The 121,896-nt window shown below is 47.5% G+C and overlaps 2 protein-coding genes and 1 non-coding gene across 3 annotated transcripts in view; 1 reads left to right on the forward strand and 2 right to left on the reverse strand.

The window, feature by feature from the left end:
- Positions 1 to 41,974, reverse strand: part of LOC142470124 (chymotrypsinogen 2-like) — a 113,403-nt gene extending 71,429 nt beyond the window's left edge. The window contains exons 1-4 of the mRNA XM_075577071.1: positions 41,870 to 41,974; positions 24,758 to 24,799; positions 23,683 to 23,786; positions 13,503 to 13,582 (exon numbers count right to left, since the gene is read on the reverse strand). Of these exons, the coding sequence (XP_075433186.1) occupies positions 13,503 to 13,582; positions 23,683 to 23,786; positions 24,758 to 24,799; positions 41,870 to 41,921 (278 nt within the window). The 5' untranslated portion in view covers positions 41,922 to 41,974. The remainder of the gene's footprint in view (positions 1 to 13,502; positions 13,583 to 23,682; positions 23,787 to 24,757; positions 24,800 to 41,869) is intronic.
- A 21,573-nt stretch (positions 41,975 to 63,547) lies between these two features.
- LOC142470194 (uncharacterized) lies at positions 63,548 to 116,043 on the forward strand. The gene is made up of 5 exons (XM_075577170.1): positions 63,548 to 63,772; positions 109,512 to 109,565; positions 111,265 to 111,318; positions 113,963 to 114,013; positions 114,846 to 116,043. The coding sequence occupies exons 1-5, from the start codon at positions 63,548 to 63,550 to the stop codon at positions 115,128 to 115,130; spliced, it is 669 nt and encodes a 222-aa protein (XP_075433285.1). The 3' UTR covers positions 115,131 to 116,043.
- Positions 108,279 to 108,397, reverse strand: LOC142470279 (5S ribosomal RNA). The gene has a single exon (XR_012789264.1). It is a non-coding gene; the product is annotated as a 5S ribosomal RNA (ribosomal RNA).
- Positions 116,044 to 121,896: the final 5,853 nt, after the last annotated feature.

A 121,896-nucleotide genomic window follows, 5' to 3' on the forward strand; every position in this document is an offset into this window, starting at 1 on the left:
GAGGACCGCGTGGTTGGCGATTGAGTATTATCTCATACACGCTCAAATTATTGCTATTTTTGTGAGTGGGCATTTGTCTGAGTTTATGTACCATAAATACATATTTTTTACGGTATTTTTTACGGTAATACACTAGGTGTGCTCAAGTTTGTTTTTGCTGTGTATGTGTGTGTGTGTGTGTGTGTGTGCGCTTGTGTGTGCGCGTATATATATATATATATATATACTCTGATATTTATTGGGCAAAAATACATTATTAAATACAATCTAAGAAAATATATCTATCCATCGGTTACCCAATATTCAGAGAGATTTCCTATCCCTGGCTCCTGTAATCACACAGTTTCCTCTTCCATGTTTTGTTTTTAAATTACATATATCAATTTGTTTGTATATTGAACAATATTAAATGTTATTTATTGAGTTATTAAAAGCTATGTTCTAAATATTTTCCTATGACATTAATACGTCCACAAATATTGTTTTGTTTGTGGATCCAGCAATAAACCATTGTGCCTGACTTTAGTAGGCGTGTTCCAACTCTAAAAGGGATGTTTTTCTGTGTCTCTAAATCCAAGTATTGTTCATCACTATGACTCCCTAGTCATCACCCTGATATAAAGAATCATTTAAAGGGTACCTGTAGACGGACGTTCACAGAGGTACACAATTGGGAGATGTTTATAAGGTGAAATTATAATAAGGCTTTATTGTGCCTTTTCCTTTTTTTTATCAGGAAAACATCCAAACAAGGGGGGGGAACAAAGCTTCCATTCACTTGAGAGTATTTCTAGTGAAAACACTATTCAATTAATTCACATCTCCCTTAGTCAAGCATTTCTCCAAGTCCCCAAACACATACTGCTGCGGCAGCTTTTATTCTTACAAATCACCGGCTTTTACCTGGCATGTTCCTGGAATGCCACGCTGTTCACCTGGAGCATGCCGGGCTCCTTTTGCCTTCCCAGCCAGGCGCATGCCCGGCTGACGCGCGGTTGATGTGTTAATTGATAATGGATCAGGATTTACTAGGCTGCAATGCTTCGCGTATCCGCCAGATGGCATAAATTCATGAATTGTAATGCAGTATATATATGTATATGTATATATATATATATATATATACTGTATAACAACAACCCCTATAACCCCTAACATACACATACAGTACTGTATATGCACATCAATGATACTATAGGCCGTCCCCTGGCGAGATGTGTTTGCAGCAGAGAAAGAACCGCTGCTCTCTCTGCGCAAACATCGGCACATTAAAAATAATTTAAAATACATTTTTATTCATAGTGTAGATGTGCAGGGGGTCTCCGGAGCTGAACCGCGTTGGTTTCAGGTCCGGGGACCCCCTACTTCCCGAGATACAGCCCCCTTTATGAGGTGCCGGTATCCCTCTGCATTTAAAGGTCCCGAACACGTGACCGCGACATGTAAACAAAGCAGAGGGATACCGGCACCCCCTAAAGGGGCCTGTATCTCGGGAAGCAGGGGGTCCCCGGACCTAAAACAAAAACGTTTCTGCTCCGGAGACCCTCTGCACATGTACAGTATAAATAAAACACATATATAAATAAACACTCGTTCCTTACCTTAGCGGCTATGTGCTATGGTAACGAAGCAGCATTTCTGTATTTTAATAATATTGTACAGTGAGCAGGGGGTTCCCTGAGCCAGAAATTAATGCTCAGGGGACCCCCTGCTCCTGCACAATATTATTAAAAATACAGAAATGCTGCTTCATTACCATAGCTGATAGCCGCTAAGGCAATGAAGGGGTTAACCCACCGTGCCCGCTTTATTGTGGGTAGTGGGGGTGGGTGAAGGGGGTATTTGGCCCTTGGTGTGAGTTTAGGACTTGCGGGGGGGTTGCGGGTGCACTTAACCCCTTCACGGCCGTAGCAGTTAATACTGCTACGGTCATGAAGGGGTTAACCCCTCCCGCTACCCACCCGCAAGCCCTAAACAACCATCGTTGGGGCTAATACCCCCTTCACCCACTCCCGCTACCCACAATAAAAAAAACTCACACACAGCAGCCGCCCAAAAAAAAAAAAAAAAAATCTAAATAAATAAATAAATACATTTAAAATACATTTTCATTCATAGTGTAGATGTGCAGGGGGTCTCCGGAGCTGAACCGCTTTGGTTTTAGGTCTGGGGACCCCCTGCTCCCCGAGAAACAGGCCCCTTTATGGGGTGCCGGTATCCCTCTGCATTTCAAGGTCCCGATCACGTGACCGCGGCCTGTAAACCAAGCATAGGGATACCGGCACCCCTTAAGGGGCCTGTATCTCGGGGAGCAGGGGGTCCCCAGACCTAAAACCAAAGCGGTTCAGCTCCGGAGACCCCCTGCACATCTACACTATGAATGAAAATGTATTTTAAATGTATTTATTTATATTCATTTATTTATTTAGATTTATTTATTAATTGTGCTGCTGCTGTGTGTGATTTTTTTTTATTGTGGGTAGTGGGGGTGGGTGAAGGGGGTATTAGCCCCAACGGTGGTTGTTTAGGGCTTGCGGGGGGTAGCGGGTGCACTTAACCCCTTCACGACCGTAGCGGTATTAACTGCTACGGTCGTGAAGGGGTTAAGTGCACCCGCAACCCCCCCCCGCAAGTCCTAAACTCACACCAAGGGCCAAATACCCCCTTCACCCACACCCGCTACCCACAATAAAAAAAATTCACGCACAGCAGCCCCACAATTAATAAATAAATCTAAATAAATAAATAAATACATGAAGATAAATAAATATATATGTATATATATACAGTATATATATATATATATATACAGTATATATATATATATAATAACAATCCCTATACATATATATACTGTATATACACACACATGATGAACCAATATACAAATAAATGTAGAAGGGTTATCAAAACCATACTGTCCTACAAATAACACTTCTCCATACAGACACACTACATTACAATGAATTTCCTTTAATAATCCTAACTGATCTTACAATCTAAATCATCAAATGACAAAGAAAAACCTCACATTCCAATCCATACATTGCATTTACATTGTATTTATGATGCATAAAATCTATGCACCATATACATTCTGCAAATGAATGTGAACAATATCATTGCAAGCAAAATACAGATAACTCCAAAGAAGTCAACTATTTTAACCAATCAAGTAAACAAAAATCAATATATAAGTACCAACCAGAAAACACAATTTAAAACCAAAGCTAACCCTTATTTTTTTTACATTCAGGGTTTGTTCCGTGGTTCCGCGTGGGACCTCTGGAGACCACCTGTGGTTTCCTCGGGTATCTCACGGGTACCAGGCTGGTGGTTCCACGGGTGACACATGTGGGGATGAAGCTGTGTGGTCCCACTTCAGTGGGGGCACCGCCGACCCGTAGTCTGTGGGGATGAAGCTGTGTGGTCCCACTTCTGTGGGGGCACCGCCAACCCGTAGGTGCGGGGATGATGATGTGTGGTCCCACTTCTGTGGGGGCACCGCGGACCTGTAGTGAGCACCCGTGAGTTCCCCAGACCCCCGTGGGAACCACCCGAGGCCCCGCAGACACCTGTGGGCCTGACCAGGGGCTCCCAGACATCCTTGGGCCTACCGTGGGGACCCAATTGTGGCCCACGGTGACCCAAGGAGACCACCTGGGGGCCATGGTGCTGGCGGGATCCACCAGCAGGCCTCCAGAACCTGTTTGAAAAGGGCTGCTGGTACCCTGTAGGTCTGTCCAGGTGCCCCGCCAGCCCACCGGGGACTCGCGTGGGGCTGCGTTATGAACCCTGTTTGTAAAATAATAAATCATGTATTTATGGGGGGGCACAGGGGGTGGGTAATGTATTTAATCAATAGAATGATGTTTATTGTGGGTCACTGTTGTTTTTATTGTGGGTACTGGGGGTGGGGGGGGGGTGTTTCCCCAACGGTATGCCTCCCTTGTGGGTACTGGGTGAGGGTGATTAGGCCTCACGGGGGGGGTTTGTGTGGGAGGGTATGTAGGCCTCCCGAGTGGTGGGTGAGGGTGGGTTAACCCCTTAATGACTGTAGCGGTTAATAACCGCTATGGTGATTAAGGGGTTAGGGGACATTACTCTGGATGTTTTAATTTTTGTGTCTGTTTTGCAGAAGCAGAGGGGCCATGGCCAGGATGGGGGGGGTAACGGTATGTGGGTAGGGGGTGAGGGTGGTTAGACCTCACAGTATGCACATCGGGTCCCCCCCCCCCTCCCCATATTTACATACACTGCACTCACAGCAATACAGGCAGGGAGATTTAACAGAAACATTAGGGGGAGGGGGCTTTAAACAGATTACACTCAAGGCAGGGAGATACAGGGGATGTACTGTACTGTACTGAATAATGTTTATTGCAATGTTTCAATGTGTGTACAGTATAATGTTTTTTACAATTAGATAGATGTAATCCTTGGTATTGTAAGGGTTAGCTTTGGTTTTAAATTGTGTTTTCTGGTTGGTACTTATATATTGATTTTTGTTTACTTGATTGGTTAAAATAGTTGACTTGTTTGGAGTTATCTGTATTTTGCTTGCAATGATATGTTCACATTCATTTGCAGAATGTATATGGTGCATAGATTTTATGCATCATAAATACAATGTAAATGCAATGTATGGATTGGAATGTGAGGTTTTTCTTTGTCATTTGATGATTTAGATTGTAAGATCAGTTAGGATTATTAAAGGAAATTCATTGTAATGTGGTGTGTCTGTATGGAGAAGTGTTATTTGTAGGACAGTATGGTTCATCATGTGTGTGTATATACTGTATATATATATATATATATATATATATATATATATATATATATATATATATATATATATATATAAATATATATATATATATACAGTGTTCGACAAACCTATACATTTGCTCGCCCCGGGCGAGTGGATTTATCATCGTGGCGAGCTCCTATTGGCCCAAGCAGCACACGTTTGGTACTAGGTGGCGAGTAGATTTTTTTGTGTGGCGAGTAGATTTTTTGGTGATTTGTCGATCACTGTATATATATATACACAGCCCAGTTGCACTCTATGTGGCATTACATATAGTCAAGATTAGGTGGGTGTGGGCGTTTGAGCTTGCTGGGTTTGTGTGTTAATTAATTTCTGACTGGAATCAGTTGTATGGAGGTTGTGGCACCTCCCCCAGAGCTCACGTCACCTCCCCCCTTTTTAATGGTGGATTTTCTCATCTTGCTGCAGGTAATGAATCTATTATGGTTCTTCCCCCTCATACAGAGGTATTGGGAACAAATGCAGTGTAGTGTAGGACTTGCACTTATTATGGTTTACCTTGACGATTTGGTGTGCAAGCTTATGATGTTTTGGCCAAAATTTCTAACTAAAAAAACATATTTTATTATTAGCATTAGCATTGTTATTAGTTCTTAAGCATCATTTCTTGTAATTATTACCATGTATGTTTTGTCATTTGGATGTAGCACTGGGCACCCCCTGTGTTTTGCTATATTCATGTGCCACAGCCCAGTTGCACTCTATGTGGCATTACATATAGTCAAGATTAGGTGGGTGTGGGCGTTTGAGCTTGCTGGGTTTGTGTGTTAATTAATTTCTGACTGGAATCAGTTGTATGGAGGTTGTGGCACCTCCCCCAGAGCTCACGTCACCTCCCCCCTTTTTAATGGTGGATTTTCTCATCTTGCTGCAGGTAATGAATCTATTATGGTTCTTCCCCCTCATACAGAGGTATTGGGAACAAATGCAGTGTAGTGTAGGACTTGCACTTATTATGGTTTACCTTGACGATTTGGTGTGCAAGCTTATGATGTTTTGGCCAAAATTTCTAACTAAAAAACAATATTTTATTATTAGCATTAGCATTGTTATTAGTACTTAAGCATCATTTCTTGTAATTATTACCATGTATGTTTTGTCATTTGGATGTAGCACTGGGCACCCCCTGTGTTTTGCTATATATATATATATATATATATATATATATATATATATATATATATATATATATATATATATATATATATATATATATATATATGTATAGGGATTGTTGAGATATATATATATATATATATATATATATATATATATATATATATTTATTTTTTTTGTTTGTTTATCTTCATGTATTTATTTATTTATTTAGATTTATTTATTTATTGTGCTGCTGCTGTGTGTGAATTTTTTTTGTAGTGGGTAGTGGGTAGTGGGTGTGGGTGTGGTTATTTACACGGGATCCCCCTCCCCACATTTCATACAGTACACTGCACTCAGAAACACAGGCAGGGAGATTTAACCGACACAATAGGGGGAGGGGGGCTTACACAGATTAGTCAAAGCAGGGAATCTTAGCAGACACAATAGGGGGAGGGGTTTTTACATAGATTACAGTCAAGGCAGGGAAGTTTAACACACACAATAGGGGGAGGGTTTTTTACATAGATTAGTCAAGGCAGGGAAGTTTAACACACACAATAGGGGGAGGGGGTCTTACACAGGTTACAGTCAAGGCAGGGAGGTTTAACACACACATTAAAAATATGTATTTAATGTATTTATTGTTTATTCTGCCTTAACCCTTCATTGCCTTAGCGGCTATCAGCTATGGTAATGAAGCTGCATTTCTCTATTTTTAATAATATTGTGCAGGATCAGGGGGTCCCTTGAGCATTAATTTCTGGCTCAGGGAACCCCCTGCTCACTGTACAATATTATTAAAATACAGAAATGCTGCTTCATTATCATAGCATATAGCCGCAAAGGTAAAGAACGATTCTTTATTGATGTGTGTGTTTTATTCATACTGTAGATGTGCAGAGGGTCTCTGGAGCAGAAACATTTTTGTTTTAGGTCCGGGGACCCCCTGCTCCCCGAGATACAGGCCCCTTTAGGGGGTGCCGGTATCCCTCTGCTTGGTTTACAGGCCACGGTCACGTGATCGGGACCTTTAAATGCAGAGGGATACCGGCACCTCATAAAGGGGCCTGTATCTCGGGGAGCAGGGGGTCCCCGGACCTGAAACCAACGCGGTTCAGCTCCAGAGACCCCCTGCACATCTACACCATGAATAAAAATGTATTTTAAATGTATTTATTTATATTCATTTATTTATTTATTTATTTAGATTTATTTATTTCTTTTTTGGGCGGCTGCTGTGTGTGAGTTTTTTTTATTGTGGGTAGCGGGAGTGGGTGAAGGGGGTATTAGCCCCAACGATGGTTGTTTAGGGCTTGCGGGGGGGGTAACGGGAGGGGTTAACCCCTTCATGACCGTAGCGGTATTAACTGCTACGGCCGTGAAGGGGTTAAGTTGCCTCGCAACCCCCCCGCAAGTCCTAAACTCACACCAAGGGCCAAATACCCCCTTCACCCACCCCCGCTACCCACAATAAAGCGGGTACGGTGGGTTAACCCCTTCATTGCCTTAGCGGCTATCAGCTATGGTAATGAAGCAGCATTTCTGTATTTTTAATAATATTGTGCAGGAGCAGGGGGTCCCCTGAGCATTAATTTCTGGCTCAGGGAACCCCCTGCTCACTGTACAATATTATTAAAAATACAGAAATGCTGCTTCGTTACCATAGCACATACAGTAACCGCTAAGGTAAGGAACGAGTGTTTATTTATATATGTGTTTTATTTATACTGTACATGTGCAGAGGGTCTCCGGAGCAGAAACGTTTTTGTTTTAGGTCCGGGGACCCCCTGCTTCCCGAGATACAGGCCCCTTTATGGGGTGCCGGTATCCCTCTGCTTTGTTTACATGTCGCGGTCACGTGATCGGGACCTTTAAATGCAGAGGGATACCGGCACCTCATAAAGGGGGCTGTATCTCGGGAAGTAGGGGGTCCCCGGACCTGAAACCAACGCGGTTCAGCTCCGGAGACCCCCTGCACATCTACACTATGAATAAAAATGTATTTTAAATTATTTTTAATGTGCCGATGTTTGCGCAGAGAGAGCAGCGGTTCTCTCTCTGCTGCAAACACATCTCGCCAGGGGACGGCCTATAGTATCATTGATGTGCATATACAGTACTGTATGTGTATGTTAGGGGTTATAGGTGTTGTTGTTATACAGTATATACTGTATTTATACAGTATATACTGCATTGCAATTCATGAATTTCTCGGCTTCAAAGACAACACCTCGCAAACGCCCCCATGCGTTTTTACACGGCATTGCAGTATTGCAGCCAGCGGGAATAAAATGCTTAAATCACGGGCGCGATATAACGCTATATACCCCGGGAGAAAACGACACAAAACCGCAGATAACCGGGATACTCCGAAATTCGCGGAGCTAGCCAAGTAAGAATAAAGTTGGTCGGTAGTGTACACTGGCGACACACTTTATCGCAGTGCGGCCAGATCCGCAAGCCGGGAGATTTCCCGGCTTGCTAGTGGCCGCCCCTCGGCGTGCCGCGCGTCATAGACGCGCGGTCACGCGTCTTCGGGAGCCTGCGCCCCCTGCACGCGCGTCCAGGGCTCCCCGAGGGAGCCCTGGTGTCCCGCGATCTGCGGGACGGCGGCAGGGGGTTCCGGGGGACCCGGCGGACCCGGCAGCGGGAGGGAGAGCGCCCCGATCGGAGGGCGCTCTTCCGCTGCTTCGGCGCGCGCCCGTCACACTCGGGCGCGCGCCAGGCTACTGCTGCGGCACAGAACGGGCAAATGCTCGAATAAACTGTGCCGCAGCAGTAGCATGAATTAAGCAGATATAGAAAGTCTTGTAAATAAAAGTCTTATCTGTTCCTTGTGGTTTGGAGGGAACATCTTCTCACTTCCTGGTTCAGCTTCAGGTATAGTAGTTTTCCCTGTGTCTTGAAATCGGCTCTGCTGTGTGGCTGGCAGAGCTCAAGACTGGTCAGCTCCAGAGATCGGGGTTTCTTTTGGTCAGTCTCTCCTGGGACTCAAGAACCTCTGCTCTGTCTCTCCAAAGGTCAGCTCTCAGTCAGAGGTAAGGAGGAGTCACGTCCTGTCTCAAAGGCAGGCTTTTTGTAAACAATCTAATCAGGCAGGTGGTGTTTAGTAATTATCTACCACACTGCTAGATTAAAGGCACATTACTGAACAGGGATAAGTCCCCTGTTACATACCTCCCCTGTTTGTGGGAAGCTCGGGCTTACCACGGCCAAAGCCCATCCTTCCACTCTCATTCTAGATATCTCTGTGACTTGAATGAGAGTGGATGGAGGAAGAGAACCCTCTGTCCCGCTGGGATTGGAGCCCTTTCCCCAGTTGATTTTTGTCTCCTCCCGAAGATGCTTGAGATCAGCACTCCTCAGTCGCTCGAGGAGGACTTTTTCCACGTAAAGTCTTTTTATCGCGTGCGCGGTCTTGAGATTTCTGTTGCGTCAGGCACTCCTCTTTTTGTAGACAAAGTGTATGGCAACAGTTGTAGAGCAGTTAGGACTAGCCCTTAGAGTTTTCTGCTCTTGAAGTGGTCTTTCTGAAGCTTCTCCACACCACGGAGTCGCCAGTTCAGCTTCTTCAGCTAAGGATTCTTCTGGCTTTGATTCTGCACTCCTACCTCTGTTTGTTGCCTGTTGGGCAGCTGTAGGTTTGGCTAGTGCTTTCTTTGGTGGCTCAAACTTCGTAATTTTGTTTTGAAGTTGCGTTGAGTCCCCAACTCTCACTGTACCCTTGTCCTTACGGGCATTAGTTACTGTGGGATACTGGTGCTTGGGCAGAGCCAATACCTTTTTCCATATTGGAGGAATCTGTATCAGTCTCCTTCATATTCTGGAGCTCTGTAATTTTTGTCGTCAAGGTTGCCGCTGCGTCTGTTTTCTCCTTGGGGTACTGACTCAAGGGAATGGAACAGTCTCTCTGTCTCTCCAGCTCTTGCTCCAGTTTCTGAGCCTTCTCACGCTCCCTCTCATACAGAGTCACCTGGTATCGAAGCTCCGCTTCCAACGATGCTCTGAAGACATGCAGTATGGCCTTTAGCTCCTCATACTGCTCTGTGGGGACGTACTGGGTATTCAGACGTTCCTGCAGCACTTGAATTTCTTTAGCAGCCTGCAGCTTGTCTTCCTGCAGCGTTTGCTGCTTCACTTCAGCATACTGGAAGTGTGTACGCAGACCTTGCAGTTGGTTCTGCAGTCGGTGCTCTGCTTCAAACTTGGCGTGAGACTTCCTTCTCTAGGTTGAGGGTCTGAAGCTCCTTCTGAGAGACTTTGAGATCTGTATCAAGATTACCAATAGTTTCTTTGACAATGTCTAGCTCCTCAGTGAGACTGTGTAGTTCCTTTCTGGAAACTTCCAGGTCTGTGCGGCAGCGGTTGGTCTCATGATGTGAGGCATCAAGTGCTCTGCGGAGTGTCTGAACCTCTTTCTTAGATATGTCCACTTCTATCCGGACACTGTTGACCTCCTGTTGTGAGGCATTCAGCTCTATACGAAGAGTGTGAACCTCTTGCTGGAAGACTGTCATCTGCTTCAGTGCCTCCTCATACTTCCACTTTAGCGTAGCCACCATTTTATCAGATTGGCTCTGCTTTTCATCCATGGCGGAAATAGTAGCCTTTGCAGTATCTAGCTCAGTCTTGAGATCGTCCAATTTGGTCTTGCCCGCAGAGTAAATTGAGAGCACAGTCTTCTGTAGCTCAGCATTATTTTTTCTCTCTCTTCCTAATTCTTTACAGAGTAGATCGCAATCATGCCTGGCAATTTTCAGGGCGTCTTCAGGGCTGGTCAAGGGATCGTCACTCACTGGTTCCGGCTCCGCTTCCCTGGGATGACTGGTTGAGGGTTCCTCACTGTTGGCACCGGACAGACACTTCTTTGGGGTACACGACTTCTGCCTTGGGCCCTCTGGATATTCGGTTAGCCGCGGGACGAATTCTCAATTTTCTCTAGGCTGCAGGGCAATTCGGTCCCTCTTTTCCTCCACAGGATCTGCGGACGTGTCTGTTCCTTCCACGGTAAGTGAAGAACTGCTTTTCTTTTTCTTTTTCCGCCTTTTTGATTTGGGTGACACCTTCCCTTCAGGGATATTGGGGTCTCCATCTTCATTTGAAATTTTAGCAGCTTCATTATATACGCCAGGCTTTTCTTGCAGCTGCTTTAGCTGACAGAAATATTCGGTAATCCACTGCTCCCGCTCTATCTCCTGCTGATCATATTCGTCATCAAAGGGAGCGGTCTTTTCTGTTCATGCCAAGTTCAGGCACCCCCACCATTCTTGGGGTGTTTTGTGGGTGTGACTCGGTTCGGGTTTCCCGTAAGAGATGTCTTCCTCTTTATTGGACTGGAAGGGTCACTCTTCCGTGGGGTAGGGTTCATTACAGGAACGCTGCATCTTGTCCTCCATTTTTAGGCTATCAGGTGTAATTTTCTTCCTGACCTCAGGGGGCGCTATTGCAGCTGTTGCCACTGTATTTGCTAGAACCCCCAATTGTGGTAGTCCTACAGATGGGCATATTTTGCTTGTAGATGTCGTAGCTCTCACAGGCATCTCTGTAGACTTTTCTTTCTTGGGTAATTTTTTTTTTTTTTTCAATATCAGCAGTACTGTGCATGCATTTCCTTTTATCAGGTATACAAGATGTGCAGTTGCTAGGTAAATAAGTCTATTTGCTATACACCATTTACTTGCTAGGTGAATCCCTCCGCTTCAGCAACAGAATTTGGTTTTCTGCCTGAGTTCAGTAATTTTCAGTCTCATCTTTGGGTATTATGGCATTCACACTTCACACTTTGGGTGTCTGTTTTGCTCCCAAGATAATAGGCATACCTTTTTACTTGCAGAAAAAAAAACATTCTTTGCAGTGGACTCAACACTCAGCAATTGGCTTTGAAAAACCTTTTCCTTTATGGGGCAATTTTACACTCAGCATTTGTTTGCTAAAAATTCCCCTGCTTCAGCACAGTCTTGTATCAATTTTCACACTTTTCTGCATATACTCCATTCACAGCTGGTAGTCCTATGCGGTGTGGCAACCTTTATTTGCAAAATCAGTACCACTCGTGGGTCACCATCTGTATTCACTGCTTCAGCGAAACTTTTGAAAACAACAAACACCTATCCCTTTTCAAGGGCTGACTCACTTCTTGAACCCTGACTATGGCTGAAAGGCAAAACCCCTATTTCAATGACCATATTACACTTTGTGATAGGCAAATTAAGGTTTAGCTACTTCAGCAGTCTCTTCTGGGTTTTTGTAAGTTTCAGTGCAGTGTGGTTTCAGTGGTGTGTATCCCTTTAACTCCATTCTCTGCTGCATGAGGTTTTTTTTTTTCTTCTCAGACTGTTTGTAGGCAAAAAGCATAAAAAAAAATTCACATAAAAATCTCCGGTCCTTTTTAACTACAAAGACACATCTTGTCCCACCTCGGACACAAATGTAGACGGACATTCACAGAGGTACACAATTGGGAGACGTTTATAAGGTGAAATTATAATAAGGCTTTATGGTGCCTTTTCCTTTTTTTATCAGGAAAACATCCAGACAAGGGGGGGAACAAAGCTTCCATTCACTTGGGAGTATTTCTAGTGAAAACACTATTCAATTAATTCACATCTCCCTTAGTCAAGCATTTATCCAAGTCCCCAAACACATAGCATGAATTAAGCAGATATAGAAAGTCTTGTAAATAAAAGTCTTATCTGTTCCTTGTGGTTTGGAGGGAAAATCTTCTCACTTCCTGTTTCAGCTTCAGGTGTAGTAGTTTTCCCTGTGTCTTGAAATCAGCTCTGCTGTGTGGCTGGCAGAGCTCAAGACTGGTCAGCTCCAGAGATCGGGGTTTCTTTTGGTCAGTCTCTCCTAGGACTCAAGAACCTCTGCTCTGTCTCTCCAAAGGTCAGCTCTCAGTCAGAGCTAAGGAGGAGTCACTTCCTGTCTCAAAGGCAGGCTTTTTGTAAACAATCTAATCAGGCAGGTGGTGTTTAGTAATTAACGACCACACTGCTAGATTAAAGGCACATTACTGAACAGGGATAAGTCCCCTGTTACAGTACCATATTAATAAAAGGGTATCCAGGAAGAGCAAAGTCTCCCCTCTGTTACTGTGCAACACTAACATCAGCACCTGCAGCTTTGTAACAAAGAAACAGCCCTGATTCAATGCTACTGTATGGGATTCTTTCTGTTTCATTAAAATTCTCTTACAGTTTTTCTGCAGACTCTGTGGCCCATATCTACAAAACGGTGCTAAGGTTTAGCATTCATGTGAATGGAAGTAAAGGCGTGCTAATGATTAGCCTCCTTTGGTGCATCTGGTTGACAGATTTCTAGGCAAAGGGATTTACAGCAGCAAAAGAGAGTCCGAAAAATGATGCACTTCGTTGCAGAATTGAATAGCTGATTAAAGTATACAGGTCATGTAAATCCTTCGGGGGACTCCCCAAATCCCAAGGAGGTGAGTGCAAAACACCCAGATATAAGAAGAAAAAAATTCAGCTGTTCGGGGCAATTTCACTCACGCAATTTCCTGTCACGCAAGGTTCTAATCTCACATATCCCCAGGCAGGTTTGAGATACTCACCGTACAGGGCAGTGAGCGGCACTGATGATCCAGTTAGGCTTGATAAGAGATCCACCACAGTAATGGAATCCAGTTCGGTTCTGTTAATCAAACATCAAAATGATTGGAAGCTTGTGTATTTCTTACCTGCATTCTCACCCTATAGCAGGGGTGGGCAACTCCAGTCCTCAAGGGCCACCAACAGGTAAGGTTTTAAGGATATCCCTGCGTCAGCATGGGTGGCTCAATAAGTGGCTCAGTCAATGCCTGCACCACCTGTGCTGAAGCAGGGATATCCTGAAAAACAACCTGTTGGTGGCCGTTGACGACTGGAGTTGGCCCTGCCATATTGGATCGGGATCTATAAGAGGAGCGGCTGGAGTAATTTACTAATACTACAGTTAAAGAAACACTCCCTAATAATACCCCCCTCACCCTCCCCGGTTTAAGAGCGGTGAGCCTGTTCCCGATAAGTGTCCAGTTGTCAATCATGGGTTAGCAATATGGTGTGCGGGGTCAGGACTTGACCCTCCGCTGACCGCATTTGTAGCTCGTGGCTATATTTGGTTTGTACGTGTCCGTGCGGATGAGAGTTGGGATCCCGGCACTGACTGACCTAACATTTCTCAATCTGCGCCATCAGCGGCAAAAAATAAAGAAATGTAAATCACTTTGGTCGCGTCGCGTCAAATACCTGCTTCATGCAATTTGAATCCACACAGAATGATGTGTATTTTATTTTTTTACTCTGCTTATGTATAGCACTTTCCCCCATCCCCAGGGAGATATAGTGGTGACTGTGTACATCATGCATTATCTGCGGCTCACAGGAGGCCTGGGCCTTTGCTGATGGGAGCCTGGGTATGCCCGATCCATCAGGTGACAGCGCCTCCACCTGTACAGGATCCTACAATGTGGGATAACCCCATTACAGGACCCTATTCAATAAAACACACACTGATAATAACAGTTTTACTGCATGCAGAAGAATAATAACAATATACAGTCCCATCAACTAGGCCACCCACGGCCGTAGCATCCAGTACCTATCGACGCCGTGTCAACAGCTGGCGAGATTGTCCCCCAAAGTACTGAGGGGCCCTTGGGCACCCAACCACCCTGGTGTCCACAAGTAGCAACTCACCCAAGTGTGTGAGACAGCGCTGCCCACAATTAACGTACTTCAGCACCCGATAGAGTCGATGGGTACAGGGTGGGTATAGTGGTTCCAGGGTGGGTGGTTAGGCCTCTTGGGTGGGTAGTGGGGGAGGGTGGGTTAACTTCTTAATTACTATAGCGGTTATTAACTGATAAGGGGTGAGTAAGAGGCTAAGGGCCATTAGATTGTATTTTTTTATGTATTTATGCTGCTTTGGAGGACATGGCCCTGCAGAATGCTTACGAGGATCCCGTTCATGTTGGCAGGGATAAGCAGAACAGTTTTAATTTACTTTATTTTTGCTGGCTGGCTAATGTTGTGTTTAATAATGGGCAAAAAATATATTATCCAGATCTGGATAATAGTTATTTTGCACATTACTGTACTGTATGTGTTTGGTGTAGGGGGGGGTGTATTTATTGAAATGTAGGCCATGTTTTTGTTTTTTCAAATACAGGAATGGTACTGCAGGCCAGCGGGGACCAGCCGAGGACCCCCGGACACCTGCGGGGACCACCCAAAGGCTCACAGACACCCGTGGGAACCACGAGAGGGCCCCCAGACACCCATGGGGATGACCTGGGGACACCCAGACACCCACAGAAACCACCCGAGGACCCTGTTGGAGCTCACGGACACCCACGAGGACCATCTGGAGGCCCATGGAGCATAGCACGGGGCCAGCCAAGGGCCCCCAGACACCCATGGGAACCCCCCGGGTGCCCTGTGGGGCCTGCGGACACCCGTGAGGACCCCCGCTGGTATTAATCCTATGTGTAAAAAAATTACTAACAGTCTATTAATGGGCACAGGGGGTGGGTTGTGTATAGGTGGTTATTACATATTTTAATTTAAATTTTTTTACTAGTGTAGATGAGCAGGGGGTCTACGGAGCAGAACTGCATTGATTTTATGTCCGGGGACACCTGCTTCCCGAGATACAGGCCCCATTATGGGGTGCCGGTATCTCCTATGCATGTAAATGTCCTGTGTCACGTGACTGGGACATTTCAATGCATAGGAGATAACGGAACCCCATAACGGGGCCTCTATCTCGAGAAGCAGGGGGTCCCCGGACCTGATTTCAATGCGGTTCTGCTCCATAGACCCCCTGTTCATCTACACTAGTAATAAAATGTAAATGAAAATATTATTATTTCGGGTGAGATTTGCGCAGAGAGAGAGGCGTCTCTCTCTCTCTCTCTCTCTCTCTGCAGCAGAATCAACTGGCCGGTGAGCCCTTTTCGGAGAGCAGATAATCTCGGCTCTGGCTACTCACCATTTGTTGGTATCACTGGTATTCTGAACTTTCTGCATACCGTGATAGCAACGCTGTCAAAAAAGGCAATTTTTTCTATTGGACTTTAGTGCATGAGGCCCTTGATCTTACTGCGAGACCACTGCTGAGCCTCATAATGGGTGCCCCAATTGAATCGTAGGTTACCCGGTTTGGAGGGTACCTAGCACTCTGGCTTCTACAAAGCCCTTCTTCAACTCCCTCTAGTGGGAAGGTCCATATTCCTGAGGCTCAGCCTCTACCATTATGGGTACTAGTGTCTCTGTAATGTCTCTTTTGGGTATAAAGCAAGGACTTCTGGGGTCTAGAGCTTGGCTCATTGGAGCCACCGGATAGGCATTTGTTATCTGGGCCCATTACCTATAGATTCTTCATGAGGTGCCCCTTGATTTCTCGGTGCCCTTTGAGAGGGTCCTTCCATAGGATCCTCTGCGGTTTCCTTGACTGTCTCTTCAACTTCTTCCGATCCTTCTGGCTCACTGTCCAGTGGTGTAGCCTCTATTTCTGGCTCATCATCTTCCACTTGTGGATAGGCAGGAGATGATTCCAGTGCCTTACCCGTCCATCCGCGTCTTTTATGCGGTAAACCTGGAGGCCCGGCATTTGCGACTCGACCTCGGACAATCCGTCTCACCAATGGTTGGCTAATTTATGTTTCACGGGAATCCCGATGTTACGGAGAATTGTGTCTCCAGGACTAATTTCCCGGTTACGGACCTTATGGTCATATCGCCTTTTGTTGTTAGCGTACAGCTGAGAGGAAGACGTTTCTGATAGTTGATAGGCCTGCTGCAGGCTTTCTTGGAGCCGTTGTATGTATCGGAAGTGCATCGTGTTGGGTCCCCTGTTGGCTGATACCATCAGACGCACGTCTACCAGCAGCCGGGCTTCTCGCCCAAACATAAGGAAGTTGGGAGAGAATCCAGTGGACTTGTGGCGGGTACAGTTGTAAGCATGTACCAATGCTTCCACATGCTTGCTCCACTCACTTTTCTGAGCGCCTTTCAGGGTACCGAGCATATCGAGGAGGGTTCTGTTTAACCTCTCCGACAAAGCATCTCCCTCTGGATGGTAAGGGCTCATTCGGGACTTGGTGATGCTAAGCAACTTTAGTAATATCTCTGATGAGTTTACTCCCTTGGTCTGAATGTAGGCATTTGGGTAGGCCATAATGCGCAAAGTACCGCTCCCACAGGATCTTCGCCACCGTGATGGCCTTCTGGTCTTTGGTGGGCAAGGCTGGGCATTGTCGATGCTTCAGGCGCATGGTTCAATACACAGGAAATCCATGCACACCAGGTCCATGGGACCCGAGCTCTTCATGTGAGCCATTGGTGCCATCTGGTGGGGAGGGTCTTGCGTTGGAAGCAGCTTGAGCATCAGCGACAGTGTCGTTCTACTGATTCTCACATCCGTGGCTAGAAGAACTGGTCTCGTATCAACACAAAGGTTTTCTCTTCATGAAGATGGCCATGTTCATCATGCAGTGATCTCGGGACCATACAGACGAGACTACGACTATTCTAAAGCTCACCTTATACTAGTCCGGTTACATTCTGGGTATGTGCTGGGTGTAACCTGGCTAGTTTAAGGCATTTCTGCATTGACTAAGGACCCATTGGATTAACACAGCAAGGGTCCCTGGCAGTCCCATTCAGTTTGAATGGGACTGCCAGGGACTCCCGCTGTTAATCTGATGGGCCATTAATCAATTCAGAAATGCTGGGTCTAGTTTAAGGCAAGTTTAAGGCAATGTATCCAGCATGTACCTGGTTGTACCTGGGTCTTTTTGGCGATTGCCACTGGTTTGTGTTAGAATAGTCGCAGTCTCTGCTGTATGCTGCAGCTTCCTGAGCAGGACCAGTTGCCTTCTATCTGGGTGGTTATGGTACTGTACCAACCGATAGAGTAGACTGTTATGAATTTCAAATGTGTCCACTTCTCGCATTAGTATGGCGACCATGTCGCTATGGGCACGTTTCAGCAATGCAGGCTTGTTTTGCTGAACGGCCTGATGGATAATGCCAGCCAGTAGATCCCGTATTTGATATTGCACTAGTTCCTTCCATGCGATGATCTTTTCTGGGGTGATATTCATCCTCTCTGGATCACAGTAGGTGGCAGGAATTGCCATGGATTGGCATGTCAAGGAATCCGCGACCCTCAGTTCTGAGAAGGCCACTTTATCTTCCATGATAGTCGCTGTTGAGCACATTGCTTGCATCCCTGGTCCAGGGATCTCCTCCCAGAGGTCATTGGCCAGGGTAGTATCCAATCCCGGTCTTCTGGATAGAGCATTGGCTCCAATGTTCAGGTGCCCCGGTTTGTACTTCAGTGTTAACCGGTTGTTTGACGGGGCTGTTGGCCATCTGTGGCCGGTGGCATCAAGTTTGGCGGACGTCAGTATGTACGTCAACGGATTGTTATCCCTTCGTACTTCGAAGGTGACACAGTACAGGTAATCAGGGAGTTTGTACACAATTGCCCACTTGAGAGCAAGGAATTCCAACTTATGGACAGGATAATTCTGCTCGTTGTGGGTCAAACTGTGGCTGATGTTGGCCACTGTTCGGAGGCCAGCCGGGTACTTCTGGTGCAAGACTGCACCTAGGCTGTTGAGGCTCACATCTACTGTACATAGAGAATCAAAAAAACAATACAGATTCCTGTGCTCTACCAATCGTGTACTCTATTTGTAAAAAAGAGATCTATATATAATGTCTTCTGGGGGCTGGGTAATAACCCCCCAAGGTTCTGCCAGGGAACCTCTTAAAATATAATACACATACTGTAAAAGACAAAAAAAACAGATCTCTTTGTAAAAATAATATATTAAAATAATTCTAAACTACAATATAATTGCTAGCTAGCATAAAAAATATAACAATAATAACAATTTAACAGTGCAGTACGGAATTCGCAAATAAAACCAGAAGGTATTTGAATGTTCCAATCAATGTCCTTTGTGGAGCCTGATTCATTAATCCTTTTGTGCTCTAATGGATATTGTTATACACGTTTGTTAGTCCACATAGTATGTGAAAAATCACCCTAATAAAGAAACTTGAGGTTCCCAATTTCTGGGGTATTAATCTCCCAAAGATCTCTTGAATACTTTTTTCCGTGGTTTACTCCCGTATAATAGTTATGATAACTGGCAGTTTCTTAATTGTACCTTTAGGAGAGAGGGTCCTCCAATTCCAATACCCAGTGAGATCCACTTGGTGTGTGTTTTGCAATCACTCACAAGTTTTAAGGCTTTAATCCTCCAATTTTGTGGGCAGCTGAACACTTAATGCCTGGAACCTCTCCGCGTCTGGCGTCACAGCTACAAGGGTCAGCGAGTCCATGCTGACAAAACTGCTTTGCTTCGCCAATGTGCCTCGGTTTGCAGAGCTTCAGGCCTGTAGTGTTCCCAGCGGCTGTACACTCGATATCCTCGGTTCTTCTCAGCGTCTAACGTCAAGGCCACACAACAAGATCCAAAACAATAGAGCTGTTTGTCTTTGCTCCTCCGTTACTTCAATGATAGCGCCACCATGTGGACCCAACTAGTTTCGCCTTACTCCAGGCTTCATCAGGGGTTGGAGAATGTAGGGCTGCTCGGGGTCGGCGTACGCCAGAATGGGCGCCTCCGTTAGGCTCCTTTTCAGGTCGTTGAATGCTTTTTCACAGGTGGCCGTCCACTTGTCGCCAAATGGTGTTCGAGCATGGGGAGGGGGGGCTTTTTGCCTGGTATCCTCAGGGTATATTTTGAGAAGGTTGTTAATAACCTTTGTTTGGCAGGAGTACCCGTCCACAAACCGGCGATAGTAGAACGTAGTTCCACGGCATTCTCTGGTCTGGGCCAGTTCACCACGGCTTCTATTTTGGCAGGATCGGTGGCTATTCCATCCGCGGATACTATGTGCCCCACATAGGTCACAGACGTACGACAGAAACAGCATTTGTCTAAGGACAGCTTCAGGCCCTCCTGGCTCAGCCGATACAGCACCTCCAGCAGACATTCCTCATGCTCCTCCAGAGTCTTACTGAAGATGATGATATTGTCCAGGTAGACCAAGCATTCCTGTGGATTTATATCACTGATGGTTTTCTTCATTGGAAGTTGGAACTTTGCTGGAGCTCCACAAATGCCTTGGGGCATATGGGTGAACTGATAGAATCCCAGCGGACACACAAACCTGATCTTCTGCACTCATCGGTACCTGGTAGATCTCAGGTCCGGTACGATGAACCATTGGCTCCCCGACAGCGCGTTAAGAAGTTCTTCAATTCGCGGAAAGGTATATTGGTAAGGCACGGTGCGATTATTCAGGGTCCAATAATCCACACACAGGCGGACCGACCCATTCTTCTTCCTCACCACCACTATTGGTGACGCGTATGGGCTGCGGGACTCTGTCACAATCCATCTCCTGTAGAACGTCTCTCACATCCTGAGATGGGGGTCGCTTGTGTGGCCATCGTCTCAACAGGAGTAACGGGTTATATTCGCTCTCATCTCGGCACGGGTAACAGCACACTGCGGCCATGTGCTTCACTCCCCCTGGTGGAATCTCGGTCACCCCCGCTCTGAGGTTATAAGTGATCCCGTACCCAACTTGGACTAACACCTTGCAACACTCTTCCCATAGTATAGCGTGGATTTGTAGGGCAGACAGGGTAGTTCGCCGGCATCTTGCAAGTAGGCTCTGATCACCGCCCGCACTACATCGGTGTTTGTCCCCAATATGATCGGGGAACTTGGTATTACTGAGGCTCCGGTCATATTAGAGCCTCCACTTCCATGGTGTGGGACTTGCCGGTGCACCACGCCATCAATGGGGTAATCCTCATTGCTGAGTCCCCACAGCTTCATCTTGTCTGCCAACTGCAAAGGCAGATGTTAGATGTTGATTATAGAACCGCTGGTACACAATGGTCACCTGGGACCCATTGTCCAGCAAAGCCGATGCATATATGCCGTCCACGAGGACATGGATGATGGCAGCCGATCCTACACGATGGTAAGCGTCCGATGGAGGTGTTTCATTGGGGTTTGGTGCTGATGCGCTCTCTGTGGGCGGGAGGTTGTTTCAGCTGCCTGAACTTTGCAGATCATGAACTTGGGATGGGTCATCCTAGTTGGGTTTGTTTTTTCCTTTTCTGGACAGTTCCCTGGGAAATGACCATTATGGCCACAGCTGAAGCAGATGGTGCCACTTGGGTCCATGAGGGCCCTATAGGTAGGGGACTCTCCCGGACGTCCTGGACTTGGCTGGACGCGACTTGGGAGAAGGATCCTCCTCAGTGCTATATGTCTCTTTGACCTTCGCAGCTGACGCAACCTTGGATTCACTCTTGAGGGGATCTTTGGTCTTTTTAGGGGCATGAAAGTGTAGCTGGACTTCGTGCTTTCTGATGTGCCACAATAAGTCCATGTAGCTAGGGGTTACTGCAGTGACAGGAGCGCCTCACATCATTAGGGCTATTGGGTGTCAGGGTAGTGATCCTTTCTGCAGTTCTTTGAACCGGTACCGGTCCACCACTGCAGCCTAAATAATCCTCTTAGAGAGCAGCGTCCACGGGGATAATTGGAGCCTGTGGACAAATGCGGACAAATCCTCTCCCTCCTTGTGGTGGAGAGCCCTGAACTGAGCCAGGAGCTCGTACTCATCATCTTCACCGGTGTAGGATTGGGTGAAGAGTTCTACCAACTTGTGAGCGGTGACTTCTCCCTCTGTGTCTCGGTGCATCTGTACCAGTTGAGTGGCCAGTGGTCAGAGACATTCGACCAGCTGCTGTCTCTTGATGGCCTCGGAGCAGGACCACTCTTCAAGCATGAGTAGAGTATGTTCTTTCCAGGTCTCAATTCTTTCTTCCCCCAAGGGTGTGTGCATTATCCTGGAGAAGGCCTTGAGCTTTCGGTAATTTTGCGACGACATGGTTAGGGCCTCAACGAGTTGTGGTAGGGTCACGCCAAATGGGGAGCCGTCACTTGATAAGCGACTATCATTTTCCGGCCTTGGGCTAGGGGCCTGCGTAGAACTTCTCTCCTGCCAGATAGGGGTGGGTGTCTCTGGTACAACACTTGGGGTGAAGGTTACCCTGGGTATGGGTAAGTCTGCCCGGACTGGTGTACTTGCGGTCATTCCCAGGCTGTAGGGAGAGGTGGATGCTTTAGCATAATAGGGGACCACTGAGGAGGTTCCAGAGTGGACGCTGTCGAGGACGTGGGTAGCCCTGGATATATGAGGGGGTAACTCTCAAGCAATACCTCTGATAGACTTAGGGCCTGAGGAGCATCCTCCATACATATTTCTTGCTCGGTTGCCAGTCGGATGGCACTCCAGTGATAGGCATTGTCATATTTGCGGCCTAGGAGCCTGGTGTTGGCCAGACCCGGAGATTTTCTCATGTGGTTACGCACATCAACCATAGTTGTGAGGGGGGATGCCTCTCACGGAAACCACTTGGCGTGGGTGTATGTGACATTCGAGAGCCCAGTCATGGACCTCTTGCTGCGAGAATACACACCTGGTGGGGTTCTGATATGCTTACTAATTTGACTGCTGAGTAGGGCACCCCAGGTCTGAGATCTCAGCAGCACCTCTAATTGTAGAACACTTTTCCACACCCCCTGGGACATATGGCAGCTACTGTGTATATGGTGTGTTACTTGTGGCTCACAGGAGGCCTGTACCCTCCAACACAGTGTCCACACCTGGCGAGATAGTCCCCCAAAGTACTGAGGGGCCCTTGGGCATCCAACCACCCTGGTGTCCACAAGTAGCAACTCACCCAAGTGTGTGAGACAGCGCTGCCCACAATTAACGTCTGTATAGTTGGTGCACCTGTTGGTACCTGCCGAGTACTCCAGCACCCGGTAGTGCCGACTGTAGATAAGGGCCGTCCGGTCCCATGCTGTCGTTGTCCGCGAAAAGTCCGCCTCTGCGTTGGGTGGTGTCAAGCAAGAGTGTCCCACCTTTATTGTCTCTCTCTCAGTATGGTGGTCTAGTACCAGACAACCGGATCTCCAGTTCGCCGCCACATCCTGGCTTTATCCCTCGACCTGGTACAAAAGGGGCCCTGACCCTAACTGATGGGTCGGTCCCTGTCGCAATCACAAGTTGAGGGGAGTCGGGGCCTAGCTGGGGCCCAAGGGGGTCTTTGGCCTAGTGCAGGAGTCACACACCCTACCCCTTGCTCGTCCCAGCTCCGACTGGCATGCTCCAAGCACAAGCAATGTATTTATTCTCTATAGCAGGAGAATCCGGCCATGCCATTGGCTTTTGCAGCCCGTGTAATCCGTCGCCACAGTGCATCCTGAAGGCTGTAGTCCCCTGTGGATCTATTCTCCTAATGGCCACCTCGCGTGCCTACACTGCGCATGCATGATCGCAACCAAGATGGCGGTGGCCTGCAAGGAGAGCCGCCAGTAGCCTCCAGCGATTAGGTCACCTGCTGTAATTTCCCCACACTTTCCCCCAACCTCCCTGACAGGTACAGCTGCAGCCAGAGGTAGGGGGCATACGGGGGACCAGGGGGTGGGACCAAGGCTATACTTATATAACTGCTGTTCCCACATTGTACCATGTCACTTTATATAATAAATATAATAATAACACAAATAATAATATTTGGCAAACACGTGTATACCTTTCCTTTGTAAAACGATATCTCGCCCTTCCTTAAAGATATCTAGCGTATCGGTTTCCGTGGGTGTTACATGCCACGTTTAGAAGAATATCTAGGGTTCCTACCTGTAGGGACACCTGCCATGGCCAGGACCCAGACACTGCGTTCTGACCATTCACAATCCTGGCGTGCCCAGAAATAAATGGTTTAATGGCTGGGACACCGCAGCCTGAGAAAGGAGAAAACAAATCGCATTATTGCAAAATATATTGTCGTCTTCTCAACTCCATTTTCTTTTGTGTGACGTTTTTATGCAGCACCCAAACACCTTGATGCATGGCACCCGCTATATAGACAAGTATCCCCCATTGCAAACAGGTGTTATGGGTCCAAGTTGTGGTGGTTCCTTGGATTGGGAGAAGTGTGAATTTGTTGCACACAGGAAGGAGAGATGTGTGAAGAATTGAAAGCTCTGTATGTTAGAATTGCATTGAGCAACTATTATACCAGTCCCGTGGCACAGGGGTGCATGACCACTTTGGGCTTTGGGCAAATTTCTGGGGTTCACCAAAGGACCCCCGGAGTGTTAATCTTATGATTTAAATTATAGAAACTAGCATGCACTACAGCAGCAACGTCTCTCTCCCCGTGGCTTTCTTTCCTGTGTTTCTCTCCCTCCGTGTCTCTCTCCCTCCATATCTACTTTCCTTCCCGTATCTCTCTCTCCATATCCCTCTACCTCTGTGTCTCACTCCCTCTGTGTCTCACTCCCTCTGTGTCTCGCTCCCTCCGTGTCTCCCTCCCTCCCTCCCTCCGTGTCTCCCTCCCTCTTTGTGTCTCTCTCTCAGTGTCTACCTCCTTCAGGGTCTCCCTCCGTGTCTCCGTCCATGTCTCCTTTCCTCTGTGTTTCCATCCATCTGGGTCTCCCTCCATGTCTTCCTATCTCCGGTTATCTCTTTCTCTGTGTCTCCCTGCATTTCCATCTATCTCCCTCCGTGTCTCCCTCGCTCTGTGTTTCTCTCGCTATGTGTATCCCTCCATATTTCCCTCCCTGCCCTTGTCTCCCTCCGTGCCTCTTTCCCTCTGTGTTTCTTTCCCTCAATGTCTCCCTCCCTCCGTATCTCCCTCCCTCCATGTCTCCCTCTCTTCATGTCTCCCTCCATGACCCTGACACAGCGTTCTGACCATTCACAATCTTACCGAACCCAGAAGTAACCGGTTTAATGGCTGGGACACCGCAGCCTGAGAAAGGAGAAAACAAATCGCATTATTACAAAATATACTGTATCGTTATCTTCTCAACTGCATTTTCTTTTGTGTGATGTTGTTTTTTTTCAGTAGGCGGACACCTTGGGATAGACTAAAATGTTTAATGTGAAAAACGATTATTGTGGATACACTGGCGACACGTTTTATTGCAGTGCGGCCGGTTCCGCAAGCCGGGAGATTTCCCGGCTTGCTAGTGGCATCCCCTCGGCGTGCCGTGCGTCACCGATGTGCGGTCACGCGTCATCGGGTGCCTGCGCCCCCTGCACGCGCGTCCAGGGCTCCCCGAGGGAGCCCTGGTGTCCCGCGATGTGGGGGATGGCGGCAGGGGGTTCCGGGGGACCCGGCGGACCCGGCAGCGGGAGGAAGAAAGCCCCGATCGGAGGGCGCTCCTCCGCTGCTTCGGCGCGCGCCCGGCACCCTCCGGCGCGCGCCAGGTTACTGCTGCGGCCGAGAACGGGCAAATGCTCGAATAAACTCGGCCGCAGCAGTAAATGTGGCAAGATATACACCAATTGCCTTCAAACTTGGCACAGAACATGCTTTGCACTCCTCCAAACTATCCATAAAATTTCATGTTTTTTGATAACATGCACCGCAAATTATGTACATTAACCACTTTCTGAAAGTGGAAAATGCTCACATAAACGCGTTTATTGTGAATCCAGGAGTCAAAACATAAAGTGATTCATTTAAAACTTGCCACATGAGGTGCTGTATACTGCCCACAACTATCCTGAAAATTACAAAGTGTTTGTACTGCAAATTGTTTACATTATGCACTCTAAGAAGGGCCCAGTATCTCATATGGAAATGCGTAACTTTAATTAATGTGCCAAAACATAATACAATTACATTAAAATTTGGCAGAACACATACTTTACACGGCCCGCAACTATCCTGAAATTTACATGGCTTTTGCTGACATACACTGCATATCCTGAAGCCAGGGTCGCGAATGGTGTATGAATGACTCCAGGTAGCTTAACTCGTGTCTCACCTCTTCCAAAGCACAAACAAGTCCTTTTCTCTTTCTTGGTTTTATTGAGGGAAAACACAGGGAGATAGGTGCTTGTAGATGGAGTGTGGGGAGTGAGGGCTTCTCTGTCTGCTGTGCAGTGTATCAATGATGAGACAGTGTAAAACAAAAAGGCCTTGCTGGGGTGATAGCAGGCAGTTACTCACTCAGAGTCCAGGGTCAAAAGGAAATGAGTAGTAAGGGTCACACTAGATAGGAAGTGGGACTATACTAACTGTCAGCAAGGACAGGGGGGTAGGAATAGCCCACTCTCAGCTAGGAGAATATGAGCTGCAGGCAACCAACACAGGCTGTGTAAACAACATATTGCAATAATGTTGCATTTTACATACAGCGTTGCTGCTGGGACAGGGGAAACTGACAGGCAACTAAAGAAGGGAGAAATGAATCCCATAACTAAAGGGGAAGAGAGAGGAATATGGAATCTAGTTCCAGGACACTCCCCGTCTGGTATCTGGAGATACCACTATTCTATGTATATGTGGAACATATGTGCAATACAACATAACATGCAAAATTCGTCTCCACATAACGATGGGATACCGTCCGGTACCACCAGCTTGAAATCCTTGCCATCTCGGTAAGGTAGGTGAATGCACAGCTCTAGGTTAGCTTGATGCACCACAATGTCTCTCAGAGTCCATAGAACTGGTAGCCAGTTCTTCTTTGTTATAGTCCGATTTAGGCATTAGGAGGATAGTCTCTGTGATAGGTCTTATCTCCGTATCCTTCTCGGGATCCACGAGTTCAAAGTTGCCAACTGGGGTTGGTGGCATTTCCGCGGGCTGCGCAAGAAACATTGGTCCTGTGAGCCACGACGTATTCTGCAGTTGAGATGCGGGTACTGATCTGGTGGCGTGATCTGTGGGATTTTGCTCTGTGGGCACGTGGTGCCATTGTTCTGGTTGGGTTGACTTCCTGATTCTTTCTACATGGTTAGCTACGTATACGTAGAATCTCCTTTCCTTATTGTAGATGTATCCCAGTACCACCTTGCTATCTGTGTAGAGTTTGACGGCATCTGGTTTGCTGTCCATCTCATTCTCGATAAGCTCCGCCAGTTCTACTGCTAACACTGCACCACACAGCTCTAGTCTGGGTATAGTATGGTCGGGTTGTGGCGCCAGCTTAGCTTTGCCAAGGATGAGCCTGATGTGGCAACTTCCATCCACGTCCGTGGTTTTTAGGTAGGCCACCGCTGCTATAGCTTTGGTGGAGGCATCTGAGAACACGCAAAGCTCTTTGCTGTGCGCGGCGGTGAGAGATATAGGTGAATAGGGGCGTGGGATTTGAAGTTGCTCGAGGGCCTTCAAGGAGTGTTTCCACGTTTCCCACTCTTTCCGTTTTTCTGGAGGTAGTGGGGTGTCCCATTCCTGTTTTTCAAAGGACATTTCTCTGAGGAGGGACTTCCCTTGTATAGTGACAGGAGCCACGAATCCTAGCGGGTCGTAGAGACTGTTAACGGTGGACAGGACTCCGCGACGTGTGAAGGGTTTTTCTTCGATGGCTACCTGGAACGTAAAGGTGTCTGTTTTAAGATTCCAGCTTATCCCCAGGCTCCGCTGTATGGGAGGCGTATCGGTCCCCAGATCCAAATTCTTTAGATCGTTTGCTTGATCATCTGTGTGGAATGCCTTCATCACTGTGGCACTGTTGGAAGCTATTTTGTGCAACCTTAGGTTGGCCTTGGCTAACATCTTTTGTGTCCTCTTGAGTAGATCTATGGCTTCTTCTTCGGTGGGAACTGATTTTAACCCGTCGTCCACGTAGAAGTCTCTTTCGACGAAGCTCCTGGCGTCTCTCCCGAACTCTGCTTCCCCGTCTTTGGCCGTTCTTCTGAGGCCGTAGGCAGCCACCGCAGGTGATGGGCTGTTCCTGAAGACATGTACTTTCATGCGGTACTCTTTGATTTCATTATCTATGTCGTCATCTTGGAACCACAGGAATCTTAGGTAATTACGGTTGTCTTCTCGCACCAGGAAACAGTGGAACATCTGTTGAATGTCTGCGGTTACGGCGATAGGTTCCTTGCGGAAGCGGATCAGCACTCCCAGAAGACTGTTCGTCAGATCTGGCCCGGTGAGGAGAACATCGTTTAGGGAGACTCCCTGATGCTGAGCACTGGAGTCGAATACCACTCGAATTTGGCCAGGTTTTTGGGGGTGGTAGAAGCCAAACGACGGGAGGTACCAGCATTCTTCGCCTTCTTTCAGTAGGGGCGCCGACTCTGCATGGCCACTGTGGAAGATTTTTTGCATAAAGGTTACAAAGTGTTCCTTAGTCTCCGGTTTCCTTTGTAGGTTACGGCGGAGCGAAGCGAGCCTAGACATGGCATGGTCTCTGTTGTTTGGGAGGCGTCTTCTTGGCGAGCGGAAAGGTAGTGGGGCCACCCAACTGCCTAATTCGTCCTTGAAGAGCTCCTTATCCATTAACCTCAAGAATTCTTTGTCTTCCATTGATGGCGCCTGTTTGTCGTCGTCCTTTGTTGTCTGGAACACTGTACTCCCTAGGTCGTTGGGGTATTTTCCTGCCACAGGCACGTCTCCATAGTTCCTTTTAGTCTCGAGCTTCTCGTGGACCTGAAAGTGGTTCGGACAAGGTTTGAAGTGGGATATACGACCGTTCTCCAACAAGTTCGTTCGTAGGGCGCCTACGTTGTCGGGTCCTCGTATCCTGTCTATGCATACTTCTCCCACTACCACCCATCCTAGATCAAGCCTTTGAGCGCTTGGGCCGTTGTGGTCCCCGTTTCGCTGTTCGCGGATCTTGTGTGCTCTCATGATGTCTCTGCCAAGTAGCAGCAGGATCTGGGCGTCTTCGTCTAATGGTGGGATATGATTGGCAATAGCTTTTGGATGGGGATGGTGTCGCGCCACATCTGGTGTGGGGATCTCACTCCTATCTTCTGCCATGTGATTGCACTCGATGAGTGTGGGAAGAGGCATGCTCACTTTGCCGTCTATTGAGCATATGGTGTAGCCATTCACTCTTCTCCCTGTAGTCTCCATTCGCCCTGCGCACGTTCTGAGAGTGTAAGGAGAAGTACTGTCTTGTATGTTGAACATATCGAAGAATTCTGACCTGACCAGCGATCGGTTGCTCTGGTCGTCGATGATTGCATACATCCTTTTGGTTCTTTGGGGTTGTCCCTCTGGGTGCACTGCTACCAGACATATTTTAGAGCAAGATCTACCATCGTTTCCTTCTCCACATACCTCTGTGCATTTGGACGCTACCGACGTCGTGGGGGGTGTGTCTCCCACTTCTTCCTCCCCGCCCTGCTTCGTCGGAGGGTTAGGGGCTTTGCTTGCTTTGGGCTTCATAGCCTCTGGGTGTAAAGCGGCTATGTGCCTGTCGCTATCGCACTCTGTGCATTTCATAGCTTCTTTGCAGTCCTTGAATAAATGAGTTGTGGAAGCACAACATTTGAAACAGGCTCCCCATTCTCTGAGTAGGTTCTTTCGCTCCTCTATGGGTTTCATCCTGAATCCGAAGCACTTGTTAAGTGGATGCGGCCTTTTGTGGATAGGGCATTCTTTGTTAAGGTCCCTTGGTTTTTTGTCCCTGTCGGCCGTCTGGCCGGGACTCGCGTGGGTCGTAGGGGGCACGTCCGTCCTGTGGACCGAGATGGGTGTTCTGGAGTCCTTGTACCTTGCTGTTGACCTTTCGTTCCTCGGGTGGCTGGCGCTGGATGTGGTTTGCGCCCCTAAGATGAAGCTGGGGTCGTTCCTTGTCTTTGCTGCTTCGCGAATGAAGCTCAAGAAAACTGAGAATGGGGGGTAGACAACCTGCTTCTCCCTTTTGTATTTGGAACCTTGGGAAATCCACCTTTCTTGGAGGTTGAAGGGTAGCTTCTCCAGGATAGGTCTCACTCCACGAGCTGAATCTAGGGCGTTGAGACCTATTAAGGAATGGTCTTTCCTTGCGAACTCCAGTTCTTGCAGCAGGTCTCCAAGATCTCGTAACTTCGAGTAGTCTTTAGTTGTGGTCTTGGGGAAGCTCTCGATTCTTTTGAAGAGTGAATCCTCGACTGCTTCGGGGCTGCCATAGGACTCTTCTAGCCTTTCCCACACTAGGTCAAGACCTACTTGGGGTTGGTGCGCGTTTGCCGCCCGAAGTCTCTGCGCTTGCTCCCTGGATACGTTCCCCAGGAACTTGACTAACAGGTTGAGCTCTTCCCTTGCTGAGAAGTCCAAGCTGTCGATTGCGTCTTTGAACGTGAACTTCCACGTCCGGTAGTTCTCAGGGCGGTCGTCGAAGCTGATGAGTCCTGCGTGCACCAAGTCGCGCCGGATCATGTACTTGGCTATGTCTGTCAGACCTGAGACATCGGCGCGTTTGTCCCGTTCTGAGGTAGTTGCTGGGAGGGTCTGTGCGGTCGCCTCTTCCTTGGCGTGGACACGTGATGGCTGTTGGCCAGTGTGAGGGGCTGTTTTCTCCCGCGTGGGTGTACCTGGATTACGAGCCTGTTGTGGTGCATCCGTGTGCGCTCTGGCGTGTGGATCACTGTTGCGGCTGTGGCTATCCCAGGCAGCATGTGCCATTGACGGAGCAGCGTCTTCTCCTCGTGGTCCTAGCGAGTCTTCGTTGTCTGTGGTGTCACTCCCTCCGTGTTGAGATGGTGCGCTGGTGTTTACACTGAAGAGGCTCCTTACGTAGTCTTCAGTGCGTTGGGCTGGATCCTCTGAGGCTATCCGTCTGTACGGTAGCTCCCCGCCGTCCTGTCTCGCAGCTGCTTCTAGGACTTCGGCTTGGGCTATGGCGGCAGCGGCGTCCTCTTCTTTGCTTAGAGCCTCTAGATCCGCGTCTAATTCGGCCTTTCTATGCGCATTGGCAGCGGCGGTGGTAGCAGCGGCGGCGGCAGAGGCGGCGACCTGCTCCTCCTCTTCTATGCGCGCCTTTTCTGCCCTTACGGCTGCCTCTCTCCGACCATATTCGGCCCTGGCACGTGCGGCCTCTGCGGTGGCTCGCGCCTTGGTAGCGCTTGTGCTCGCGCTAGACGTGTTGGATTGTGCTGATCTTGCTGACCTTGATGAGTGTCTGGATGTGCTTGAGCGCTGCGATGCAGTTTCCAGCAAAAGGTCTTTCCTCTTCCTTTCGGCTTCCGTGATAGAGGTTCGCACGCGGCTGTCACGTGTCAAGTCAAGGTTATGCTGTAAGTCTCTTTCATGCAGGCTTTCGCCGGTGTTAGCCCTGGCCAGGTAAGTGACATATGCCTCTGATAGCTCTTGGTAGCATAAGTGATCTATCTTTAATTGAGTTATTGCCTGCTCGAGCTGTTGTACGGAATTGCCAGCGGCGGCGACATTGCGTATCCCAAATGTGGTAGTCTTCCAGGCCAACTCTAATTTAGCGCGGTGCGCTTCAATGTCAGTCTCGTATTTTTCGCGGGCCTTTTGTGTCAGTGTGACTGTCCGTTTGGGCCTTGCGCCTGCCTGCGCCTGTTGCAGTTGCGCAGCGGTCTCTGTGTCTGAGTGATCGCTTTCCTGCGTGATGTCTGGTGAGGCTCTGAGTTCTGCCATGCTGTAGGTGTGTGTAGGCCTTTTGCCAGTGCGTGTGGCGTGCGGTCTTTCACCTTGTCAGCGATGGGCGTCTGTCTCAGATGATGCCAAGCGGTGTCCTGCAGCGTGCAGCGTAGGGGTAGCTGTACTCACAGGTGTCCGTTGGCTCGGACCCGTGTCCTGGCGGGTGTCCGGCGGCGTGGCCCTTGATGGCGCTGGCCGTGGGAACGTGCGCAGGGGTAGGTGGGAAGATGGATCCTCACAATAGGGCTGTGCAGAGGGTGAACTCAGACAGAGAAAAAGGCAATTAGGTTTGTGTGTACAGTCTGTTTGCAAAGCTGCTGCCTTGTGTGCAGGGTTGCTTGTGCAGTGTAAGCTGCTTGCTTATCTGTAAGGCTAAGGCCCCGGTAAATCAGCTGCAACGCGCGCCCGCGAGATTGGCGGCGCGTGCAGCCGATTACCTGGTCTGCAGGGAGCTGCAGAGAGAGAGACCGGGGGGGGGCGTGGCGAGGGAGTGACGTGGGTGCGGCCATGACGTCACCCGGCAGGTTCGCCCTCATTGGCTGAACCGCCGGGGGCGTGCCGTAACGCTCGACGCGAGTTCCTGCTCTCAATTCTATTGAGAGCAGGAGTAGCTCTCGCGCGAGCGCTGCGGCCCCCCCTCGCAGCGGGCCCGGCGCCCTGTCTGGCAGAGTGAAGCTGCTGCTTGTCCTGGGGTTCAGAGACTATTCTGTATAGCATAAGGTCTTTGAGTAGTAGCTGCTGTGTGATTCCCTAACACAGGTCTTTGTTTTACTATCCTGAAGCCAGGGTCACGAATGGTGTATGAATGACTCCAGGTAGCTTAACTCGTGTCTCACCTCTTCCAAAGCTCAAACAAGTCCTTTTCTCTTTCTTGGTTTTATTGAGGGGAAACACAGGGAGATAGGTGCTTGTAGATGGAGTGTGGGGAGAGAGTGCTTCTCTGTCTGCTGTGCAGTGTATCAATGATGAGACAGTGTAAAACAAAAAGGCCTTGCTGGGGTGATAGCAGGCAGTTACTCACTCAGAGTCCAGGGTCAAAAGGAAATGAGGAGTAAGGGTCACACTAGATAGGAAGTGGGACTATACTAACTGTCAGCAAGGACAGGGGGGTAGGAATAGCCCACTCTCAGCTAGGAGAATACAGTATGAGCTGCAGGCAACCAACACAGGCTGTGTAAACAACATATTGCAATAATGTTGCATTTTACATACAGCGTTGCTGCTGGGACAGGGGAAACTGACAGGCAACTAAAGAAGGGAGAAATGAATCCCATAACTAAAGGGGAAGACAGAGGAATATGGAATCTAGTTCCAGGACACTGCAAATTATGAACGTTAACCAGTTGCTGAAAGACAACAGTCTAAAACGATTAATGTCAAAAAAAATTAATGTGGATTAATGTGGCAACACATACACCAATTGCCTTCAAACTTGGCACAGTACATGCTTTGCACTCCCCCAAACTGTCCTGCAAATTTCATGGCTTTTAATAACATGCACTGCAAATTATGTACATTAAGCACTTTCTGAAAGTGGAAAATGCTTAATAAAAAGTGCTTAATGTGAATTAAAGTGTCAAAACATAACTCGATTAACTTAAAACTTGGCACATGATGTGCTGTATACTTCCCATAACTAAAATGTCAAGGTGTTTGCTAACACAGAAAGAAAAATGATGTGCGCAACCAGAAATATCCCAATTGTGATAATAGACAGTGTCTTAACAATATACAGTGATGTAATTAATTAAACCCTCATTCATTTTATGTGCAAGACAATAAATTCCAGCACAACGCTACTGTGGAAGTGATAAATAAAACTATACAAATCTGTAGGTTAATGGCGTTTGCTGCTGGATGAATGGAGTGGCTCAAACACTCCCAAGAACTGAAAATATAAGAAAACACAAGCGCAAAATGCAATAGTGAAGTAAATCAAACTGTGTTGAATTATTTATAGAAGGGTAATATATCTGCGTACATCAATTGGTTAGAACTTAAGCATTTCGTGTACAATACACAAATTACCACACAGCCGTCGGCGGGATAGGCGATGGTGTAGGTGCCCTTGGATGGATGTCTGTCACCCTCTCTGTGCATCAGTTAGCTCCGTCGCAGCAGTCAGTGGCATGCAACTCGTCTCACAGCTGCAACTGGGGAAACCGCGGATAACGGAGATTCCTTAGGGGGGAGCAGTCACACCGTGTTTGTGTCCCCACACAGTCTCTCTGTCCACAAACGATTCCTCCCTGCACAGATCGAAGTCACCGGTCCCTCGTTTCCACGCCTAGCAGCCCGTCGAACAGCCGTGACGTTGCGCTCCGCGCACGCGTGTGACGTCACACCCGGTGTAAATCTCCAATGGGAGGTGCGCGAGCAGTAAAAGTCTCTTTAACTTGTGCAAACAATTCGGCTCAAAGAGATATATAGTAATCCTACGCGTTTCGTATCTGGATGATACTTCTTCAGGGGCTGAGAAGAGCGAGTCCCCCGATCCGTTACAGTTTATTTACTTTGCTGTGTGTATTTTAGTATATACAACTGAAAATACCTTAGGCCCATATAAACCCAGGCAGAACAGCCCTAAGCTGCCTGCAGACCATCTCCAAGTAGCCCATTGTAAGTAGCAAGGACAACTGAAGTTTAAAAGGAAGTTGAAAAGAACACCTACTGGTTATTGCATTTTATCTACGCTGGAAAGGAGGATATTATCTATCCCAAACTGCACATCTGAGCCGCCTTTATTATTTATATTTGCTGTGACCTCACATCTTCTCAAATTATGCACTTCTTTCTACCAGCCTCAGTATCTTTCTAACTCTATTCACATATCTCCATCTCTCCTTACTTTACCACTTCTCAGTTCACATGAACTCCTTTCTTACCTGCGTCCTCTGACACTACACAGCTATATCCCCTGCACTAAAAAACACCCCTACAAATCCTCCTCACACATTCTCTTTCTTTCCATGCTTCTCCTCCTTGCTTCTGGGGATATCTCTCCCAATCCTGGTCCCTGCCTTATTTCTACATGCTCTCATCCTCACCTGCCAAATGCAACCTCTACTCCTTCGGGTGTCAACCCCTCTAACCTCATCCCCATCTCATGCCACCCTCCCTCCTCTCCCCCTTTCTCCTGTGCCCTTTGGAATGCTCGCTCCCTTTCTAACAAGTTCCTCTCTGTGCAGGACTTCTTTCTCTATCAATCTCTGCTCCTATTTGCTATAACAGAGACCTGGCTCACTCAGACTAACTCTGCTCTGGAAGCTGCCCTCTCTTATGGTGGCCTTTCTTTCTCCCACACTACTCGCACTGATGGCAGGGGTGGAGGTGTTGGGCTCCTCCTCTCCTCTCTCTGCCGTTACGAACCCTTCCTATTCCTCCCTCTCTTGTTTTTCCCTCCTTTGAGGCTCACACTGTCCAGATCTTCTCACCTCTCCCTGTAAACGTCGCGGTCATCTATCGCCCACCTACCTCTACTTATCCCCCTTCTGTCTTTCTCTCTCACTTTAAAACCTGGCTCTATTTCTTTCTCTCCTCAGACTCCCCTGTTCTTCTCCTTGGGGACTACAATTGCCACATTGATGACCCCTCTCTCCCCTGGCCATCCCACTTTATCTCTCTAACCTCTTCTTTTTGCCTTCAACTGTCGACTGCAGCCAGCACCTACAAGGATGGCCACTACATAGACCTAGTTTTCACTAAAAACTTTTCTCTCTGATTTCTCCATTTCCCCTTTTCCTCTCTCTGACCATCACCTCATCTCAGTCTCTCTATCTCGCTTCTCCCCTTCTCCACCTCCATCTACTCATCGGTTCTGCAGAAACCTGTGCTCTATTAAGCTACCAGCCTTTGAGTCCACTTTATGCCCCTCCCACTCCTCTATCAGCTCTGCTACAGACCCTGACAACCTGGTCAGGAGCTACAACTCTGCCTTATCCGCCTCTCTTGATCTACATGCCACGCTTTCTCTCTGCCGTCCTCGCCCTTCTAACCCCAGACCATAGCTAAATTCCCACACGCGCATGCTGCATTCCTCTGAACGCCTATGGAGGAAATATCACACTCTCGCAGTCTTCCTTCACTACAAATTTATGCTATCCTGTTTCAACTCTGCCCTCTCTCAAGCTCAACAAACCTACTTTTCTTCATTAATCAACACACACAAGTCTAACCCACCCCGACTATTCTCTGTCTTTGACCCTCTACTCAAACCACCCTCAGTGTCCTCTTCTTCCTCCATCTCACCTCAGGACTTTGCTGACAATTTTAAGGAAAAGGTGGAATCCATACGTCAGAACATCCCCTCTGTTTCCTCCTCCCATCCTACACCGCTTCCTAACTCTCCTCCTGCCTTCCTTGACACTTTTTCCACTGTTTCAGAGAAGGATGTGTCACTGTTGATCTCCTCTTCTCCCTCTACCACTTGCCCTCTTGACCCCATTCCCTCCCATCTCCTAAAACCTCTTGGTTCTACTATAATCCCGATGCTCACACACATTTTTAACTCCTCCCTCTACTCTGGTACCTTTCCATCCTCCTTCAAGCATGCAACAGTTATACTATCACTCAAAAACAGAAAGCTTGACTCTACCTGTCTTTCTAACTATCGACCTGTCTCCCTCCTGCCTTTTGTCTCTAAACTCCTTGAACGTCTTGTATTCTCTCACTTGCTCCATTTTCTCAACACCTATTCTCTCCAGGACCCTCTACAATCTGGCTTCCGCACTGCTCACTCCACTGAAACAGCCCACTAAAATAACTAATGACCTCCATGCTGCCAAAGACAGAGGTCATTACACTCTACTCATACTACTCGACCCCTCTGCAGCATTTGACACTGTGGACCACCCTCTTCTCCTTCACATTCTCTATACTCTTGGTATTCGGAACAAAGCTTTATCCTGGATCTCCTCTTACCTCTCCCATCGTACTTTCAGTGTCTCTTCTGCTAACACCTCCTCCTCCTCTATTGATTTCTCTGTGTGGGTACCCCAGGGCTCTATACTGGGACCTCTTCTCTTTTCTCTGTACACTCTCTCTAGGTGACCTAATAACATCTCTTGGGTTTAAATATCACCTCTATGCTGAAGACACACAAATTTACTTTTCAACCACAGACCTTACACCTGCTGTACAAACCAAAATTTCTGAATGTCTCTCTGCGATATCATCCAGGATGGCCCAACGCCGCCTTAAACTTAACATATCAAAAACAGAGCTCCTCATACTTCCTCCCAAACCTGGCCCTACTTCCTCCTACCACATTATTGTTGGAAGTACCATAAATCACCCAGTAGCCCAAGCATGCTGCTTAGGGGTCACACTTGACTCCTCTCTCACATTCTCCTCTCACATTCAAAACGTTTCTAAAACCTGTCACATTTTCCTCTGCAATATCTCAAAGATACGCCCGTTCATCTTTTGCTCGACTGCTAAAACTCTGACAGGCTCTCATTCTCTCCCGTCTTGATTGCTGTAACCTCCTGCTCTCCGGCCTTCCTGCCTTTCACCTGTCTCCCCTAAAATCTATCCTAAATGCTGCTGCCAGAATCGCTCTACTCTTTCCTAAATCTGTCTCCGCGTCTCCCCTCCTGAAATCCCTCTCCTGGCTTCCGATCAAATCCCGCATCTCACACTCAATTCTCCTCCTCACTTTTAAAGCTTTACACTGTTCTGCCCCTCCTTACATCTCAGCCCTAATTTCTCGTTATGCACCATCCCGACTCTTGCGTTCTTCTCAAGGATGGCTTCTTTCTACCCCTTTGTATCTAAAGCCCTCTCCCGTCTTAAACCTTTCTCACTGACTGCCCCACACCTCTGGAATGCCCTTCCCCTCAATACCCGACTAGCACCCTCTCTATCCACCTTTAAGACTCACCTTAAGACACACTTGCTTAAAGAGGCATATGAATACCACTGTGGATAATACTGGACACATGATACTGTACATAAAGCTTGGCTCCCTGCAGATGCACTTACCAGAATTCCCTCCTACTGTCTCTGTAGGTTCTCCCTACCTACAGGCGCGCCGACGAGTATTCTAAAACTTGCCTTGGAAATTCTGGGGCTATCACCAACAAGACCCAGGTACATGCTGGGTACATGCTGGGTACATGTTGGGTACATGCTGCAACATTTCAGTGATATTTCTGCAGAAAGACTAATGGCCCATCGGATTAACACAGCAGGGGTCCCTGGCAGTCCCATTCAGTTTGATGTGTACACTGGTGTGTATGTCTTGGCCCAATTATCCACATTAAGTGTTTTAGACTGTTCCTTCAGAAAGTGCTTAACGTGAATAATTTGCAGTGTATCTCAGCAAAAGCAATGGAATTTTCAGGATAGTTGTGGGCATTGTAAAGTATGTCTTCTGCCAAGTTTTAAGGCAATTGGATTATGTTTTGGCACATTAATCAACAGTAAACACGTCCATATGAAGTATTTTGCCCTTCTTAAAGTGCTCAATGTAAATAATTTGCAGTGCGTGTTAGCAAACACCTTGACATTTTCAGGATAGTTATGGGCAGTATACAGCAAATCATGTGCCAAGTTTTAAGTTAATGGGTTTATGTTTTGACACTATAATTCAAATTAAGCACTTTACATTAAGCATTTTCCACTTTCAGAAAGTTCGTAATGTACATAATTTGAGTGCATGTTATGAAAAGCCACGAATTTGCCAGGACAGCTTGGGGGAGTTCAAAGCATGTACAGTGCATGTTGCACTGTACAATTGGTGTATGTCTTGGCACATTTATCCACATTAAGCGTTTTTCATATTAAGCGTTTTAGACTGTTGTCCTTCAGAAAGGGCTTAACGTGAATAATTTGCAGTGTATTTGATCAAAAGTAGGAAGGGGAGTCATTCCTGCTCAACCTTAATATCCATCAATATATAGTTGTAATGGCGGTGCAATGGGAAGAAACCAATATATTTCCAGGAAAGGTGTTCAAGAGATGATCACCAGAAAGGTTCCCAATTAAGTTGCACTCAGCCTATTGTTTATTTTTACTTATAATTAAACAGTAGGTGTCCTAAGGTTGCTTATGTTTTACAAACACCAAGGAGATAAATACATAGGGAAATATTAAAAATTAAAATCATTTTATTAAACTCATCTATCAGAAAAAAAAACCAAATAAACTATATTTTAAAATTCTCTTTTAAACACAGTAAGTACTAATGGTTTACCAATGATAATTATATCGTAATCGTTTGGTTATCACACAGTCACCAGACGCTAAAGTATGTAGAAGTGAACAGCGCCCTATTAATGGGTTTTTCACTCTCAGTTGTACAAAGTATCAATCATAGTTGCACAAAATGTCAATGTCTGAAATGAAATACTTAATATACTATATATACTGATACTTACCTTCTGTAAGAAATAACAGTAGATGAGCTGTGTTCTGATTACTGCTGTGTTTGTAACTTAGCAGGGTTACATTAGTAACCATCCATTATTGAGACAAGTATTTCATTTCAGACATTGACATTTTGTGCAACTATGATTGATACTTTGTACAACTGAGAGTGAAAAACCCATTAATAGGGCGTTGTTCACTTCTACATACTTTAGCGTCTGGTGACTGTGTGATAACCAAACGATTACGATATAATTATCATTGGTAAACCATTAGTTCTTACTGTGTTTAAAAGAGAAGCAAGAGAATTTTAAAATATAGTTTATTTGGGTTTTTTTTCTGATAGATGAGTTTAATAAAATGATTTTAATTTTTAATATTTCCCTATGTACTTATCTCCTTGGTGTTTGTAAAACATAAGCAACCTTAGGACACCTACTGTTTAATTATAAGTAAAAATAAACAATAGGCTGAGTGCAACTTAATTGGGAACCTTTCTGGTGATCATCTCTTGAACACCTTTCCTGGAAATATATTTGAACAAAAGCCATGGAATTTTCAGGATAGTTGCGGGCAGTGTAAAGTATGTCTTCTGCCAAATTTGAAGGCAATTGGATTATGTTTTGGCACTTAATCCACGTTAAACCCGTCCATATGAAGTATTTTGCCCTTCGTAAAGTGCTTGACATAAATAATTTGCAGTGTTTGTTAGCAAACACCTTGAAATTTTCAGGATAGTTATGGGCAGTATACAGCACATCATGTTTTAAGTTAATCTGGTTATGTTTTGAGACTTTAATTCACATTAAGCACTTTTTTTATATGCATTTTCCACTTTCAAAAAGTGGTTAATGTACATAATTTGCGGTGCATGTTATCAAAAAACATGAAATTTTATGGATAGTTTGGGGGAGTGCAAAGCATGTTCTGTGCCAAGTTTGAAGGCAATTGGTGTATATCTTGCCACATTTATCCACATTAATCGTTTTTCACATTAAACATTTTAGTCTATCCCGACACCTTGATGCATGGCACCCACTATATAGACAAGTATCCCCCGCTGCAAACAGGTGTTATGGGTTCAAGTTCTGGTGGTTCTTTGGATCAGGGAGGTGTGACTATGTTGCACATTGGAAGGAGAGACGTGTGAAGAATGGGAAGCATGGTACATTAGCATTGTATCTATGAGCAACTCTTATACAAGTCCTGTGGCCTAGGGGTGTGTAACCGCTTTGCGCTGTGGGAAAATTTCTGGGGGTCACCAAAAGACTGCCGGAGTGCACTTCAGCAGCAGCAAAATCTCTCTCCCCCCGTGTCTGTCTTTCCTGTGTCTCTCTCCCTCTCTCTGTGTCTCTCTCCCTCCGTATCTCTCTCCCTCCGTGTCTCTCTCCCTCCGTGTCTCTCTCCCTCCGTGTCTCCCTGCCTCCGTGTGTCCCTGCCTCCGTGTGTCCCTGCCTCCATGTGTCCCTGCCTCCGTGTGTCCCTGCCTCCGTGTGTCCCTGCCTCCGTGTGTCCCTGCCTCCGTGTGTCCCTGCCTCCGTGTGTCCCTGCCTCCGTGTGTCCCTGCCTCCGTGTGTCCCTGCCTCCGTGTGTCCCTGCCTCCGTGTGTCCCTGCCTCCATGTGTCCCTGCATCCGTGTGTCCCTCCCTCCGTGTGTCCATCCCTCTGTGTCCCTCCCTCTGTGTGTCTCTCTCTCCGTGTCAACGTCCCTCTGTTTCTCCCTTACTCTGTTTCTCCCTCTGTCTCCCTTCCTCTGTGTCTCCCTTCCTCTGTCTCCCTATCCCCCTATCTCTGTGTCTCCCTTCCTCTGTGTATCATGTCCTTTGTGTATCCCTTCCTCTGTGTCTCCCTCCATTTCTCCCTATCTCCGTGTCCCCCTCCCTTTGTGTTCCCCTCCCACCGTGTCTCCCTCCCACGTATCTCCCACGCTCTGTGTCTCTCTCGCTGTGTATATCTCTCCATATTTCCCTCCCTGCCCTTGTCTCCCTCTGTGCCTCTTAGGCTGCGCCAAGGGTTGCAGCAGCCGTACAGAGGCGCGCTGAGGCTGAGGGAAAGCGGGTGCTTTCTCTGGCCTTGGTTAGCGTGCCGTCCATGGGCGTGTCGGGGGGCGGGCCAGTGACATCACGGAGCTGGTTCGCCCTCATTGGGCGAACCGCTCACGTGACCGGCCCTGCGCTCCCATGAGCGCGAAATCTAAAATTTGGATAAGACCTACGCTTCCGCACGCTTGCGGAAGCTTAGGCGAGCCGCTACTAAAGCCGCTCTCATTGCGATTGCAGGGGCTCACTGGTAAGCACCAGCGCGCCTCAGCACGGGTCAGCGCCTAAGCGCTGACCATGCCCGAGGCCTTACCCTCCGTTTTTCTTACCCTCAGTGTTTCTTACCCTCCGTGTTTCTTACTCTCTGTGTTTCTTACCCTCTGTGTTTCTTACCCTCCGTGTCTCCCTCCCTCCATGTCTCCCTCCCTCCATGTCTCCCTCCCTCCGTGTCTCCCTCCCTCCGTGTCTCCCTCCATGTCTCCCTCCCTCCGTGTCTCCCTCCCTCCAAGTCTCCCTCCATGTCTCCCTCCATGTCTCCCTCCGTTTCTCTCTCCCTCTGTGTCTCCCTCCGTGGCTCCCTCCGTGTCTCCCTCCGTGTCTCCCTCCCTCCATGTCTCCCCAGCAGTATCTCTGGATCCAGACAGCCTGGATGATGCCGTAAATGCCCATATATGGGCATATCCATATTCTGACCTATCCATATTTGGGCATCTACAACATCACCCAGGCTGACTGGAGCCAGAGAGACTGCTGGGAAGACCCAGAGGGAAACAGGGAGGGAGACACAGAGACATGGAAGGAGAGAGACACGGAGAGAGACACGGATGGTGGGAGACAAGTTTCAGTCAAAAGATTAAAGCTGTGAGTTCCCATGTCCCATTCTGAAGTAAAGACCCCGCAGAGTTAATCCTCTATAATTTTTTCAGGGGCCGTGTGTGGGGGAGGGTGTGGGGGTTGCACAGTGGACATTTAGATTTAGGGGTTGCGGCAAAAAAAAGTAGCGCACCGCTGCATTAGACGTTATCAACACACCTAGTGTAAACTTATGTAATACTAATGGTTTCTTTGCACTTACCATAGGCAGCCCTTGTGATGGCAACGCAAGTCAGGAGCCAAAGGAGAGTCATGTTCCTTCCTCACCTCTGTGTCTCACTTAAACCAGGGGACTCTGGGAGGCTTCTTATACTGTCAGGTGACCAATCAGTGCTCAGCTCTATATTTAGAGCCCCTATGAGGGAGGCGCATACCTCATCTTCCCATAAGGTTTTTCCTCAATAACAATGAGTGAGCTCATAAAAGCTGCAACATTGTCTTGGCCGAAACCCTACATGGAAAGATAACACATAATAGCCCAAAGCAGCTTCAAGCGAGAAACTCCCTTAGGTTTTTCTTACTTCGTTGGTGATAAAGTACAAGGAAGAATGTTTTACTGGTCACTGAAGCAGCAATCCGTGATTATACAGGAACATACATCTAGAGAGAAAGAACGAGAAGAGGTTTTTGTGGAGGAGGAGAGACCTTCAACATCAGCCTCCTCTTTTTTAGAGAGAAGACACCAGAGAGAGAAACCAGGGGAAACACTAAAATCACAACAGAAGGAAGACAACAAATCACACACTCCCCAAAAGAGGAAGATAGAAAGCCCACAAAGAGAGGAAAAAGAGGAGGGACCAAAACCAGCCAAAAAACAAACATTGTAGATAATATCACGAAGGGTATTTTTAATCTTAGTGATGTGTCCCTTACCAAAGAGCAGACTAGTATTCTTAAAAAAGGTTTAGCCTTTGCTCCTACCAATAAAATCAATACGTTCAATACCTATATTGATATCAGTAAATTTGCCAGAAATTTGACATTAAAAAAATACTTTATGAAGCAAAATGTGACACATGAGGTGCATCAAGGCACTGTAGCCACCTGTGAAAGATTTGTACATACAACCTGTACAAACAAATCAATTTTCTTTCCCAGTTATTTAAAAGGAGGTCACATTGACACCTTTACTAAATTAGTTCAGGAGGACATCGAAAAACTCACAATGGTTAAAAAGCCTAGAATAACAAAGAATCTAACTAAACAAGAATTAGAGGCAGTAAGTGAACTCTCTAAAAGAGATGATATTGTGATCAAACCAGCTGATAAGGGGGGGGGGGGGTGGTTATCCTAAATAGAAGTGACTATGACAGAGAATCCCACAGATTATTGGGAGATATTGAAACATACAGAATATTACAAAACAACCCCACAGAACAATATAAAAAAGAACTATTGGAATTATTGAATGAGGGATATAGGGATGGGATTCTTACTAAATTAGAATGGGAATATCTAAATACAGAATCTCCAAGAATCCCAATCTTCTATTATCTGCCAAAAGTTCATAAGGATGCCACCAACCCCCCTGGACGCCCAATAGTATCTGGGATAAAATCCCTTACTGCAAACCTTTCAGGTTACATTGACACATTTCTAAAAAACCCTGTTAAGAAATTAAGGTCTTACATTCAAGATAGCATTCAAGTTTTGAACATTGTACAGAATATGACTTGGAGTGAAAATTATATATTGGTCACCTGTGACGTTTCTACACTGTACACGGTAATAGACCATACACATGGGTGTACTGCAGTCAAGGAAAATCTCATCCAAAATGGTGAATTAGACCAAATACAAGTCAGGTTCATTGTAGACTGTATAAAATACATACTCAGTCATAATTATTTTTGGTACAAAGATCAGTATTACTTGCAGGTCAGAGGTACTACTATGGGTACCAGATTTGCTCCGAACTATGCCAATATTTTTATGGGAATGTGGGAAGATAAATACATCTGGTCGGACCACATGTTCGGAGCAAATCTGGTATCCTGGCATAGATACATTGACGACATACTATTCGTATGGGATGGGAGTGAAGAATCACTCATAATATTCCTAACTCAGCTGAATAATAATCCCTACAATCTCAGGTTTACACATAAGTATAGTCGTACAAGTATTGACTATCTGGATATACAACTTTACGTTCTTAATGGGATATTGGAAACTAGGACCTTTGTAAAAGAGGTAGACTGTCACAGTTTTTTGATGGGGGACAGTGGACACCATGATAAATGGATCAATAACATACCCCTAGGTCAACTTCAGAGGATTAAACGTAATTGCTCTCAGGATACAATCTTCCATGAGCAGGCACATGAATTGATGGATAGGTTCACAGAAAGGAAGTATAAAAAAGATATAGTAGATGTAGCATACAATAAGGTCACACAAATGGAGCGGAAAGATTTATTGACATATAAATCTAAAGAAAAAGAGGGTCAAAGAGGAGAGAAGGATAAAATATCTGTACCGTTTATTACACGGTACACAAGCTCCTCTAAAGACATCAGTAGAATATTCCAAAAACATTGGAATATTCTCCATAAAGACCCCATCTTGCAACAAATACTACCACAGAAACCAGAAATAATTTTTACAAAGGCTCCAAATCTGAAACAAAGATTGGCTCCAAGTTGCCTGAAAAAGGAATGCATTAAGCCTATAACTGTTACTAATGGTTTCTATAAATGCTTGACATGTAGAGGATGTAAATTAAACCAGAGTGCACAGAAATCATTCAAAAAAATTAAATCAGAAATAACACAAGAGGAACATGAAATAAAAGACTTTATTGACTGTAACTCGAGTTATGTAATATACATGTTACAATGTCCATGTAACAAACAATACATAGGAAGAACCACACGCAAACTGAAATTAAGAATAGCAGAACATATAAAGAACATAGAGAAGGGTTTTCTACAACACAGTGTGTCGAAACACTTTAAAGACCATCATGATCAGAACCCAAATGGCCTTAAATTCTTCGGTATTGATAAAATCCATCCAAATTGGAGAGGTGGGAATCAGGTCATCAAAATTTCCAGACAAGAAACTTTCTGGATTTACACCCTTAAAACACTAATACCACAGGGTATGAATATCGATATCGACCTGGGATCTTTTCTGAGGGAATAATTATAACATTATTATTCCAATACAACCTTCTCTATAGTTGCGTATCATTGTGTATCATTGGTTATCTGCTATATGTATTAAACCATGTTCCCCTATGTATACCAAGTGATGTTATTAATGAAGCTCCTGTATCATGCAAAGAGTATCTTGTGTTAGCACTTTTTGTCATCTAAATCCTCTACAGGTAATTAGTGATTAATAACGTATAGAATTCCAATATATGTCCCAACACCACTCCTGTAAAATTAACTGTGACCGCGAACATTATTATTATATTGCTACGATTAACAATTGCACTATCCTAAGATATATGTGTTTAGAACTCTATTGACGTCCATGTAGTCCTATACTTAAAGTGTTCCAAGTAGTCCTATACTATAACTACTGAGAGGTATATAGAGATATTGAATGAGATTAGCGATATATAAAATTAATTTAATAATACAAAATTCCCTCTCTATATATTCCTTTGGTTACATTACATCTTCATCTACTCCCTCTCGGTTAAGATAACTGAAATGAGATGTTAGGGAATCTATGTAATCAATTGTAACTTGTAGGTAATGAAATTTGAAGTAACTTCTGGCTAAGTGTGAATATTAATCATGTGTAAACTATGTCTGCAATTACTAACTGAACAAGGGTTTCTATTAAGTATCTAATATGTACTGTGATCATAGAATTAGATGTGAATTTGTGTCTCCTCATGTAAATCTAACATGTGAAGTTATCAGAGTATTTACCAATGTTGATCTAATATTAATAGGTATTATTGATTTTTGGGCACTCAACTAATATATCTATCACTTTATTTGTACTCAATTTAAATCACGAGTTGTCTTCTTAAATATTATATTTAATAAATTCTATAATTGGGATGCTATCACAAATTATATAGTCTTTATAATAAGATAATACATTGTAATTAGTTTTTTATTTTGTATAACATTGCACTTCTTTCTTTATTATTAATTAACACTGTTAGATGATTTTTTGGCTAATTTGATAGAATGGCTGGTAATTATATATCCCTCTCTTGTGGTAATATACCATCTAATATAAAATCAGGTATTATATATCTGTTGTTCCCTGAGCTATATAAGATAATATACTGCCTATATAGAGTCCATTGATTCTCTTCCAATAAGAGTTGTGACTAATGCTGAATAATGCTAAATATTAGTGATTTAAGGTATGAGTAACCCGTAACCCAATCTGTCATTAATCTGTCAATGAATTGAATTGAATATAATAGGTAGCCTATTATTATAATGTTCTCATTTGAACATTCATTATTCCCCCCCCCCCAACCCCTTGTTCCAACTTAAATAAATAAATCTGTATTATATAATATGATAATCCGGACTAGATACTATATGTTCCTCTAAATAAACTATGCTATCATACTAATCATATCCTTTCTATGCAATAAAGACACCATTAAGTACCCAATATAAGTAATTTTGGGAATCTCTACACTAATGTTTAAAGTTTTACTAATCTATGTCTAATGTATATGTAATGTGTCCTTGAAATATTAAGTGCCATGACGAAATTGACTGATTAGGGTATCATTCAACCAATTCTAACATAAGCCAATCAATCATGAGAGGTAGATATATATACCCAGGTAGGGAGAGGTTAAGGTTAGTAGCCCCTGACGAAGCCCAAGTGGAGAAACGCGTAGGGCATGCGCATTGGTGGAGCAGACAGAGACCCACTGCAGAGAAACCCCCGGCACCAGAGCAGAAGCCGTGACAGAGGGATTGTAGAAGACGAACTCTCGCGAGAGTTGGAGCCGTCACACGTGATGCGGAAGGACTCTGGTATACCAGCCGTGCAGTGGACCGGCGTTTCTGTGCTATGAGTGTGAGAGACTCAGTTTAAACTCTCAACTGCTCTGATCCGATTCAACACATGTGAGTGGGATACCAACTGTTGTTTTTAGATAGGAATTTTATTAAAGGTTTTACACTATATTCCTTTTCTCCTATATTACTCTCCTTCCCTCTCCCCCCGCCCACCCCCCCCTCCCCTGCGAGATCCATTCCGTGACAAGACACCTTCCAGCAGCAGAACGATGGTGAAGCTGTGAAATTGAAGTTCATCAGTAGCAGAGTTCCTGAGTCCCACTGTGGATTAAAGGCTTTAAATTGCTGACAAACGGTAATTGCATATCTCACCACCTAAGTCCTGATTGATTTGATATACTGCCCTATGATATTTTTCTCCCCCCCCTCTTCTCTTCCTCTCCCTGCATTTTGCGCCTAGGTCACTTCTTCTTTGTGTACTCTATTGCGGCAGGTGTGGAGCCGTGGACCTGATTGGCAGCAATCTGTAGGGTTAGTGTTTTGAAGGGTGTATCACCTCTCAGTTGATTGATTGGCAAGGTGTATAGTTTATATACTCTACATCTAACTAAGTGTTTGGTGTTTGCGCTGTTGTATCTTGTTCTTTATATATATATATATATATATATATATATATATATATATATATATATATATATATTTATATATATATATATATATATATATATATATATATATATATATATATAGTAAATGGAAATATAACTGTATGCTCCTTTGCATGTCTTAGGCAGGTCTGCAACCCCGCCTTTCACCATCATCAACCACCCTCCCACCTACTCAAACCTACTCACTCCCCCCCACCCTCCCACCTACTCACCCCCTCCCACCCGCTCACCCCCTCACACCCCCTCACACCTTCCCACCCCCTCCCACCTACTCACCTACTCACTCCCACCCAGTCACCCTCCTACCAAGTCACCCTCCCACTCTCCCACCCAGTTAAGTCACCCTCCCGCCCAGTCACACTCCCACCCTCCCACCCAGTCACCCTCCCACCCTCCCACCTAGTCTCCCTCCCACCCTCCCACCTAGTCAACCTAGTCACCCTCCCACCTAGTCACCCTCCCACCTAGTCACCCTCCCACCCTCCAACCTAGTCACCCTCCCACCTAGTCAACCTAGTCACCCTCCCCCATCCCACCTAGTCACCCTTCCACCCTCCCACCTAGTCACCCTCCCACCCTCCCACCTAGTCACCCTCCCACCCCCTACTCACACACTCACCCCCTACTCATACACTCACCCACCCGACTAGTCACACACTCACCCACCCGACTAGTCACACCCTTACTTCTTAGTAACAATTTATGCCTTTTCTTTAATATATATATATGAACAAAGAGACAGAGAGCGCACGCCCCATAGTGTAACATTGTAACATTTAATATTGGGAAGGAAAGGTGGGGGGATTAAAAACACTCACAATATACAAGTGTAAATAAAGCAGTATGTGATATATATTCACCACCACATACTGCTTTATTTACACTTGTATATTGTGAGTGTTTTTAATCCCCCCACCTTTCCTTCCCCATATTAAATGTTACAGTGTTACACTATGGGGCGTGCGCTCTCTGTCTCTTTGTTCTTATAGATTCTGCTTTGGAACTGGTTCTTCCATTTGAGAGCTGCAGTGGACCCCTGGATCCTGTACATTTCCTGTTGTCATCTTTCAGGACTTACCTTAGGGTTTGGGCATTGAACTTGGACTATTTCACATTCTAAATATTGTTATACTAGAGTGTATATTCTAGTTGTTAATTATTTCACTATTTATGGGATTATTTTTAATTGTTTTATTTATTTTTTATAGGTAGTTTGAATCATTTTTATCATTTCCACATATATATTCATTGTTATTAGATTGGCACTACTTTAATCACTTTTTTCTTATATATATATATTTCTCAAAATCTTGTGTGTGAGTGTCTGGAGACCATTGGATTGGTCCGTCGTTCCGCTCGCCCTCCCGCGGCTCTCATTGGCTGGTGTGTCTGCCCCCCCCTGTGTCCCGCCCCCCCCACTGCTCTCATTGGCCCCTCAGAGCACGCTCTCTCCTGCTCTCTCCTCCCACAGGCAACTCCCTCCCCCGGCTCTCACCCTTCTCACGGCACTCTCACTCTTCCCCCAGTTCTCACCTCCCTTCTGCTCTCACGCTTCCCCCGGCGCTCTCACCTGTCCCCCGGCGCTCTCACCTCCCTTCTGCTCTCACCCTTCCCCCGGCACTCTCACCCTTCCCCTAGCGCTCTCACCCTTCCTCCGGCGCTCTCACCCTTCCCCCGGTGCTCCCCCCCCACACCTATACACACAGGCCGCTCTCCATCCCCGAGAGGGCTCCTCCGGCTCCCTCCGCCTCTCCTGTGAAGGGCATGTTCAATGGCGGGGCACAGCACCTCCTCACCGGAGCGTCTCAGCCTCGCCGGGGGTCACGGACACCGCTGAGGAGCCCGAGGTGGAGGAGGAGGGCAGCCGGGTGCAAGGTGAGGAAACGCAGGGGAATGGGTCCCTGACATCCCCCCTCCCTCCCTGTCCTTTGCCCCCCGATCCCCCCTCCCTCCCTACCCTTTTCCCCCCAACTCCCTCCCTGCCCTTTGCCCCCCGACTCCCTCCTCCCTCCCTGCCCTTTGCCCCCCGACTCCCTCCTCCCTCCCTGCCCTTTGTCCCCGACTCCCTCCCTTCCCTTTGTCCCCCAACTCCCCCCTCCCTGCCCTTTGCCCCCCCCCCGACTTCCCCCCTCCCTCCCTGACCTTTGCCCCCCCCTCCCTCCCTGCCCTTTGCCCTCCAACCCTGCCCTTTGCCCCCCCTCCCTCTCTGCCCTTTGCCCCCCCCTCCCTCCATGCCCTTTGTCCCCCCTCCCTCCCTGCCCTTTGCCCCGCCCTCCCTCCCTGCCCTTGCCCCCCCTATCCCTCCCTGCCCTTTGCCCCCCTCCCTCCCTGCCCTTTGTCCCCCCCTCCCTGCCTTTTGGACCACCCCCCCTCCCTCACTCCCTGCCCTTTGGACCACCCCCCCCTCCCTCCCTGCCCTTTGGACCCCCCCTCCCTCCCTCCCTGCCCTTTGGACCCCCCCTCCCTCCCTCCCTGCCCTTTGGACCCCCCCTCCCTCCCTGCCCCCCCCTCCCTCCCTGCCCCCCCCTCCCTCCCTGCCCCCCTCCCCTTTACTCCTCCCTCCCTCCCTCCCTGCCCTTTGGACCCCCCATCCCTCCCTCCCTGCCCTTACGCCCCCTGCCCTTCCATGCCCCTTGCGCCCCCTGCCCTTCCACGCCCCTTGCCTCCCCCCGCCCTTCCACTCCATGCCCCCCCGCCCTTCCATTCCATGCCCCCCCTTCTACTCCATGCCCCCCCGCCCTTCCACTCCATGCCCCCCCTGCCCTTCCACTCCATTACCCCCCCCCCCCGCCCTTCCACGCCCACCACCCTTCCACACCCCCTGCAAGCCCGGGCAACGCCAGGTATATCAGCTAGTATATTTATATATATATATATATATATATATATATATATATATATATGGACAAAAAACAAATCACCCCTGACGAAGTCGCCGCAGTGTGACGAAACGCGTAGGGCAGTGACATCATCGTGTTCGTGTGGGTGTACCTGGAGTCCCTTGGCTTCCCTGCACTCCAGCTGGTGGCATTTATGAGTGCTGGAATCACTGAATGAGGGAGAAAAGAACGTACAGGCATCGGATGCCTCTCTACTTTGCTGCCAACGTGAGATAGGAGCTCGTGGTGATCCTGGGCTGCTCACATCCACCGTGCCAATCTGGGACTTCCCCTACCATCGCAGATGACCATAAGAGATTTCTCTCCCATGAATGGTTCTATTTTTAATCCTGTAAGTGCACATTCTTATGGGTTGTTGATTTTTAAATAAATGTACCCTATTTTTTATTCAGTAATGTGCTATGGAGCTTGCGCTTTTGTTTGTTTTTTGTCCATAGATTCCCCAAAGTGGTTGGCTATACAACTCCCTTTAAAGCTGCAGACATGCTCCCTGGATCTTCAATTGTGACTATTTTTTCTCTCTGTATAGAACATTTACTTTTTGGATTTTTTTCCCCTTGTTCACAATCACGTTATGATTTGTAGATATTATTAGGTTAATTGTGGTTAATAATTTTATTTTTATATTTTTTAATTCATACTGGACACCTAACAAGCTCCTATTGAACCCCCAAAATAACCACAACTTATATATAAGCATATGAGTGTCACAGAGGAGTGCTACTGAGCATGGCAATATGTATTTAAAACCAGAGACAGAACATAAAACACAGACAGAGCTCAGTGCACATCCAGTGAAACTCATACACGGTACAGTGCCTAAATATATATGTATAAATATCTATTAAATAAAATGGTCTTTTAGTTTAACATTTTGACCAAATTGTTGTAAGCCCCTGAGCCACTGCACGGCAGACCCCATTCTCAAGGGTCCCTAACACTAATATAAATTCTTAATAACCTGTGCAATACCAGGAAGAATGATTTATAATAAATCTGTCAATATTAGTTGCAAAGTTCTAAGTCTGATTGAAGCTTTTATTCACCTGTTAATTACCAGGAAAAGCACTCTGTATTAGATTTGTCACAATCATACTGCAAGCAAGCAAGTTCCCCTGAGAGTGGGAGATGCTATGGAGTGAGCTTTTAACCATTTAAATGTGGGAGGGGGTAAGCTTCAATTAGGTAGGAGGTTGCCACCCTCCAATCAGCTAAGACTAGCTGAACAAGATAGGAGCTTGTTAGGTGTCCAGTATGTTTTGCAATTCTTGCTCAATGTGCAGTGAATCCACAAAATGGATGGTGTATTTATACAGTAATGACCCACATTAGAGTATGCTCACTTTCAACACCTGTACCTTCCCTCCATGCATAAAGGGTTACACACTTTGCATAGCCCACCACTTGATGATCTTTATCTGAACTTGCCCTTGTCCAGATACTGCATTGTGCCACCTGCTTCCATGGATCAACCCCGATTCTACAGATGCAGGAACCCACTCGCCTCTGCCGTGCCTGTCATGCAGAAAAAGCGAAAGGCGGTTGCCGTTTCCACGACAAGGCAAAAGCGACAGGCTAAGGCCAATAAAGAAAACCTTCTGCTGTGTCACGCTGCGCTCACCACAAACAGGACGGAAGACCGCGGGGCTGAGGTGGGGATAGAAAGACACCGACCCACAACCACGCAGTCCTGTCCGGAATGCGTAGTCCAAGTCGTACAGCGTCGTAGGGTTGGAGACGTTAGGGTAGTCAGGGTACTTGCCGTATTCCAGGGTTGGAGAGTAGAGGATGGTAGATTTCCGTAGCCAAGGTCCAGGGTAATAGAAGGTAGAATGGTCGAGGGACGAAGCCGGGGTCAAAGCGCTGGAGAGTGTAGGAATCCAACGAACAGCCAGGATCAGGACAGGAGAGAACAGACAGGTAAGGCCAAGCAAGGTTCAAGACAACTAAACAGCAGCGGTGAGCACAATGCATAAACAGGAGTTTATGCTCAGCAAGGAATGACAGACAGGAGCAGGTATATACGTGGGAAGGATCCAATTACCTTGCAGGGGTGTGATCCGGTCCTCCAATGGTGTCCGGGAGGCAATAATCTGAAACAGCCTGCAGGTCAGGCTTTCCTGGTGATTACCTTGGTTGCCGAGCAACCCGCGCGCGTGCGCGATGCGCGTCGCGGAGCGCTGACGTCACGCAGGCATGCGTCCAAGTTCCCTCCCTGTGGGAGGTGCCGGCAGCTCCTTTCCGACCGTGCGTGTACCGCCCTGGCAGTGCGTGGGCGCATGTGTCCGCCGTGAGACGCGTCAGCGGGGCGGCCTCTGACCGGAGTTGCGGCAGATGTGACAGTATCCCCCCCTTTAGGGGAGACCTCCGGGCGACCTAGGGATGGTTTATCAGGGTACCTACGGTGGAAGGCATAAATAAGACGGTTGGCATGTTCCTGACGATGAGGGATCCACTCTCTCTCTTCCGGGCCATAGCCTCTCCAGTGTACGAGATATTGCAATCCTCCTCTGGACATTCTAGAGTTGAGGATGGTCTGTACCTTGTTTTCTTGTTGACCCTCTACCAGTATGGTTTGCGGAGGTTTAGGTTGTCCTTTGGAGGATGAGTCTTGTAGACATGGTTTTAGAAGGGAGGAGTGAAAGACGGAGGGAATTCTCATATTCTTAGGCAGTTCAAGCCGGTAGGCTACTGGGTTGATCCTTTTAGTGATGCGGAAAGGACCGATAAAGCGCGGTGCCAGTTTGGGTGAGGTTACCTTTAAACGAATGTTTTTGGTGGATAACCAGACCCTTTGTCCTACAGAGTACCCTGGGACCTCTCTTCGGTGACGGTCCGCTTGTCTCTTCTGTAGTTTACCAGCGTGCTGTAGGTTAAGATGGATCTTCTGCCATAAGTCTTGTAAGTGGAGGATCCTGTCCTCTGCGGCCGGGACTCCAGACTTCAAGATAAGAGAAGGGAGTGCAGAAGGATGGAAGCCATAGTTGACCATGAATGGTGACTGTTGGGATGATTCATTCCGTAGATTGTTATGGGAGAATTCTGCCCACGGGAGAAGTTCCGCCCAGTCGTCTTGAGTATCAGCAACAAAACACCTTAAAAATTGTTCCAGAGACTGATTGGTGCGTTCCGTTTGCCCATTGGTCTGGGGGTGATAGCCTGATGAAAAGTGTAGTGTGACGTCCAGACTCTTACAAATCGCCCTCCAGAACTGGGAGATGAATTGGGATCCTCTGTCAGATACTATGACCAGGGGGGTCCCATGAAACCTGAAGATCTCCCTGATGAAAACGTCGGACAACATCGGTGCGGTGGGTAGACCTTTCATAGGGATGAAGTGTGCCTGTTTTGAAAACCTGTCCACCACTACACGTATGGTGTCCATGCCTCTAGATTTAGGCAACTCAACGATAAAGTCCATAAATATGTGTGTCCATGAACGTTCCGGGATAGGTAATGGTTGAAGGAGACCCGCAGGTCTGTTGTGTGGCGTCTTGTTCCGTGCACAAGTAGAGCATGTAGCTACAAAAGTTTGTATGTCTCTACGCATGTTGGGCCACCAGAACGTGCGTTCGATGAACTCAGTAGTTCTTTTGGTGCCAGGATGACCAGCTGTCTTGGACGAATGCCCCCACTCCATGACTCTCCTCTGGTAAAGAAGGGGGGTAAACAAATGATCCTCCGGAACATTGAGTCCTCCTGGGATGTTGTTCTGAGCCTTGGTAATATCCGACAAGGCACTGAAAGTATTGGCTGCCACAATGCAAGTGGATGGAAGAATGGTCTCCTGCTGTTCCACCTTGTTATCGTCTACCAGGAACTGTCGAAACAAGGCGTCGGCTTTAAGGTTCTTAGACCCTGGGATATATGAAATAAGGAAATTGAAGCGCGTAAAGAATAAGGACCATCTTGCCTGGCGAGACCCGAGTCGCCGTGCTCCCTCAATGTATAGTAGGTTTTTATGGTCTGTTAATATAGTGACTGGCGTTTCCGTGCCCTTCAGTAAGTGTCTCCACTCCTCTAAGGCCAGTTTGATCGCGAGAAGCTCACGGTTACCCACGTCATAATTCCTCTGGGCGGAGGATTTTTTTTTAGAAAAATATGCACATGGGTGAAGTGGAGCTTGAGGGTTCTTTCTCTGGGAGAGTATAGCACCTGCTCCTACATCGGAGGCGTCAACCTCTAAGGAAAAGGGTAAAGAAGGGTCTGGGTGTATTAAGATGGGTGCTGAGGCGAATGCCGTTTTTATCCTCTCGAAGGCCTGGAGAGCTTTGTCAGACCAATTCGTAGGGTCAGCTCCCTTCTGAGTGAGCGCCGTGATGGGTGCTACTACCGATGAGAATCCTTGAATGAACCTCCGGTAATAGTTGGCGAAGCCGAGGAACCTTTGGATAGCCTTGAGGGAGAGAGGACAGGGCCATTCGAGTACAGCTTTGACCTTGGTAGGGTCCATAGCGAGACCGGTGTCCGATATGATGTAGCCGAGAAAGGAGGTAGATTTTTGGTGGAACTGGCATTTCTCGAGCTTAGCAAACAAGTGGTTCTCTCTTAAGCGCTGCAAGACTTGTTTGACGTGAGTAGTATGTTCAGGCATGGATCTGGAAAAAATTAGTATATCGTCCAGGTATACTATCACATGACGGTCCAGAAGGTCTCTAAAGATGTCATTGACAAAGTCTTGGAAGACTGCAGGGGCGTTACACAACCCAAACGGCATGACCCGGTACTCGTAAAGCCCGTCGCGAGTATTGAATGCTGTCTTCCATTCGTCTCCTTGTCTGATTCTAACCAGATTATAGGCGCCTCTGAGATCCAGTTTGGTGAAGATCCTAGCTCCTTGGAGTTTGTCAAATAATTCTGCTATCAACGGAAGGGGATAGCGGTTCTTTATGGTGAGTTTGTTGAGACCGCGATAGTCTATGCAGGGTCTGAGGGTTCCGTCCTTTTTTTTTGACGAAAAAAAATCCTGCCCCAGCAGGTGATGAGGATTTTTGAATGAATCCCCTCTGGAGATTCTCCTGGATATATTGTCTCATAGCCTGGGTCTCAGGTATAGATAATGGGTATGATCCTCCTCTCGGGGGAATGGCACCGAGTAGAAGATCGATTGGGCAATCGTACGCACGATGTGGCGGAAGTTCCTCTGCCTGGCGTTTGTCAAAGACATCGCGAAAATCTTCATATATCCCCGGCAGCTGTATCCTGTCAGGATCCGTGACCTCCAGACCTGCCACTGCCTTAGGAGCAGACATGCAATGTTCCAAGCAATAGGAACTCCAACGTAGAGGCGTGGACTCTGTCCAGTCAATGACTGGATTGTGGATCCGGAGCCACGGGAGTCCCAGAATAACATCCGTGGAGGGAGTGTGGATAACATCCAGTGTTATGGTCTCGGAGTGGAAGTCACCAGTCGAAATCCTAAGGGGCACAGTTTGCAAGGAAATGAACGCGGGCTGCAAGGGTCGTCCGTCGATGGCTTCAAGGGCTACCGGTCGATCTTTGGGTACCAACGGTATCCTATTCTTGATAGCGAACTCTTGGTCAACGAAGTTTCCCCCTGACCCTGAATCCAGAAAGGCCTGTGTCTGTACTGTGAAGGTCTCACTGAATATGGAGATGGGTAGATAAATCCTAGTAGAGGGTTGAGGAGGGGGAAAGGTTGCAGTGCCCAGCGTGATCCTCCTTATACTCACTGGGCTTTGGCGTTTCCCGGTTTAAGCGGACAGTTGATCACCAGGTGGCCGTTATTGCCGCAGTAGAGGCACGGCCCCGCTAGTCTTCTCCTTTGCCTCTCGATAGGCGAAAGACTAGTCCCTCCCAGCTGCATGGGTTCGTCTAGAACGGGAGTTGTGGAGAGTAGCGGACCTATGGTGGAAAAGGAGGACGATTGTATACCTCGAGGGTGTTTGTTTCTCTCCATCTTTCTCTCTTGGAGACGCTGATCCATACGGATGCACAGGTTTATCAGACCTTCAAGTCCAGCGGGGCGATCCAGAGATGCCAGTTTGTCCTTCAGACGTTCGGACAGGCCCTGCCAGAAGACTGCAGATAGGGCCTCATCGTTCCAGCCGGTCTCCGAAGCCACCGTCCGAAAATCCAGGGCATAGCGAGCCACGGTACGGTCTCCCTGAGAAATGTTAAGCAGAGTAGATGCGGCGGTAACCTTACGCCCTGGGGTGTCAAACACCCTTCTGAACTCGGCGATGAAGAGGGCGAGGTCTGAAGTCAGATCGGGACGTTGCTCCCAGATAGGAGATGCCCAGGCTAGAGCGGCGTCAGTCAGCAAGGAGAGTATGTACGCGACCTTTGATCGTGAAGAAGGGAAGTGAGAGGGAAGCAGCTCAAACTGTATGGAGCACTGGTTCAGAAACCCCCGACAACCGTTGGGATCCCCTGCATACCGGTTGGGCGTAGGTAGTCGTGGCTCAGAGGTATGCGTCGTGAGAACAGGAGTGGTTGCGAGTGGGGCGGTGTTGGTTGTAGATAAGGTCAGGCGTCTAACTTGCTCAGTAAGGGTATCAACGTCTTGTTTAAGTTGGGAGACTAATTGATCCTTCAGTGTGAACGATCCGGTAAGTTGCCGGAAGCATTCCTCATGTGTGTCTAGGCGTCGGGCCACCTCAGCGGCGTCCATGTTTGTTGAGCTGAGCATATTGTCACGCTGTGCTCACCACAAACAGGACGGAAGACCGCGGGGCTGAGGTGGGGATAGAAAGACACCGACCCACAACCACGCAGTCCTGTCCGGAATGCGTAGTCCAAGTCGTACAGCGTCGTAGGGTTGGAGACGTTAGGGTAGTCAGGGTACTTGCCATATTCCAGGGTTGGAGAGTAGAGGATGGTAGATTTCCGTAGCCAAGGTCCAGGGTAATAGAAGGTAGAATGGTCGAGGGACGAAGCCGGGGTCAAAGCGCTGGAGAGTGTAGGAATCCAAAGAACAGCCAGGATCAGGACAGGAGAGAACAGACAGGTAAGACCAAGCAAGGTTCAAGACAACTAATCAGTAGCGGTGAGCACAATGCATAAACAGGAGTTTATGCTCAGCAAGGAATGACAGACAGGAGCAGGTATATAAGTGGGAAGGATCCAATTACCTTGCAGGGGTGTGATCCGGTCATCCAATGGTGTCCGGGAGGCAATAATCCAAAACAGCCTGCAGGTCAGACTTTCCTGGTGATTACCTTGGTTGCCGAGCAACCCGCGCGTGTGCGCGATGCGCGTCGCGGAGCGCTGACGTCACGCGGGCGTGCGTCCAAGTTCCCTCCCTGTGGGAGGCACTGGCAGCTCCTTTCCGACCGTGCGTGTACTGCCCTGGCAGTGCGTGGGCGCATGGGTCCGCCGTGTGACGCGTCAGCGGTGCGGTCTCTGACCGGAGTTGCGGCAGATGTGACATGCTGACCCCAAAGGCTAAGGGTTTTCATAGACGTCAGCCTTATTATGTCAAGAAGAAATATGGTGATGTACTCTCGACGCAAAACGATTGGCAGCCAACCCATCGAACCCGCAGACCACCTCCTCCCATACGCTTCGACGACTCTGCCACCACTGTCCCGGAAATCTTCAGCCCGTCTTCTCCTCCCCTCGTCCTTGACGCTGCCGCCGCCCTCCCAGAATCCCACAGGCCATCTTCTCCAGTTCTATCCGACGACGCTGCCGCTGGTGCCTCTGAAATCCACGGGTCACTTTCTCCTTTGCTCTTAGACGACTCTGCTTCTCGCCCGGAAATCCAAAGGTCACATTCTCCATCCCTCTTCAATGGCGCTGCTGCTTCTCCTCTACCGGATATCCACAGGTATGTATACCCGCTATGTCAGCCTCTATCTTCTCCATCCATCGATCCATCCGTTGATCCATATGTTGCATCCATTTATCCATATCTAGCATCCGTTGATCCATACGTAGCATCCGTTGCTCCACATTTAGCATTGTCTCCAGAAGCAGATCTATCTTTGCCAGCACAATAGAGTTCCCGGGGATATCCACACATCCCATTCAGCATCCGGTCTAACGAGCTGCTTCTTGTGCATAGCATGTGGACATCTGGGTGGATGGGTGCAACGGAGGATGAGATGGGGGTTCCATGGAGAGAAGCGTCGTCGTCGTCGAAGAAGGGTGGAGGAGGTGACCTGTGGATATCCGGTAGAGGAGAAGCGGCAGTGTCGTTGAAGAGGGATGGAGAAAGTGACCTTTGGATTTCCGGGCGAGAAGCAGAGTCGTCTAAGAGCAAAGGAGAAAGTTACCCGTGGATTTCAGAGGAAGCAGCGGCAGCGGCGTCGGATAGAACTGGAGAAGATGGCCCGTGGGTTTTCGGGAGGGCGGCGGCAGCGTCAAGGACGAGGGTTAGAGAAGACGGGCTGAAGATTTCTGGGACAGTGGCGGCAGAGTCGTCGAAGCGTATGGGAGGAGGTGGTCTGCGGGTTCGATGGGTTGGCTGCCAATCGTTTTGCGTCGAGAGTACATCACCATATTTCTTCTTGACATAATAAGGCTGACGTCTATGAAAACCCTTAGCCTTTGGGGTCAGCAGAAGGTTTTCTTTATTGGCCTTAGCCTGTCGCTTTTGCTTTGTCGTGGAAACGGCAACCGCATTTTGCTTTTTCTGCATGACAGGCACGGCAGAGGCGAGTGGGTTCCTTCGTCCGTAGAATCGGGGTTGATCCATGGAAGCAGATGGCACAATGCAGTATCTGGACAAGGGCAAGTTCAGATAAAGATCATCAAGTGGTGGGCTATGCAAAGTGTGTAACCCTTTATGCATGGCGGCGAGGTACAGGTGTTGAAAGTGGGCATACTCTAATGTGGGTCATTACCGTATAAATACACCATCCATTTTGTGGATTCACTGCACATTGAACAAGAATTGCAAAACATACTGGACACCTAACAAGCTCCTATCTTGTTCAGCTAGTCTTAGCTGATTGGAGGGTGGCAACCAACTACCTAATTGAAGCTTACCCACTCCCACATTTAAATGGTTAAAAGCTCACTCCATAGCATCTCCCACTCTCAGGGGAACTTGCTTGCTTGCAGTATGATTGTGACAAATCTAATACAGAGTGCTTTTCCTGGTAATTAACAGGTGAATAAAAGCTTCAATCAGACTTAGAACTTTGCGACTAATATTGACAGATTTATTATAAATCATTCTTCCTGGTATTGCACAGGTTATTAAGAATTTATATTAGTGTTAGGGACCCTTGAGAATGGGGTCTGCCGTGCAGTGGCTCAGGGGCTTACAACAATTTGGCCAAAATGTTAAACTAAAAGACCATTTTATTTAATAGATATTTATACATATATATTTAGGCACTGTACCGTGTATGAGTTTCACTGGATGTGCACTGAGCTCTGTCTGTGTTTTATGTTCTATATTTTTTAATTGCAATTTTATTAATGTAAAATATATTAGTGTTAATTTATATCCTCTTTAGCGCTACTTAATTTTTGTGTTGTGTATATATATATATATATATATATATATATATATATATATATATTCCAAAAGATTGACCTAGGCGCAAGTGGAGACAAGAAAAGAAAACATAGGGTAGTATGTTCTAACAATTTAGCCCCTAATTGGTACGATATGCACTCACAGTGTTGTAATTAATTCAAGCCTTATATCCACTCTGGGATCTGGAACTGTATCGACAGTCTGGAGCGTCCAACAGCACGTATTCCACAGCCAGGTATTACCTCATACGTAGTGTTGCATATATAAAGGAAGGTAAAAAGCGTACAAATAGTGTGTAAGGATGTGTATACATATATATGAGGGTTCCGCGCTGTCACTAACAAAGGAAGCGCCATACTGTTCTTTTGCCAGTAAGGTCACTGTGTGAATAGTCAGGCTGCGCATGCGCGAGGGAAGCGCGCGAAAGGCAACCAATCTGGAGGGACTTTGGGGGTTGCACTCTGAACTCTGAACTGTGGGAGAGTCAGCTGAGGCTGAGGACCAATAGGGTGCGAGACTCTGGATAGAGAGACAGGATGAGTGTGGGCGGTGGGAGACATGAGTGAGAGGTGAAGGAGGAAGGTGGCGGAACCTCGTGTGCGTGAGCGGAGGGTCAGTGACCCTTCCGCTTAGGTGAGAGATATTCCCCAGCCCCGAGGAGCATTACCCCTGTCATCGTAGGGTGCCGCTTTTGTAGGGACGGCCGTAGCAGTTAGGGACGTATCCCTTTAGTGTGGGTTCAGCTGCAGAGTTGCGGACGCCATCTTGGTCTGGAGAACAGACCGCGCAGCATAGCGGAGTGTCGGCGCAAGGCTGGAGCAACACTAGGGACCCTGTGTGAAGTGGTGTGGTCACCGCAGTGACCGGAAGGTATCGTTAGTCAACAAGTGCACCTACACCGGTCATCAGGTGCTGATCCCGCCTCCCACTAACTAATTGGGGGCACCAGTGTGCCATCATACTATTCTATACAGATACTAGTTACAGGACATACTCCTTGGGAGAGTGGCAGAGCCACCTGTGTACAGAACATTATTCCTAGCAAGGTGTGGCCGAGCCACTGTGTGTGTTACGTTATGTTATGTAGAGTATAAGGGTCTTATACATGTCATGTATACTCTGCAAGCTTCCGTTAGTTAATCTCAATAGTAAAATGTTGCCTGTTGCACAATACCGTTGTTATGTTTCTTGCTCAGGGTAGATTCTCTAATATGGGGAACCTGGGTAAGTGGAGGCGCTGCACCATGATAAGTAAGGGTATGACCCCAGGCTCCCCAACAGCGGAGGCTCAGAGCTCCTGAAGCCACAGGTATACACAACACCAGTAGTTCCTTTAAAGCAGGGATTCACAAAAAGGGCTACATTTGGAGGCGCTGCTGAGATACTTAGACCTGGGGTGCCCCCACATTTTTTTTCTATTGTGCAACCAACCCACATCATGTCGGTGCCCTCGGCGCCCGAGGTGCGCAAGTGGGCCCAGCGACGCGGGGTTCCCTTGAATTGTGCTTTCGCGCTGGGCCATGTCCCCGCCACGATCTCGCTAGGTACAGTGACCGAGCAGGTCCGCAAGCTTCCGCTCCTGGACAATGCCCAAGTACAAGACCACTTCTATGACCGCGACCAGGCCTGGCGTCGGGTCTTGTATGCCACTGAACAAGATATATGCCCCGAGGCCTTGCCCCGTATACTACTGCTGCCCGAGGCCCCGGGGGTGCGCTGCCCCATAGTCCAGGTGGACACCTCTGCGCCCCTGGCCACTTCCACCCCACAGAGTACACAACCGCAGTAGGTGCCGCGACTGGGGGCCCTGACCACTCCCCTGACCGTGGTCTGCAACCTCGCTGGCCGGCAGCCCTGAACCTAGGCTCCTCGTCCACCCCGCCCGGCCTGCGGTCTGGCCTCAACCGACTTAGCCTATCAAGACTGGACACTTACCCCGCAGTCGGGGATAGCTTACCGGGAGACACCTCTATTCCCGCGATAGCAGCCGCTCTCCACAACACAACCCAGTCGCTTCAGTATAGGAAGTTAAAGGCCTTCTCCGGCGAGAAACCCACGCCCCAAGGGGAAGTAGGGATAGAGGACTGGTTGGACCATACAGAACAGGTGCTGCCTGAATGGACCTGCACGGACGCGGTCCGAAGACAACGCATCGTTGAGTGCTTACGGCCCCCCGCGTCCCACATGGTGCACTACTACCGAGATGACAACCCGGAGGCTGATGCAGCAGATCTCATCTACTGCCTGACAAAGGCGTATGGGGCTCCGGTGGACACTTATGTGTTGATGGCCAAATTCCACGCGTTAGCCCAGAAGGAAGGGGAAATGGTATCCGACTTCCTCAGGCGTCTACACCTGGACTTATGGAATCTGGTGAGGAAGGGCGTGTTGCCACGGATAGAAGCCAATGGACTGCGCACCACTCAGCTGTTGAGGGGGCTCCTACCCCTACACCCCGTGTCGGTGCGGGTCAGTAGCTGCCTAACGCCCGGGCAAGCCTTATCGTTTCACGACCTAATGGATCGGGTCCAAGCGCACGAGACAGTGTTGTTAGGACGTGACCTGGCCCCTGGGAAAAAGCCCCCGCCCGGGGGTAAGGAAGTCAAGAAAGTGGAACCCAAGGCCGACGTGCCCGAGCCTGGGGACCCCGACCCCGAGGATGCCAGCGCACCAGTGACGCCCCGGCCTCGTCTCCCGACCGGGCGAAGTTCACCAACCGGGAGAAGTGAGAGTTACAGCAGCCAAATGCAGTGCTACGCGTGTGGAAAGATGGGACATCTGCGTGCCCGTTGCCCCACCTTACGGAAAACAGCGTCCCGGCCCGCGCAGTCGATGCCGTGCAAGACTCTGGAGGATGGAGAGGCGTCGCCGCCATCCCCAAGCAGCCGAATCGGCCCCGCCGCCATTATTCGGGTAGTTATCGAAGGCATCTACGCCGCCGCATTGCTGGACACGAGATCTCAGGTGACCATCGTATACCGGCCCTTCTACGATCAACACCTCCATCGATTACCGTTACTCTCTGCGGATGCCTTGCGACTGAGGGGATTGAGTCATGAGGATTACCCCATAGACGGCGTAGTAAAGGTGCAGTTAGACATCCCACAACTGAACACTGGTAAACATCATCCCATGGAAGTGGAGGCCTTAGTGTGCCCTGAACCTCAGGATCACCCCAGCGCTCCGATCATCTTGGGTACTAACGCTGACATTGTGCGCGCGGTGTTCCGCATGTATTTGCAAGAGGCGGGAGAAGCCCCGCTGCTGGCCCTAGCCGCCTGCCCCGCCCTCCAAGAGGTCTGCGGCAAAATCGCGACTGAAGAAGAGCATGGAATGCTCTATAGTCAAGAGTGGGGACTGACTCAAATTCCCCCGGGGGAAGGAAGAATGATGGTCGCCGCATGTCACTACCCGGGCCGACGCCCGGAGGATCAGCTCTTCTCCCTAGAAAGTGTGGCCCAGGATGAGCACCGGCTGGGCTACGAGGTGTTGGCCTCCGTCAAGAAGTGGCCTGGAAAAATCCCTGAGCGCACCTGGGTATACGTGCAGAATATCTCCCCATATCCCATGAGCATTGATCGGCGCCAGCCGCTGGGCAGAATATACCCCGTGACCCCCGAAGAGAAGGGCGTAACGGGGCGACCCCATAACTATGGTCATACCTCCGGATCCCGGCTAGAATTCGACTTTGGGGATTCTCCGCTCCCCGAGGAATGGAGGGAAAGGCTGCGGATCGAGTTACAAAAGCGCCAACATGTGTTCTCCACCAGTGACATGGATGTGGGGTGCAGCCGCAGTGCCCGCCACACCATCCGAATGAGTGATGCTACTCCCTTCCGGGAACGTTCTCGACGGCTCGCACCACGGGACGTAGACGAAGTGAGAAGGTTACTCGCCGAAATGGAGAGGGCTGGGATCGTGCAAGGATCCCGAAGTCCTTACGCATCGCCCATCGTGGTAGTCCGCAAAAAGAACGGGACCGTACGCCTATGCATGGACTACAGAACCCTAAATACCCGCACCATTCCCGATCAATACACGCTGCCCCGAATCGAAGATCTACTGAACGCTCTGACGGGAAGTACATGGTGCAGCGTACTCGATCTCAGGTCAGGGTATTACCAGGTACCCATGGGCCAGGAGGACCAAGAAAAGACGGCCTTCATCTGCCCATTAGGGTTTTATCAGTTCACCCGCATGCCGCAAGGGATCTGCGGGGCACCCGCCACGTTCCAGCGATTAATGGAAAAGACTCTCGGAGACCTGAACCCGCAAGAATGCTTGGTGTACCTGGATGACATTATAGTGTTCGGGCGAACTCTAGAAGAACACTCCGAGAGACTAATGAAGGTACTGGATAGACTTCAGGAGGAGGGCCTCAAACTGTCTCTGGACAAATGTAAATTCTGTCGGTCCTCTGTGACGTATGTGGGCCACATCGTATCGGCCGAAGGGGTGTCCACCGATCCTGGGAAGATAGAAGCGGTAGTGAACTGGCCTAGGCCTCAGAATATTCAGGAGTTGCGGTCGTTCTTGGGATTTTGTGGCTATTACCGGCGGTTCGTGGAAGGCTACTCTAGCAAAGCCAAGCTGTTGAACGATCTTCTAAAGGTATATCCAGGAGAAACCGAGAGGAAGGGAGTCACGGCGCAGACGCCCTTTGGTGAGAAATGGACCCCAGAATGTGAACAGGCCTTCCTGAACTTAAAGACTAGCCTCACTCATGCTCCGGTCTTGGCCTATGCGGATCCAGAACGGGAATATGTCCTACATGTCGATGCTAGCCTTAGCGGGCTTGGAGCGGTATTGCATCAGAAGTATGAGACCGGGCTACGTCCGGTGGCCTATGCGAGCCGAAGCTTGACACTTAGTGAGCAGAACTATCCGGTCCATAAACTGGAATTCTTGGCCCTAAAATGGGCCGTGGTGGACAAGCTGCACGACTACCTGTATGGGGTACAGTTCGAAGTACGCACGGACAACAACCCCATGACATATATAAATACGTCCGCCAAATTGGACGCCACGGGACACCGTTGGTTAGCTGCCCTGGCCAACTACAGGTTCAACCTTAAATACCAACCCGGACCCACCAACATAGGTGCCGACGCCCTGTCTCGTCGACCTGGCCTTCAATCTACCCCTGATGAGGAAGTATGGGAAGAAATACCGGGTCCCGGGATTCGTGCTCTCTGCTCCGTGGCTGCGGTAGTCGACAACCAGGTAGCATTCTCGGAATTACGGGTTGCTGACTCTTTGGGATGCCACTCGCGAGCCATCCCTCGGGCCTATCAAGGTCGAGAAGGGATGAATATCACGGAAGATAATATCATCTCGTGGAGGGATCTAGTGCATTCCAAACTCAAGACCCCATAGTGGAGCTGGCCCGTCAAGCGGTACAACAAGATAACCCTTCTATACTGAAGCAAGCCCCCAAAAACTTGGTGAAACTCCTGTTGAATGAGTTTGGGAAGTTCGAAATGGACAATTGTTTGTTATATCGGGTGATACCATATCATAACCATCCCGATCGGCGTCAGCTGTTTCTACCGGAACGCTTGAGGACCCTAGTCCTTCGGGCCCTTCACGATGACCATGGCCACCTGGGCATTGATAAGACATTTGGGCTACTACAGGATAGGTTCTACTGGCCTAGAATGAGGGAGTCTGTGGAGCAGCATTGTCGAAGGTGTAATCGCTGCTTACAAAGGAAGACACTGCCCACCAGGGCGGCCCCCATGGCACACTTGAAAAGTTCGGATCCCATGGATCTGGTGTGTATGGACTTTCTCTGTATCGAGCCCGACAGTCGGGGCGTTAGTAATGTTCTCGTGATCACTGACCACTACACCAGGTACGCCCAAGCGTTCCCTACGAAAGATCAGAAGGCCGTAACGGTGGCCCGAGTCCTGTGGGAGAAGTATTTCATTCATTATGGATTACCAAATCGTCTTCACTCTGATCAAGGCAGGGACTTTGAGAGTACACTGATAAAGGAATTGCTCACACTACTGAACATTGCCAAGTCACGTACTACCCCGTACCACCCCGAAGGGGATGCTTTGCCCGAACGGTTCAAAGGACGAAGCCGTAAAGGAGAAATGCGTAGGGCGTTGATTATCTTTTGTCTACAGTACACAGGAATACTAAGTAACTGTTAAGCTACATGTTTTAATGTGGAGGACTCAATAATTCGTCTGGCAGTGCTGCGATCGGAGGAACGGGATTCTCACGATATTCCGTGACTAAGTGACGTCATTACGTCATCACGCACGGCGGAGGTGATGGACAAACACAGAGGATGGGAGATACCGGCGTTGGAGAGGAGTTTCATCGGATTCCTCTGAAGTCTTGACTATCCGAAGCCGAGCACACCATAAAGATCCTTTGGGACCCTGAAAAGTACCATGAGTGCTGGGAGCACGTTAGGTGGAGACTCAATCAGGGCTCACTTAGACGGGAAATAAACCGGTCTGAGGAGACTGTGGGCACAATTCAAAGTGCTGGTGTAAAGTGTGACGTCACTGGGACTCAAGGTTACCTGACCTGTGTGTATTTATCATCATATACCTGAATAATATCAGAGGTGTACTTGGATATCGCTAGAGACTGTCAGAAGATCAGCTGAATATTATGAGTGTGAGAAACTCCGAATTCTCAACTGTTTTATGAAAACTCACAAAGTGTGAGTTTTTTACTTATTGTTACTATATTAATTTTTTATTAAAACTGTGTTACACTATTTGTACGTTTTTTACCTTCCTTTATATATGCAATATGGAAAATAGCTGAAGCGCACAAATGCAGGTATATCTCAAAATGATAATAAGCCAGACCACTGTACCAGGGTACTAACAATTGATATAGTACCTATTGTGTCATATAATGGGTACTATCCTCCTGAAGACAGGTGGTGTGTGGTGCAACCCACTCACCATTTGTCTCATCGGCAGGTTCCCCTGAAAAATATGCAAATACACATCCTTACACACTATTTGTACATTTTTTACCTTCCTTTATATATGCAACACTACGTATGAGGTAATACATGGCTGTGGAATACGTGCTGTTGGACGCTCCAGGCTGTCGATACTGTTCCAGATCCCAGAGTGGATACAAGGCTTGAATTAATTACAACACTGTCAGGCTTATGTAGAGAGGATAGAGAATGGAAATAGCGCCATCTTTTGGCGAAAATACGCAGGTGAAAAGCTTGTCCTGGCGAGAACATGGCGGGCCAATTCAAATTCGCCAGACGTGTGCCGAGAAGCGTGATTTCGCCAATGCTGAAACACGCACGATTCCAGTAGCTCCGATGCGCATGTACGCGCCAATCGGAGCTACTAAATGGAGCGTTCAGGGGAAATTTTGCCCGCCAACAAAAGTTGGCTGTATTGTGGGCAAATACAACGCGCCACTAAATGGCGAGTTTCACGCCAAGTGAAACTCGCCTACTTAGCAATTTCATGCACACCGCGCTACCGGAGTACCCTGCATAGGAAAAAAATAATTGTCAATCCTGTGGCGGATTTCATCCTTTCCTGTAAGTACCTCTCTGCATAAGCCCCTGTGAGTGCATATCGTACCAATTAGGGGCTAAATTGTTAGAACATACTACCCTATGTTTTCTTTTCTTGTCTCCACTTGCGCCTAGGTCAATCTTTTGGAATCTCTTCATTACCAGCCTGTGGAGCGGTAGACCTACTGGCAGCAGACTGAGTCAGGGAAAGTTAGATTGTTAGGGTTTGTACCCTCCGATATATGTGGTAATTGTATAATTTGATTATCTCTGTGTGATTGCGCTGTGTGTATTTTCTATTTTGTATATTGTATTAGTACCACACCACACATAGCAGCACCACAGTTTGATTCTAATTATGTCCACTGAAATGAAATCAGATTCAATTTTTTATATGAGGAATTATAGAGCAGTAGATATAGATATTATCTTCTCTGATGATGTCCGATTAGAGAGCACCACTGGTGAAGAAGAAGATTTAGAATCAATTTTTCTAAAATTGGAACAGCTCCTAATTAAGGAGACTAAAACTATTTGGGACGTTAGATTAGAACATTATGTTGCTAATAATAGGATTCCGAGAGGTCTAAGGATCTTTAAAGATCCTACATCAGATATGGATAACAGTGAATTTATGAATAAGTGGAACAAAATTTTGGATCAGGCCTCAATGGACTTGATGAAGTTTTTAATAATACATAGGAATAAAAGTTTAGTTAAATTTGAAGAAGAGATCACATCAATTGAGAACAGATTAGAGTTCAAAATCATGATACTAAATATAAAGAAATAGAAAAGAAAGTTAAATTGAGGGTTGATAAAAATGAAAGAGACACAAAACTACGTAAACAAAGAAAAGCAAGGCGAGATAAGGAAGATTATCAAAATAATTGCTATAGAACTTGGAAACAAAATAGAAAAGAAAACCAGATGGAAATGAAAGAGCAAAAACACCCCACTAACCAACCAGGTCATCAAAATGTCAATCATGACCACTACCATGCCCCAAAACACAATCCACATTATAGGAAGGATTATCAATATTGGGGGGACAATAAGGGTAGACATTGGCATTAGAGAGATAGACGGGGCTCTGGGGATTATAGAAACAGAAAACCAAGTTGGAAAGGGAATTATAAAAAACAAGCTACTCAGAGTTATAACTATAGAGAGAAAGATATAGAGGAGGTTTTTCAAGAAGTTGAGAAGCCCTCTAAATCAGCTGAATCGCGCTCTGTTTTAGAGAAAAGACAGGACAAGGACAAACCGGGGGGGGGGGGGAGAAATCCCAACCGCAGACAAATCACAAATCAGCAACACCCCGAAAAAGAAAAATAGAAAGCCCACAAAGAGAGGAATTAGAGGAGGGATTAAAACCGTCAAAAAAAACAGCAATATAGATATACATGCATCAGGAATTTTTAATCTGAGTGTGGCAGGACGGCCTGTAGCCGAGGTCAGGGAACAGTCCACACGTACTGTCGCGGCGAGTTTATTCTAACACTTACCCAGTCTCGGACGCGACAGTAACCGGGCTCGTGCCGGGGTGTCCCGTGCGTGCGCCGAAGCCTCGGAGGAGCGGTCCTCCGATCGGGGCTTCTCCCTCCCCTCTCCGGGTCCGCCGGGTCCCCCGGAACCCCCCACCACCGTCCCCCACATCGCGGGACACCAGGGCTCCCTCAGGGAGCCCTGGGCACGAGTGCAGGGGGCGCAGGCACCCGATGAAGCGTGACCGCGGATCGGTGACGCGCGGCACGCCGAGGGGATTTGGCTAGCAAGCCGGGAAATCTCCCGGCTTGCGGAACTAGCCCAATTAGATTTAAACGTGTCGCCTCTGTATAGTTTCAGTTTAAATAAAAACGTTCAGTGGCTTTATTTCTCCACAGTAACATAACATGCGGGTACACTGTCCCTTTAACAAAATAAATCCTGCTCCACTTTGGGAGAAAAACTGACTAATAACACAGCAGACCTATCTAGCAGGCTGGCTGGCTAAACCAGAACCAAACCATAAGGGTACTTTAAGCAGTCAGTAAACAAATGAATAATCCTTACTTTAGTTGAAGTAGTCTTTGGTGAAATCCCTCTGGCTAAGGGCTCACGCAGCAGTGTGCTTCTCTCTCTCTCTCTCTCTCTGGCAGCTACTGCCAGTCACATGATCCTTTATCTACCTTGCTGCTCTCAGGTGTCAGCTAAAGAGTTCTGATTTCCTAACTTCCACCTGAGTTAACCCTTATGAGTGCTGGATGAAGCACTCAGACATATGTCTCCCAAGCGTAACTCATAGGAGTTGACTTCACTCTGTCACATACCTCCCCTGTTTGTGTGTGGCTAGTGTCCCACACGGCTGAAGCCCGACCCTCCACTCCTTCCCTTGCCAAAAAATCAGCATTTCCATGGTCCTTTCCAGGTCTATGCTGAATATCAAAAGAGAAGGGTTGGAGGGCAATATACCACCTGGTCAACCTTGGATTTGTGTCCTTCATGGTGTTTAACCACTTCAAGGGCGCATGGTTAGTGACCAGGGTGAAGTATACTCCAGCGACATAATGTCTCAAGGCCTCAATTGCCCATTTTACAGCGAGGCACTCCTTCTCAATAACGGAATACCTCACTTCCCTTGGGAACAGCTTCCGGCTGATGAACAGTATGGGGTGTTCAACACAATCAAATTGCTGAGACAGCACTGCTCCCAGTCCTACCTCTGAGGCATCCATCTGGATGATGAAGGGCTCTTTAAAATCTGGGCTCCAAAGAGCAGGGCCCTCTGACAGGCACTTTTTTAACATGTCAAAGGCGTCTTGGCACTCCCAAGACCATTTAACTTGGGTCGGGGCACTCTTTTTTGTCAGATCTGTTAGGGGTGCAGATATTTCTGAAAAATTGGGGATAAACCGCCGGTAATACCCTGCTAACCCCAAAAGGGAGCGGACCTGTGTCTTTGTCTGTGGGGTGGGGTCTTCCTTTATGGCGGCCACCTTGCTAGCTAGTGGCCTTACTATTCCTCCCCCAACGGCATAGCCCAAGTACTTTGTAGTGGATTTACCCAGGGCACATTTTTTTGGATTTGCAGTGAGCCCTGCTTCTCTTAAGGACGTTAGGACTGCCCTTAACCTTTTTATATGAGACTGCCAGTGTCTGCTATAGATGACAATGTCATCCAAGTAGGCCGCGGCATATGCCCTATGGGGTCGTAGTACCTTGTCCATTAACCTTTGGAACGTGGCTGGAGCCCCATGTAACCCAAATGGCATAGTGACGAATTGGTATAAACCGAGAGGGGTGGCGAAGGCAGATTTGCATTTGGATTCTTCCGCTAGAGGTATCTGCCAATATCCTTTCGTGAGATCTAGGGTGGAGATATACTCTGCTTTACCAAGCGAATCAAGCAATTCATCCACCCTAGGCATTGGATATGCATCAAATCTGGATATAGCATTTACCTTTTGCAGATCCACGCAAAACCTCAAATTCCCATCTGGTTTAGGGACCAACACGATAGGGCTACACCATTCGCTGTGGGACTCCTCGATCACGCCCAATTCCAACATGTCTATTATCTCCCTCTCTACCAGGTCTTTTTGGCCCTCTGGCAATCTATAGGGACGGGACCGTACTTTTACGCCAGGTTCTGTCTCAATCCTATGGGACACTAAATCAGTCTGCCCTGGCAGCTCAGAAAAAACATCTGGGAACTGGTCACATACATCAAGTAGGTCTGACCTTTGTTCCGTTGTTAACTGCTCTCCCATGGGAACCTGATGGTCAGTGTACATACTACCCTTTGGAAGCTTTGGACCCAAATCTGTCTCTCCTTCCCGAGGGTGAATGAACAGCGATCTCATCGTTTTCCAGGGTTTCAGGAGGTTCACGTGGTAGATTTGTTTACCCTTACTGGACCCTGGTTGAGAGATCTCATAGTTCACCTCCCCGGTGCGGCGGAGAACTTGGAAAGGACCCTGCCAGTTCGCAAGGAATTTACACTCTGATGTCGGTAGTAGTAGCATCACTTGGTCCCCAGGTTGGAAGACCCTCAAGCGAGCATTTTGGTTGTACTGCCTCTCTTGACGTTCTTGAGCAGATTTGAGGTTTTCCTTCGCAAACCGACCTATCATGTCTAGGCGGTTTCTAAGGTCTATTACATACTGAAGGGTATTCTTGGAGGGGGAGGGCTCCTCCTCCCAGGATTCCTTCAGTAGGTCGAGAATACCCTGAGGTTGGCGTCCATATAGGAGCTCAAACGGGGAGAAGCCTGTGGATGATTGGGGAACTTCTCGTACCGCAAACAACAGGAAAGGGAGAAGTTCATCCCAAGCTCGCTTTTCAGTGTCCACAAACTTCCTAAGCATAGTTTTTAAAGTACGGTTAAACCTCTCTACCAATCCATCAGTCTGAGGATGGTAGACCGAGGTCCGGATGGATTTTACCTCCAATAACTTTAGGACATCCTGCATTAACTTTGCCATGAAATTTGTTCCCTGGTCAGTTAACATTACTTGTGGAAGTCCTACCCTAGAAAACAGTTCTAACAGCCTGTGAGCAACCTGTTTAGCAGTGGCTGATCTCAGAGGGAAGGCCTCAGAATACCTGGTGGCATAATCTACAACAACGAGTATAAATTTATGTCCCTTCGCAGAGGGTTCTAAAGGTCCGACCAGATCTACCCCAATTCTCTCGAATGGGATGGCTACCAAGGGCAGAGGAACCAAAGGAGCCGGCTTCTGTCCTTTTTGGCTAGTTAACTGGCATTCAGGACATGTCTCACATCGTTTCATGATGTCACCATGTATGCCTTGCCAGTAAAACCGGGACGAGATGCGGTCCGTGGTCTTATCTCTGCCCAAATGACCACCCCATGGGAGAGTATGGGCTAGGGTAAACACTGTTTTAATCAACCCTTTAGGGACTAGCATCTGTCGAATGACCTCCCTTGTTTGTGTAACCTTATTCACACGATATAGTATGTCATTCAACAGTTCAAAATGTGGAAACACTTTTACACCTTGTTCATCTATTATCTTGTTGTTGACCTGTACCACCTTCTCATATTGTCTAGCCAGAGCTGGGTCCTCCCTCTGCCTCTGACGGAAGTCAGGAAGATACAGGTCTGGCAACACTCCTGTATCTATCTGTTCCCCACCCTGGTCATCCCCGGCCATGACCTGCAGTCCTTTGGGCTGACTAATGTTACCAAGAGTCCCAGCTTTTCTTAACCAGTCCTCATTTTCCGCACGTCTCTGTTTACATGTCTTTGGGACATGGTGTCTAAGGGGAAAATCTCTGGGGAAAAAGGGAACAAGTCTCCGGGCTTCTCCGGTACCAGAGAAGTAGGCTCCGTAGGAGTAGGGGCCAACAATGTTTCGAGGTAGGGCCAGTCTCGGCCAAGTAGAACAGAAGCAGGTAGCCAGGGAGCAACTCCCACTAGTAGGCTAGCCTCTTGATCCTGGATACGCAGTGTAACGTTCGCCGTCGGGTATGTCTTTGTATCCCCATGGATACACTCGATATTCCAAGGAGAGTCATAAGATAGTCTATTGCTTGGAATTAGGCCCTCTAGGATCAGGGTTTTTCCAGAGCCCGAGTCCAGCATGGCGTTTACTTTTGTCCCCTCCAGAGATGCTGGGACTAACCACGGATTGTGGTCCCCTCGGAGACAAGCTGTGGCAGTGGTTCTGCCATATGAACAGTCCATTTCCTCATCTCCTGAGTCCGCAAACTCGGTCATCCGCGGAAGCTCTCGACGGGGCTAGGTGTTTGGACCTCTCCGCTGTTGGATGGGGTCCTCCCTTCTGGTTGGTGGGGTTATCCTCTCCACCGGGTGGGTGACAGGTGTCCAGGTTCTCGGGGAATACTGTGGGTGGCGGCCTCCCTTGAGTGATCCAGTGGCCTCGGACCAAGGATGGGCGTCTCTGCGGGAGTTAGTCCAGGAACCCTCCGAGATGGGAAAGGGTCTTCCGATCGGGTTGACTGGATCTCCCGAGCTGGCGGGTTGTAGACCCCTCGATTGTCTGCTCTCCTGCCTCTATTATCACCGGAAGCAACTGGTGTTTGCACCGGCCATTCCCAGCTATCCTGTTGGGTGTCGTCGCCCAGGAAGTTTTCTACCAAGCGGACCGCTGAATCCAGGGAAAATGCAGCGTGTCTTTTTACCCAGGAGCGGGAGGAGGGGGGCAGTATCTGTATGAACTGCTCGAGCATAAACTGTTCAAGGATCTCTACCTTGTCATGTTTTTCCGGTTGTATCCACCTGGCACATAAGTCTACTAAGCGGTGGGCTACGACCCGGGGTCTGTCTCGGTTTGTATATTTGACTGTCCGGAACCGCTGTCGGTAGGTCTCTGGCGTGAAGCCTAGGCGATCCAGAATAGCAGCCTTTAGTTTCTGATAGTACATGGCCTCGTCCGCTGGAAGAGCCTGGTAGGCTGCCTGAGCTTCCCCTATGAGGAGTGGAGCCAGAGTCGTTACCCAGCGATCAACTGTCCAGCCGTGGGCCATGGCTACCCTTTCAAAAGTGAGGAGAAATGCCTCTGGGTCTTCGTGTGGCTTCATTTTAGGCAGCATCACCGGTGGGTTATTTGGAATCCCTGGTCTGCCTGGGGTTGGGCCTTCGACCAGCAGTTGGAGTAGCTTTTCCTCTCGCCGGGCCTGTTGCTCATCTTGCTGGGCTTGTCGCTCAGCTTGCTGGGCTTGTCGCTCATCTTGCTGGGTTTGTCGCTCTGCTTGCTTCTCTGCTAGCTGGAGTTGTTGCTCAAGGAACTGTGAAAAAAAATTCTCCATTTTTTTTTTTGTGTGGCCCTTCAGATACAGGGGCCGTCCGACATCCCACTTCTGACACCACCTGTGGCAGGACGGCCTGTAGCCGAGGTCAGGGAACAGTCCACACGTATAGTTTCAGGATAAATAAAAACGTTCAGTGGCTTTATTTCTCCACAGTAACATAACATGCGGGTACACTGTCCCTTTAACAAAATAAATCCTGCTCCACTTTGGGAGAAAAACTGACTAATAACACAGCAGACCTATCTAGCAGGCTGGCTGGCTAAACCAGAACCAAACCATAAGGGTACTTTAAGCAGTCAGTAAACAAATGAATAATCCTTACTTTAGTTGAAGTAGTCTTTGGTGAAATCCCTCTGGCTAAGGGCTCACGCAGCAGTGTGCTTCTCTCTCTCTCTGGCAGCTACTGCCAGTCACATGATCCTTTATCTACCTTGCTGGCTCTCAGGTGTCAGCTAAAGAGTTCTGAATTCCTAACTTCCACCTGAATTAACCCTTATGAGTGCTGGATGAAGCACTCAGACATATGTCTCCCAGGCGTAACTGATAGGAGTTGACTTCACTCTGTCACACTGAGTAATGTAGTTTTGACATCAGACCAAACAAGTGTACTAAGTAAAGGTTTGACCTTTGCTCCTAGTAGCAGGATCAATACCTTTAATACGTACATAGATATTAGTAAATTTGGAAGAAACCTTACATTGAAGAAATACTTTATGAAGCAAAGTGTGACCCATGAAGTAACAAGAGATAATGTAGCTACCTTGTAAAAAGAAATCATTGTTCTATCCAAGCTATCTTAGGGGGGGACATATTGATACCTTCAGTAAGTTAGTTCAGGAAGATATGGAGAAGTTGGAAATGAAGAAAAGTCATAATTTTTTTTTTTATAACTTGAATTTTATTGATGAATACATGCTTGTAATACATAAAAAAAAACATTCAGACAAACATTGTTCAAATTAGCATATAGTTAACATTAATTTGTGCATAACAGACCTGCACGGTGTTTCGAGCCCTACTTAACCGTGCGGGAGAGGATAGTCACTCTTATTGCGAGGGGTTGGGGGATAATAATATCTCAAATAAATAATAACAAATAATAAATAATATAAAATAAAATAAAAAAAGGGGGAGGGGGGAGGGAGGAGGGAAGGGGTGTAGGACAGGAATGGGAGATCGGAGGGGGTGGGTGAAACGGCCGCGGAGGGCTGTTGAGACATCTTTAGTGCCGCAGTAGCTGAGGTACGGTATAGATGAGCGAACTCCTGGTGTGTGCGGTGTTTGTCGTGGGTGAGGACTTCATCTCTCTGCAGGAGAACGCATCTATTACTGTAGAGGGAGAGAGGGGGTGGCCCGGTATTAAAGGGGTTGCACCCCATTTGGCCACCCCTGACCGCACCAGGGAGACAAGGGGTTAACTGGGCTGAGGTCCAGAAATGTGATGTAACCCTTGTTATGACATGTAAATGTATTTTCCCCTGTTCCATTGTAATGTCTGGTTACTCAGTGTTTGCATCACACACACACTAGAATCCATCCGGGAGCACAAGGGTTAATAATTCTTTAATGATTATAGCTCTTTGTGTAAGTTTCCCGCCTTTTCGGACACCATTTTGCAGGTCCCCATTGGCCGCCATTAGGGCTCAATGCATTTCAATAGGAATTTGTGCTGTTTTCGTCCTGTTTCCTGTAGTGACCAGCAGGTGGCGTCCGAGAGGGAGAGCGGCGGTTTCCCATTGAAAGTCAATGGGCTCATTGACTTCAATGGAGATGCCTCGAGGTAACCTAGTTGGCTGCCGTCCAGACCGCAAACCGCAAAGCGGATACAATGTCCTTCAAAAGAGCTAAAATCACTGGGTCAAGTTCAACGTCAGTTAGCGGGGGAATAAACTGTTCTAGGGCACCTAGGGATAAAATTCTTTTTGCCCCTAGTTCCTAAGCGTCCCCCCACTCGACCACCACCGGGTCCCCGAATCCTGGACCCCCGATAAGGGTCGAACCAGATAGAGCGGGTCGCGCCATAGGCTTTGCCGGCGGCGGCAGAAACGGCTCAGAAAAATGACTAAGTGAGAAATGCTGAATTTTAGGAATCCATATCTCTGGTTCCGGAGGGTTCAGCGGATCAGGGTTTGGGGTATCTGTAGCCACTGCTCCGGCATCGCTGCAGAACCATCCTTGACCCACTTGGACCAACCCGACGGAGTATGGACCCCCTTGAAGTTCGGGACTTTTCCCATAGACTTCAATGGCAGAAAACCCCCATTGACTTCAATGGCGGCGATTTACCATTGAAAGTCTATGGCGGAGCTGCCCGTTGTTTTCAATGGGGATTTAGTGAAAAGCTGAGATTTCTTTTTCAATGGAGATTTTTGTATTAAAATGATTTAATGTGCATTGGTGTAACTCCGGTTTCTTAGGTCGTAGCAAGTCGCTTTTTGGACCATATGGTGTCCCAGTTCTGGCAATGCGAACTGGGAAGTTTGGACCTGCTAAACCTAACGGAACCGGATATTTTAATACGTTTATGTTTTATGCTTAATAGTGTATCTTAAGGTATGGACAAAGACCCAGAAGAAATTCTTTTGGGCCATAAGGTAGCAGATGGCCCTGGGGACGCCGCTATGTCTAGGATTTAAGTGCTGTTCAAAGAGTTTTATCACCCTCACTGTTTATCCGAAGCCCAAACCAGGGCAGGTCTTAAGTGTTCCAGTTAACACCTTTCAACAAAGGTTTTCCTGCCAGAACTCCAAATGGTAGACTGTCTGGCATTCCTGACGTAAATGTGGGGCTTCAGAAATGAGACCCCCAGAGTTCTACTGCGCATGTGCCAACTAGCAGGGGGGCATGGGTCAGAATGCTTTCCCACGTTAGTGAGTGGCTGGAGGTAATTGTAAACCAATCCCCTGTGCTTAAGGTTAAGAATAGAAGGAGAATGGTTTATAAACTGCTGTCCACCCATATATCCTTTGTCTTCGTTTGCTGATATGGTTACCTGATTGGTTACCTGCACCCACTTGTGGAAGGGTCAGCATTTATCACAAAGATACCATCTTTGGATTGTGCTTACACACGGCTGTGTAAGTATCTACTATATACGTTATCCCTATTTATTTTTCAATATCCCACCCCCATTATACTGGGTTCATTATATGTAAAAACTATCGTCCACAATTGTTTTACGTGTATCTATTCATCCCTCGCTCCCCCTACTCTGTTTGTCTCTACGTTTCCATAAGGGCTTCTGGATCATCCCTTAATAGGGGTAGAAGCAGAAGGGATCGCAAGACCATCTCTACACTAATAGAGAGAAACCACATTTATTGGTTTCTCCGCTCTTCCAAAAAATCTGACACTAAAGGTAAGCGCCTGGTTCCTCCACACTATCAGGTTACAGTACACAGTATTTAACAGTAGTCACAGTATACAGTAGTTCCAGTATAGACTAGTTTGACAGTACCACAGTGACTGCCTACAGTATTAACTGCACTAATTTTTTGTTTTCATGTCGTTTCAGGAAAAAAGGGTGGCCTGGGGGGAGGTGGGGTTTTGTGTCCAGTCTAATCTGTTGTCTACAGTACAATGTACAGTATATAAACAGCTGTATTGATGTACACAAAACCTCTCCTCTCTCAATGAACTACTGTACTGTTCACAGAATGAGGAACAAGATACAGACGGAAAAAATAATATTTATATATATATATATATATATATATATATATATATATATATATTATACAGTACATTACAGTATATATTATTAATTAATATTCATATAAATGTCCATTTTTCATGTATCTCCATGTTTTACAAATGTTTTGTAAATGTTTCTCCGATTTCAATCTGCCAGAAGAATTTAATAAAGGCTGCAGTATGTATAATTCATGATTATTTTTATCTTTGTATTTTTTTTTTCCCTGATGAAATAAAATAAATATTTATTCACATTCCTGGTAATCGTAATCATTGACAACAACCACACCCCCTCTCCCCCCCCCGACAGTATAAGAATGAATGAAAAAACAACATGAATCAGTGAATGTTTTTTTTACTCTCAATTCTCACAATGCCGTGCACATCAGATTTACATTTCAAATTCGAGAGGGGATTTTCCAAATCGTTACCATAAACAAAGCCTCAAAGGGTTTGGGGGGTTGGGTGAGTCATGCGCGGTAAGCAACAAGCTCCCATCTCAAAGAGGCTTAGAGTAAACGCAGGCGCAGTCAGGCGATTGATGCTTGGCTAGGGACGGATTAAAAACACAATGACTAACTTCAGAAAATGAATGACTCTGTGGAGGTGTCTGGCAAAAATAGTTTGTGTGTGCGTGGGGGAGGGATGAAGGATTAGTTGTGCTGCAGTTCAAAGAAATTAAATACTGTAGAGTACAGAACTGTAATTTCAAAAGGAAGTTCATCATAATAATTTGATCAATAAACCCCCAAATACAACCCCCAAATACAGTACATACATTAAAAGCAAGTCACTTTAACTCCCTGTGCCTCAGGCACCAAAAACAAACAGTAGATTGTTAGCTCCACCGGACAGGCAGGGACCTGTGCCTGCAAAATGTATATGCAAAACGCTACGGTATACTGTACACAAAACCTCTCCTCTCTCAATGAACTACTGTTCTGTTCACAGAATGAGGAACAAGATACAGACGGAAAAAATAATATTTATATATATATATATATATATATATATATATATATATATTATACAGTACATTACAGTATATATTATTAATTAATATTTATTCACATTCCACAGATTGAATATCGTTATACAGTAAAATGGGTTTTGCAGGCTTGTTGAGAAAGGAAAAATAAAAAAAATTACCATAAAAAAAAAATTCTTTTAAATTTTTGGTCACTCACTCAGACACAGGCAAACAAGCAGTGGTGGGCGAAGTTACAAGCGCATGCGCAGCAAATTACTGCTGTCAAGCAGGAACGTGATTCAAACCAGACACACGTTCAAAGGAATGGTGTGGGAGAGATGTAATGTGTGTAATGAAATCGAGTTAAAAACAAATTTATTGGGAGAGATCCTCAATTAAAATATACGGTCCTCAATACATAAATCCTATGTTAGCGGCGAATTAAAAATAAAGTGGAGGAAGGGTAGACCAAAAAGGAGTATATAGCCCAAATAACTTCTAGGCTACTGTAGCTCTATACCCTCTAACAGGTCAGGTAAGTATATGCAATGATACATTGTATGATTTCTAAATGTTTCTAAATGTTTGATACAGTGTGTAGCACTGACATGTGAAAGGAGATACAATATTGCCAAATGGGCTACTCAAACAATGTCAGTAGCGAGGGTTCCCTTTACACTGCTACAGTACTGTACACGCCTATACATTTCAACAATTTTCAAATGAGACATACAGTACAGTACCGTACAGCAGCACAGCACTGCAAATGCATGTACTTTAAATATGCAATTTTACTATTACTGCGCGCGCACGCACAGACTGTGTACTGACGTAGGTTGAACCGCGAAGGTATTAGACTTCAAAGACAACAGCTCGCAAATGCCCCCATGAGTTTTTATACGGCATTGCAGTATTGCAGACAGCGAGAATAAAATGCTAAAATCACGGGCACGAAAATAACGCAATTCACTCCGGGCGAAAACGACACAAAACCGCACATAACCGGGATAATCTGAAATTCGCGGATCTAGCCGAGTTAGATTAAAGGTTGTCGCCACTGTATGACCTCAGTTAACAAAACCATATAAAGCATGAGACAGCTAAGATACAGGTTTTTCCCCTCATACAAGAACACAAACATTTATAGAACCAACAAACAGTATTGTCCAAAGCAGTTTCAAGCAAGTACCCTTAACACCTTAGTGACAGGGCTGCATCACTGCCAGGTAATGCTGAACATACTGTTGAAATGGACTGGGCGAGAGGGGAGTCTCTGGAGAAGAATTATTAGCAGTGTTCTGAATCCATTTTTTCTGTCATGTCTTGTCTCAGTATTCATTTTGTGTGAATTTATGAGTGTTGCTGTCAGTAGATTTCACTGTGATGCCTGTGGCTCAATGTCCAGAATTATAGTGATAAGACATATTCTGTTGTTGTTGTACAGAAATATAGGGATATGCTGTACCCTGACGTACCTTGTTGTTGTACTGAGCTGTTTTGTTAGTTTTATTAACTTTTAGGGACCTTGAAAATGATAGACGTAGTATAGGGAGAAGCCCGTGTGATCACTGAATGTATGCGTCACGTCATTATAATATGCCTAGTAAACAATGTTAGTCTATACTGTATAAGCCTATTTGGGACCACCATCTAGCTGTTTAGCGATGAGGATGGGATTCCAACATCTCGGACATTTGGACCAGAGGAGAAAGACGGCTTCATTTGGGACACTCAACTATGGGGCCATTTGACAAGGTTAGGCACCTTTTGAAATGCTTTTAGTTTAAATGTTGAGTTTTTCCTGAGGTTATGATGTCTCTTTGAAGTCTAGGCCAGGTGACGGAATCCCTTATTGAGTAAGTTATTATAGCTGTTTATTGATGAAAGCTTTTTGCATAAAGGTCCCTAGTGAGAATAACGTAAATCTGCAGAATAACGTAAATCTGCAGAATAACGTAAATCTGCAGTTGTTATAATTTGTGTGGTGTTTTAAAAATTGGATCAAAAGAATTCTGTTGAAGAACAGGAGGGTCCAGAAAAAGGAACTCCAAATTATATTATAGTCCTCATTGTCCCTCCCAGTGATGTTGTAACTGCTGCATTTACTTTAACCATTGACTGGACAAAAATTACACAACAAAACAAAATAAGGAATAACAGCTAGTGAATTTGCTGATAGATTATTGAAAATGATCAAGTCATATGGAGGTATTGGGGAAGTAGAGACGAACGCAAGACCACTTATAGTGGCGGCTTTTGTGGAAGGTTGACATGCAGAAATTGGGACGCAAATACAGACTGTGTGTATTGTTTGGGAGCATAAAAATTATCAGAAATTGCTACTGTGGTAGAACATATGCAAAGGAGCAGGGAAGCTAAGAAAAAGGCTCAGGAAGTGAAACTTGTTTCGGCACAAACTGTGTTCTTTTCTCAAAATAGACCGGTTAATGAAAGTGTTATATTATAGGACCCGAGAGGGGTCAGGGGGTAGGGATCAAGGAAGGGACAGAAAGTGTTATAATTGTAAAAATTAGCAAACACACATTACCAGCAAGCTCAGAACCCCAACACCCACCACATCATGTACTGTATATATACTGTATATATTTATGTCAAAAGGAGTGCTACTGAGCATGACCAAAAGTATAGAACAAAAGACAGAAAAGCCCAATGCTACAGTACATCCAATTTAACATAATATATAGTAATTAGTATATAGTTAAATACTTCAATAATAATATTCTCATGAATAAGGGTCATTTAGTTAAACCCTTTGACCAAAGCGTTATAAGCCTGCAAGCCATGTCAAGGCATAACCACATTTTCAGGTCCTAACACTAAACTGTGAACCTTCTATTTTACTTCTGTAGGAGGGAGAATAACTGCAGTGGGTCTTGCCCATACAGCAAAATGAAAAAAACCTTCTAAATTAAAAATTCGGGAGGGGTGAGCTTAAACCCTTGGAGGAGGGGCCACTATCCTCCAAACAACTGATGCCAGTTGAAAATTGAAATGAACAAACACACATTCCCAGCAGGCTGATGAAGTAGCTGTAAGTCTACGAAACGCGTAGGATTAGTGTTAATGTTTGCTGTGTGACTTTGTTCCCGTTATCACTGCCTCCAACCTTCAATCAGTATCCTGTGTGAGATTCACTGATTTATTGCTGGTCATTGCTCAATCGCGGCACGCCCCAGTGATGTCAGTGACTCCGCTTTGAGGCACCAAAGCTACAGGCTTGCAGCTTAGGCTGAGAGAGCCTTAGAGTCGTCAGTGTGGGTAATAATTGTTCCAGCCGTGTGCCACTTTTTGGGGTACTGACACGTGGACAATATCTCAAGTGAAGGATCCTCTGGATTTCAATAGTGACTGAGTGGAAAGATGTTTCTATCCAGATGGAGATTGATGACTGCAGCTGGTGTCCACCAAGCAAGCCATCTGTATCCACAAAGCGGTAACATGTACCCTAAACATGCCCTGCCTTTTTAACTGATAATTCTTTATACTCTAAATTGAGTTATATTATATGTTTAAGTAGAAGGTTATTTTTATCACTTTGAACACAGTTGGAGCGCAGTTTTTTTCTTTTCTATGTCACTCTACAGTATATTGTAAAATGTTTATAGTGAATGCTGAAGATAAATATGAAATCAAGTATTTTACTTTGCTGTTATAATACAGCAATTAATATTTGGAATACAGTATTTTAGTAAGAACAGTTCAGTTTTGCCCAAGGATAGTTGGCGGAATGCCCAGATAGTTGGCTAGACACCCAGATCTGTGTCAAAGGTTCTGATGCTATATTATTATTTAAAATGAGTAATACAAAGTATGTAGAGTACAGACGAGACAGCGAGTATTCTAAAGCTTGCCTTAAACTAGCCCAGTTACATGCTGGGTACATGCTGGGTGTAACCTGGCTAGTTTAAGGCAAGTTTAAGGCATTTCTGTATTGACTAACGACCCATTGGATTAACACAGCAGGGGTCCCTGGCTGTCCCATTCAGTTTGAATGGGTCTGCCAGGGACCCCCGCTGTTAATCTGATGGGCCATTAGTCAATGCAGAAATGCCTTAAACTTGCCTTAAACAAGACCCAGCATGTACCCAGCATGTACCCAGCATGTACCCAGCATGTACCCAGCATGTACCCAGCATGTACCCAGCATGTACCTGGGTCTTTTTGGCGATTGACAATGGTTTGTGTTAGAATAACCGTCGGCACTACAGTAGGTCTTTATTTGTATAGTGCCAAGAGCGTGCTCAGTGCTTCACAAAGAATACAGTACAGGGATTTAGTGTGCAGTCCAAAAAGGAATCACTGTAGAAGTTTCAAAGTAATCCAAACACAAGGAGGGGAAAAGGGGAAGTGGAGGGGGAAGGAATACCCTCGCTACTGCTTGCTGGATGTGGCTATGTGGAGGTGCTACTATCAGGGGTAATGTCAAATAGAAAAAACAGAGAGAGGTAGAACCCCAAGGAGAGCACTCTACCAATGTGTAGCCAAAATGTATCAGAACCTAGTAAGGTGGGTGAGTAATGAATTAATTAAAACCAGAAACTTTAATTGAGTCTTAACTCTAAATATAAAATAATATGGGGAACACTAGAGGTCAAGTAATATACTAATGATAGCCAGTGTACAGTGAATTAATATTAAAAATGAGCAAAGCAGACCACAATAAACTCTGTACTGTAAACCCAGAGTCTGGGATATGGCCGCACGATAACACTAGTGGTGTAGAGTAGATCCAAGGGATGGTTATAGGTCAAAACAGGTAACGGTAAGTGTCTAGTTTGTACTATGTCGTATGGCATAAATCAGCATGTCGATATCAACGCTGACTGTAGCAGTATACAGGTATAGCTGGTTACTTGTACAGGTTAGTGGTATTGTACTTATATCAGTAACACAGCACACAGAGTCAGTTATCTGTGTAAATAATGCCAAAAGCCGTGCCTGTTGGTGGTGGATCTCTATGTACAAAAGCCACTTGATGTTAGTATGGTGCGAGAGTGTGTTACCGATATAGGCACAATACCACTAACTTGTGTGTACAATACTCACGCACCATACTAACATCAGTGGTTTTTGTACATAGAGATCCACCACCAACAGGCATGACTTTTGGCATTAATTACACAGATAAACTGACTCTGTGTGCTGTGTTACTGATATAGACACAACACCACCAACCTGTACAAGTAACCAGCTATACCTGTATACTGCTACGTGTATGTGTGTGTACAACACTCATGCACCGCACTAACACCAGGTGGCTTATACTTACAGAGAACCACCATAAACAGGCACGGCTTTTTGGCATTGTTTACACAGATAACTGACTCTGTGGGCTGTGCTAGCGATATAGGTACAATACCACTAACTTGTGTGTACAATACTCACGCACCATACTAACATCAAGTGGCTTTTGTACATAGAGATCCACCACCAACAGGCACGGCTTTTGGCATTATTTACACAGATAACTGACTCTGTGTGCTGTGTTACTGATATAGGTACAATACCACTAACCTGTACAAGTAACCAGCTATACCTGTATACTGCTACAGTCAGCATTGATATCGACATGCTGATTTATGCCATACAACATAGTACAAACTAGACACTTACCGTTACCTGTTTTGACCTATAACCATCCTTTGGATCTACTCTACACCACTAGTGTTATCGTGCGGCCATATCCCAGACTCTGGGTTTACAGTACAGAGTTTATTGTGGTCTGCTTTGCTCATTTTTAATATTAATTCACTGTACACTGGCTATCATTAGTATATTACTTGACCTATAGTGTTCCCCATATTATTTTATATTTAGAGTTAAGACTCAATTAAAGTTTCTGGTTTTAATTAATTCATTACTCACCCACCTTACTAGGTTCTGATACATTTTGGCTACACATTGGTAGAGTGCTCTCCTTGGGGTTCTACCTCTCTCTGTTTTTTCGAAGTTTCAAAGTACCATAAACATTTTTGTAAGTTTGTTAATGCTGATATTTTTTTTAGAAAGATCAAAGTTGGAATGTACTAAATAACGAAATGTTTTATAGTGGTGCAGTAAATAGTGTATTATATTTATTTATTTATCTTGAGAGGTATGCTATGGATCAAGTTTTACACATTAGAGGAGTCTGCTGTCTTTATAGATAGGAACGGAGTTTTTGTTGGGGTGAGTGAGGTGCTTTATTTTGCCTTCAATGCCCCTGTAGGAGGACAAGGGAGACTTGTTAATGTGAAATTAAATAAGGCTTTTATTGTATCTGTTTCTTTAACATAAGAAAATCATCCACATATTCAAATAAGGGGTCAAACAAAGCTTCTGTTCACTTGGGAGTATGTCTAGTGAAACCTATGCAGTCCACAACTCCCTTTAGATTAGCATGTCTCCCAGCCCCAAACATATATCTTGATATGTGCAGATACAAAGTCTTATAAAGGAAAGTCTTATCTGTTTTCTTGTAGTTGGAGGGAAAGTCTTCTCTGTTCCTGGGTTGTTACCTTTTTCCTCAGGCCATATCAGGATTCAGATTCAGGGGTGCTTTCCCCTGTGTCTTGAAAACAGCGTGCAGTTTCTTCTGGCAGGCTCAAGACATCTGTTCCTATGGTCAGACCCACAACTTGTGATACTCAGGAACAATCTCACGTCCTGTCTGAAAAACAGGCTTTTCTAAGAAATCTAATCAGGCAGGTGATGTTGGTTAATTGACTACCAGCAGTTAACCACCACACTGCTGGATTAAAGGCACATTTCCTGAATAGGGATAACTCCCCTGTTACATACCTCTCCTGTTTGTGGGAAGCTCGGGATTGCCACGGCCAAAGCCCATCCTTCCACTCTCATTCGAGATATCTCTGTGACTTGAATGAGAGTGGATGGAGGAAGAGAACCCTCAGTTCCGCTGGGATTGGAGCCCTTTCTCCAGTTTACTCGTGTCTCCTCCCGAAGGTGCTTGAGATCAGCACTCCTCAGTCACTCGAGGAGGACTTTTTCTAAGTATAGTCTTTTTGCTACGTGCACGGTCATGAGATTTCCCTCGCATTGGGTGCTCGTCTTATTGTAGGCAGACTGTATGGCAGCAGTTGCACAGCGTTTAAAAACAGCCCTTTGAGTTTTCCACTCTTGAAGCTGTCTCTCTGCACTTTTCCCACTCAATGGAGGTGCTAGCTCAGCCTCTTTTGGATTAAGTTGCAATTCCACATCCACTTCCAGAGAATGTCCCATCTTTTCGGCTTCATCAGCTAAGGATTCTTCTGGTTTTACTTTAGCACGTGTACCTTCTTTTATTGCCTGTTGGGTGGCTGAAGGTTTTGCTAGTGCTTGTTTAGGTGGTTAAAATTTTGCAACCTTGTCTTTCAGACGTGCGATACTCCCAGCTGTCACTGTACCCTTGTCTTCATGGGTTTTTGTGGCTGTGGGATACTGATGCTTAGTCAGGGTCAATACTTGTCCTTGTAGAACTGTCATCTCATCCCCGAGAGATCCCTGTTTTTTGAGTGCGTCTTGCAAGTCTCTTCTCAGGGAACTTATCTGCACACTGTGCTTTCTATGAGCTTGCTTCCACATTTTCATTGCATTGTGAAGCACTGTGTATTTCTTTGCTCGGGCCACAGTTACTTGTCTCAGTTTCTGGACCTTCTTGTGCTCCCTTTTGTGCCGAGTCATCTGGGTTCTAAGCTTGGCCTCTAGCAATGCTTTGGTGATGCTCAGGGTAGCCTTCAGTTTCTTATGCTGCTTTGCGGGGACATACTGGGTAATCAGACGTTCCTGTAGCACTTCTATTTCTTTAACAGCCTGCAGATTGTCTTCCTGCATAGTTCGCTTCTCCTCCTCGGCCTTCTGGAGGTGCGTACGCAGACCTTGCATTTGGTTCTGCAGTCGGTGCTCTGCTTCAAACTTCTCACCTTCCAAAAGTCTATTTATTCTTTAAGCTCGTGCAGCTTTTCATTCTTTTCCTTGTCGTTGTCTGTCAAATGAAAATTTTCTTCTTTCAGTTTTAAGTTTTCTCTTTTTAATCTTAAATTTTCTCCTTTTTCAGTCTCTGTACTATTCAGGGCCTCCTTGCATTTATGCACATCTGCTTTGAGAATGATAGTCTCCTGGCGTGAGACTTCCTTCTCTAGGTTGAGGGTCTGAAGCTCCTTCTGAGAGACTTTGAGATCTAAGCTAAGATGGAGGATAGTTTTCTTTGCAATGTCCAGCTCTTCAGTGAGACTGTGAAGTTCCTTTCTGGAGACTTCCAGGTCTGTGCGGCAGCTGTTGGTCTCATGATGTGAGGCATCCAGTGCTCTGCGGAGTGTATGAACCTCTTTCTGAAAGACTGTCATCTGCTTCAGTGCCTCCTCATACTTCCGCTTCAGCTTAGCCATCATTTTATCAGATTGGCTCTGCTTTTCATCCATGGTGGAAATAGTAGTGTTTGCAGTATCTAGCTCAGTCTTGAGATCGTCCAATTCTGTCCTGGCCAAAGAGTACATTGTGAGCACATCTTTCTGTAGCCTGACGTTATTTTTCTGTAGCTCTGTGTAACCATCTTTGTTTTGTTTCAATTGTTCACGGAGCATATCACAGTCATGCCTGGCATTTTTCAGGGCATCTTCAGGGCTGTCAAGGGATCAACACTCACTGGTTCCGGCTCCACTTCCCTGGGATGGTTATTTGAGGGTTCCTCACTGTTGGCACTGGACAAACACTTCTTTGAGGTACACGACTTCTGCCTTGGGCCCTCTGGATATTCGGTTATCCGCGGGACGAATTCTCCATTTTCTCTATCCTGCAGGGCAACTCGGTCACCCTTTTTCTGCACAGGATCTGCGGACGTGTCTGTTCCTTCCATGGTAAGTGAAGTACCGCTTTTCTTTTTCCGCCTTTTTGTTTTGGATGACTATGTCTGATCAGGAATACTGGGGTCTCCTTCCTTATTTGATACTTCAGCGGCTTCATTGTATACGCCAGGCTTTTCTTGCAGTTGCGTTAGCTAACAGACATATTTGGTGATCTGCTGCTCTCGCTCTTTTTCCTGTCGATCATATTCGTCATCATAGAGAGCGGTCTTTTCGGTTCGTGCTGAGTTCAGGCACCCCCACCATTCTTGGGGTGTTTTGTGGGTGTGACTCGGTTCGGGTTCCCCGTAAGAGATGTCTTCCTCTTTATTAGACTGGAAGGGACACTCTTCCGTGGGGTAGGGTTCATTACAGGAACGCTGCATCTTGTCCTCCATTTTGGGGCTATCAGGTGTAATTTTCTTCCTGACCTCAGGAGGCGCTATTGCAGCTGTTGCCACTGTATTTTCTAGAACCCCCAATTGTGGTAGTCCTACAGGTGGGCATATTTTACTTGTAGAGGTCGTAGCTCTCACAGGCATCTCTGTAGACTTTTTCTTTCTCTTGAGTAAGTTTTACAATATCAGCAGTTCTGTGCACGCATTTTCTCTCATTAGGTATACGGGATGTGCAGTTGCTATGTAAAAACTTCTATTTGCTTTACACCATTTACTTGCTAGGTTTAATCTCTCATTAGGTATACTGGATGTGCAGTTGCTTGATAAAAAATTCTGTTTGCTTTACACTAATTACTTGCTAGGTACAATCCCTCTGCTTCAGCCAAATAATGTGGTTTTCTGCTTGAGTTCAGTCTCAACTTTGGTTATTATGGCATTCACTCTTCACACTTTGGGATACCTTTTAGCTCAGCAATTCCTTTTGTCTAGTAGGGCAATTTTACCCTCAGCACTTGTTTACTGAAAATTCCCCTGCTTCAGCACAGTCTTGCATCAATTTTCACACTTTTCTGCATATTCTCCATTCACATATGGTAGTCCTATGCGATGTGGCAGCCTTTACTTGCAGAATCAGTACCGCTCGTGGATCACCATCTGTATTCACTGCTTCAGCGAAACATTTGAAAACAACAAATGCCTATCCCTTTTTAAGGACTAACTCACTTCTTGAACCCTGATTACGGCTGGAATGCAAAACCCCTATTTCAATGACCATATTACACTTTATTGTGATAGGCAAATAAGGTTTACCTGCTTCAGCACAGTCTCTCTCTCCCCTCTTGGAATCGGGGAAAAGAGTCCATCTGTGGTTTTGTAAGTTTCAGTGCAGTGTAGATTTCCTGCCTCGGTGTGTATCCCTTTAACTCTGGTCTCTGCTGCATGAGATTTTTGTTTATGTTGCTCAGGCTGTTTGTAGGGAAAAAGCACAAAAAAAATTCACAGAGCCCCTTTTTACTTCAAAGACCACCTAAGTCCCGATTCTGACACCATATGGAGGAGGACGTGCGCAGAGGTATGCAAGGGAGACTTGTTAAGGTGAAATTAAATAAGGCTTTCATTGTGCCTGTTTCTTTAACATAAGAAAATCATCCACATATTCAAATAAGGGTGATTAATTAATACAAAGCTTCTGTTCACTTGGGAGTATGTCTAGTGAAACCTATGCAGTCCACAACTCCCTTTAGATTAGCATGTCTCCCAGCCTCAAACATATATCTTGATATGTGCAGATACAAAGTCTTATAAAGGAAAGTCTTATCTGTTTTCTTGTAGTTGGATTCAGGTTCAGAGGTGCTTTCTCCTGTGTCTTGAAAACAGCGTGCAGTTTCTTCTGGCAGGCTCAAGACATCTGTTCCTATGGTCAGTCCCACAACTTGTGATACTCAGGAACAATCTCACTTCCTGTCTCAAAGACAGGCTTTTCTAAGAAATCTAATCAGGCAGGTGATGTTGGTTAATTGACTACCAGCAGTTAACCACCACACTGCTGGATTAAAGGCACATTTCCTGAACAGGGATAACTCCCCTGTTACAGCCCCATTTCCACTATTATTTTTGTTTAGATTTTCGGCCTCCTTCTCAGCACAAATAGAGTGGAATTCATAACTATTCTATGGATTGGACAGAATGTTAATGGCGAACTAGAATTTTTTCTTGTTGTTGATTTATTTCTGAAGTTCAACACATACCATTTTTCTACTGTAAATTTAACTAAATATGTGACATTATTATATTTTATAACTGCTGTCCATTTTCTCTCCAAAGGTGTCCTACCTTGAATCCCACGTCAATAACCTCTCATTTTAAAGAATGTATCTCTGAGCAATCCAGATTTATTTTGTTTTTTGATGGTCCCTGTCAGAGATATATGATGGATAATTTGGTGAAAGCTCATGTTGGTTCCCAGCATGAGCTTTTAAATGCAAATCTCCTAACCAAGGTTTTGAGGTTCTTACATCTGCAGGTTCCCCCATTGCCAATGCCACATATGTTAAAGACCTACTACAGGCTTTACTTTTATCACAAGCAGTAGCTATTGTTAAAGTCACTGCAGATACAAATCTCAAAAATCCTATTTCCCAGGGTAATTTTGCTACAGCGAAGCGTGCGTCTTAGCCGCTAATGTTTTAATTGCCCCAGAAACACTACACCACAACCCACCTCCCTACCCATTGATCTTCATCATTTGCATCTGAATCTTTTACATAATGAAGCTGATTGGTGGGAATCACTGGGTCTACTCATGCTGACACATATATTTGGACAGAGCCTAATGGACTCCCGGCCTATCGTAAGTTTTAATGAGACATTGTTCGCATAGCACATGGTTTGCATGCGAAGAAAGAGGGGATAATTGACATTGTTTCCTGTGATTGGTGGGCCCACGGATTTGCTAAAGCAGCAACTGACTTATGTCCTGTAGCTCTTATGTCCATCCATAGCACATCTACTCGCAAACATAAATTCCCTATGAGATACTTATGGGACGACCTATGACCACCTCGAGTGGATGCTAATGTTTGTCTTTTATGTTATTGTATGTATTTTCCTATCAACAGTTTATAGTTATACACTATGATCGGTTTTGTGTTTGTTTATATTTATCATATTGTGAGACAACCTTCAAGATACATCTGAAGGATCAACTGGTCAACAGAGAACAAAAACCGCGTACAAGCTCCAGGTGGTCCGGCTACAAGTGCACTAAGGCACTAATAATAACAATATATGGAGCTAACACCGGGTAATGGGGAATAAACAGTGATGCAGTGATACATATAAATGGATGTTAGGGAGGACAGGAGGGAAACAACACAGGGACAATAAGGTGAAATATATTCACACAGTTCCCATAGCCCCGGCAATCCCGGTGTGGAGTAGCCTTATGATGAAACACTGTCCCTTCCTTCAACTGCTTCCCTGACGCTGCCAGAGTGAATGCGTCTCCCGTGTGGCTTCCGGTGGTGTAGCTAGATCCTCATAGACGACGGCAAACAAGTATGGGTCAAAACAACATCCGCTCCAGGAAAAAAGGTAAGGCGCTCACCAGCAATGGAGGGTTAAAAACAGCTTTAATGAACTACATAAAAAACAAAGAGACAAACAGTGCTAACTACTCTCCCACACGTTTCACGCCCATTGTGGCGCTTTCTCAGTGGGCGTGAAACGCGTGGGAGAATAGTTAGCACTGTTTGTCTCTTTGTTTTTTATGTAGTTCATTAAAGCTGTTTTTAACCCTCTGTCTCTGGAGAAGAATTATTAGCATTTTTTTATGTAGTTCATTAAAGCTGTTTTTAACCCTCCATTGCTGGTGAGCGCCTTACCTTTTTCCCTGGAGCGGATGTTCTTTTGATCCATACTTGTTTGCCGTCAACTGGTCAACAGGACTGAACATTATGTCTGGTCAGAATCACTTATTTGGTGTTTAACTAATTTTTGGCGTTGGATCATATTTAGTTTTTTTTTCTCAACTAGGGATGGATACCATATTTTCCAAAAATAAAGGTATACATTTCTCACTGAAGATTTCAAAAAGTTTAAAAGAGGGGACTGTTGAAATTGACTTTGGGAGTCTCTGGAGAAGAATTATTAGCATTTTTCTGATTCCATTTTGTCTATGTCTTGTCTCGGTATCCATTTTGTGTGAGTGACTGTGTGAGTTTTGCTGTCAGTAGATTTCACGGTCATGCCTGTGGCTCAACGCCCAGAATTATAGTGATAAGACATATTCTGTTATTGTACAGAAATAGAGATAGGGATAAGATGTACCCTGACGTACCTTGTTGTTGTACTGAGCAGTTTTGTTACAGTTTTAGTAGCTTTTAGGGACCTAGAAAATGATAGACGTAGTTTAGGGAGAAGACCGCGTGATCACCGAATGTATGCGTCACATCATTATAATATGCCTAGTAAACAATGTTTTCTATATAAGCCTGCTGGGACTGCTCCCTACCAGAGTCTTTTGGTGACTCTCCTGTGTGATCATTCAGTATGTAATATGCAACAAATTACTCAATATAACGAACCTGTGTTTGCTCCTATCTGTATGAACGGGCAGACGTCCACAGTACGCATAATATAACTAAGATACAGCTTCGGGCCTCACAGTATGAGGAGCCTCAAAAGTAGAAAGAAATTAATGCATTTCAAGTTTTAAAATCGGATGATAAATAAAGAAGATATGGGAAAATGAAGATTCTCTATAAATTGGGACGTTGTCGTTCAAAAATGACCCTCATCATCAAGTGCAGGACCGCAGGCAGGGTTGGAGCTGGGACAGCTGTCCTGGGCCCAGCAGCTGAGGGGGACCCAGTTCCCTTTCTCCCCAGGAGCGGTTCGCTCTCTTTCCCCCCCCTGCAGGGGGCCGCTCTCTCTTCCCTCCAGCAGCAGACTGCTCTCTATTCGTCCCTGCAGCGGCCGCTCTATCCCCCCCCCACCCCCCACAGCGGACAGCGCTCTCTCCCTGCCTTGCAGCAGGTCACTCTGTCTCCTCCTGCAGAAGACCGCTCACTCGCCCCCTGCAGCTGGCCGCAATCTCTCCCCTCCTGTAGGAGGCCGCGCTCTTTCCCCCTGCAGCAGGCTTCTCTCCATCCCCCCGGCAGCGGGTCGCTCTCTGTTGTCCCCTGCAGGGGGCCACTCTGTCTCCTCCCGCAGCAATACGCTCTCCCCCCTGCAACAGGCCACTGCCTCTCCCCCCTGCAAAGAGCTTCTCTCCCCTCTCTCTCCCTCCTGCAGTGGGCCACTCTCTCTCCCCCCTGCAGTGGGTCGCTCATTCTCCCCCTTCCCTGCAGCAGGCCACTTTCTCTCCCCCTCTCCCTCCTGCAAAGAGCTTCTCTCCCCTCTCCCTCCTGCAGTGGGCCACTCTCTTTCCCCACTGCAGTGGGTCACTCATTCTCCCCCTCCTCTGCAGCAGACCGCTTTCTCTCCCCCTTTACAGCTGCTCTCTCCCCCCTTGCACCGGGCTTCACTGTCTCCCCACCCTGCAGCGGGCCGCTCTCTCCCCACCTTGCAGTAGGCCACTCTGTCTCCTCCTGCAGAAAACCGCTCACTCCTCCCCTGCAGCGGACTGCTCTATCTCTCCTCCTCTGCAACAGGCCTTGCTCTCTCCCAGCCTGCAGAGGTCCGCATTCTCTCTCCCCCACCCTCCAGCGCGCCACTCTCTCTCACCCTGCAGCGGGACTCTCTCCCACCCTGCAGCAAGCCACTCTCTCTCCCCCCTGCAGCAGGCCACTCTCTCCCCCCTACAGCACTCTCTCCCCCCTACAAGCGCTCTCTGACCCCCCCTGCAGCGGGCCGCTCTCTTCCCCTGCAGCAGGCTTCTCTCCCCCACTGCGGCAAGCCTCTCTTTCTCCCCCCTGCAGCACGTCGCTCTCTATCCTCTCCTGCAGTGGGCCACTCTTTCACCCCCTGCAATGAGCTGCTCTCTCCCCTCTCTCTCCCCACCTTGCAGTGGACCACTCTGCCTCCCCCTGCTGTGGGCCATTCTCTCTCCATCCCTGCAGCAGGCTGTTCTTTCTCCCCACCCTGCAGCAGGCCGCTTTCTCTCCCCACTCTGCAGCGGGTCTCTCTCCCCTGCAGTGGGCAACTCCCTCTTCCACCCTGCAGCGGGCTGCTCTCTCTCACCCCTTGCAGCGGGCTGCTCCCCCCCTTGCAGTGGGCCACTCTGCTTCCCCCTCCAACAGGCCGCTCAATCTTCCCCAGCAGCGGCACGTTCTTTCTCCCCCCATTGCAGCAGGCTGCTCTCACACCCCCCTGCAGTGGGCTGCTATCTCTCCCCTTGCAGTGTCCCATTCTCTCTCCATCTCTATCCATCCCTGCAAAGGGCTGCTCTCTCCCCCCCTCCCCCACCCTGCAGCGGGCCATTGTCTCTCCCCCTGCAGTGGGCTTTTTCTAATCCCCAGGCAGCAGGTCACTCTGTTCCCCCCCTCCTTGCCGTGGGCCGCTCTCCCCCCTACAGTGGGCCACTTTGTTTCCCCCTGCAGCGAGTTGCTCTCTTTCCCCATCTCCCCCTGCAGTGGGCCGCTCTCTCTCCCCACCTGCATTGGGCCGCTCTTTCTTCCCCATAGGGTTGCCAGGTGGCTCCCCCCCCCAATACATATTAACAAAATACACCCCTTAACCAGTGTCTGGACGTCCCCGCTTCACAATATCTAAAGCAGCAATCCCGCCTGGGATCTTACCTGATCCGCAGTCCCTCAATGTCCAGGTACCCACATTCCCGCAATGTTATACATTGGAGGGGAGGTGTTTCCTACCTGTCTTCTGGGTTAGGGGGGATTCCGATGTCTTCCGTGTGAAGCTCGAGTCAGATCTGGAAGAAAGCTTTATAGGTTATTTCGGTGATATATAGGGTAAATAAGATATCCAGATCCAGAGTGTGAGACAGAGAGAGTGTTTGACAAAGAGAGAGTGACAGAGAGAGAGAGAGAGAGAGTGACAGACAGAGAGAGAGGGTGACAGAGAGAGACACACACACACACACACACACACACACACACACACACACACAGAGAGAGAGACACAGAGAGAGAGACACACACATAGAGAAAGAGAGTGTTTGACAGAGAGAGAGTTTGACAGAGAGAGAGTTTGACAGAGAGAGAGGGTGACAGAGTGAGAGAGTGACAGAGTGAGAGGGTGACAGAGTGAGAGGGTGACAGAGTGAGAGGGTGACAGGGTGACAGAGTGAGAGGGTGACAGAGTGAGAGGGTGACAAAGTGAGAGGGTGACAGAGTGAGAGGGTGACAGAGAGAGAGAGAGGGTGACAGAGAGAAAGAGTGAGAGGGTGACAGAGTGAGAGGGTGACAGAGTGAGAGGGTGACGGAGAGAGAGAGAGGGTGACAGAGAGAAAGAGAGAAAGGATGACAGAGAGAGAGGGTGACATAGAGAGAGGGTGAGAGAGAGAGAGAGTGAGAGAGAGAGAGACACGGTGACAGAGACACACACTTTATCTCCCATACACACACACAGACACACACTCTCTCCCAAAAACACTTTCTCCCATACACACACACTACCATACACACACACACACTCTCTTCCAGACACACACTCTCCCGTACACACACACACACTCTCCCGTACACACACACACACACACTCTCTCCCATACACACACACACTCACAAAGTAGAGAATGAGTGGCAGCGACGGATGTGAGTGACGGGACCACAGGGGTTGGAGGGAGGGGAAGAGAGAAAAAGCCTGCGATCTGAGCAGGCGGATCCCTGCACCCACCGCCCGCCCCAGGTGCCAGTCGCCACCGTGCACCATCACCGCCCCACTCCCATCTCCCGCCCCGAGCGGGCAACCAAGGGAACCAGGAGGAAGGGAGCACCAGGTGTCAAGGGATTGCTGGGATACAAGGGAGCATATTGTCCCTTCCCAGGGGAAGGAACAACCACCCCCCCCGGTGGGCGCACCCCTGCTACCACTTCCAGTCCCTGTGCAGGCAGCCACAGGGACCAAGAGCAGAATGGGGGACACCACACTGTGCGTGCAGCCGCCAGAAGATGGAGAGGCGTGCAGTGGCCTCTGTTCCACGCCGAGCTTCCGACAGGCCTCCCTCTCAAGCCGTCACGTGCCAGAAGCAGTGAGCGCTGACGTCAGAGCTCTTCTGGCATGCTGACGTCATAGAGGCCCGTCAGCGAGGGACAGAGGGATAGAGTGATGCAGGCTGGGGTTATTGCTAAGGGAGATCCGGGGACCGGCCGCGAGGTGACCAGTAGATGGGCCTTGGCCAGTGGTTGGGCCCAACTTGCAGTGCCGGCCAGCCCCTCTGACTCACCGGGCCCGGGATGCCAACCCCGGCAGACCCACCCTGTTGGCGGCCCTGCACTGAACTATTTACTTTAAGTGAAGTACCCCTATTTCAACTGCACCTCTGCAGTGATCCTCATCCTATAGATCAGAGGTGCTCTAAGTGGGGGGTGCAAGATTTTATGGGGTGCGCGGCTGTCACAGAGGCCCTGCACTTCCCGGAAAGCATTTAAAATAAATGCCGGGGTTCGTGCAAGGCCTCTGTAACTTTTCACTTACCTTGAGTTCCAGCAAGGCATCTCCATGGCAACAGGTTTCAAATGACGCCGCAGGGTCACGTGACGTCACGTTGTCATGGCAACGTGACATCACATGACCCAGCTAAATCATTTGACGCTGGAGCCATGCAGGGGGAGTGGGGGAGCGTGAGCCAGGGGAGAAAGGGGAGAAGGGGCGCATGAGGCAAACTTTGCGCAACCCTGCTATAGATAACACTATTCGTTAAAACGTTTCTTTGTCGATCAATAGGATTATTTGGATGTCCTGATTATACTAGACAATGGTTACCTATTTAGTAGAGTAGCCATTGACATATACACCTCCCAAAACACTCACATGTGGAGAAATACCTGGGAAATAAGATATTTTGCATATTTATATTAGTCCTATTTCAAGATCTGAATCTCTCAGTGTTGTAAAATGTAGCAGAATTCTGCAGCATCTAAGATTGATTTTGAGATTTTTCCAGCCCTGTTTTTTGGGTGAAAAACATACGAAATGGTGAAATAAAAAGAAAACACGCAAAAAAGAGTTTTGCACATCCCTACTGAGCACAAGTTAATTGTGATGCTTCATCACTCCATTAGCAGTGCCACCTATGTCCCAGATCCAAGCTTATTCCAGTACATAAAACACAGACAAGTCATTAAAATGAACTAAACTAATTTAATGGGTTAAATGTAGGTCACTGGCACTCATTAAAAAGAATGACAAGTATCTTACTGTATAGGACATTTTATTAGTGATATACCGAGTACCCGGAAAATACCCAATACCCGGCTTACCCGGCGCTTTTTCAGCTACCCGGAAATTACCTGGACCCGGCAGCAGGGGGCTGGGCCCGGCACCGGCTAGGAACCGGCGACGGGTAATGTCTGAGTAGCTGAAAATACTTCAACACTTACCTGCAACCGGCGACAGAAGGTTCCTCCCGGGCTGTCAAATAGGAACGCTCCTGCTCCGGTCACAAGGTTCCCTGGCTCCCACTGGTATCAGCTGTGTGCTGTATTCCTGCTGCTCCCGCCGGCTGAACACGGATTTCTGCTGCTGCCACCGCCACTTCTGCTGCTACTCCCAGATGTCGCCACGGTCCTCCTCACCCTCCTCAGCAGTCTTCCTTACCCTGCAGGTAAGTGCCATCCGGGTAGCAGGGAACCCGGCCAGGCACAATGGTTCATTTTGCCCGGGTATCCATTACCCGGTTTTTGGGAAATTTAGGACCCGGTACAACACTACATTTTATAAGGAATTAAAATCTGGGTTAGATACTGCAATACACACAGTGACCACAAGGTGACATTGCATACAGTAGTAATATTTAGTTGAAAGGAGCAATACAAGCTCTTTTGTTTTTTTTTTAACGCAGGATTGAAGCAGGGGGTTTCCAGAGCTAAACCCCATTAATTTCAGCTCTGCTTCCGGAGATACCTCCGTAGGGGGTGCCAGTAGCCGCTGAGTTAGCTGGACTTTTAAAGTTTAAAGCTGCCGCGTCATACGAACCAATAGGAAGCCGAACCTGATGAGGTCACAGCTTCCTATTGGCCCTCAGGGTGTGAGAGCTTTGAAACACCGCCATAATGTGATCCATGCTAGCCGAGCGGCGAGCCTACCGGCATCTACTACGGAGGTAAGTATCTCCGGAAGCAGGGGGTCCCCGATGCTGAAGTTAATGGGGTTCAGTTCCGGAGACCCCCTGCTTTAATCCTGTTTTTTTAAGGTTAAAAAAAAAGAGCTTGGATCGCCTCTATAAGATATCTACATATATATTTAGATCAGTAAATTAACACAGTCATTTAAATAAAAGCATAAGCATATAAAAGAAGTTTTTAAATATTAAAGCAGCAAAAAAAAAAACCCCACTCCCCCCCACCCCCTTCTCTGTGATTCCTCGACCTTAGGATCCCTTTATTCCTGAGTGACATGAGTTTTAGGGTATGAGGCTTTGGCGCTGTTAGCGCCCATATTGATGCCGCAACATCCACCTTGTTCGCTGGCAGTCCTTTACCCACTTCCGCCCACACTGGGGCTGCAGGGCCATCTTGGTCACTGTCATTCTGGCTAAAAAGAGGAAGGTCTCCAGGATGTTGCCAGAGCATAGTTGCTGTTTGTTCCTGTCTGGCTCCTGTGTTCCTGTGGATCTTCACCCTGCCTTGTTTATAGCCTGTGCCCCAACCTTGCATCTCTGCCACCTGCCTCGACCCCAGCCTGTGACTAGGGTTGCCAGGTGGCTTGTCCAAAAATACTGGACACAATGGTAAAAAATGTGACACCCCCTTCCCCCCCCAATACATATAAAACATACCCCTACGCCCACCGAATACATATAAAATACATCCTCACCACCCATATACATATTAAATATACCTACACCTCCCATATACATATAAAATATACCCCCAGCACACCAATAAATATATAGCCCCACCACACCAATAAATAAAATATATCCCCAGGGGGTCTCCGGAGCTGAACAGCATTGGTTTCAGGTCCGAGGACCCCCTACTTAAGGAGATATAGGCCCCGTTATGGGGTGCCGGTATCCCCTGCAGAATTTCAATGTCCCGGTCACGTGACGCGGACGCTTGAAAGTGCAGGGGATACCGGCACCCCATAACGGGGTCTGTATCTCCTGAAGTAGGGGGTCCTCGGACCTGAAACCAGTGCGGTTCAGCTCCGGAGACACCCTGCACATTTACACTATGAAACACATGTATATTAAAAAAAGATTTAACAAACATCAATACACGACCCCCCCCCCCTCTGCCCTAACACATACAGTACAATAATGTGCAAAATTACTATTATCCAAATATGGATAATAGATTATTTGCCCATTATTAAACACTGCATTAGCATACCTAAATAAAGTAAATAAAAACAGATTAAAAAAAAATTAATGAATGTAAACATTAAAAGACAAAGAAATAAATTTAAAAAAACGTGATACGTTTTCAAGATACGTGAGCTTCCTGTTACCCCGGGAGTCGGAGGGCCATCGCTTCTAATGGTAAGTAATATATTAAATGTTTGTAAATGTCTCTTTTTACAGGTTTCTTCATTGGATGTGTTTTTTGATTTTTTTGGGGGAGGCACATTGACTGATAATATATTAATCTGTACCACTTTAGGGTACAGATTAATACATTATTATGACAATATTTGTGGGGCTTTTGTGGCTTGGTATTGCTGTTGGTTTTTTTAATTTCAATTTCTTATGTGGATGTGATTGTTTGTTTTTTCCTGCTTAATGGTAATAAAATGTTTACGATTGGTGTTCGTTTGTAGTTAATGTTGTATTATGTTAGCTAATGCGTTTTATGGTTACTTCAGATATTGTGTGAATTTATTTCTTTGTCTTTTAATGTTTACATTCATTAATGTTGTAGTAATTCATTGGTTTGATTGGTTAGTGTTACTATTCATATTGAGTTGGTTTAGGAATTAATTGGTTTCATTGGTTAATGGTTTAATTAATTCATTGTTTATGTTGTTACTGCTTGTATTCATTGGATTAGCTGGCTACTGTTTTTATTTCCTTTATTTAGGTATGCTAATGTAGTATTTAATAATGGGCAAATAATCTATTATCCATATCTGGATAATAGTTATTTTGCACATTATTGTACTGTATGTGTTAGGGGGGTGTATTTAGTTAGAGATAATGTTTAGTATTTTTGTAGGCACAACATTGGTACCGCAGGCCCGCGGGGACCCCGGGACTCCCGTGGGGACCCGGGACGGCCGCGGGGTCAGCCGGGGACACCCGCGCGACCCCCGGCCTCCCTCGGGGTCAGCCGGGGACATCCGCCGGTCTGTTGTATGGGTTTTGCACCTGCAAAAAGGTAAACAAATAATTTTTTCTAAGTCCTGCTTTTTTTAGCACCTGCCTTTAGCTGGTGAGCTTTATTCAGCGCAACTTTCACGTACGATAAGTTTGCGTTATTTAGTGAATCCCGCAGAAGGGCAGGATTCAGCGCAAACAGCTCATCGTACGAGTAAAGTTGGACTTTGAAAAAGTTCCAGGAAAAAGTCAGTTTTAGAGCGCAAAGATCCTGTTTGCGCGGCTTAGTGAATAGCGCTTGGAGGAACTTTACGTTCTAAGAGCACTGTGCGCTCTTAAAAGTGTGTGTGTGTGTGTGTGTGTGTGTGTGTGTGTGTGTGTGTGTGTGTGTGTAGGTAGGGGTGTGTGTGATAGAGCAAGAGAGCAAGAGAGCGCGAGAGAGAGATAGCAGCACAGAGTTTCGTTCCTATATATACAAACACACACCTATACACACACGTTCCTGCTCCTAAAAAACTGCAGGAACGTTGTACCAACAGGTTCCTGCTCCTAAAATAAAAACGCACCTTCAGTTATATTCACACACACACCCACTAAAATACACACAGATTGATACTCTTGTTGAAGCACAGACACACACTACTATATATATATATATATATATATATATATATATATCAACATCGCCGGAAGAAGAGATCAGTGTATCTCGAAAGCTCGCACAAATAAAAGCATTTCGTTAGCCACAGAACGGTATCATCTATTTATTTTTTGATTATATATATATATATATATATATATATATATATATATATATGTAGCCTGGAGCTCCCGCAGCTCCTTGAGACCCCCCTCCCCTTGATCAGCTCGATCGCGGGTGCCGAAAGACCCGACGGCTGCTTCCAAGGGTGGGGGCTGGAGCAGGGAGTAGCGCGGCTTCCCATGCCTGCGGCCGGTTGCCGGGGACGCGATCGGGACGTGGCTAAGGCCGCGATCGCGTCTCTAAGGTCCCGGCGGCCGCAGAGCAGGGCACCGCCATTGAGGACCGTCTCGCGCATGCGCAGTGGATGCGTAGGCGCAGGGAAAGCCCCAGAGCTAGGGATAGCTCGCGCGAGCATAGGGACAGCTCAGGGAGAAGAGAGAAAGCCCGGGAAAGCTTGCGCACGCGCAGTGGAGGGTAAGGAAAGCCCGCGAACCCCTAGCCTACCAGGGAAGGCTCTGAGCTGGGACTACATATCCCATGAGCCTCTGTATGCCCCAAGTGACACCAGGGAGCCAATAGGGTTTAGGAAGGCCAGGCAGGCAAAGAGATACATTGTTTGCGCTGCAGCACGTTTTGTCAGTTGGAGCTGGGGAGCTGTGAGGGAAGGAAGGGTGCAGAGAGCATGTGCAGCTCCTGCATCGAGTAAGGTCCCCCACATCCCAAGTAAGGCCCCAACTCCCCACCAGGTTAGTGGGTAAGTGCTGAGGGACGGCCCAAGACAGGGACGCTGCCCTTAGTGCGTGTGTGTGTGCTGTCTTGTCAGGATCACGGCTGGCAGGGCGGTGAGGCCTGACAAGAAGGCATAGTGCTAGTGTGCAGCAAGTTGCTGTACGCGTTCCGAAGTTTACAGTGCGTAGTGTAGTGTTAGTGTTAGGGTTCAGTGAGTGTCAGGACTGGGATGAGTTAGGGGAGTGGGGCAGGTTATTACTCCGCAGGCCCTAGGAGATTTCCCCAAGCCACCCCAGGTTGCGGTTCATCAGGGACAGGCCCTAGGTTAGGGTTCCTGTCACGTTAGGGTTAGTTAGAAAGAGATAGGGATATAGCGGCGGTTGCTGTTCCCGTGATGCGGTTGGTGTTGCCGTGATTCGGTTGCTGTTCCCGTGAAGCGGTTGGACCCACGTTGGGGTCCTGGAGAATATTACCTGGAAAGGATCAGACGGATGCATCGCACGTCTGACCCTTTGAGAAGATTGTTGCGGACCCGAGCATCGGAGTGCTCGGAAGGTATTCACTATATATATGTGCACCAACAAGCTTAACACATTAATTAGTGACTGCGCAGTCACCCACGTTCTCTACTAGAGTGCGGGACATTGGGTGGGGATTCTCGGGACACTGGGTGGGATCACCTAGTGTTGGGAAGCGTCCTGCGCGACGCAGTAAGTGTCTCCTCTAGAGAGGGATACAGGTTATGATGTTATGATATGTTTTCTTGCATGTTCAGTAAAGTCCCTAGTTAATATATATATCTGTGTGAGTATCGATTATTGTGATTGTCCTGCGAGGAACCTCTCCCCCTATGGTGGGAGCCATCGCAGGTGGAGGCGCTGCGTCATTGGAAGTAAGTACCCCTAGTATAAATGCCCCAGGTTCCCCATGGCGGAAGCTCAGCCCTCCTGTGAGCCAACAGGTATAGCACCACACTAGAAGTAGTCAGATACACCTACACACCCCAATCTCACTTAGGGTGGGGGTAAGAGGGCTACATTTGGAGGCGCTGCTGAGATACAGACCTGGGGTGCCCTGTTCCATTTTTTTTCCAAATTGTCCAAGTCTCATTTTTTTGTCACCATGTTTGGAAAGTCCGGCCATGAGGTCCTTGCCTGGGCTTTGAGGCAGTGTATGGAACCTGGCCGGGTGGTGGCGGTTGGAGGCCTTCCCGCAACTATGCCCGCGGTTGAGGTTCAGTATTATATGCGTAAAATTTCTGGGTGGCCGCACGCATGTTCATTAGATGAAGAACACGATCCCACGTCCACATGGAAATCGATACTTTTTGTGGCCATCCCCACTGTGGATATATGCCTGGCAGAGGCACCGTCCGCCCTGTGTATGCCCGGGGGCCCGTCTGAGGGGTACCCCCTAGTCTACGCCGACCCAGCCAAATGGCATCTCCCGCCAACGCAGGAGAGCGCACGTGCTGCTGGCTGCAAGCCTGCACTAAATTGTGTTGAAGAAAACTGTCCGGGATTGGCGGGAAAACCAGAAGGCTACCCCCCTATCTATGCAGAGAGCCCTAGTGTAATTGCTGAGACTGTGATTAAAATGGAGTCTCTCTCTAGCAGTGAGTCACACCTAAGATGGCGGCTCCCGCCAAGTCGGGAGAGCACTAGGACTGTGCAAGAAATTGTTGCAGAGTATTGTCCGGGTTGGGCGCGAAAACCCGAACCCCGTCCCTGCACTGTGAGTGACTCAGCACAGAGCCAGAACCACTCCTTTGCAGAAAGGGCCCCTCCTTCAGATTCCACCAGGGGGAGCAAGCCTTGTTATCTTCAACCATACAGTGATGCAGTAATAGACTCTTGGTTTTCTGAGGAGGATGATGAGATAGATTGTCAGGACATACACCCCAATGTGTATGTGGCCTGGCGAGCGCCAGGAGAGAGATTCAGGGAAAGTGCCCCTCCTTCAGATTCCACCAGGGGGAGCAAGCACTGTGACTTTCAACCAAACGTGGATGAGACAGACTGTTCTAGGGAGGAGGAGCCTGACCTCTATATCACTATGAGTTGTGCTGAAGTTAAGTCTGTCTTCAGGGAGAAATTACTTAGGGATTCCCGCTACCAACAACCGGTTGTGGAGGGCCCTTGTGCCTGAGTGAACATTTCAGATCCGGTTCCTGAGCGGGACGAGGTTGAAGTCCCATCGGTGGCGATGGGACCACCCCAGCGATTATACAGAGGAATCACAGGGTAAGGTGTACATACCCCCCCGTTCTTCTAGTGAATCCAGCGACCAGTCACTTGTGGTGATGCGCCTGCCGGCGGACCACTTTAGTGACAGCAATGAACACCCTATCTTGGCGGATGCAGAGCCTGCTGTGGGCCCGTGGGCCCTAGAGGAGGTGTATCCCGATGTTGCGGACCCTGCTGTGGGCCCGTGCGCCCTACAATGGTCAGTCCGACCTACTACCGAGGTACCATCGGTCCTAGAATGGGGACCAGTACCAAACGACGATGAGGGTGAGTCGACTGCCCCAGGGGTGTCGGGGGTGAGCCTCCAGGTGACCGCGGAGCACGATGGCTCCTTAAGTCTGGTCACCCGGGCGAAGGGATCCCCTCTACATCGCGTCCTGGCGGAGGTGTCCTCCTTGGGAGAATCCATCCCAAGTCAGTGGAGTGGTAAGGAACTCCCTAACTCCCCACAATCTTCGATGGAGGTGGCCGTGAAGGCCAGAGTTGCGGCTTCTGAACAGAGTATGAGCCCGTGCGCTCCGACACAAGTGGTCCCAGGACTGGGATCCAACGCTCCCGAGTTTTCAGCGCGTAAGTGGACTGCCCCAGAAGTACCGGGGCAGGTCCCAAGACGGCCAAGGTGGGAACTGACAGCATCCCCGAGGACCTGTTGGCCACCGTGAATCACCGCAGTGGTCGGGTGTCTACTCTTTACCCCCGGTCAGGTGAAACAGAGACATTGTCCAGTGCTCGCTTTTCAGTGGAAGCCTCGCAAGTCCGTAGGGACAAGGACTGTGTAAAGGAAGATCCAGGGAGACTGGCCTCCTTTAAGCCCAAAAAGGAGTGTGCCATTCGTCAAGTCGTGGACCGCGGAAAAGGTCCTGGCCTCCTGGTCTGCCGCATCCCTGCTGCGGATGACCGGGTAAGGGTCTGCTTCAGAGACAATGTGCTAATCCTTCCACCAGGGGGAGGAAGTAGCGAAGAGCCAGTAACTGTCGCTTTAGAGTGTGCTCTCCAAGAAATTTTTCTAGGGGAGGCTCACGGACGCAAAAGTGAGGTACCCCCACATGTTCAATTAGGGGCACCCCACAAATGGTCTCAGCACGCTTCGGTTAATTGGTGTGAAGTGCAATGTAACCTGAAGGGTAAATTCGACACGTGTTGTATGTTATGTGCCATGCATTTTAATTGTATAAACCTTATGTCAGGGTATGGCGTTCTCCAAGCGAGGACGTTGGATTTTACACCAGGGGGAGAGTGTAGCCTGGAGCTCCCGCAGCTCCTTGAGACCCCCCTCCCCTTGATCAGCTCGATCGCGGGTGCCGAAAGACCCGACGGCTGCTTCCAAGGGTGGGGGCTAGAGCAGGGAGTAGCGCGGCTTCCCCTGCCTGCGGCCGGTTGCCGGGGACGCGATCGGGCCGTTGCTAAGGCCGCGATCGCGTCTATAAGGTCCCGGCGGCCGCAGAGCAGGGCGCCGCCATTGAGGACCGTCTCGCGCATGCGCAGTGGACGCGTAGGCGCAGGGAAAGCCCCAGAGCTAGGGATAGCTCGCGCGAGCATAGGGACAGCTCAGGGAGAAGAGAGAAAGCCCGGGAAAGCTTGCGCACGCGCAGTGGAGGGTAAGGAAAGCCCGCGAACCCCTAGCCTACCAGGGAAGGCTCTGAGCTGGGACTACATATCCCATGAGCCTCTGTATGCCCCAAGTGACACCAGGGAGCCAATAGGGCTTAGGAAGGCCAGGCAGGCAAAGAGATACATTGTTTGCGCTGCAGCACGTTTTGTCAGTTGGAGCTGGAGAGCTGTGAGGGAAGGAAGGGTGCAGAGAGCATGTGCAGCTCCTGCATCGAGTAAGGTCCCCCACATCCCAAGTAAGGCCCCAACTCCCCACCAGGTTAGTGGGTAAGTGCTGAGGGACGGCCCAAGACAGGGACGCTGCCCTTAGTGCGTGTGTGTGTGCTGTCTTGTCAGGATCACGGCTGGCAGGGCGGTGAGGCCTGACAAGAAGGCATAGTGCTAGTGTGTAGCAAGTTGCTGTACGCGTTCCGAAGTTTGCAGTGCGTAGTGTAGTGTTAGTGTTAGGGTTCAGTGAGTGTCAGGACTGGGATGAGTTAGGGGAGTGGGGCAGGTTATTACTCCGCAGGCCCTAGGAGATTTCCCCAAGCCACCCCAGGTTGCGGTTCATCAGGGACAGGCCCTAGGTTAGGGTTCCTGTCACGTTAGGGTTAGTTAGAAAGAGATAGGGATATAGCGGCGGTTGCTGTTCCCGTGATGCGGTTGGTGTTGCCGTGATTCGGTTGCTGTTCCCGTGAAGCGGTTAGACCCACGTTGGGGTCCTGGAGAATATTACCTGGAAAGGATCAGACGGATGCATTGCACGTCTGGCCCTTTCAGAAGATTGTTGCGGACCCGAGCATCGGAGTGCTCGGAAGGTATTCACTATACACTGGCGACACACTTTATTGAAGTGTGGCCAGTTCCGCAAGCCGGGAGATTTCCCGGCTTGCAAGTGGCATCCCCTCGGCGTGCCGCGCGTCACCGATGCGCGGTCACGCGTCATCGGGTGCCTGCGCCCCCTGCACGCGCGTCCAGGGCTCCCCGAGGTAACCCTGGTGTCCCGCGATGTGGGGGACGGCGGCAGGGGGTTCCGGGGGACCCGGCGGACCCGGAGAGGAGAGGGGAAAGCCGCGTAACTGCTGCGGCCGAGAACGGGCAAATGCTCGAATAAACTCGGCCGCAGCAGTATATATGTGCACCAACAGGCCTAACACATTAATTAGTGACTGCGCAGTCACCCACGTTCTCTACTAGAGTGCGGGACATTGGGTGGGGATTCTCGGGACACTGGGTGGGATCACCTAGTGTTGGGAAGCGTCCTGCGCGACGCAGTAAGTGTCTCCTCTAGAGAGGGATACAGGTTATGATGTTATGATATGTTTTCTTGCATGTTCAGTAAAGTCCCTAGTTAATATATATATCTGTGTGAGTATCGATTATTGTGATTGTCCTGCGAGGAACCTCTCCCCCTATGGTGGGAGCCATCGCAGGTGGAGGCGCTGCATCGTTGGAAGTAAGTACCCCTAGTATAAATGCCCCAGGTTCCCCATGGCGGAAGCTCAGCCCTCCTGTGAGCCAACAGGTATAGCACCACACTAGAAGTAGTCAGATACACCTACACACCCCAATCTCACTTAGGGTGGGGGTAAGAGGGCTACATATATATATATATATATATATATATATATATACATATATATACACACAAACACACACACACACATGTATATATATATATATATATATATATATATATATATATACATATATATATACAGGCAGTCCTCATTTTACAACGCTTCGCTTTACAACGAATGGCTAATCCAACGCTATGCAATGCATACCTATGTTCATTTTTACAACGCCAAAATGGCTTATCCAACGCTCTTACGATGCTTTGCAACGTTGTGTATGTGTTTATATATATACACATTCACATAAACAACTTTGCAAAGCGCCCTAAGAGCGTATATATATATATATATATATATATATATATATATATATATATATATAATATTATACTATATAATATTATATTATACTATATAATATATTATTTATTATGTTATATTATATATATAATACAGTATATACACTATATAATTTATGTGTGTGCTGCATATATTATTGCCTGCATAAAATATTTGGTATATTTTAGTGTTAAAAATGCCTTCAGGAACGGAACCTTTCATTTAAACAGTGTTCCTATGGGAAAACGTGTTTCGCTTTACAACGTTTCGCTTTACAACGCCATTTTGAGTAACGCATTGTGTCGGATAACCGAGGACTACCTGTATATGCAGAAAACAAGAATAAAAAACAGGCGCACTCCTAGTGTGATAAAGTATAAAACAGTATTTATGGGATTGTAAAATATAGAAAGCGCACTCACAAACAGAGTAAAAATAATAGCATTTATGAGATATACTCAATCGTCTTGAAGCTGTGAAGGGAATGTATCAGCCTGTCCCATTGGTGCCACCTCTGGTGTATCCGTTGGTTCAGCAAGGTGCACTGGAGCCAAGGCAGCAAGATGATGTAATAATCAGCAACACGGTCAGAGACTCCCTCCAGATACACCTCCCACAGCTCTCACTGTTCACCAGCAGGCAACTGCAAAACCTGAAGCGACAGCAGTCCCAAGCAAAATAGCAACAGCTCCAAGGTAGTCTCTCCGTTCGTGCAGTAATGTCAGCCACAAACTCGCCTCTTTGGGAAACGCCCTACGCGTTTCGCCACTAAGGACTTCGTCAGGGAGAGAATTCAATGGTCAAAGGGGGTGTCCTTAATATCACCTTTACTGTTGTGATTGGCCAGTCCGGATGGTGGACGGGTACTTTCAATTTCACAAATTTAACCCTGTTTCATTGCTGGACAACATTATACATGACAATCATAAAGCACTAGAGCCTATTTGTAAGCAGTTTAAACATATTCCTACTAACAATTGAAAACGAATAGCTAGATGAATGAACAACATACAAATAATAAATCTTAAAAGGACAGAGATGAAATATTGGATACATCCAAAAATAAACTATATATAGAAGTAAAAGAATAACACATTAAATAAGCACAGAAAAAACTCATTGGCACAACACACAAGCATAATAAAAATCATAAGAGAAATGACCTGTGAATAAAAAATAAAAAAATAAAAAGGGGGGGGGGAAGTAAAATGAAAAAACGGGGGGAAAAGAGGGGGGAAGGGAGGTGGGAAATGGAACAGGGAATGGAAAAAGGGGAAGGGGGTGAAGGAAAAAGGGGAGGGGAAAGAGAGATATGGAGAGGAAGGAATAACAATAAAATACATAATATAGGGAATAAAATAACATTTTTAGCCTACAGCACCTGGTATTCCCAGGTGGTCTCCCATCCAAGTACTAACCAGGCCCAACCCTGGTTAGCTTCTGAGATCAGACAAGATCAGGCACATTCAGGGTGGTGTGGCCGTAGGCAAATTATATACCAAATAATATATCATTAATAACCATTAGAAATGGAACAGGGAATGGAAAAAGGGGAAGAGGGTGAAGGAAAAAGGGGAGGGGAAAGAGAAATATGGAAAGGAAGGAATAACAATAAAATACATAATATAGGGGATACAATTAAATTTTTAGCCTACAGCACCTGGTATTCCCAGGCGGTCTCCAATCCAAGTACTAACCATATATATATATATATATATATATATATATATATATATATATATATATATATATATATATTAGAAAAAGAAAAGAGAAAAAGCGCCTGATCCTTGTGTAAAATCAGATGAACATTTTAATTAATCACGGACAAGACAAATGCACACTTACAATTTGTCTGATAAAAACAGGCATTTTATGGGACCTGCCCATGCACCAAATGAAGACTCCACGGTCACACCGCTCTGCGATATCCAGGATGGTTCTGTATCTAGTGTCTGTGCACGCCGTTCGCTCCAGGATAGATAAAGTCCACTTGTATGGAGCTTGTTAGCAGCGTGCGTCCGCCATTGCTCACACGCATGTGATACCGGAACCCAGAAGGACTTTGCTTGTGTATTCACGATCTCTCTCTGGTGCCAAGGCAGGTCAGCCACCGTAGTTTCAATGGTAACTGTCCCTACGCGTTTCTTCCGCCTTTGCGAATTTCATCAGGGGATGGACACCAATGGGACTGTCTGATGTTAAATAGTCCCTCATATCAATAAACATTGTGTGACTCACAGGTGTATTCAATTCAAAAGGTGTCATTAAATCAAGTTGATATCTGGTGCAATAAATTTGATAACTATAACATATTTGGACATAACAGAATTTAGGAAATGAATGCATTTAGTAACAGCAAACGAGGATAATGCTGCAGATGGAGTAAATACACAATTTATATGCAAATTACGTACTGACATGAAAAGGATATGAAATTCAAAACTCATTCCAACATTGAGAAGCAACGTTGAGTTGTGAAGATTGTTACTGTTTGAGTGCTGTGGACAATTGGCTTAACCGTCAAACCCCCCATACAGCACCAGGACATGTATAGGAGTGAGGAATACATGTGATCACATTACTATTCTCTGTATCACAGGCATGGGAGGAGGAGGAGAGCGACAAGGAAGAAGCAAGAAACAGCGATTCACAGGTAAATGGAAATGGCGGAACTGTGAATCTGCCGCACACACGGTGCTATTAGCCATTTTGACGCCTCACTGCCTGCTCTCACATCAGAAAATAAAATAACCCCAGCGCTCATCCCCTGCCGAATACTCAGGTACAGTGTCTTCTTAGAAACAAACTATATGCTATTTTATGCTTTTAAACCCCACCCTCACGCAACACACCCCCGGCACCCAACACCGCACGGTAGCACGCCTCTTCGGACACCTCCATTCACCGCCTCACCACCACCTCAACCCAATTTGTATGCCACTCGGGGCCGCACACCGTACTCTCTAAGGTGGCCCCACACCTCACGATCAGTGCGTCTTCACCCCCTCCCTCACAACTTGCGAACACGCACACCCTCTTTGGACCGCACACACTCCTCTGTACCACATCCCCAATGCCATGCCGGCACCATCACACCTTACTGTGGACCCTGGAACATCTCACGTTCAACGCGCCTGCCACCCCACAACCTCTGGTACTCACACGACACACACCCTCTCGGTACCGCATGCACTCCTCTGTAGTCTGCCAGCACCCCTCACGTTCACCGCTTACCCACACCTCCTCTCACCTCACCAATGCCACGCCGCCACCCTCTATGGCCCGCACACCCTACTGTCGACTCAGCTCACCTTCACCGCGCCTCCCACACACCAACCTCTGTTACTCACACGATGCACGCCCTCTCGGAACCGCAGATGCGCTCGGTCATCTACCCTGCCACCACACACGCATCACCACCCCTCCCTGTCAACCCTACAGCGGACACACCTCCCGTTCACCGCCTCACCACCCCTCCCTTTCAATATCCCTCCCGTCCACTGCCTCACCCCCCCTCCCGTTCGCTGCCTCACCCCCCCTCCCGTTCGCCGCCTCAACCCCCCTTCCGTTCGCCGCCTCACCCATTCACCTCCCCTCCCGTTCACCTCAACACATCACTTTGCCCGACGCCGGACATCTCCGCATCTGGCACTTTGAACTACACCTCAAGAGCACCAAACCCCTGAGCAGTGCATCTTAAAAGCCCCCTCCTTCCCTCCTCTCCCTTCACCCCCCCCCCTTCTTCCCCCCCTCCTCCCCCCTTCCTCCCCTCCCTCCTCCCCCCCTTCCCCCTCCTCCTGCCCCCCTTCCAGGAGCCCCAGCCGGCGCTGCAAGTTCTGCAGGTCTTCTCTGTGGTCCCCCGCTCTTCCCCCATCTGCAGGTCTTTCTGTCCCATGTGCTTTTAACTCTGGCACACACGGGAAACTGGGCTAAGCTTACATCCGGCACGCTGACATCAGAGAGGTGCGCCGGCATTGGAAGCTCGGCATGGGACAGAAAGAAGAGGCCTGCAGCAGAGGGAGATCCGGGACCCGGCCAAGAGAGTACTGGCAGCTGGCCAGGCTAGAGGTAGGCCCAGCTTGCAGCGCCAGCCGGGCCCCCCGCAGACACCTGGCCTGGGACTCCTGTTCTGGCTATTCCCCGGCTATCCCCCCCTATCAGGTGAACGGGCCTTGAAGGAGTCTATTACTCCGAAGCGTTGCTAACAATGAGAAGCAACGTTGAGTTGTGAAGATTGTTACTGTTTGAGTGCTGTGGACAATTGGCTTAACCGTCAAACCCCCCATACAGCACCAGGGCATGTATAGGAATGAGGAATACATGTGCTCACATTACTACCCTCTGTATCACAGGCATGGGAGGAGGAGGACAGCGACGAGGATGAAGCAAGAAATAGCGCTTCACAGGTAAATGGGAATGGCGGAACTGTGAATCTGCCGCACACACGGTGCTATTAGCCATTTTGACGCCTCACTGCCTGCTCTCACATCAGAAAATAAAATAACCCCAGCGCTCATCCCCTGCCGAATACTCAGGTACAGTGTCTTCTTAGAAACAAACTATATGCCATTTTATGCTTTTACACCCCACCCTCACGCAACACACCACCGGCACCCAACACCGCACGGTAGCACGCCTCTTCGGACACCTCCGTTCACCGCCTCACCACCACCTCAACCCAATTTGTATGCCACTCGGGGCCGCACACCATACTCTCTAACGTGGCCCCACACCTCACGATCAGCGCGTCTTCACCCCCTCCCTCACCACTTGCGAACACGCACACCCTCTCTGGACCGCACACACTCCTCTGTACCACATCCCCAATGCCACGCCAGCACCCTCTCTGTCCCGCACACCTTACTGTGGACCCTGGAACATCTCACGTTCAACGCGCCTGCCACCCCACAACCTCTCGTACTCACACGACACACACCCTCTCTGTACCGCATGCACTCCTCTGTAGTCTGCCAGCACCCCTCACGTTCACTGCTTACCCACACCTCCTCTCACCTCACCAATGTCACGCCGCCACCCTCTATGGCCCGCACACCCTACTGTCGACCCAGCACACCTTCACCACGCCTCCCACACACCAACCTCTGTTACTCACACGACACACGCCCTCTCGGAACCGCAGATGCGCTCGGTCATCTACCCTGCCACCACACATGCATCACCACCCCTCCCCGTCAACCCTACCGCGGAAACACCTCCCGTTCGCCGCCTCACCACCCCTCCCCTTCAATATCCCTACCATCCACCGCCTCACCCCCCCTCCCGTTCGCCGCCTCACCCCCCCTCCCGTTCACCGCCTCAACCCCCTCCCGTTTGCTGCCTCACCCCCCCTCCCGTTCGCTGCCTCAACCCCCCTCCCGTTCGCCACCTCACCTCCACTCCCGTTCGCCGCCCCTCCCGTTCACCTCCCCTCCCGTTCACCTCAACACATCACTTTGCCTGACGCCGGACATCTCCGCATCTGGCACTTTGAACCACACCTCAAGAGCACCAAACCCCTGAGCAGTGCATCTTAAAAGCCCCCTCCTTCCCTCCTCTCCCTTCACCCACCCCCCTTCTTCCCCCTCCTCCTGACCCCCTTCCAGGGGCCCCAGCTGGCGCTGCAAGTTCTGCAGGTCTTCTCTGTGGTCCCCCGCTCTTCCCCCATCTGCAGGTCTTTCTGTCCCATGTGCTTTTAACTCTGGCGCACACGGGAAACTGGGCTAAGCTTACATCCGGCATGCTGACATCAGAGAGGTGCACCGGCATTGGAAGCTCGGCGTGGGACAGAAAGAAGAGGCCTGCAGCAGAGGGAGATCCGGGACCCGGCCAAGAGAGTACTGGCAGCTGGCCAGCACCCCTCACGTTCACTGCTTACCCACACCTCCTCTCACCTCACCAATGTCACGCCGCCACCCTCTATGGCCCGCACACCCTACTGTCGACCCAGCACACCTTCACCGCGCCTCCCACACACCAACCTCTGTTACTCACACCACGCACGCCCTCTCGGAACCGCAGATGCGCTCGGTCATCTACCCTGCCACCACACATGCATCACCACCCCTCCCCGTCAACCCTACCGTGGAAACACCTCCCGTTCACCGCCTCACCACCCCTCCCCTTCAATATCCCTCCCGTCCACCGCCTCACCCCCCCTCCCGTTCGCCGCCTCACCCCCCCTCCCGTTCACCGCCTCAACCCCCTCCCGTTTGCTGCCTCACCCCCCCTCCCGTTCGCCGCCTCAACCCCCCTCCCATTCGCCATCTCTCCCCCCTCCCATTCGCCGCCCCTCCTGTTCACCTCCCCTCCCGTTCACCTCAACACATCACTTTGCCCGACGCCGGACATCTCCGCATCTGGCACGTTGAACCACACCTCAAGAGCACCAAACCCCTGAGTAGTGCATCTTCAAAGCCCCCTCCTTCCCTCCTCCCCCTTCACCCCCCTTCCTCCCCCCTTCCTACCCTCCCTCATCCCCCCCTTCCACCCCCTCCTGCCCCCCTTCCAGGGGCCCCAGCCAGCGCTGCAAGTTCTGCAGGTCTTCTGTGCGGGCCCCCAGCTCTTCCCTCAGCTGCAGGTCTTTCTGTCCCATGTGCTTTTAACGCTGGCGCACACGGGAAACTGGGCCAAGCTTACATCCGGCAGGCTGACATCAGAGAGGTGCACCGGCATTAGAAGCTCGGCGTGGGACAGAAAGAATAGGCCTGCAGAAGAGGGAGATCCAGGACCCGGCCAAGAGAGTACTGGCAGCTGGCCAGGCTAGAGGTCAGGCCCAGCTTGCAGCGCTGGCCGGGCCGCCCGCAGACACCTGGCCTGGGACACCTGTTCCGGCTATTCCTTGGCTATTCCCCCCTGTCGGGGGAACGGGCCTTGAAGGAGTCTATTACTCCAAAGCGTTGCTAACAATGAGAAGCAACGTTGAGTTGTGAAGATTGTTACTGTTTGAGTGCTGTGGACAATTGGCTTAACCATCAAACCCCCCATACAGCACCAGGACATGTATAGGAGTGAGGAATACATGTGCTCACATTACTACCCTCTGTATCACAGGCATGGGAGGAGGACAGCGACAAGGAAGAAGCAAGAAACAGCGCTTCACAGGTAAATGGGAATGGCGGAGCTGTGAATCTGCCACACACATGGTGCTTTTAGCTGTTGTACAGGACACTATTTATGGAAACGTCTGCAACACTTTACAGTGTAATAATACAGAATCTGCTGGAGATGTTTTAATGAAGGTTAGTGGGTCCCTGTTTCCTCGCGTCTCATGGGATGGGAGCGTTCCCCAAATCTGAGGTTTGTGGGGGGGGGGGGGACAGAAATACATAGAAACAAAAATGAGGGACAGAGATAAATAAAAGAGATAAGATTAAAGGGGGAGAGAGAGACTGACAGGAGAGAGAAAGGTAAGGCAGAGAGTAGGGAGACTTCTCACCCAAGGTGATGAAACAGCTGTGACACATGGAAACCTCCTCTGAGAAACCTTCCACTACCCATGTGGCATTATACCTCCACCGTAGGGGGTCCTTTGTCTGGGGAGGGTGTATGTAAAGGATCCTGGGGGGGCATATAACGGAGTTCTGGGGAGGGGTATATAATGGGTACTGGGCCTGGTGAGGTGGGTATAATGGGTACTGGGCCTCGGGAGGGGTGTATAACTGGGTACTGGGCCTGGTGAGGTGGGTATAACGGGTACTGGGCCTGGGGAGGGGTGTATAACTGGGTACTGGCCTGGTGAGGTGGGTATAACGGGTACTGGGCCTGGGGAGGGGTGTATAACTGGGTACTGGGCCTGGGGAGGTGGGTATATCAGGTACTGGCCCTGTGGAGGGTGGTATAATGGGGTATTGGGCAGGGGGTATAAGTGGCACAGGAGCTCTTGCAATACAGAGTATCACTGTCCCTGGTTACAAACACTTCATGTCTCCTGCAGGTCAGGAGACGCACGAAGGTGGTGCCCTTTGTGCTAGAGGACGACAAAGCAGACTACGAGGCAGACGACGAGGAGGACGACGAGGCGGACAACGAGGAGGACGACGAGGCGGACGACGAGGTGGACGACGAGGCGGACGACGAGGCGGGCAACGAGGCGGGCTACGAGACGGGCTACGAGGCAGACAGCGAGACGGACAGTGAGGTCGGACAGCGAGGCGGACAGCGAGGCGGACAGCGAGGCGGACTGCGAGGCGGACAACAAAGCGGACGACAAGTGGGGTGACGAGGTGGATAACAACGAAGAGGAATACGAGAGGTGTGGAGGCTGGGGAGAAGATCCCGGGTGCAGGTAGCAGAGGGGCCAGGGCGTAGCAACAGGGGTATTCTAGGGGCCCTGAGAAGTTGGTTTGACCGCAGGAGAGGCAGATAAGATCAGGAAGGCTGCATGAGGGGCAGGTACTAGAGGGAGATAGGGATATTGGGCGTGAGAGGGTGAGAGAGAACAAGGAGCAGGGCCGGTGCACGGGTTTCATGCGCTCTAGGTGAAACTTAAAATTTGTGCCCCAGTCGTATAAAAAAATAATAAGATAAATAAAATAATAAAATAAACAGTGGCGTAGCTATCGGAGCTGCGACCGCAACCCAGCGCGACGCATAATAAAAATAAAAGGGCGCCAAAATACTGGATAAAAAAAAGAAAAATAATTAAAAAAACATAAATAAATAAAAAATAATAAGAGGAAAAAATTATAATTATTATTAATGCGCCCCTAAAACCTTTGCGCGCTAGGCGACCGCCTAATGGATGTCTGGCCCTGCGAGATATGCGAGAGGAAAAGGGGTGAATGGGATAGATATGCAGGGGGATGGGGGAGCAGGTAAGTTATACACAGGGGCACAAGGGCCCCATCACCCGCATGTCTATATACTGAGTGTGCCCCTGTGTATAATAACGCTGATCTGTGCTGCTCCATCTGATCTCACTGCGCAGTGATCCAGGAACCATCCGATCACCATTTAATGGGGTCAGGAAGGAATTTTTTTCCCCCCATTGCATAGCAGGGGTTATGTTTCGCCTTCCTCTGGATCACAGCAACAAACTGCCCTTTGTACATGAATTATCAGTGAGATCTTTATACACATTGCATTGGTCTTCACCCCTTTGCTGCCGGAGGGGCCTGCAATGCATTGCTCTGCGTGTTACTATATCGCTCTGCAATGTGCTGCAGGCCCCTACCAGCAAAGAGATTAATTATTTCAATAAAATACTCTCTTTAATCCAACCTATGTGTAGTGTCTTTTCTATCCGTTGTATCTATTGCTAACAGCTCAGTGATTCTTCCCCAGGACGCTGCACTAGTGTCACGCTGCCAGGCCCGGGTGTGAGACAGGTTTATAGGGTCACATATACATTTCTGCCAAAACACACGTGCACACAGGAAGCCCCTCTGATCTGTCATATCTTTTATTACACAAAACGGTATCTAAAAAGGTAAAAAGAACATACATGGGATTCTGCTTCAAATATCTCTCTAATTACAAACCAATTAGCAAATCATTCAGATTAGAGTCGAGCGAGAAGAAAGGGTTAAGTATCTCATGTACAGTATATGCAGTGCAGGCTGTTCTGCGCATTACATGCAGGGGCAAAGGTTAGGAGATATAAGTAATGCTGATCTCAGAGCTGACCGGCTGACCTGTTCTACTGGCTGACCAGCTGACCTGCTCTACTGGCTGACCGGCTGACCTGCTCTACTGGCTGACCGGCTGACCTGCTCTACCGGCTGACCGGCTGACCTGCTCTACTGGCTGACCGGCTGACCTTCTTTCAGCTAAATGACCTGAATTGTGGCCCCTGTATCTCCCAATGAAACGTTTTATTGGCATATTCTTGTTTGACTCGTTCTATACAGACATTTTCTATATATTTATTATGGGATTTGATAACATCTGTAAGGTAAGATCTCTCAGAATATCACATTCTGTACGTTTGTGTTGAAGATTTTTCCATTCTCAATTTACTTAATATTAGTTTTTGGCTTCAATTATTTATATCGAGTCCAAATTACCTTTATACAGAATGCTGTTCCCTTTAGCCCACAAATGCTGCTTCATTAAAGCCCACGGGTGGCACTTTATGCATTCTCAGACTTTTAGGCAACATCCCCAATTTCCAAAAGTGGGATAAAATCTGTGCATTTTTAAATGGTTAATTTTTACATTTATCCATTGTGACAAAATATAAATTTTCTCACTCAGACTACTAAATCCCTCCCCAAATATATCCGTTTCACATAAAAGTGTGCGCGCATCTCCTTCCGTCCAACTGGCACGTCGTCCTTATGGGCGCCACTCCTTGTAACTCCACGCTGCCCTCCAGTGGTAAAAGAAATAAGATACATCTACTATACTCGTCTGGCAGCTGCTCCCGTATAAGGTGGGTAACTCTGTATTAGGGGTCTTGGTTAGAGTATATTTTATACTTATGTCGGATAGATGAGGAATTAATATTCCTAACGGGTTATTGTGAGAGGCCTTAGATCTTATCCTATATGCACGCAGCCCTCGCCTCTCTGACCTTGAACACGTACTTCAATCTGATTTTTTGAGACTTGAAACTGGATTTCCCAAAACAAACTGATTTTAAACACTGACAAGACTGTAACAATGGTATTTGGGACCAGAGCTAAATTGCTAAAGCTTCCAATGACAGAGCTTCAGATAAAAACAAACTCTAATACCATCCTAGCCCCTGTTACTTGTTTGAAATATCTGGGCATATAGTTCAACTCCCATTTAACATTTGGGTTGCCCAGTGATACCCTGACATCCAAATCCTATGTCAAACTTGGTATACTTTATAGGAACAAATCTCCCTAAGGAGCCTACAGCAATTCAGTAAGCCCAGAGAAGCTGGCGATAAGAGCAAAAATTACCGGTTTTTTTTCCAGAAAATAAATAAATAATATAAATAAAAATCGGCAGACGCGCGGTGATAGACCACTTTTCGGCACTGATCGAAAGTTTTTCAAACACGCTCAATTCTATAAGCCCTGATCCGCTTATTGCAGCTGATCGCCACTTTAAAATTGCTGTTTCTTCTCCAAATTGTCCCGCCACAAAAGTTGGCAAGAAGGTGGGGTGAAGCTGCGATGAAAATAAAATGCATGTGTCCCGGAGCTGATATCCATTAATATCAGCACCAGAGACCCCCGGCACGAATCTGATGCATAAAAAATGCATTTACCGGCAACTTCATTAGCGCCAAGGCAATGAAGGGGTTATACACCCGTGCCAGGCTTATTGTGGGTAGCGGGGTGGGTGAAGGTGGTATTTGGCCCTGGGTGGGTGTTTAGGCCTTGCGGGTGGGTTGCAGGATGACTTAACCTCTTCTTTATCGTAGCGGTTAATACCGCTAAGGTAATGAAGGGGTTAACCCCTCCCGCTAGCCCCCACCCTGTAGGCCTAAACACCCTTCCTTGGGCCAATATCCCGTTCACCCATCCCCACTACCCACAATAAACAAAAATACACATAACAGCCCCACTACCCACCTCCTAGGTCCCTAATAAACCATTACAATATTCATGAAACCATTATTTTTTTTACACAGGATTAATACCGCAGTCCAGCAGGGGTCCCTGGTGGTCCAGATGGGCGTCCGCAGGTTCCACAGTTCACCCTGGAGGGTGCCCACCGGTGTCTGGGGGACTTTGGGTTGTCCCCGCTAGGCTCCGTGGGCCTCCAGGTGGTCCCCGCAGATGTCCGTGGGCACCAATGGCATCCACGCGGTTGTCTGGGAGCCTTCAGGTGGTTCCCACAGGTGTCTAGGGGCCCTCGGGTGGTTCCCACGGGTGTCTGTGGGGCCCTCGGGTGGCCCCGTGTGTGGCTGGGGCCCCCACAACTGTTGGGCCACCGGCTCTTCCCCGCAGGTGTCCCCCGTGGTTCCTCAGGTGGTCCCCGTGGGAGTCTGGGGGTCCTTGGGTTGTCCCCATGGGTCCCCGCTGGCCTGCTGTACCAATCCTGTATTTAATAAAACAAAAACATGGCTATTTACATCAATACAGCTCCCCCACCCCAACAAACACATACAGCACAGTAATGGGCAAAATAACTATTATCAAGATACGTGGTCATCTCTCCCTCTTTACTATACAGACTTGCACAGACGATAGTTGCGGGCTGTGACTCCCAGACAGGCAGAAAGCTGCAGTGATACCCAGGGGGAGGTGGAAAGACCTCTGATTGCTTCCTCTTCTCCTGCAGCATCTCCAGTGTATCATCCCATACAGGAGTCACAGCATGGGGGGGGGGGGAAGGATCCCATCCTATATTGCAGAGGAAGGATAGCAGTGCCTGTCCTACCCCTCCTTGTCACATGGGATTAGGGCTATGTTATTGAGTGAGGAGTTGTATGTTTGTATTAGTAGGGACAGGCAAGGCCGGAGCCAGAAGGGGTCCTCCTGCCTCTGTCCTCCCTGTCTCCTGACCCTTCCTGTAGCCGGACATACAGAATATTAATAACACAAGAGGAAATTAAACTAAGAGGTGCCGGCAGGAGAAGGCCGTGTCATATCTATTCTTATTAAATTTATATCATGTTTTGTGCCTTGATCCTTCATTTAATTAACACAAAGAAAATATGAAACAGAGGCAGTTACAGGTGCAAACTCTCATATATTCCCTTTATAATAACGCACCAAGCAGCTCCTCCCCTAACTGCTCCTTTTATGTGTCATATCTCCTCCTCAGCCCCTAACACTGCCCCAATAAATGTGTGCATGCTGGGAGGAGGTGCTAAGACTACAGCTCCCAGCATGCTTTGATCCGAAGAGACCTGATTTCTGTCCCCACCCCACAATCCTTCTGTTCTAACATTGAGATCAATAAAAATAGGTGATAGTGCGCAGCTAATATCTAGTATACAACAAATAGTGAACAGTGCACCGTGATAATAGAAACAATATTGTAAACCTTATATGTGGATCTGACACTAAACATGGGTCTGCAGCCTTTCTTGGGGGTGGCTCGACACCCCAGGAACTATACAAAAAACAAAAGAACAGGGCGCACAACGCACATAGTGAAGTATAGTAAAAATGGGACTTTATGATTAAAAGTAAATAGTTCTGCGTACATCAAGATAAATTACACAAGCAGTTGGTATATAGGTTTACCACACCAGGAGATGACAATGAGCGACACCCTTGGATGGATCTCAGCATGGGATGGATCTGCAGTCGTCTCGTCTGCTCTTTACAGCGTTCTCTGTCTTGGGGTGGTGGATGGGTAAGTCCCTGGTAGAGAAACCCCAAAGCACACAGCTCACAGGCGGGTAGGGAAGCCGCAGGAATCAACGTCCATAGGGTTAGCACGCCGTTTGCCGCCACTCCTCGTCGGGCGCTCGGCGGTGACGTCACGAGTCGCTCCTCGACTTCCGCAGTGCTTCTCCTGGAACGCACAGCGTGCGTGTCATTCAGGTTGTTCTCAGCAGCAGGGAGGGATGTAACGCTATGAAGGCAGCTTACTAACAGTGCTCTAAACCACACATGAAAGGGGGGAAAACGAGCATAGACACCTCTCTCTTCCAACGCGTTTCGTAACACTAGGTTACTTCTTCAGGGTATGTATGCACGTTGAAAGGGCCATGTACATATATATATACTCAACTTCACCCAATCACAAAATGCGGTGTCTAATTGCTACATCATTAGTTACAGGTGTAGGAAAATGCTCATGATTTGTAATGCATAGTACCTTGTCTCACAGAACTTGTAGACAATCAGTAATATAAAAAGCATAAAAACATTAAATCTAAGACAAATATTTATCAAAAATAGTTATTAATAATCGGCGCATGAAGAATAGAACTTCTGGAAAAGAAAAGCCAAAATTAGATGCAAAGCAATGAGAATACATAGATCTGAGAATGAGTGTCAATATAAACACACACATTTTACAGAGACTGAGAACTAGTATAATGACCAAATATCAATGTCTTCATTTAACCCCTTAGGGCTCAATGAATTCATTTGAAAGATCCAAAAAGTTTCTTGCTGTGAAAGACTTTTAATCCTGTCGACTGCAGATCCATCCCATGCTGAGATCCATCCAAGGGTGTCGCTCATTGTCATCTCCTGGTGTGGTAAACCTATATACCAACTGCTTGTGTAATTTATCTTGATGTACGCAGAACTATTTACTTTTAATCATAAAGTCCCATTTTTACTATACTTCACTATGTGCGTTGTGCGCCCTGTTCTTTTGTTTTTTCTAACATTGAGATGCCTGATAACCAGACTTGTATGTATGTAGGTCTTTATTTATATAGCGCCATTAATGTACATAGCGCTTCACAGTAATAACACACGTGACAATCATATACCGTAAATAACAAATAATACAAATAGTAGATGATGGGAATAAGTGCTTCAGACAAAAAGTAATATTTCGAAAGAGGAGTCCCTGCTCCGAAGAGCTTACAATCTAATTGGTAGGAAGAATGTACAGAGACAGTAGAAGGGCATTCTGGTAAGTGCATCTGCAGGGGGCCAAGCTTTATGTATCATGTGTATAGTATTATCCACGGTGCTACTCACATGCTTCTTTAAGGAAGTGTGTCTTAAGGTGGGTTTTAAAGGTCATTCCAGAGGTGTGGGGCAGTGAGAAAGGTTTAAGGCGGGAGAGAGCTTTCGATAGAAAGGGGGTACAATGCAAGAGTCGGGATGGTGCATAGCAAGAAAATAGGGCTGAGATGTAAGGAGGGGCAGAAGAGTAAAGCTTTAAAAGTGAGGAGGAGAATTGAGTGTGAGATACGGGATTTGATAGGAAGCCAGGAGAGCGATTTCAGTAGGGGAAACGCTGAGACAGATTTAAGAAAGAGTGGAGGGGCGTGGCTTGGAGCCTGACAGGGATAGTCGGGTTTGTCTGAAGCTCCCTAAGATAAACATTGACTGAGTAATACTAGTCCAAATTCGGAAAAAATAATAAATAATTATTATATGCCAAGAATCCCAGAAGCAGACTTGCTTGCGATCGCGGGCTATTCG

This window comes from Ascaphus truei, chromosome 19 (genome assembly GCF_040206685.1).
Source record: "Ascaphus truei isolate aAscTru1 chromosome 19, aAscTru1.hap1, whole genome shotgun sequence".
Classification (NCBI taxonomy): domain Eukaryota; kingdom Metazoa; phylum Chordata; class Amphibia; order Anura; family Ascaphidae; genus Ascaphus; species Ascaphus truei.

What these genes read in the sequence shown, in the direction of transcription:
- LOC142470194 (XM_075577170.1), top strand. Translation starts at nt 63,548, where the DNA reads ATGGAGAGGGCTGGGATCGTGCAAGGATCCCGAAGTCCTTACGCATCG. An exon ending in CAAGAAATAGCGCTTCACAG is followed by an intron (nt 111,319 to 113,962) that starts GTAAATGGGAAT and finishes TCTGTATCACAG; the next exon opens with GCATGGGAGGAGGACAGCGA. An exon ending in CAAGAAACAGCGCTTCACAG is followed by an intron (nt 114,014 to 114,845) that starts GTAAATGGGAAT and finishes TGTCTCCTGCAG; the next exon opens with GTCAGGAGACGCACGAAGGT.